The 144,179-nt window shown below is 36.9% G+C and overlaps 7 protein-coding genes across 19 annotated transcripts; 4 read left to right on the forward strand and 3 right to left on the reverse strand.

Moving 5' to 3' along the window:
• Window positions 1-12,354: 12,354 nt before the first annotated feature.
• On the forward strand, window positions 12,355-39,489 carry atp6v0a1b (ATPase H+ transporting V0 subunit a1b). 6 transcript variants are annotated; one of them, XM_027177300.2, is made up of 22 exons: window positions 12,355-12,466; window positions 16,069-16,260; window positions 18,124-18,202; window positions 18,472-18,569; window positions 18,733-18,861; window positions 19,203-19,285; window positions 19,401-19,527; window positions 19,638-19,720; window positions 20,520-20,613; window positions 21,937-22,149; window positions 27,473-27,623; window positions 27,751-27,890; window positions 28,184-28,347; window positions 31,076-31,166; window positions 31,270-31,388; window positions 31,582-31,798; window positions 32,883-32,990; window positions 34,504-34,698; window positions 36,756-36,773; window positions 37,345-37,462; window positions 37,573-37,744; window positions 38,703-39,489. In XM_027177300.2, the coding sequence occupies exons 2-22, from the start codon at window positions 16,144-16,146 to the stop codon at window positions 38,794-38,796; spliced, it is 2,610 nt and encodes an 869-aa protein (XP_027033101.1). In that variant the 5' UTR covers window positions 12,355-12,466; window positions 16,069-16,143; the 3' UTR covers window positions 38,797-39,489. The 6 variants fall into 6 exon arrangements, with proteins under 6 accessions (XP_027033101.1, XP_047664783.1, XP_047664782.1 ...); XM_047808827.1 differs by having other exon boundaries at window positions 34,591-34,698; XM_047808826.1 differs by lacking the exon at window positions 36,756-36,773.
• Window positions 39,490-49,168: 9,679 nt separating this feature from the next.
• On the forward strand, window positions 49,169-70,932 carry ptprh (protein tyrosine phosphatase receptor type H). 2 transcript variants are annotated; one of them, XM_047808684.1, is made up of 18 exons: window positions 49,169-49,347; window positions 53,369-53,447; window positions 56,399-56,659; window positions 57,142-57,405; window positions 57,701-57,964; window positions 58,664-58,927; window positions 61,819-62,082; window positions 62,434-62,688; window positions 62,987-63,080; window positions 64,657-64,686; window positions 64,784-64,865; window positions 64,983-65,073; window positions 65,210-65,283; window positions 65,362-65,499; window positions 66,214-66,336; window positions 68,485-68,645; window positions 68,775-68,910; window positions 70,086-70,932. In XM_047808684.1, the coding sequence occupies exons 1-18, from the start codon at window positions 49,303-49,305 to the stop codon at window positions 70,233-70,235; spliced, it is 2,775 nt and encodes a 924-aa protein (XP_047664640.1). In that variant the 5' UTR covers window positions 49,169-49,302; the 3' UTR covers window positions 70,236-70,932. The 2 variants fall into 2 exon arrangements, with proteins under 2 accessions (XP_047664640.1, XP_047664641.1); XM_047808685.1 differs by lacking the exons at window positions 57,701-57,964; window positions 58,664-58,927.
• A 1,170-nt stretch (window positions 70,933-72,102) lies between these two features.
• On the reverse strand, window positions 72,103-75,606 carry si:dkey-197c15.6 (putative nuclease HARBI1). Its single transcript, XM_027172523.2, has 2 exons — window positions 74,668-75,606; window positions 72,103-73,104 (listed from the first exon to the last, which is right to left on the reverse strand). The coding sequence occupies exons 1-2, from the start codon at window positions 75,437-75,439 to the stop codon at window positions 72,632-72,634; spliced, it is 1,245 nt and encodes a 414-aa protein (XP_027028324.1). The 5' UTR covers window positions 75,440-75,606; the 3' UTR covers window positions 72,103-72,631.
• Window positions 75,607-78,377: 2,771 nt separating this feature from the next.
• On the forward strand, window positions 78,378-85,729 carry zgc:101569 (uncharacterized protein LOC449822 homolog). 2 transcript variants are annotated; one of them, XM_027170475.2, is made up of 7 exons: window positions 78,378-78,919; window positions 79,019-79,123; window positions 80,229-80,393; window positions 80,585-80,682; window positions 81,561-81,705; window positions 83,928-84,077; window positions 84,892-85,729. In XM_027170475.2, the coding sequence occupies exons 1-7, from the start codon at window positions 78,883-78,885 to the stop codon at window positions 85,113-85,115; spliced, it is 924 nt and encodes a 307-aa protein (XP_027026276.1). In that variant the 5' UTR covers window positions 78,378-78,882; the 3' UTR covers window positions 85,116-85,729. The 2 variants fall into 2 exon arrangements, with proteins under 2 accessions (XP_027026276.1, XP_027026267.1); XM_027170466.2 differs by having other exon boundaries at window positions 78,543-78,919; window positions 79,001-79,123.
• A 1,480-nt stretch (window positions 85,730-87,209) lies between these two features.
• On the forward strand, window positions 87,210-120,499 carry bmp6 (bone morphogenetic protein 6). Of its 5 annotated transcripts, none has more exons than XM_047808437.1 (7): window positions 87,210-88,008; window positions 102,757-102,955; window positions 108,793-108,941; window positions 114,466-114,660; window positions 117,375-117,454; window positions 118,821-118,953; window positions 119,124-120,499. In XM_047808437.1, the coding sequence occupies exons 1-7, from the start codon at window positions 87,603-87,605 to the stop codon at window positions 119,141-119,143; spliced, it is 1,182 nt and encodes a 393-aa protein (XP_047664393.1). In that variant the 5' UTR covers window positions 87,210-87,602; the 3' UTR covers window positions 119,144-120,499. The 5 variants fall into 5 exon arrangements, with proteins under 5 accessions (XP_047664393.1, XP_027028336.1, XP_027028355.1 ...); XM_027172535.2 differs by having other exon boundaries at window positions 87,220-88,008; window positions 118,821-118,931; XM_027172554.2 differs by having other exon boundaries at window positions 87,221-88,008; window positions 117,378-117,454; window positions 118,821-118,931.
• Window positions 120,500-122,218: 1,719 nt separating this feature from the next.
• Window positions 122,219-133,487, reverse strand: txndc5 (thioredoxin domain containing 5). Its single transcript, XM_027172572.2, has 10 exons — window positions 133,215-133,487; window positions 132,445-132,597; window positions 130,590-130,695; window positions 130,344-130,440; window positions 129,656-129,771; window positions 129,381-129,467; window positions 126,860-127,006; window positions 126,226-126,308; window positions 124,777-124,906; window positions 122,219-122,842 (listed from the first exon to the last, which is right to left on the reverse strand). Exons 1-10 carry the CDS (start codon window positions 133,379-133,381, stop codon window positions 122,720-122,722), a joined length of 1,209 nt encoding a protein of 402 aa, XP_027028373.1. The 5' UTR covers window positions 133,382-133,487; the 3' UTR covers window positions 122,219-122,719.
• Window positions 133,488-134,329: 842 nt separating this feature from the next.
• Window positions 134,330-138,726, reverse strand: bloc1s5 (biogenesis of lysosomal organelles complex-1, subunit 5, muted). Of its 2 annotated transcripts, none has more exons than XM_027172584.2 (5): window positions 138,508-138,726; window positions 136,332-136,417; window positions 136,002-136,131; window positions 135,537-135,592; window positions 134,330-135,404 (listed from the first exon to the last, which is right to left on the reverse strand). In XM_027172584.2, the coding sequence occupies exons 1-5, from the start codon at window positions 138,524-138,526 to the stop codon at window positions 135,231-135,233; spliced, it is 465 nt and encodes a 154-aa protein (XP_027028385.1). In that variant the 5' UTR covers window positions 138,527-138,726; the 3' UTR covers window positions 134,330-135,230. The 2 variants fall into 2 exon arrangements, with proteins under 2 accessions (XP_027028385.1, XP_027028394.1); XM_027172593.2 differs by having other exon boundaries at window positions 136,332-136,414; window positions 138,508-138,725.
• Window positions 138,727-144,179: the final 5,453 nt, after the last annotated feature.

Raw genomic sequence — 144,179 nt, forward strand, 5'->3', positions numbered from 1 at the left:
GGTAGGTTGATTGGCATCTCTGGAAAAATTGTCCGTAGTGTTTGATTTATATGAATAAAATTTTATTGAATTGAATCTTTGGGGTAGAGAGGTGAGATGAGCAGATGGTTCCACTCCTGTCAGCCAAAAACAATAATCTGAGTACAGACTCACCCAATCTGGACAGCTAAAAACTAATCTATAATTCTAATCTTCAGCTGTTCCAATCAGATGAGAACGTGTACCCTTGACATCCTCAGTTTTTTATTCATGGCTGGAGTGGAACTTCTTGTGGTCTTCTGCTGTTGTAGACCATCCACCTCAAGGTCCAATGTTGTATGCATGCTTATATGATTTTCTTAAATTAGTTAAGATTGACCAGTGTGTATAATGATTATATGAGGCATTACATCCTTCTTGGCAGCTCAAATAAATTTCCACAAGGTGGTATTTCTTATTCAAGGTGTTTCCATCTTCAGAACTGTCACTCACTCCTTGTTTTTGCACTATTCAGTGAAACATTAGACACTGAAGTGGAATTACTGGATTACAGTTACAGGGCCTATTTATTTATTAATTTATATAAATTCATTCATTCATTTTCTACCGCTTATCCGAACTACCTTGGGTCACGGGGAGCCTGTGCCTATCTCAGGTGTCATCGGGCATCAAGGCAGGATACACCCTGGATGGAGTGCCAACCCATCGCAGGGCACACACACTCTCATTCACTCTCATTCACACAATCACACATTACGGACAACTTTTCCATAGATGCCAATCAACCTACCATGTCTTTGGACCGGGGAAGAAACCAGAGTACCACACATGCTCCACACACGCTCCACACAGACAAGGTGGAGGTGGGAATTGAACCCCCAACCCTGGAAGTGTGAGGCGAATGTGCTAACAACTAAGCCACCGTGCCCCCAATTTATAATATAATATAATATAATATAATATAATATAATATAATATAATATAATATAATATAATATAATATAATATAATATAATATAATATAATTATTTTAATGTTCGGTGTAAACATTACCTGCCATATACCTGCCTGATCCTATGTATTCTTCTGCTGCCACATGATTGTCTCATTAGGCTCACTACATGAATGCACAGGTATACAGGTGATCCTAACAAAGAAGAGGGTGAGTTTATCCATTTAATTGCAAAAATTTTGTTTTTTAAATGATGGTGCAAGTGCATACAAAGGTGGAGGATATGTGGTGTTATCCTTACTACCATGACACAATGGGTAAACACAGAACAGACTAACATTTGAGCCAAGCTTTCCATGGAGACTATCCAAGCTTGATTTCTTATCTACATTCCACTATCCAAGCAACACGATAAAAATTACTCAATATCATCCAACATGAAATGAATCTGTATGACTGTACTTGGTATAAGCTTAATGAAAAAAATGTTCTTTACACATTCTTCAGGTTGTTAAGTGTTCTAGCTTTCCTGAATGTATACCTAGGGTTTTACCTCTGTAGAACATTTAAAGGTGCTGAAGAGGAATGTCTTTTCTACGAGTGTAGGAGTCGTCCTGAAAAAGAATATCACAGTACACTTTTAAGAAATGACTTTGTGTGTGTGTGTGTGTGTGTGTGTGTGTGTGTGTGTGTGTGTGTGTGTGTGTGTGTGTGTGTGTGTGTGTGTGTGTGTGTGTGTGTAATTTGTATGGTGTACTGGAAACTGGAAAAATCACTTTCTAGATGAATTACCCACAAGCCTGTGCTGGGAAACAAGGGACAGATGGTCATGTCCTTGGGTGGTATGGAACACACTTCTGGCTGGATGAAATCATATTAACATCAGATGATTTCAACTCAATACACAAATTATGTCTTGTAAGATACTTAAACAACAGCGTGCTGATAAACATATGCAGATGTAGCACAGATTCTTAAGAAGGAACCCTCTGTGTGAATTTACTGACGAATACATAACACTTATTTGGAATTTTTGTATTTCTGAATAGCTGCTTGAAGACAATGTCCGTTGTTAAAAACATTAAAATAAAATTGAATCGAATGTATTTACATAAACCCTTTATTACTGATACACCTACATAAACATTTGTAAATGATTATTCAAACAGGTTTCAGTGGTCATAAAATCTTTTTTGTAAACATTAATTTTAAGTTGACATATTTTTTGTGGAATTCATATCTGTTATTCTCTGCGGCTTGGTGTTTTTTGGTGTCAGAGTGCATGCTGCTGCTGATGTAACATAGCTTGTAAAGTGAAGCTGGTTGCAAAATTAAACACATTTGACATCTTGCCAGACTCCCCTTCATGTGCACATGTGATTTGCCAAAAAGAAACTTCAAAGGGCAGACAAACCCAAGTTTGATTCCTAGAAAGTAAAAAACAGAGATCAGAATAAGGATCAGGCAAAAAATAAGGCACAGTAAAAAGGTTAGACACTGAAAATTTGGAAAGGACACCTACTGGGTGTCTAGAAGGGAAATGTGTAAGCTACATCTGCCAGACCAAGTCATTTGAATGGGTGGCTACTGAAGCTGGACTCACTTTAAAGAGGGTTCTTGCTATGGATCTGGATGTTGGGTGATTAGCATGCTCTCTGGGAAATTCAGACATCAGAGATGGGTCTAGAATGTCTTTGGCAAAACCCATGAGTGTTAGCCAGTAGTCTTCCCAGTCCACTAGGTAGTACATGCCATTACTCTACTACTTTGAATCAAAAGGAATCTTAAAGGTGCCCTTCCACACAAAACCGTTTTTACTTGTATTTTTTGATATGTGTTAGGTCCATATGTGTTTGTGTTGTGTCGGGAATGTGAAAATGAACTGCTACCTCCCCTGTCAGCTCTAGCCACTGAAAAGAAATAAGCGGAGAAATCAGGTCAATTAGAAAAGCTGCTCAGCGTGACGTGGAATTGATTGAGCTCATGAGCTCTCCCACTTGAGACCGCGCCCAGAATTCGTGTAGCTCAGTGAGTTTCCTATACAGCAAGGATGGCTGAACGTAACGGTCAGGTTTTTTGCGAGCCAAAACTTATTAGGCTAATACATTGCTATAAATTCGGCTGCTTATGTAAGGGATAATTGTAAATTGGTAATAATAGGGGTCTTGTCCGCGGGTATTTGCGAGGCAACGTCTTAGCTGACTTTCACCTTCAGTGGAATTCTATTGAAATAATTGAACGGATCTCTCGCAGAATGATATGAAAGATGTGAATTAAAAGCACAAAATCTGTTGCTATTCACTGCGGTTATTATAAAGCCTAATTACATAGATTTAACAGACCTCAGAAGGCCCATTCATGTGAATGAAACCTTATGCAGCAGCACTCTGAAGAAAATGCAGGCCTCGCCCTTTTTGTCAACTACACACATTTGGCCACTAGCCAATGGTGTAATGGTTTAAATGTGAAAATGTCAGAAGACAATTGCCACGAATACATTTTATTACGTTTCAAAATGCTTGAATACTTGAATGGTTAAATTACCATCCAGATACATCCATGGCTAAATGAACTGGTTGTGGTTCTTCTGGTGCTTCTGTCTCTTCTGCAGATTCAGGGTTATATATACTGTATATATGGCAATATACCTGAAGAAGCCATTCTGCCACAATTCCAGGTGATTATAAACAAAGTTCCTCTAGCCTAGGCTACTTATATTGCTGGGTGAATGAATAGTCATGCTCTCATATCCTAGCAGTTAGCCAATCGGAGCCAAGCAGCATAGCTCATTGAATATAAATGAGAACTGGCGCAAATTGAGCTGAGTCTTCCGGCAGGCTTTCTATACTGTACTACACTAGAATGGCTTGAAACATGGTAACCAAAGCATTTTTTCCACAAAAAAATGTTACAGAGTCCATGGTAAACTTCAGACATTACCACAAAAGTAATGAAATACGTGAGGCAGTGCATGTTTAATGGCGTAGGCCAGTGAGCTCTTGATCTTCAGTGGAGAAAGTGGTCCAGCTTTAGCCAACTGTTGGGATGTTAAGGAAAGGGTTTGAGTGATGATGTCTGAAAAATGTGGCTACTATTTTGTATTGTGTTGGAAGTTTTAGTTTGTAGAATACAGAATTGGCTTGTGCTATGACTGACTTAACTTTTGTGTGGGTAGCTTCAAACAGACATCCTTTAATGAAGAAACAAAAGTTCCATTAAGCTCCCTGACCTGGAGTCATTTATATTTACATTTACAGCATTTGGCAGATACCCTTATCCAGAGCGACGTACATAAGTGCTTAAATCTCTAGCATTGAATACATTAATGCTGGCTCACTAGGTCACATACTTAAGATACCATGAGTTTAAAACATTTGTTCAAAGTTACAATGAAAAAGTGTCAACGTTTTTTTTTTTGTTGTTTTTTTTTTAAAGCAAAAGATAAGGAAAGAAGTGCTAGTTGAAGTGCTTCCTGAATAAGTAGGTCTTCAACCGCCACTTGAAAATAGCCAGTGACTCAGCTGTCCGGACCTCTAGGGGAAGTTCATTCCACCACCTTGGTGCCAGAACAGAGAAGAGTCTTGTAGTTGTCAGGCAGGTCTTGTACTTGCCTCTTACCCTGAGAGATGGTGGAACCAGTCGAGAAGTGCTGGTAGATCGGAAGAGTGCAGTGCGAAGAGTGATGAGGGCTTTTAGGCAAGAGGGAGCTGGTCCATTTTTGGCTTGGTAGGCCAGCATCAGTGTTTTGAATCGGATGCATGCAGCTACCGGAAGCTAGTGGAGGGATCGCAGTAGCGGGGTGTTATGCGAGAACTTTGGCAGGTTGAAAACAAGCCGGGCAGCTGCATTTTGGATCATTTGCAGAGGACGGATTGCTTTTATAGGTAGACCTGCCAGCAGTGCATTGCAGTAATCCAGTCTAGAAATGACAAGAGACTGAACAAGTACCTGAGCAGCCTGTGTGGACAAAAATGGCCGAATCCTTCTAATGTTGTAGAGGAGAAACCGACATGAGCGAGTCACATTAGCAACATGAGAGGAAAAGGACAGTTGATTGTCCATGCTTACCCCAAGGTTGCGATCTGTGGCTGAAGGTGAGATCAGATCGTTGTGCAGCAATATAGCAAGGTCATGACCTGGGGATGAATCACCTGGGATGATCAGCAGTTCAGTTTTGCTAGGATTGAGTTTTAACTGATGAGCAGTCATCCATGATGAAATTTCTGCCAGACATGCTGAGATCCGATCAGAAGCTGTGGTATCTGAGTTTGGGAAAGAGAAGATAAGTATAGCAGTGGTAGGAGAACCCATGTGAGGAAATAACTTCACCAAGAGAGTGAGTATACAGGGAGAAACGAAGAGGACCAAGTACCGAGCCCTGTGGGACGCCAGTGGAGAGTCTGCATGAAGCAGGTGTCACTCCCCTCCATGTTACCTGATATGAGTGTTCTTCCAGGTAGGAAGCAAACCATTCCCAAGCTAATCCGCAAATCCAAAGACTCCTGAGGGTGGATAAGAGAGTCTTGTTGTTGACAACAAACGCTGCTGAAAGGTCAAGGAGGATAATATCGGTTTCTTCTCTACAACATTAGAAGGATTCGGCCATTTTTGTCCACACAGGCTGCTCAGGTACTTGTTCAGTCTCTTGTCATTTCTAGACTGGATTACTGCAATGCACTGCTGGTTCCACCATCTCTCAGGGTAAGAGGCAAGTATACTACAAGACTCTTCTCTGTTCGGGTACAAAGGTGGTAGACTGAACTTAGAGGTCCGGACAGCTGAGTCACTGGCTATTTTCAAACGGCGGTTGAAGACCTACTTATTCAGGAAACACTTCAACTAGCACTTCTTTCCTTATCTTTTGCATTTAAAAAAAAATAATAAAATTAAATAAAAAAATACAACCTTTGACACTTTTTCATTGTAACTTTGAACAAATGTTTTAAACTCATGGTATCTTAAGTATGTAACCTAGTGAACCAGCATTAATGTATTCAATGTTAGAGATTTAAGCACTTATGTATGTCGCTCTGGATAAGGGCGTCTGCCAAATGCTGTAAATGTAAATGTAAATGTAAATAAGGACGGATGACAGTTTGGCTGATCTAGCAGCATGTAGTTTCTCAGAGACATCCAATAGGGCCGTCTCTGTGCGTCTCTGTGTCGCTTTAAAGCCAAATTGGTTGGGATCATGGAGGTTGTTCTGTGAGAGATAGACAGACAGTTGATTATAGACAACATGTTCAAGAATTTTTGAAAGAAATGAGAGAAGTGATACCGGTCTGTAGTTACTGATGTCTGATGGATCCAGAGCAGGTTTCTTTAGGATGGGAATAACCCTTGCTCTCTTGAAAGTAGTTGGTACCTGACCAGATGCTATTGGATCTATTGATGATAGTGGTAATGAAGGGCAGAAGGTCTTGCGAGATGGTCTGGAGCATAGTGGAAGGGAGTGGATCCAATGGGCAGGTGGTAGGATTGCAGAACTGGATGAGTTGTAAAATCTCCTGCTGCTACAGTTGAAAAATGTGACAATGAAGGTGTAGGGGAAGCCATACTCTGAGATGTAAGTGCAGTCGGGGCTGAAGTGAAGGTCCGGCAGATTTCCTCAATCTTCTCCTGGTAGAAAGAAGCAAAGTCTTCTGCAGTCAGGGAGGATGAAGGAGGAGGAGCCGAGGGGTTTGAGCAGAGAAGAGATGATGTTGTGGAATTTCCGAGGGTCATGTGAGGAAGCTTCAAGCTTTTCCTTATAGAAGGAAGTCTTGACAGAAGTCATATCTGAGGAGAACTTGGCAAGGAGTGTTCGGTAAGAATCAAGATCTGCATCAAGTTGTGATTTCTTCCACTTTCTCTCAGATGATCTTAGCTCTCTTCGATTGTTGCACAGCACATCTGAAAGCCAAGGAGCAGAACAAGAAGTTTTCTTGGGTTTAGTGGACATAGGGCAGAGGAAGCCCATAGTTGAGATAAGAGATGAAAGGAAAGTATCTGTGGCTGAGGAAAAAGGGTAGTGAGGAAAAAGACTCAGGATTAGGAAGAGAAGAAAGAGTGGCAGAAGCTACAGAAGAAGGGGAGACAGAGTGGAGGTTGCGGCGGGTAAGAGCGAGGGGGTGAGAGGTAGTTTTAGGAGTCGTTCTACAGCAAGTGGTGGTGAATTTGTGCTGGATTTATTTACTGTTATTCGCATGCCATATTTCTTTCCCCCATATCTTGTCTACTTATTTTTTACAGACTCCAACTTTATGGTGCAATAGATTGATTTTTTTTATTTCCTTATTATTCTATTTTTTTATTTTAGTTTTAAAACCTTTTGATTGTATATTTTAATCTTGTTACATGTTTGGAATCTTATCTTTACTTGACTTCTAGATTTCTTTTATACACTAACAATAGTAAAAAGCATTTCACTAAATGTCCTGTTGTGTATGATTATATATGTGACAAATAAAATTTGAATTGGAAATTTTAATTTGCCCTGTGTGCAAAAGCTGATAAGGGTGATGGCGGCTCTTCATGCATGGACATGAGCAGCCTATCAAGTTCACTCTGTTTCATTCAGTTGTCAACTGTAGGGGTTGTTTGTGAGATTCCCAGACAATGGGAAGAGGGATGGTTGGTAACCCAAGTTGCACTGACAGAGTGTGGCCAGTGAAAGATTGTACCAGGGAGTTTTGTGCATGTTCTTCCTAGTGGAGATATCAGCTTTGATGCAGCTTGGAGCAGTAAACTCTGATAAACCTTTCCATAAAGGTTGATCAAACTATACTGGTTTAGCCTCTATATCTGAAGTTTACTGATGACAGACTCACATTTATATTTAGTCTCTGTCAGAAAGCTTGCCAGAACATACAGGCATGTCCTGCAAGACATTAACATTTATGGAACCTTCAACTGCTAAAGGCATATGGTTCAGCCTCAGGATATAATTCAGGAAAAAGATGGTAGAAGGAAACGATCATGATATAGTACAGTAAATATAATGCCTCTGTATCTATTTCTTTTTAATGAATGAATGAATGAATTTCCAATTGCCATGTTTGTTTAGAGAAAGTAAAACCTTGATTTGCATTGCTGTTTTGTTTTTTTAATGTATATGAGTAAAATCGTGTAAAATACAGGTAAATTGTTTTAAAAGGTTGAATTAACATATATCAAGATTATTGTGAGACTCTTACAGTTTTGACCAGAATTAAGGAAACAGGAAGCATGAATGGAGATGATCGTGGACTTCAGGAGAAACCCCCCTGCTCTCCCCCTACTCACCATCATTGACAGCATTGTTACAGCAGTGGAGTCATTCAGATTCCTGGGAACCACAATCTCCCAGGACCTGAAGTGGGACATTCACATTGACTCCATTGTGAAAAAGGCTCAGCAGAGGTTGTACTTCCTTTGCCAGCTGAGGAAGTTCAACCTGCCACAGGATCTGCTGAAACAGTTGTACACTGCCATCATTGAATCCATACTCTGCATACTCTAGGAACAGTTTCTTCCCTCAGGCAATCCATCTGATGAACACTTAACATACATCTGATGAACACCTAACATACACAGAACAAACCCTATTCTTACATTGTTTACACATACTTATTTATATTTCAATTTGCAGATACATATTTCAATTTGCAGATACATATTTCAATTTGCACATTTTTTTCCACTGTACATACAACTGTCTATTATACATGTGTTAATTTCTTATCATTGCCATTCTGTTTAAACTGTGGAGCTCCTGTACTAGAACAAATTCCTCGTATGTGAAAACATACTTGGCAATAAAGACCTTTCTGATTCTGATTCTGAATCTCTGGCATTAAAGCTACACCAGATCATTAATTCTACAGATTTAACTGGTTCAGACTGTTAGCCAGAATGTAAACTTTTGAACAGGATGATCCATTGAATTTAAGACAATGGTAATGTTATTATTTTCTATAAAGATCTTATTTTTGAATAAGATGATTATTATTTCTTATTATTTTTGATGATTAAAAAATCATCCTGTTCAAAAGTTTACACCCCCGCCCCCAGCATGCAAATGCATTGTGTTGCCTTCTTTAGCATAAGTGAACGTTTGTACCTTTTTTAATGGTTGTCCTCAGTGTGATAAACCTGATATTAAAATCTGATCTTAAATAGAAGATGCTGGAAAAGCAAAGAATAAGCAGCACTTAGAGGATTTTTCTGAAGTTTACCTGCTCAGGACAAACAAAAGACTTGTGAAGAACTACAGTATAACAAAACATAAAAACAGTGGTCTAAACACTGTATGAAGCATCGAGAGGATGTAAACTTCTGAACTGGTTTCTTTCCTCTAACCTTGTGTGCGAATGTTTGTATACAGTATGTGTAAACTACCTGAAGTCAATGTGGTTTTTAGATTTATTTATTTATTTTTTTAAAATGGCTGAAATAATATGTGTGGTTAAAACAAGCTACATTTTTATATTGCATAACATAAAATCTATCTGAAATACCCCATTTGTGATTTTTGGAAGCATTTAAAACTTGTTAACATTCACCTATTTCACAAGATTTAAATGCTTCCAAAAATCACAAATCTTTTGTTTCCTCTGAAAGTGATGAGTAAATTAAAATGTGAAATGTATTATATACTAAAATAAAATATATGAATTAAGAGTGCACTAAGAGTGCACTAAGAGTGCACATATTTCTAAAAGAGTTCCCATTACTAAGGTGGCATCTGGCACATGGTCTGATTGTTCATAGTCTGATTCTGAGTTTCACATGTTTCACCTGGAATTTTGTATGTTCTCCCAATTTTCATTAAGTTTTCTCAGGTTTCCCACCCTCCAAAATCCATGTTTGAATTAATTAATAGATCCAGATCCACCATCACCCTGTCCAGGAAGAATCTTTGGAAGATGAATGAGTGATCCTTTTCAGCCAAAGCTGAACCGCCTCCATTTTAACACTTCGAATGATGCATCAACAGAGCAAAATTCCTATATGATTTTTGATAAATAATAAATAAATCTAGTGCTTGGGGAGAACTCAGTCATTTCTTTATAGTGACATTAATGAATCCAACATGGAGGTGCTCTGTGAATAACCAGACATGATGGAAAGAAAGTGGACTATCATCATCTAAAATATATTAATATCCTGTAAATTAGTTAAGTAAAATATTCTGTCCTGCTACTAGCATTGCCCTTCATCACAGTAGTTCATTTTGATCATCATTACTCAGGGTACTGATCAGGGAGTAGGACATTTTGAGAGCTGTCTCTCTTTCAATCGCAAAAAAAGGTTTTTATACAGAACAAACTACAAATGTAAGTAGCTTGTTATCATTGTTGTAGCATTTAGATTATTGCTTATGTTAGCGATTTCTTTTCAAAGTTTTTTTTATACATTTTGTTTGATTCTAAAGTCTAAGTGTTTAATTTTTTTTTTAATCGACTAGCTAGCCTATGATCCTGCTTGAAGTACCATGACAGAAATTAGTGTGATTAAGCTAACACGTTTATGATATATAAAGCTTTCAATGCTATATTACACTGAGTGATGGAATGTTACCAGAAATTAAGTCAACTCTTTTGGCTCTTTTGTAAGGTTTAGTGATTCAGAGTCCTTACCAGTGCAACAATTCGTGTATACAATATACTGATTCACCACTTAGGGAGCTAGAGAGCACACTGGGAAACATCCATTGTCACAAAGCAGCTTTAGAGCAATCCAGATGTTGATTTACTGTAGATCCATGCTGGAGGTGAGAGCAATGATTAAAAAAAGGTTGAAATCTTGAGAGGAATTATATTCAAAAGGGAATCATACTGTAGTTCTTTCAGGGATCATGACTCTTATACTCTCTCTCTCTCTCTCTCTCTCTCTCTCTCTCTCTCTCTCTCTGCATGTATCCGGGTCGTCCTTTCGGTCATGACCCAAAGCTCATGACCATAGGTGAGGGTAGTTTGCGTGCCTGAATGATCCTAGGAGCTATGTTGTCTGGGGCTTTTTGCCTCTGGTAGGGTCTCCCAAGGCAAACAGGTCCTGGGTGACAGGCCAGACAAAGAGCGGTTCAAAAAACCCTTATGAGTAAAGTTAAACCAAGGTCCGTGACGTCGCCCGGTAAGGCGCAACCGGGGCCCCGCCCTGGAGCCAGGCCCGGGGTTAGGGCTCGTATGTGAGCGCCTGGTGGCTGGGTCTTGCCCCACGGGGCCCGGCCGGGCTCAGCCCGAAAGAGCGACGTGGGGCCGATCTCCTGTGGGCCCACCACCTGCAGGAGAAACCGTAAGGGGCCGGTGCAATGTGGATTGGGTGGCAGTCGAAGGCAGGGGCCTCGGAGACCCAATCCCCAGACACGGAATCTGGCACATTTTTATATTTTAGATTAAAAAATATCTGCTTTGTTATGGCATGGCAGCTGTGGTTTAAAAACAAAAAGGATGGTAATACAGTTCATTGTAATACTAGCTATAACCTATATTTTGTTTTGGAAGAGCAGTAATGTACAAGAATAAAAATGCCACATTTTTTATTTTACAACGAAATCAGCTTTGTACATTAACAAATTAACAGCAAAAGCAAAAAGTGTTTTCTTTTATAGTATTATTATTTATGTAACACTTCTCTATATTAAAAATTATTTTACAACGTATTTTATACTTTATTTTATATTGCAATGACAATTCTATTTAGAACTACTATGACAATACTATAAAAGTATCTTCTGCAAAGAAAAGATAAGATAAGGTATACCTTTATTTGTCCTTCGATAGGGAAATTTCTCTGTTAAACAGAAATACTATAGATGTACTGTACATATCAAGTAATTAAAGGTGAAGTTCTAATCTAATTTCTCATTTCTAATGTCACACACAGCTAGCACCAAGACCGTACCTGGAAGCATTATATATACTTAAATCTACAAGCACAAATTGAAGTAGATTGGAAGCTGCTGGGGATTTGACTGCATTAGGAATAAAGCTGCCAAGCTGCCAAAGCAAGACCGGTGAATGAATATATCCTGCTGCACAAAGATGGAGTTTGCTGTAGACATTTCATATTAGTGCAGGTGGCATTGAGAAGTGAAGTACTGTTTAATATTTCCCATTTCAATTGTTTTCATTATTAATATTACTTCAATATAAAAGGTGTTCCTTTTTTTTTTTTTTTTTTTTACAAAAAGAGTCTTTCAGCCTGGCTGAGGCCATCAGTGTATGTGCCATGGGACTTTTTGTAAGTTTGATAGAATGAACAAAATAATAATTGATACTCAACTCATCAATGATCATTATGTGAATTTAAAATGATTTATTGCAAAATATAACTATTCGATTTTGTTATTTATTTTAAATTCCAGCCAAAAATAGCTTATTTAGCTGGTTAGGTTTATAGCAATAAGCTTGTTACTGGTAATATATACGCTGTATAGCACTAATACAGTCGTGTCGTGTGCTATCTCTTACTGGGAATAATCTGATCACGTGGTCATATTCTCGCCCTGCTAGTGACGTCACCATCATCTGTTCACTAAGGAGCAGGGACAGACGGCGCATCTTCTCTATAAGGGTAAGCAAATTTACGGTATCCGTTTAACTGAGTATTTTTATTTTTATTTCTATTATCAGACCGGATGGTGTGTTTACATAAGCTATTGTACCGTACAGTCATCTTCTGCATGCACCTTCATGTTTTTATTATATCGCTTTTTTATATATATAATTAAATATCACTGATGTCTCTTGTGACTGATGACAATATATTCTAAAGGATATATAACACACGATCTATAACAGTAGTATTCAAAATGTCAATTCCAAGCATATGATCAGAGACGCGGAAGCGAGCAATGGCGCCCTTGGAGCGTGAAGGACGCAGTGTCTCAGATGAGGATGCATCATCTTTCTACACGGATTATAGCTTTAACAGGAAACGTTATATTCTCTAATATTCTCTATATTGTCTGACTATATTTTAAATATTTGTCATCAAACAGTCAGCATAATAGCATGTCTCATTTTTATGATTAATTGTCATACACCTCGGCCTAATTTTCATCAATGAAAATTGACTATTGGATTAATATTGCTGTTAGAGTCAATAGTCAAGAAGCTTTTATTGTCATTTCAAACATATATAGCTGTTGCAGTACGCAGTGAAATGAGACAACGTTTCTCCAGGACCTGGTGCTACATAGAACAAAGACAGTGATAAGGACTTAGTAAGTTAGTCCTAGATACATAAAGTGCGTCTGTGTGACCTGGTGCAAACAGACTGAAGAACAAGCAGAAAAGACAAGAAGGCAGTGCCGGACAAAAGAAAAAAAGACAGAAAGACAGTACAGATCAAGAAGACAGTGAAGGACAAAAGACCAAAAAGACAGTCCAGGATAAAAGAAAAAAAGACAGAAAGAAAGTACAGGACAAGAAGACAGTGAATGACAAAAGACAGTGCAGGACAAAAGACAAGACAGTGCAGGACAAAAGACAAGAGAGTGCAGGACAAAGGACAAGAAGTCGGTGCAGGACAAAACACAAAAATCACAGTGCAGGACAAAAGACAGAAACGAAGTGCAGGAAAAGACAAAAAGACAGAAAGACACTGCAGGACAAAAGACAAACAAGACAGTGCAGGACAAAAGACAGTGCAAACAAAAAATACAAGACAATACACAAAAACAGCTCCGACCAGTGTAAATACTGTATGTTCAACAATATTGTGTGTGCAGAAATACTGAAATGAACACATTAGTATTATAGCAGCAGTTATCTGAGATATTGTAAAGGATTGTGCAAATGTGAAATGTGAGACAGCAAGTACAAAGAGCAAAAAACAGCGTGCAAAACAGCATGTAGACAGTTTGATGGATATCTATTGGGAGTGTGTACAGTATTAGGTGTAGGTCTGTACAGTCCATACAGTTGATGTGTGTGTTGTGCTCAGTACAGTTCAGTTCAGTTATTAAGGAGTCTGATGGCTTGTGGAAAAAAAATACTGATGCCTTTGTAACTGTGCTGTAGCAATGCACATACAGAACCTGTCAACAATGTACATGTGATTACATTTGATTACTGTTTGGCTTTCATCATTTTAAGAATATAACAAAGTGCACAAATAAATACATTTTACATGCAAAACATTCAATAACATAAATATACAGAACCACAGATTTCATGCCTCAAATGGATGGATGGATGGATGGAGGTGTTGCCACATCACATTTAACCACAAATTTATATTAGTATGGGATTTTTTTCTGCTCCATTCATGGGGTTCTGTACATAAAATTTATTTATTTTATCTTTAGATGCCCTCAGAATAATTGACATTTATTTAAAAGAACTAAGCTCTGATAAAAAAATTATAGGTCTGAATTGTTCTTTTGGACTTTTTTTGGATTGAACCTCAGATTTTTTTTTTTTAGGTAAAATGCATGCATGCTCATGCATATACTGCCATATCCCTTTTGTAAGAGCTGCTAGACAAGGGATCTTCTTCTACACTGAAATTATATGTAGCAACTATTAACACTACTACAGATTTTCTGTGGGATGTGAGATGTTTCTGAAGAGCCCACACTGAGATTTCACCCAGGAATTTTTGTGTCTCTGAGCTCCTAATCTACTGATCTTCTGCCAATACAGGATGTTGAAGTGCATTTTTAGAAGGCCCCATTCTTGATGTGAGAGTAACTGTGACAAATGCAGGATTCCTGTTTAAGGTTATATCTCACCACATCAATTGATTGGCCTAAATGATCCTTGAGATGCCCATCTTACGGTATTACCTAAACTGGATCATATTTTTGTTGTGACAGCTTGACCCCAGTTTCCCCTTGCTAAGCAGGGTAGCCAGTGTGTAGCCAAAAAGAAGCAAGGGTTCAGGACCCTACCATAATGGGTCATTACATCTAAAGTGTGGGCAGTTCTCATAGGTTCGTTCTTTCAGTACAGATATAATACTGTATGTTTCTCTGCTACCTTTGTATCATTATGCACCCTTTAATCAATATCACCATTCAAGTGGACTGAGAGCAGGTCCAATCATCTTTCCACAATCATACTGGTAAAGCTGAACCAAGTATTGAAACACTGCCCCCAATGGTTAGGAGGGGTAAATAAAAAAATACTCCCCAGGGTTCCCATCCCTGTCATTTGAAACTGGTGAGAAGGTTCCAGGTAACGACAGCCTCTGATGAGTGCCTTTTTTAGATTCCATGTAACTTATACAAACCTTTTTAAGAAAGTGGCCAGGGCACATGTATGTTAAAATGTGCATGTAAAAACACTTCCTCCTGAAAATTATTTGGTGTTCAAAAACAGTAACCTACTAGCCCAACATTTTAGGCTATAAATAACCATGAACACACACACAATTTCCTGATCTTATCCTCTGTTTAGTATCTCATATCCTCATTAGCCAAGTAATCCTCAGCATGTATACAAACATGAAGCTGGGACGTTCTCTTTAATAGCCTTCTGAATAATGATCATGGGAGTTATAATATTAAATTAAAAATACATTTCTAGACATTACAAATAATTACAACTAGGACTATTCATGCAGCATTAGATGGACATCTAATATTAGACTCATTTAGATTTAGATTAGACTCATTTAGATTTAGTTCAGTGTGTACTATCTTCTCATTCATATAATGATTACGCTTTTAGATTACTGTACATTGCATTTGATAGCCAAGGAGAAAAACTTTATATTCATGTTCAGACTGCATTAGATATCCCTGATTTTTTTATTAGGATTAAAGGTAATTGATTGTTATTAAAGGGAGTAGTCTAGATGCTATAGGAAATCCCTATCTTGGCGCCGTATATTTGAGAAATATCTTTAAGCCATGAAGGCATGAACTGCTGGCGGAAAATAAAAAAGTTTTAGGCAAGGACTTAAGCAATGTGTGAATATGTGTAACCTGATAAAGCTTCATATGTTCTATCAATGAATACCACTACCAATGACATTATCATTTAAATATACACCTTGCATATCTACCTGTAAATTGGAAAAGATGGAATAAAATCAAGGGCTGTGGGTAGGACTCTGTTTACTTTGTTTGAACAGAATTTCATAAAATCAATGTTAAAATGCAATTTATCATGTTCTGTATGTGCATGCTAATAAATTGTCTAACAGCAGTATGTCTTTTCTCACAGGTTTTCTCTTCTGTGCTAGCAGTGGAATCTGGAATTTTTTTTCTCCTGTGTTAACTGTGTTGGCCGTGAAGCATAATGGGAGAGCTATTCCGTAGTGAGGAGATGACCCTAGCACAGCTCTTCCTGCAATCGGAGGCTGCATATTGCTGTGTTAGTGAACTGGGGGAGCTTGGAATGGTGCAGTTCAGGGATGTGAGTATTCAAGTATTTGGTAGAGGATGGGGAAATTTGGTCATTACTTATTGTTAAAGTTTAATTAGATATGCCCTACCTGAGGTAAATGTTCTTGAAGTCTCTGTAAAGCACATCAAGTTGTATTATGAGTCATTACTCTTCCTTAACTTTATTCTATAAAGCCTAAAGTAAAGAATATGTTAAGAGGATGTTCAGTATAGTTATGAGATTTTTTTTAAATCTATAGCATCCAAATATAGCATTGTAAATATTTTATTATTATATCTTTTCATCTGACAACACTGAAGAAATGACACTTTGCTACAATACAAGTAGTGAGCGTACAGCTTGTATAACAGTGTAAATTTGATGTCCCCTCAAAATAACTCAACACACAGCCATTAATGTCTAAACCGCTGGCCACAAAAGTGAGTACACCCCAAATTGGGCCCAATTAGCCTTTTTCTCTCCCCGGTGTCATGTGTGACTCATTTGTGTTACAAGGTCTCAGGTGTGAATGGGGAGCAGATGTGTTAAATTTGGTGTTATCTCTCTCACTCTCTCATACTGGTCACTGGAAGGCTAACATGGCACCTCATGGCTAAGAGCTCTCTGCGGATCTGAAAAAAAGAATTGTTGCTCTACATAAAGATGGAATAGGCTATAAGAAGTTTTCCAGGACCCTGAAACTGAGCTGCAGCACGGTGACCAAGACCTTGGACAGAACAGGTTCCACTAAGAACAGGCCTCGCCATGGTCGACCAAAGAAGTTGAGTGCATGTGGTCAGCGTCATATCCAGAGGTTGTGTTTGGAAAATAGATGTATAAATGCTGCCAGCATTGCTGCAGAGATTGAAGGAGTGGGGGTCAGCCTGTAAGTGCTCAGACTATACGCCACACTTTGCATCAAATTGGTCTGCATGGCTGTCTTCCCAGAAGGAAGCCTCTTCTAAAGATAAAATTATTTGTGTGTGGTGGCAACCAGGTGAGAAGTACAAAGACAAGTGTGTCAAGCATTGTGTTGGGAGTGTCATGGTCTGTGGCTGCATGAGTGCTACCGGCACTGAGGAGCTACAGTTCATTGAGGGAACCATGAATGCCAACATGTACTGTGACATACTGAAGCAGAGCATGATCCCCTCCCTTCGGAGACTGGGTTGCAGGGCAGTATTCCAAAATGATAATAATGGCCAGCGGTTTAGACATTAATGGCTGTATAGGCTGTATATTAATGGTGTGTTGTTATTTTTAGGGGACATCAAATAAACACTGTTGTACAAGCTGTACACTCACTCCTTTACATTTTAGCAAAGTGTCATTTCTTCAGCATTGTCACACGTAAAAATAATAAAATATTTACAAAAATGTGAGGGGTGTACTCCTGTGAGATACGGTATGTCTAAATATAACTGAAAACAGCATTTAAGAGTTGATGCACTTTATGAACCCACCACTTAACAATGGAGGGAAACAGTTATGATTAGCTACCTAACTTATTATTTATTCTAATAAATATATGGTAAAAAAGAAAGTAAACATTTTTTCTTATAGTAAACTACCAGTTTTAGAAGTTCTTTAGATCTCCAACATATAGATACTTTAAGGGAATCAATAAAAAAAAATCTTTATTTGATGTTGAGATATTTGCCAATAATTCATCACATTTTCTTATACATCAGAAATGTGAGTAATAACATTTTATAAGTCATATCATCATCATACATTTTTATACTGTTCTTTACTTGCATTAACAGTAATGGGTTTAATTATATTAAAATACTAAAAAAAAAATACAATGCTTCTTACAAGTATGTGTCTTTTCAGATTTCTGTAAACCTTGAATCGAATGTAAACTAACCATGTGTTTCACCCCTTTTGTAGCTGAACCCCGATGTGAATGTGTTCCAGAGGAAGTTTGTGAATGAAGTTAGGCGTTGTGAGGAGATGGATAGAAAGCTGCGTAAGTTACACACTTTAATGTCTCTCCAGAGGAAATCTAAAAGGGAAAATATTTTCTCTTTAAAGGGAATGTGTTTCAATTTTTGATAATCTAATGTATGGATGGATTCATACTTGGCTTTGAGACAGTTAAACCTTCTTGTGAAATTTTTAGAGTAGAAGCCTTTAATTTAACCCGGTACCTATTTACCTTGTCCCTTGGCATGTGGACATTTGATGAAATGCTGAAAAATGTAGCCTGTTTTATTGAGAATATGTTAATCCTCACAGGTTTTGTAGAGAAGGAGATTAAGAAAGCCAACATCCCCATCATGGACACTGGTGAAAATCCAGAAGTACCATTTCCACGAGACATGATCGATCTTGAGGTCTGTTGTTTATTTATGTTTATTTTATTTTTTACTGTGCTTTTATGTTCTGTGGGTATATTTAAATATATTAAGTTTAATACTGACATCTAGGAAAGTGCTATTGAGTTATACGGATCAATTTTTCAATTTTATTTTTTCATTTTCATGTTGGATTTGACAGGCAACTTTTGAGAAGCTGGAGAATGAACTGAAGGAAATCAACACAAACCAAGAAGCCCTGAAGAAGAATTTTCTGGAGCTGACTGAATTAAAGCACATCCTACGACGTACACAGCAGTTCTTTGATGAGGTCGGGTCTTGTCTGTTATTTGACCTGTTATCAATTATATGGATGTTATGGATGACACACAACTCATAGATAGGAGATTTGCAGCATTATAGTGCACCTGAAAATTCTACAGGAATTGCATGACACAATCATGTCAACCTGGACTGGAATTTCAAAGGAATATTTACAACATTTTGTGGAATCCATGCATTAATGAATTTAAGCTGTTTGAGAGCAAAGAGAGGCTCCAGCCAGGCTTATTATAATGTTCCTGAAAAAATGTAATTGAGTGTATATTGTTTGACATAGCATTCAGTTAACCAGGTTTTACTTAACCAAATTACATTTATTGTAATTACTAGATGGAAGACCCCAACCTGCTGGAAGAGACTTCATCTCTTTTGGATCCCAGTGAGGTGGGAAGAGGGGCCCCACTGCGGCTTGGGTGAGTCTTCTTTAATTTACAATGTGATAGTCATAGTACCTGATGTCATTGCTTCCTAATTTCCTGTCTGTCATCAAAGTATCTGAACATTATATAAACAAGATTGGTTTTGTAGGTTTGTTGCTGGTGTAATAAGTCGTGAACGTATACCCACTTTTGAACGGATGCTTTGGAGGGTTTGCCGTGGCAATGTTTTTTTACGACTGGCTGAGATTGAGGACCCCCTTGAGGATCCCACTACAGTGAGTGTTACCGCTCTTGGATGATTATTATGGTCACTTGTTTTTTACTAAAATCCTTAATAAGCTGATAAGATCATGAACCTTACAACGGTATTTTATTTGTGTTACAGGGAGATCAAGTTCATAAGTCAGTATTCATCATCTTTTTCCAAGGGGACCAACTCAAAAACCGTGTAAAGAAGATTTGTGAGGGGTAGGTAACCATTTTCCTGTACAGACAATGTATTGATTTTGTTAATATTTAATATAGATGCTCTGTTTAAATGTTTAAACAGATATTTAGATAATAGATAGTAGGTGTAATATTATACAATTATTAGAACATATGAGTATAATAGATAATTCTATTCAGCTGACTGACTGCAAATTTTGATGTCAGTCACACAGACCAACTTTAAGAATAATTTAAATGATTAAGAACAGGCTTAGCCTCTGTATACTGCAAGATATTTTGCTGCATAACACTTTCACTTGTAGCTTCTGACATTGAAGCATGTCTCACCTAGGCATCAGCTTGAGAGTGAAAGCCTATGACTCTATCTGGTCATACTTCTGCCTGTTTATGCTGCTTTAACTTTCCCAATAAATTTGGAGGTTCTAATTCTAGCAAAATTAAAAAAAAATGTTATTTTTTTTAAACTCTTTTTTTTTTTCCAAAAACTTTTTTTTTTTAATTCAACAATTACTTTAGAGGACTTTTTTCAGTCCTGTCTAACTTTGACTGAGTAAATGTATATTATTAAAAACATACTTCACTATTGTATACTATTAAAAAAATATGTTCATTAAAATCTTAGTATGCAGGAAGGACATTGGGATTAAAAGTAATATTTAGTGATAAATCTTAAAGTAACACCTAACAGACCTGTTTTGTTCTGGGCACAATATAATGTCAAAATCACCTTCTAGGAATTAAAGGACTCAGTAATTAGAATTTTTTAATTACTTATCACTAATTTTCACCTAACTTTATACATGAATTTATTTGTTAGGTTCCGTGCATCCCTGTACCCTTGTCCTGAAACACCACAGGAGAGAAAGGAGATGGCAGCTGGAGTCAGCACTCGCATTGATGACCTGCAGATGGTATATTATTCCTTACCTGTCAATGTTTTTAAAGCCAACTTAAAAAAAGCTGGCGCTATATATCAGACATTGAGAGTAGTTTAAAACAACTTAAGTAGCCTGTTTATAGTTACATAATGCCTTCCTGATTAAGTGTTCTATTACAAAGACTCCATTTCAAAGAAAGCAAATGTATTTATTAATGTAAAATCTCGTTTTACTCTACTGGCAGTATTGTACACTTTGAACAGAATCACTTCCCACACTATGTTCATACTAGACTGATAGAACCTAGTGTTGCTACTATAGAACACATTCTGTTGGCTAACTGGTTACAGTCATTACACATTAAACATTACATAGATGTGGTACTGGTTGTTGGCACTAACATTGTGTAATATAACTTCTAAATCACATTCTGTTAACTATAGTTATACTATAACTATTATTAATTTGAGTTTTTTTTACCTACAAAAATGTCAAAAATATACATGTTTATTTTCTCCATAGTTATTGTGGTGGAGAAGTGGAGGTGTTTGATAACAGGGCATCACAAAAAAAAACATAACTCCTGGAATTGGTCTTTAAGACAAAAGATTATTTGGACAATTTTGAGGATTTTCTTTTGTGGTTACCCAATCACTCAAATGAGAATGTTTCCTTTGATACTTATTCTATTTCTATACATCCGTAAAGCTGTTTTAAGACATTGTGAATTGTTACATGTGCTATACAAATAAATTGAATGGAATTGAAATTTAATTGGTTAAACTGGCAAGCTTAAAGGAGAAATCCATCCATGTCTGGACAGTATAGGGTGTGGAGTTAGATATGAGATATTTTGAGTATGAATTGCATTATAAGCATATTGTGCAACAGTGCAAAATGCATACCCTTTGAGTGTAAATCTTGGTGTGTACAATTCATGGGGGAATCAGAGGAAGTACGTAAGAAGGGGTCAAATGCATTGAAATCTAGCATACTAGATAATATATTAGAAACCAGAAGGACTCAAAATCCAGCTTTGATGTTATAGCCACATTTTGTAAACTTAATAAATTGAATATTATTTGTTTGACTAGACATGTACACAAAGTTGTGGTTCTGGGCAAAGTAACAGAAGCTAGTACCATAATTCTCACTAGGAAATAATCTGTGGTTTTAGATTTCTTTTTACTTTATTTTTTACTTGTTTATTGAACCAGGAAAGTCCTGTTACGGGATTACAGTCCTGTTATCAGTTTAATCCTGGGTGTTTATTATGCATATTCTTATAGCCAATTAGATGTATTTGACTGCTGTATCACTGGATTTGATACAAACATCATGTGTTGTCCAATGCAGGTGCTAAATCAAACTGAAGATCATCGGCAGAGGGTTCTCCAGGCTGCTGCTAAAACTTTGCGTGTATGGTTCATCAAAGTGAGGAAGATGAAGGCCATCTATCACACGCTGAACCTCTGCAATATTGATGTCACACAGAAATGTTTAATTGCAGAAGTGTGGTGCCCTGTCTCTGACTTGGACTCTATACAGTTTGCCCTGCGGAGGGGCACGGTGAGGAAGCAAATTCTAATTTGTGCTCATGCTCTGCTGCCTTCATTCAATTTTTCATATGCCATTCAAATTTTTTCTATTACTGCTATGATTTTGTGGCATAAAGGTGAAGCAGGTAGCATTGCTCCCTGACAGCTCCAGGGTTTGATCCTGTTACTCTCTGCCACTTCAGTTTTCAGCTCTGAAAAAATTTAAATATTCATGCATCTTCACAAAACAATTTTTTCACAGTAATTCTAATCAGGCAAGCAATTGCAAAAGTTTTTAGACAAACTTACTTCTAAACTAACTCCTTCTCTCACTTGCTCTAAGGACAACAATACCAACTCTATCTCATGCTTTCACCCTGCAACCCCCAAAGAAACGAGTGAGTCTATTCTCATGGGACATTAATTAGAAAATACCCCAAAGTAACCGGTACTAGTAACATGACCCACTTGAAAGACCTATGTGTTCACCAACAAATGTCTTAAGTGGTGTTAGCAAGTGTTGGGAAGCATGCTCCAATGGCTAGAACAGAACAAATGGTGCAGAACAACAGAGTTTGACGACAAACCTTTAGGTGAAAAACTGTAATATGCGAATCAACTGTGGCTCTTCACAAAGGACATTTGCACCACATTTGCACCATTAAGAATCACTAAACCACAAAGAATCAGCTGGTACATTACAAGATAAAATTGCAAATTTTTGTATTGATGATGATCAAGGGCAATGTTTTATTCAATATGTGTTTTTCTTTTTCTGTTTTGTGTGTGTGTGTGAGTGAGAGTGAGAGAGAGAGCGCTGATTCATGCTCATTGATGTGCTTTGCTTATTTCTCCTTTCTGTGTATCGAATGATGCTCTGAATTTTGATGATATGGACTTCCCTTATTAATACGCAAGTTTAATAAGCAATGTCCTCTCTGTGCCCTCTCTCTGTCTGTGCCACCACTGGACTTCCAAAATGTTTATTTGACATTCCAGTGATATTCTAGTGGCATATACCACCAGTTAATTCCTACCAAATGGATCCTTGCTGTAGTCCAAGATACAGGGTTGCAAATGAGCATAAAATCCAGAAAGTCAACAGACACCCTAGTCTGGAGCACCCAAGACACTGGTGTTGTGAAGTTTTGTAGAAAAAAAATAGGTGGTCTCCTGCTAAGTCTAAGGTCAACAAGACAGTCACTGGAGGACTTCATTGTGTTGCCTCCTGCTGACCTCCTGGATGATGTCGTCCTATTTATGAAATCTGCTACTTCCCAGACACGGTGCTGGTTCCTTGAGAACCCTACATTTACTCTTGTCCAGCAAGTGTGCTGGTTAACAGAGCCATCCTGCGTTTATGTGTAGTGTCTGCCTCCATGCTCCACAGAGAATGTTAGTCCCTCTCCCTGATTCATTGAGAATGTCAATCCATTTCTGCAACACCTGCTTTATGGACCCTGCCAGCTCTGCCATGGGGTCCATTCTGTCCCACTGTTGGGGTCACACTATTGCCCCTTTTCCACCAAGGCAGTTTGAGTGCTGGTTTAGAGCCTAATTTAAAATCAGTTTGTTCTTTTTTGACAGCCAAAGTACCGGTTCTGAACCAGGAAAAGTGGTTCTTAAGTAGCACCAAAATGTTGCTGGTCTAGACTTAAGAACCACTTGCGTCAGGGGCTGGGGGCGGGGTTACTGTGACAAACGACAAAGGAGAACGTCCTTAGCGCCATTTTTTAATCATTTAAAACCAGGATTCGTGTCGTTTAGATGCCAATGTAGGTTCGCAAAGCCATGAGCATTAACAGTAAAGCAACATCCGCCATTGGTGATGTTGTGTTTGCCGCTGCTGCGCTAACGTTGCTGTATAACGTTGTATATAGTGATGTAAGACTTGCCTCTGTGATGGCTCTCTAGCCCATGGAAAGGCAAACCAGTTCTTAGAAGGTGGAACCAACTTTGAACCAGCACCAGCACTAGCTCTGAACCAGCACCTTGTTCTTTCTGGTGCAAAGGAGGCATATGTCCCCCTAAGCATGCACACCACCTTCTGCAGCACAGATTCCACCGTAAACATGCATCTATGACTTTGTATTGATATCTGCCCAGGTGCCTTTTTGGCTTTTATGGTGGATCTGGAGCCAACCTTAGGAGAACTGGGTGTATTTTGGGAGCTTTCACCTCAGATGAGATGCACACAGTGCATGCACATGCACATTGACAAATAAAGACAATTTAACCTGTTTATTTTTGGATAGTTGAATCTGCCAAAGAAGAGTGCCCAACGAGCCTGTCGGGATTTCAGTCTCTTGGCTGTCCGGACATACTCGAGATTCTTATGGTCCATCCAGACCAGAAACGGTTGTTCCGCACCCTCCAACCAGTGCTGCCATTCCTCCAGGGCGAGTTTGACTGCCAGTAGCTCACGTTTGCCAATAGTATAGTTCTGTCCAGACGAGGAGAGACGACGGGAAAAGGCACACGGGTGAAGTTTATTGTCCTTGGTGTTCCTTTGGGACAAAACGGCCCCAACACTGGTATCAGATGCATCAACTTCAACCACAAATTGTCTTGTGGAATCCGGCAAGGTGAGAATGGGGTCAGATGTGAAAAGCTGCTTCAGCTTCTGGAAGGCTTGCTCGGCTTGGGGCCCCCATGAGTAGGGTTGAAGTGGAGAAGTCAGCTGGTGCAAGGATGCAGCAACAGAGCTGTAGCCCCGGATGAATTGCCGATAGAAATTGGCAAATCCCAAAAACTGCTGGAGCTGCTTACGTGTTCCAGGGTGGGGCCAATCCCTAACAGCCTTGATTCTGTCAGGGTCCATCCGAACACTCCCTGCTGACAGAATGAAGCAAAAGAAGGTGGTTGTAGTGACATGGAACTCACATTTCTCAGCCTTCACATAAAACTGGTTCTGCAAAAGCCTCTGGAGCACTGCACGGATTTGACGGGTGTGTTCCTCGGGTGTGCGAGAAAAGATGAGGATGTCGTCCAGGTAAACAAACACAAACAGATTTAACATGTCCCATAAAATGTCATTAACCAGTGCTTGAAACACTGCCGGGCAGTAGTGAGGCCAAACAGCATCACCAGGTACTCATAATGACCAGTGGGAATGTTGAATGCGGTCTTCCATTAGTCACCCTCCCTGATGCGGACTAGGTGATAGGCGTTCCGAAGGTCCAGCTTGGAGAAAAGGGTGGCTCCCTGGAGAAGCTCAAAGGCGGAGGTCATGAGTGGCAACGGGTAGCGATTCTTGAGGGTGATGGCATTAAGACCCCAGTAGTCGATACATGGCTGTAGAGTACCATCCTTCTTCTCTACAAAGATAAACCCTGCACCGGCTGGGGATGACGACAGGCAGATAATACCTGACTCCATGGACTCCTGTATATACTGGGTCATGGCTTCCCTTTCAGGCTTGGATAAGTGATAAAGGCACCCCCAAGGGGGGGGCAGTGCCTGGCAGGAGGTTGATAGCACAGATGTAAGGTCTATGAGGTGGCAGGGAAGTAGCACAAGCTCTACTGAAGACTTGTCCCAGATTATGATATTCAGCAGGCACCAGAGAGAGGTCGGATGGCAGGTCCTCCTTGACTAATAACGGGCGGGGTGTCAAGGTGAGCAGTGAGCAGTGAGCCTGGCAGTAGATTCCCCAACCAAGGACCCAGCCACTGGACCAATTCAGGTGAGGGTTATGTTTCTGGAGCCAAGGTAATCCAAACATGACAGGGGCGTGAGGCGAGGGGATAACAAGGAAAGAGATCCACTCCGTGTGTTCATTGGTGATGGACACCAGCAGGGGTTTGGTACGGTAGCGAGCTCGGTGAAGGATATGGCCATCCAGGGCCCATACCTGGAGACTGGTGGGTAGAGGTTCTGTCTCGATCTCCAGCTGACGCACTAACTCCTCATCGAGGAAATCAGCATCAACTCCTGAGTCCACGAAGACCGCTAGATCATGTTCTTGGCTCATGATCTGATAACGTGCTCGGAGGAGTGGCTTGGGGGAGGCTAGACACCAGAGGCTTGCTGCGGGCTCCTCCTTCAACGGCGAGCCCTGTCTTTTGCTGGGCACGCGAAAGCAAAGCGTCCCGCCTTGCCACAGTAAAGACAGAGGTCGTAGACCCGGCGCCGCTCCTTCTCTGCTGAGGACAGTAGACACCGTCCTATCTCCATGGGCTGGGGAGGTGGAGGTGAGTGCGATCTGTTAGATTCCGAGCAGGGCTTGACATACGGGTTTCTGGGAAGCAAGTATGATCTGCCAGCTTCAAAATGAGACCTGGTATACGGGGTTCTAGGAAGCAAGGAACGGGTTGGGGGTCCCTCCTCTCTTCGTTCCTGGATACGGCGATCGATCCTGGTTGCCAGACAAACCAGGTCGTCAAGCTCGTCGGGGAGTTCTCGGGCCGCAAGTTCATCCTTCACCTGGGGGGCCAGGCCGCGGTAGAACGCATCGTAGAGTGCTGTGGGGTTCCACCCACTGTCCCCAGCTGCCATGTGAAAATCCACAGCGTACTCAGCCACAGAGCGGGACCCCTGAGATGATTCGAACAAGGCTCGAGTGGCGTCCATCTTAGGTAGAGTGGAGTCGAAAACCTTGCACAGCTCAGCCGAAAAGGCATCGAACGAGAAGCAGATGATTGACTGACGTTCCCACTCAGCTGTAGCCCAGATCTTGGCCTTCCCAGATAGCAAAGAGATAACGTACGCTACCTTAGACCGATCCGAAGGGAAGGAATAGGGTTGGAGTTCGAAGATCACCGAGCACTGCATCAAAAAGGCACGGCAAAGTCCCGCCTCGCCAGAGAAACGCTCGGGATGGGGCAGATGTGGCTCCCGAATGGGGTTTTAGTTCTGCTCGACCACAGGTAGGGGAGGCTGGGCAGGTGGCATCGAAAAAGGCGAGGAGGCCTGTTGTGTGGTGAGCATGCTCATGCGCCGAATGAGCTCATTGGTGGATGCAGCTATCTCCTTGAGTTGGCGCTTGTGCGTAGCGACGATCTGGCGACGATCCAGCATGAACGGCATGCTTAAATAGCGCTACCGAGTATAAAAGTTATGCGACACGGGGATGACGTCACAGGTGCACGCCGCGGAAGTGAGCTTCGGAGGAGTACGCTGACAAACCCAATTTCAGGTTTAAATTAGTGACCCTGGAACTATGAGCTGGCAACATTACCCTATTCACCACCCTGTTGTCCAATGAGCAATGTGTCCTAATGTTTTATTTAAATATACAAAACACTTGAAAGAGGAAAGGAGCTTTTTACTGTAAATGATTAAATAATTACACATAGCATTTTTTTTTGCAGTGGTTTAAATCTTGTGTTGAGTGTCTGTTATTAAATGTGCAGGAAAGAAGTGGATCCACTGTTCCTTCCATCCTGAATAGAATGCAGACCAAACAGACTCCACCTACTTTCAACAAGACAAACAAATTCACCTCTGGTTTCCAGAACATTGTGGATGCTTATGGAATTGGAACCTACAGAGAGATTAACCCAGGCAAATATTGTTTTAGTATTGTTTTAATCAATTCCTTGGGGATTCTATATCAAGATATAAATTATTCCTAATTAGATTGAACTAATCTTATTATTATTCTCTTATTCATTTATTCTTTGTGTTGTAGCACCCTACACCATCATCACCTTTCCTTTTCTGTTTGCTGTGATGTTTGGGGACATGGGTCATGGTACCCTTATGACCTGTGCCGCCCTCTACCTGGTCATCAGAGAGAGTCGCTTACTTGCACAGAAGCGTGACAATGAGGTTTGTGGTTCTGACTATATTATCATTATCTGTTTTGAGTGTTGTGAAGTATTATAAAATGCAGTATATTTTTTATGAATTATAGTATATATGTTATACTCTTTTATAAGTGATTTGAGGTTTTTTTTTTTATTATTATTTGTGTATTGTTGCTTTACTGTAACTACACTGTGGCTACGTGTAACTACATTGTTTGTGCATAATTATTTAGACAATACATTTTAATACTACTGGACTTGTCATATCTCCTTCTGATTCTCTCATTTTCTTTTGCTTTTTATATATCTCTGTAGATGTTTAACATGGTGTTTGCTGGCCGGTATATAATCCTTTTAATGGGCCTATTTTCCATATATACCGGAATGATCTACAATGACTGTTTCTCCAAATCCCTCAACATGTTTGGTTCTGGGTGGAGCATCAAGCCCATGTTTGGCTTCAAAGGAGCAAACTGGACGTAAGTTTATTATAAACCAGTAGGCTTTATAGATCAGATACCTAATTTTCTTATTCATGAAACTTCTAAGAACTGTTTAGGCATCACCAAGGACTGAGTGATCAGCTAGAGAACAAGAGAACAGTGTTGTTTGTACTGGATATTGGAACAGTGGAATATAAATTATTGTGCAGTGTAGCAGCAATGAATGTATCAGCAACATTGCAGCAAAAAGACTCTGATGCACTACTTGGTTAGGAGTTTGAATAGTCCAAGTGAGTGTTTGGTGCCATCAGAATGTTGAGTAATCTGACTCAAGGATAAAACTGTTGTCGACTTAGGTGGAGGCGGCATGTTTTCCTCAGTACCTTCTGCCAAATGGTAGAAGGGTGAAAAGAATATGAGGGGAGTAGGGGGGTCATAAGTAATGCTTGTGACTTTGTGGATGCAGTAGTTATTGTACAATTCAACAATGGTAAGCTGTTCTCACAATTCTCTCTAGGGTATTGTAGTCAGAGCCTGTGCAGTTCTCATACCACAAAGTGAGACATCTGCCCAGAACATTCTTGGCTGATCTTCTATTGAAGGTGGTCAGGATGGGACTCGGGAAGTCGGCTCTTTTCAGCCTCTAGCAAAAAGTAGAGGTGCTTCTGGGCCTTCATAGCTAGGCAGGTAGTGTTGGGAGTGCTCTGACATATGCACATCCAGACCTTACAGTTGTTATGTGTATGTGCAGTGGTAATTGCTCACATTATCATGAAGTCAACAATAATCACTTTGTCTTATCTACCTCAGAGATTGTTGTCTTCTAATGCCTTCCTGTATTCTAACCCATCAGTGCTGCTGATGAGGCCCACAAATGTAGTGCCATCTGCAAACTGGACTAGACACATTTCATGAGATCGAAGTGCAGTGTGCAATTTCTTTTAACACAGGGATAACGTTAGTTGTCTTGAAGTAGATGGCTACAACAACTTGGCTCAGGCCTTCAGATGTTGAAATTGTTTGCACATTTCCTGAGCACCCAGTCATATGGAAGAAATAACCATTATTTATATAAATTTATTTAACCATAAATTTATTCCTCTAATTCTGTGGTGTGCTTGAGCCAGGTTTCCTTAAGAACGAAAATATAGCAGTACTTGATTTCACATTGGGTAGGTAACTACAGTCCTAAAAAGAACACTGTGCAAAAGTTTTGGGGGATTGTAAACACAGGGTTCTTGCAAACATAAATAAACTTCTGTTAAAGTAGCTATTGGGTGAGGTATTCAAATGTGATATGCAAAAGAACAATTAAATGAAGGTGCAAAACAGCAATTAAGTGAATGTTCTGGGTGTTGAGAAGCCTAATGGCCAACAAAGACACAGCAGTCTATAAACTCTCGCCGTGCAGTCCGCTCAAGTCGGATATAGTCCAATTTATTATAAATAGAACAAAGGTTTGAAAGTAGGACTTCTGCTTGCTCAAGCATCACTCTCGGCATTTCCTTTTCCGGTCTTAGGATAAATGAGCTCACCAAACCAATTGTGTGTTCCAATTAATCAGTGCTAAGTAGTTACAGGCATGTGTGTAAATTTCATGTAACAGTAGGGGGGAATAATAAATATAAAATTTCTCATGAGCAATTTTTGAAGAGGGACACAAATAATACAATCAAATTGTACTTATAAAGATATGTCCCCACAGTGACAAACTTTGCTTTTATCATTATTATTGTAGCATGGAGACTGCGTCATTATGGTTCTTTTCAAAGTTTTTCTCAGGTTCAATGACAAATCAGATTTTTCTTCAAAACTATTTATTGCATTGTTTGTGTTGTTTACAGTTAAGCCATCAACATACAATAAAATATAAACATGACTGTTATTGTGGAAAAAAAATATATAAAATAAGTAATGTTTTGTAACAAAATCAATTATTAAATAATCAATTTACAGTAACTGCTGTATGTATAAAAACAACAAAACGGCTTTGGCGTGTTATTTGCAGTACGCTATGCAACAAGCTATTGTAAACAAGCTAACATTAACTAGATAAGTAATATTATAATCGCTAATATAGCAGATTCATGGAAAATTACATCGGTAATCAGCATTTTTGCCGCAACTAATTTATGAATGAGTCTGCATCAACTACATTAAAGAGAATTGCTTTATTTAAAGTGAATAAAATACCCTACTTAATGGAGTTCAACATTAACTGAGCCGCAGCCACACACCTGACTCGTGTGTGCACAGTACAGTAGGTGAGATGAACTGGGAAAGCAGGCAGTGTGTCAAACCACTGTGAGGAAGGGGAGGGGGAACTCAACTGTTTCTAAATGCATTTTTTGTGTTTTTTTTTCTACTTACACAATTATTTAGGTATGCATACATATATTTTTCACAATGGTGCGATATTTTTAATCCAATAAACCTCTTTTCATTACTGAAATATTACTGTGTCCTTCAGTTATTTGATAGATCAAAATGAAATTGCTGATCCAAACACCCAAATATTTATAAATGAAAATCATGGAAATTGTCAGGGGTTCCTAAACTTTTGCATACGACTGTACATTTATGGTGGTCAGGTGTTCAGAAACCTTTGCCCATATAATGTAGACAAGCCATAGTTTGGTAAAGAAATTAAATTGCTTCCATTACGTCTATAAAGTTTTTAACTACATGTCAGAGGGTCTAAAACTCCTCAAGTTGCATTTGTTTTATTTTCCAAAGAAATCATGCACAATATTTTTCTGTGAAGGTTTGAGACTCTTGACAGAAATCCAGTTCTACAACTTGACCCAGTTGTGCCAGGAGTATTTGGTGGACCATATCCTCTGGGTATTGACCCAGTAAGTCACACAAACACAAAAACATTTTTTTACCACCACTAAAGACTGATTCTAGTTGAGAATTTAACATCAATCAAAACTTTCTGTGAATCTTCTCTGCTAGGTCTGGAACATTGCTACAAACAAGCTAACCTTTTTGAACTCATTTAAAATGAAGATGTCAATCATTCTAGGAGTGATTCACATGTTGTTTGGAGTCACTCTGTCTCTCTTCAATCATCTGTAAGTAGCATGTGTGTGTGTGTGTGTGTGTGTGTGTGTGTGTGTGTGTATGTGTGTGTGTGTGTGTGTTTGTGTGTGTGTGAGAGAGAGATCCTACCATTCTTATAATATTCACTGTATTATATAAGACCATATTGCCATTTTATTACACTGATTAAAAAGTCTTTTTGAATGTTGTCTTGTGTGTTTCTAGGTACTTTAAGAAGCCTCTGAACATCTTCTTAGGTTTTATCCCAGAAATTGTGTTTATGAGCTCCCTGTTTGGTTATTTGGCCTTGCTGATCTTCTATAAGTGGACGGCCTATGATGGAATCACTTCTAAAGATGCTCCAAGTCTCCTTATTGCCTTCATCAACATGTGTCTTTTTAACTACAACGATCCAACTAATAAAGCTCTATACAAAGGACAGGTAAAAAAACATTTCCTTTTTCATCTTTTTTTTCCCCATACCTTTTGATTGAACTCAATGCTGCATCTTAATTTGACGCAGTAGAAATGCCTTCACAAAACAGATGTCTACAGCATGTGTGGAAAAACACATTGTGGGGTCAAGTGACATACAGTAGCAGCACACGTCATCAAGACTAAAAGAGTATCTAGCCACAAAATCCATAGCTTATTTGTCTTCAGGAAGCTGTTTGTCTATCTGTGTGGATTGTCTTTGTATATAGTGTTTGTCCATCTATTTTGTAAAATCTACCATTAAAATGGCAGGCTTTGTACCCTTCATTTGCAGAGGGACCAGTTTTCTGACATTGGGTCCTGCTCTTGAACCTATCTCATGGACCATCCATTGGGTTACAGTTGCTATTAATCAGTTCTTCAAGATGTGAAGAATGCCTATTCCACTAGGAGTCAGGCCCACTCCACTACCATCTTCCACAGTTTTAGCCCATTGCATGCCCTTGCATGGTGTTTGTTCATTGACAGACTGGTCATCTCCAAATATATTTATCAGGTTTTACAGTTCCAACATGGACTCAAACTGTCTTTCAGGTGCCGGTGCCACAAAGCCCTGTTTGGCAGGCTTCCTACAGGTAGCTCGGTGTGGCTGCATTGGTATTGACAATATCATAGTGTTGAGCCATGATGCAGTGTTGAGTTCCCTCAAAAAGAAACCTCTCAGGATACGTATGTAAACATGCTCCCTGAGAAAGGGAATAAGACACTGTGTTGCTTTTCCAAATTCAGCATGGCAGAAAGGTCTTCCTTCAGACCATTAAAATATGTGGATTCAGTGACATAGATGCCTTTTTATGGCCTTGTTGATGTGTGCTGCTACATCAGGCAACCCTCTGTTTTTCAGTAGAATTGGCATGTTTCCACGCATGCTTCAGACATTGGTCTCGGAGAGGCTTTTCCAATAGCCTCAAGCCATGACGCAGCATATTGTTTCTTTTCTGATTGAACTGGGTTACAAACATAACGTGAGACATTTTCATTTAACCCCATGATACATCTGGCAATATATTACATATTTTGAATTTCTTTAGATGGGGATCCAGTGTTTGTTGGTGGTTATTGCTATGAGCTGTGTTCCCTGCATGTTGGTGGTGAAGACTATGGTGCTTCGTCGTCAGCACTTGTGGAAAAAGCACTTGGTATGTTCCCATCCTACAATGTCCTTTTAGTCTTTGTGTTGGTATTAAACTCATTGTTTCTCCAGGGAACAAAGAAATTTAAATTTAAAAAAAGGAATCTAGCATTGTTAGTATCCTGGGTAAGACAGAATACTCAAATGTCACTAATACTACAGTTTGTATATAGTGTAGTTTACATAGTGTGCAATTGTAGAAGAGTAATGTACAGTGTAGTGTGTAATTATTTTTTTCATAATTTCTATAGCAATTACTCTCACTAAAATTCAGGTAAAGGAAAGGAAATTTAAAGGAAAATTAATTACAATGTTTTGAAAATGTATCCTGAATTGTTCTATATTTTTGTCTGAATTTTCAAATGTAATTGTTAATTGGGTTCAATTAGAACGGCCATGATGTCAAATACAGTAATCAGGCAGCACTTAAATAGACCCTTTATATCAAAATGAGGTTTGTTGAAAGGTCTAAATATGCAGTTGTTTAAAAGAATTTCTAGAAGGGATATGAGAGACAATTATTGTATTTGTAAATGTATTTATATTAATAGTCTGAATATAGGTACAAACCCATTTTCCCTAAGGCTCTGGGACTCCAACACACCATAGTCAAAGCCATTATATCCCATTGGAGAGAATTTGAAGACTTTTTCCAGTAGCAGCTTGCCTATCAACATTCTGTGAAAAACACACTGGTAACTCATCCATGAAGTCACACAAACTGCTTCAACGAACATCTAAGGAAATGCTGGGCTTGTTTGTCTCTGATAAGGTCATTGTTCATGATTGCACCATGAGATTGGGGAAAAGTATTAATTTGATCATTTTCTGACATGGGTCCTCTTACGTCTGGCTTAGAGCTAAAGCAGCTTTAATCAATAAGAACATTATCATACATGGTGATGGTAGCTCAGTATTTAGGGTGTTGTGCTACTGATTGGAAGGTTGTGAAGTTGAACCGCAGGACCACCAAGCGGCCACTTCCTGGCACCCGAGAAAGGCCCCTCACCCTCAATTTCTCATTTGTGTAAATGAAACAAAAATAAGTTACTCTGGATAAGGGCATCTGCCAAAAGCCTTAATATTTTGCTGCTTCAGGGCCTGGGCGACTTGCCATAACTGAAGAAACCATAAATTCTGCACTTTAAAAAGAAAATCCCATAGTCCATCTATGAATGGCTGATTGAAACATGTTTAAGGTTTTGGAGTGGTATAGTCAAAGTTCTGACAAGACAGAGATGCAGTGGCAGATCTTAGACAGTTCATGCTCTCTAGTGTAAAAAGTTTTTCACATCACTGTTAAAAAAAAGGCTAGAGAAAGTACCTGCCCAATCTCCCAGCCCCCACTCAAAAAACCCAAACAAAAAACAAAACAACTCCAGTGTATCAGTTGTATTAAAAAAACTGCAATCCTATGGGATGGGTAGCTATCTTATGAATAGGTACACCCATTCGCACACAGCACAACAAGCATGTGGCATGCTGTGAGCCATTCAGACTTTGTTGGGTTTTGTATTTAGTCCCAGATGAGGGAGGCAAGCCCTGCTCAGAAAGTAGAAACATTAGAGCAAGCAGGAACCAGCTCATCCACCGGACTCACTCAACAGGGCACACAGAAGTTTGGGGGAGTCCGGGTCGGGAATGGACCCACTGAGGATGAGGCTGAAATCATTGAGCACGACCAGCTATCCCAGCATTCTGATGACGCAGATGAGGTGGGTGGAACATGTGATATGGTGGGTGCAGGTTACTTAGTGACATTTGAATCCCCACACTTCTAAAATGGCTGGGGGGACAATAAATGAATCATCAAGGGGCATGATTTTTGGGATCAGCAAACAAGCTCTGAAAATGGATGGATACACGTCTTCTTAAAGCTGTGTTCCTAGGCTAATACAAGCAGACAGTGGATCTCACAGCATACAGTACCTTTACCCAATGCTGCCTTTTACACAACAATAACGCTTGAGACAGATGAAAAGGGAGAAACCATAAATCTGGAGACAGGTACTCAATATATAACAAAATATATACAATATATCAAAATATAACATATGCTATGCAAAAACATACTTAAACTCAAAGGGTCTTTAAATAACAACATGTGCCACTTATTTATCTCTTTATGTACATTCCATTCAATTATATGGTGAGTAATATAAGGTCATAACACTCAAGGCCAAGTTGTTCTATAGATCACTCCAGTTATCAGGTGGATCAAGAGGATCAGTGATATTATATTAACATGTACCTCAGTGCAGTTGCATGCTTTTGTATTAATTACTGTTATGTAGTTCCTAGGATAAAGGCGTAACAATTGCTAACAAAATGGAGAGTTCACTATTTTTGGTCTGATCTTAAATCTCCATTGATTGTTACCCATCAAGTTTTCCCAGTCTCTGAAGTATTAGAGGCATTCAGATACATTACTCAGCCCTATTTTCCTCTCTTTACACCAATGTTAAGTGTCAGTCAACATAATGTCATTGATGTTGTAGGGGCATAAATTAATTTACATGTGAGGCAATGTGGATCACAACATTCAAACACATGTGGTTCTGAAAGATTATTACATGTTTTGATGTAATATGAGTTTGATGTTTCCATACTGGCAAGTCAACAAGAATTAATTAATGTAGAACTCCTAAGGCTAAACAGTTGCAAACAGGCAAATCATTTCGAAATGCAGTTCATTGACAGGGCAGAGGCATTTGCACCACAATGGCAATATCAAGAGCCTGCCTAATGCTGCCACTGTTGTCATTCAACAGACTATGGAACCAGCATTGCGAAAGTCCTATTCTCACCAAAGTCCTATTCTCACCAGGTTGGGAAATGTTTGAGTACCGCTCCTCTATTAAAATATTCAATACTTAGTAAAGTAGTTAATGTTTTTTCTTCGTTTCACTGTATTTCAATAATATATATTTTATTATGTTTATTAGACATTTTATCATTTTGGTTAATTTTATTGAAAAAAAATTATTCAGAAAGCCTTCATTATTATTATTATTCTCTCACTAAAATTGATGTTTTAATATCTGTGACCTATGTTAATACACATTTTAATTTCTAATTATAATTAGAAATATATATTATAATATAATATAATAACTAAAATGGGATATTCTATCTTACTGACTACATTATTAGTTTGAAACAATGAAACTGATTACTTTATGAGACTGAGTAAATACATTTACAATTTACATTGGACATTGTAAAATTGTCAATCAACTGAAATCAAATCATGAATAATTTGAGCACTTTGGACTTAATATTATATTAACAGATGTTAAATGCAATTGACATGCAAAAAATCTCTATTGTCTATCTAATCTCTATTCTCCACTTGTTTATATGTAAAATAATTATAGAATTAACACACACATGGCTGTGGAATAGCTGGTCAGCCAATTGTCCTATTAAGTTTGATTTCTTAAATTGGGTTATAAAAAAACATATAATCTGTAATTCCTACACCATTCACCCTATTTAAATAGAGACCACATTTTTTATTCTTATGTTTGTTTTAAACATTAACTGAAGCCATTACATTTTAGCTGCATGATATTTTGATTCTGTTGATTCCATATGATTGACTATTTGGATAGCTGCATAAGTGTGCACAAATATATGCATAATGAGCTGTTCAGAAGCAATGGGAAAAAAATCATGCAATAAAAAAATTAAAACTTATAGTGGTTTCATCATGATTGAAATTTGGTTTTCAATACCACCTGAATCAATTCGTTTCTGCTTTCTGTTCAAGCACTCAGAGGAAGAACCGGTAAGCATGTGTGTGTGAGCATGTGTGTGTGAGGTTATGCGTGTGTGCAAATATTTGCATGCCTGTCAGCAATTTTGCATAATTGATAAGGGATATGTATATGAAACCTAGTTCGACAAATTTGTCTTATCAGAGAATACATTATATGCTAGATATGTCCACACATACATGGTTTGTTATTTGCATTTAGGTTATTCACTGCTAAGGGAGGACCACTTTGTTTAACTGGTTGCTGTATGTTCAGGAAGGGGAGTATTAGTATGTTATCTATGAGAGTTCTATTGTTTCAGAAGAAATGACTCATTGTAGCTTACTCAATGAGAGGATATGATGATGGAAAATTATGGTCAGGTCTAACCTGCTCACTTCTTCATAAAATCTGAATATTCTGCAGAGAACAGAGAGAGTGGGGAGAGAAATAAGTCTGAATTATTTTTGGTCAACCAAAAATCATAGTGGGTAAATACTATTTTATACTGTATATGAAAACAGCAAAATTCTTTTAAAGGTTTGGTCGCTCTGTATAGTACCTGTTATTCACAGTAAAGTGGCCTTCTCTTTCTCTTTGCAGTTTAACTTTGGGGATGTAGCAGTCCATCAGGCCATCCACACCATTGAATACTGTCTAGGTTGCATCTCCAACACTGCATCCTACTTGCGTCTTTGGGCCCTTAGTCTTGCTCATGCACGTGGGTACTCTTACAAATGTGCACACATACCTCATAAATGCAAGCATACGTGCAAGCATTCAGTTCTCTCTCTTTCTACCTTTCTTTCTTTCTCTCTCTCTTGCTCTCAGAACTGTCAGAAGTGCTATGGGGGATGGTGATGCACATAGGACTGTCCTCTTCGAGTGGTGGTGGATTCTTTGGTTTGACTATTATTTTCCCAATCTTTGCCACACTTACAGTGTGTATTCTTCTCGTCATGGAGGGTCTGTCTGCATTCCTACATGCTCTGCGACTGCACTGGTATGTCACACATTTCAAGACATAAGTGCATAACCTTATGGGCAGAAAATAGCAAAAAATAGTATAGTGTTAATATTTTGCAGGCTAAAGCAGAATTAACATTAAGATACTCTTCAGTGAGTTAAAGTTGGTAAATTATATGTATAATGATCCAATGTAAAGGATAAGCAAAGGATAAACCTGGGCAGACCTGCATGTTCTTCTTAAGCAAAATCACCTGTTCTTCTTAAGCAAAATATACAAATAAACATCCAATATCATAAAAAATATAGTATGACTACATGGCAGCCAATTAAATCATGTAGTGTTTCGACTATGATGCAATAAATACATAGCTTTTTGGATGTCACAGTTATTGCTGAGTGGTGGAACATAAACATTCTGTAACAGTTGTGAAGGATAAAAGGATTTCTGAAAAGTATTACTAACGTTCATCAAACATGATTATCAGATAGCCAAGAACTACCAACAAAATCAAGCGAGAAGAGTACAGTCATGGCATGATAAAGGGAAGTCTGTGGAAAAAGTCAATCATCCTAAATATCTCAAGCTGTTATAGTAATTTGTAGGTACCTTTATGATAAGGAGTGCATTCTCTCTCTCTCTCTCTCTCTCTCTCTCTCTCTCTCTCTCTCTCTCTCTCTCTCTCTCTCTCTCTCTCTCTCTCTCTGTGTGTGTGTGTGTGCGTGTGTGTATGTGTGTGTATGTGTGTGTGAATGTTTGTGTAGCAAAAAAGGCAAATAGCATACTGAGTCAAGACTACATGCCTAAATGGCTTTTGGGTTCCATTTCTACTCAGAATAGAGGCAGATACTGTTTACTAGCTAGTGTTCATAAAGATTTGTTTAGTTTACTTGTTATATTGGCCATAATTTAGACCATTTTTCAGAATACATTTATTGTATTAAGGGTTTTATTATTGTATCACTTGTGTTTTGTACCATTTATCCGCATTTAGGGTGGAATTCCAGAACAAGTTTTACACAGGCCAGGGCTTCAAGTTTGTGCCCTTCTCATTTGACAGCATCCTGGAGGGTCGCTTTGAAGAGTAAAACTGTTCTTCATACTCCCAACAGACTTCAAGCATTCATAGCATTCTCTTTTGCATGTATCTGATCCTGATATTCCGCTATTCCGATTCTTAGCATTTTTGTTAATTGTAAACGGCAACCTTTGATATTCCAAGTGGGCAGTAGAAAACCATTGTGTTGGTTATTTCATGTTTTGTTATACAGTATGTGAGATGTGTGATATTGTTAAGCACAGTGACGGTTGTTGTGAATATGATGTGCTAACATCCTCAACTACAATATATTGAGGTCATATCTTGGGGCCATATTCAGAATCTGTGGTTTATCTGGGAAAGTTGCTTATATTCAGAGTCAAGTTATGCAGCTGCTTTAATTATTCAGATTTTCTGTGGTTCCTCTTCAGATTATTAAAATCATCTGCATGTAGTTCACATTTCTGATCCACCAAAGGTTTATTCAGCAGTGCTGCTGGAGACAAGAATTTATGATGTTACAAATGCAAAATTATATATATATATATATATATATATATATATATATATATATATATATATATATATATATATATATATATATAAATCAATAGTTGGTGAGCACTGAAATAAATCCCGATTAGTAGTTCTAGTGTAGTTGTTTAATTGTTTTAATTGTTAACTTTATGAAGCCATTAAGATTAAGATGGATTCCCTTTCATGTCTGTGAGGTAAAAACAAATATACTTACATCAATTGAGAGAATCACATATAACTGAGACATATCTTTACACTTTACAGGCACAAATACCACACAACTGAGTGAATAGTAATGTGCAAAATGTTCTGTATAAAATTTCCCCTAACTACTCATAAATCTGAGTGCTGACCTTGGTGAATAATCCAGTGAAAATATCAGCATGGTAAAGGAATATAATTTATATTTACAGTTTATTCATGTATTTGGCGATGTCTAAATATAGAATAGAATAGAACAAATATACTAATTTGATATAAAAGGTAGTAAAAAATATATAGCACAGGTAAGTAAAATTTACTCTGATTATTAAAAATATTACAGCATCGTTAAAAAACACTTTTGCACTGTGACAAGTTATAAAAGATTCTCATGTCTCCATGGAAAATTCTCATTACATTGTTAATGGTCCTTGCAGATCACCCATTCCATCGTCAGCAATGCTTTTGGTATTGGAACATAGGAAAGGAAGCAGATGTTTCCTCTGTAAACACTGAGAGCTGATCAAGATGAGAATTCTTTAAGTATGACTTCACTTTTCCTAAAATGAACGAATGCAATTCATATTATCATTGATAACTGAGAACATGGGTTCCAAATCCCATTGCAGGTACAGAATTACATTTAATCACTGGTGTCAGTAGTTTTTAAAATGTGTGTATTGTTCCCTGTATTGGAAAGTTGTATTTCATAAACATTTTGGTGAATTGGTGTATGGACATATCATAGATGATAACCATTGTATATTGGTGTTTGGGAGAAATTGGAGTACATCACAAGACTTTCACTATTAAAGAGCTCTGCTGGGTTAAGCCATTCAACTGTTCCCATTTTTTTTTCCAGAAACTAATAGCAACTAAATTTAGATTGGTTCAACAGTATCAAAAAAGTGTTTAATAAATGTCCAGTAAAAACATGTTCTCTAACCCTATTAAATGTTGTTATAAAAATGTATAGAAAATAGATTTTTTTATTGAACAGGGGTTTCCAAAGCTTTGGTTAAAAAAATTGTATAAAATTGAAATATAAACAACTGTGCAAGACATCACCATCATATACACAGTACTTAAAGCTGCCTCAGTAATCTTTGAGAATGGAAAAAATAGATCTATGATAAATGCAAAAAGTTGGACACAAAAATAACTGAAAAAATGACCCAAATCCCATGGTTTATGTCATTTAATGTAATAAAAAACAACATACATATAATGAATACACATAACCCAGTTCTATTTATTATGCCAAGCATTTTAATTCCTCATATGTGTATGTTATGGTAATTTTGGGATTACACTATTTTCATGGTTCAGGAGCATGTGGCATGACGTGACATCATCTGAGCACGTGTAATCATGTAATCCTTATTGTGCCGAACATTTTAATATGTCATATGTGTATCTTGTGCTAATCTGCAGTCCACTTATCTTGGTTTCTTTGAGTTCTCACTTTTGAGGCTGAGCGTTTTTATATTGTCACTGTCATTGTCATTTGATAATGTCTATCTTGTGGTAATGTTGTAATTCCCTTTATTTGGGGGTTGGCGTGCACATGACATCACATGACATCAACAGAATACAAGTCACACAGTTCTCCTCATTGTGCTAACCATTTTGTGGTCATTATTCGCTTCCACTCATTTTTGGGTTGGTGTGACCTTATGTCATTGTGCCAAGTGTTCGGATATGTCACATGTATACTGCAGTAATTTTGTGATTCTGCTTAATATTGAATTAATACATGTATAGATGGATAGATAGATAGATGGATACATAAGGTGGGGTGGAGTGGATAGGTAAATGAACTGAGAGTCTCCTTTACAGCTACTGTGACTGGGGAGCTGGAGATTAGAGGGGCCTCAGCTCAGCTGAGCTGGGATGCTAATCTAAATCAATGGGAAATTTTGGGCTTTTCAAGCTTCCACTATTTGAAAACTGCAAGTCCATTTGGTTCAAGAATTTATACCTTCATAAGGCCATAAAGCCGAAAGGAGTTGCTGAATTTGGGAAAGTAGCTTGAACGCTTGCCAACTTAATAATGTCCAAAATCTTGAATGGAATTCTATGGGAAATTAGGCCACGGAGCTTCTGCACCGAAAAAAAAAAATTCCAATAATAATAATAATAAGCTAATAACAATATTTACTTTTTCAAGCCAACATAATAATAATAATAATAATAATAATAATAATAATAATAATAATAATAATAATAATAATAATAATAATAATAATCATAATAATAATAATACATGAATTAATAAACCAAGAATAAATCATGACACTCCTTTTTCCACATTTAATGTGATATAGAAACTGTCAACAGGTAAAACAAACATATTCTATGGGAAAACCTACAATAACTTTTATGTATCATTTTCAAATGTAATTATTGATTGAGAGAAACAGATTATCATTTCTAAATATGAGCAGCAAAATATTTTTTGATACTTTTGTGTAAACCAATGATAAGGTTGCTTATAGCATCTCGATCCAAGGATGATTCTATCTATAGACTTAAGGCTCAGAATGTCTGAACCCTTGTGTAAAGGAAGGTTCAGAACTGCCAACTGATTACCATTTAGTAATAAATTTGATTGGTAATCAAAAATGAACACAAAGTTTATTACATACATACATACATACATACATACATACATACATACATACATACATACATACATAGTGCGTGTGTGTATATACTGTATAATGTACCTTCCATGTGCTTCAGTGTCTTCAAAACTACCAAGAATCCCTGATAAAAAAATATGCATGTAAAGGTAAAACACATTTCATACAAGCCACCACTAAAACAAAGCAATGTGTCCGTATGTCACCTCTGTGAGTGTGTAAACAGGTGACTTCCGTCCTTATCACTGTTCAGATTTCACCACTACCCACTAACATGCCACCTGTACTTTGATTCTTTGGGAAACAAAACAAAATTATTTTGACTTTTGTCTTTAATGAAGGACCTTACTAGATGAGAATGACAGATTGCATGTTGCATTTAATATGCTTTGTCATAGAGCAGGGCAAACACATCGTTTGCGAACTGCACAGCTGCATAGATAAACAGAGGGGCTTGTACGTTCAAAGTCATCTAAAGTTTCATTTGTAGTATGTTTTGATAATTCTTTCACTGCAGTGAAATATAGACTGCAACCGCAATGGAAATAACATGCAATGGATTCCACAGTGCAAAAACATTTAGGTAGAAATGGATTCAAACAGAGCTAATGAATATGGTAGACTAAGCCACCCAACACACAAAATACCTAGCAAAAAAGATAATTAACAAGCAAAAGTAACTCTTAATATGCATGATAAAAAAGCTGCTTCATTTATTCACTGTTTTGTTATTCTGTAATGCATATGACTGGATTTAAAAAAGCAAAAGTAGGTAATATACACAAATAATAACTACAGCTAGTTATAACAAATGCTAACACAACTTGGAAGTAATGTTCCCTTAACTCCTAGTTGAAGAAAGTCCTGTATGGTAAATATTTTATCATATTAAAGAAATTTGCTGTCTACAATTTTGATGAGAAGAAAACAAAAGCTCTTCTCATGGCTGATAAAGTATGCCAGTGTACTTCATGAATACCACCTTGACTAAAGCTGATACACTTTTCCACTGTGAATACTGCTGCCAAAATTGAAGAAGTGAATATGAGAAGAGGGGATTTTATTTTACACACATACAACAAACAGGGAAGAAAGTGTTCGTTCAAATAGTATTTCCTACTTGCCCTAAAGGAAGTAAAGCTCACAGCAAAAAGAGGCAGTGGGGACAGAGGCAGCAATTCAAGCTTTGGATACAACACTGAACCCTAGTGGACATGCTCTTGTTACATAGAAGTATAAAGACTGATCTGTGGGCAAATTTGTTATAGTAGTTATTGTATACATCTCTGATGGTGAAGCAGAAGCTCTTTTTTTGACAAAGCTCTCTGTCTACTATTCTCTATAGTAGTACAGTAGTATATAGTAACTATGAGCGTCAGGTTGTTTAAATAAGGTTTCATGCCTGAATGGCAGGCTGGCAGAAAGGATTCCCTTTTGTTTTGTTTGAAATTGGAGAGTTTGTGCTTCAGAGTAGTATTCTCTCCTTATGACTGTTATTGTGTTTATTATTCTCTTAAGAGTGAATAGCGCTTATGCCATTGTAACCTGCACTCCTCTATAAAATATGCTTAAAAAACCTGATTCATCTGCTCTAAGCATATCATAGCTATCTTTCATCCTGTATACATCTTGGATGTATACATAAATCTTTTTCACACTATGCTGTTAATGAGGCAACTGGTCTCTATACAAGTGAATCAATTTCCTGAAATCCTCTGAAATAAGAAAAATGACAAGCATGATATATATACCCTGACAACTTCTCTGGTAATTTGAAACAAAATTAAATAGAATATTTCCCCTCTTTTATTTTGCATTTCTTGTTTTATTTATATGTTTTTCCCCATACTGTTTCAAAACATTATGACTTTTCATTATAATATTTTATTTAATGATTGATATTTAAAAATCACAAAATTCAAAAGTTATCCATTCAGCCAGTCATATGGCAGCAGCACAATACAAAATTATGTGGATACGGTTTAAGAGCTTATGTTAATTTTTACATCAAGCATCATAATGTGGAAAAAGTGTGATTTCTGTGAATTTAATTCTGGCATGGCTGCTAGTGTCATGTAAGGCTGGTGTGGACCCAAATGCAGGACACAGATGAAAACTCAAATTCAATGTCTTTAAATGGAATAGGCAGGGTTAAATGTAGCAGCAGGCAGTCCAGAAAGTAGTAACACAGAGGACCAGGGCTATGCAGAACAGTAGTCCAGTTCTCCGATACCTTGTTGAGCTGAGCAATGCAGGGTGAGCTGAAACCAGTGTCATGAAAAGTACACAGGTACACAGGCAGACAGTCCAGTACACAGGAAGACAGGGCAATGCAGAAAATAGTAACCAAAACAAGCAGGGTTAAACAAAGTAGGGTATCAAAAAGCAGGCAGTAATATGCAAAAGGGGCAATCAAGGTCAAACCAGGCTGAAAAATAGTGAAATAGTGAAAATCCAAGATAGCCACCAACATAAAAGTGAGGTCAAGTGACCTCAAGCCAGGAAATGCGGAGAACAGGCTGTTAGCTGGTGCCAGATGGACTGGTTGAGTCCTTCAGAAACTGCTGATATCCTGTATCAATTGTTTACCCAGAATTTTGAATTGTGCTGTTTACTCATGATTGGCTGATTGGATAACTGTATAAATGAAAAGGTGTACATTTGTTATTATTAAAATAGCTAGTGAACATGAAATAAAATGAAATGAAATTGAAATGAAATTAGAGCATGGAGGCCTTTAATATCACCACATATGCATTACAGCACAGTGGAATTCTTTTCTTATTATATCCCAACTGAGGAGGATGGGGTCGAAGACCACCTGGAGCAAGGGGGGTTAAGGGCTTTGATCAAGGGTGCAACAATGACAGTTTGGTAGTGCTGTGGTTCAAACAGATCTTCCGGTCAACAACCCAGAGCCTTAACCTAACATGGGAATACATGAGATACATACCCTGTGTAATTATGGAACATGCTTTTTCAGTTGGTTGAATATGGGCAGATATGTCTCAGTGGTTGTTGTAGTTCAAAAGACAATATCCTCACCTATAGCATATTATTTCCTGAGATTAGACACATAACAGTGGTCCAACAGCCCATCTACCTAAGAGTTTGCTATAAAGAATAAAATAAAAGGGAAGGAAATCATATTTGCAATCACAGCTTCAAGTTTGGTATCATAGAGAGATATCAAGAGAGATAAAGAAGAAGACCCAACAACACCAGAATGCTTTTCAAATCAAATTACTTAGTAACAACTTCTGGTGCCCTTCTTGCATGAGAGAAATGAAGAAACACCTAGACAAACTATTACCTTCCCAAGTCTGGCAGCTTTACAAAAATGTAAAAAAATAGGATCAAAATGTACAAAGTTTTAAACTAAGTTAATATTTATATTATATGCCTTGAAAATATTCAGTACATAGAAGATATTAGGAATTGACTGGATGGAAGTGAGTTAAATGTATTTAATATTTATCCTTAATTAACAAGCCTGGGTGATGGCAAGGAAAAATTCCCTGAGATGATTTGAGGAAGAAATCTTGAGACGAACCAGACTTAAAAGGCAACCCATCCTCATTTAGGTGACACAGAGAGTGTGAGCATAAATCATGTCCTTTCTACTGTTTACAGTCAAGTGCAATTGTGCAACCAAAAGCTCCTGAGCAATGTCTGCATAATTTCTAAAATCATTATAGACTGAACACTAATCCTCCTGCGGTTCGAAATTCCCAACAGCCATTCCCACAAAGTAACGAGACAACGTAACCAGAGGCAGTGTTTAGCCTAGCAGAGAGAGAGAGAGAGAGAGAGAGAGAGAGAGAGAGAGAGAGAGAGAGAGAGAAATATTAGGTATGCTTGTATTCATGTTATGGTTAAAGGAAACATAAAATATGTGCAGTAGGACGCTGGAAAGAGTAGTTATGACAGCATAACTAAAAGGGAGAGCCAGAAAGTAACACAAACATGAGTGCTTCCTGGGACATAAAGCATCCAACCAGTCCATAATCGGCAAACCTGAGTAAACATATGAGATTGGTAAGGCAACCGTCTTTAAACATCCCAGTTCGCCAAACACTCTATGCCCATGAACCTTCTAGATCTCCTCCTATTAATAAAAATCTACTAATTAATTATTAATTAATAAAAATTCTAGATCTACAACCTATTAATAAAAAGCTTGACCAAGCCTAGATGTAAACAATGAGACTATATTTAAATAATATATTTGGAACTGTGATGATTTAACCAGCTGGGGATGTTCTGGAAGTTGGAGTTCACATGACCTCTCCACCTGTCCAGTGGTCTGCATGTTGTATCCAGAGGTTAAGTTATGGTTGTTAAGTTAAGATTAGCAATTATGCCCAGTTTGTTCATGAAGCTGATCCAAAGTCAGTAGGTGAATTGAGTCCCTTGGTCACAGATATTCTCTGAAATCCAGAAATACCTCAAAAAGTGTTTGAACTAGCTCAGTGGTGAATAGGGTAGGCTGGGAAGTGGAATTGAGTGGAGTGACTACTAAAAACTAGTCAACAATGGACAAGAAATTGGTGTGAAGCTGACAATGAATATGGAGTTCCAGAATATCAGTGATAAAATCTACAGCAATGTGAGAACCTGGTTTATTATGGTATGGGCTGGCAGGGATCAAGAGACCTTGGTTTGGGGAATAACAGAACATGAGAAGACTGTAAATTTATGTAGGGCCACTAGTACCTGTCTCATAGCAGATGGTGGGTGCATTGTGTCTCTGGATGGCCAGTTTCTATGGACTCGTGTGCCCTATTTAGAACCTGTTCTAAGGTTGATATCAGGTATCAGGCATTTTAATGCATTTCAATTACAAGCATGTTTAAAATAATTGAAAACAGATTGATACCCTTAAGTAATATTTTAAAAAATGCATATAAATTGTGTCTTGAAAGGTGTGGTAAGAGAAACTTGCCTCCATTTCAAATTTCCCATCAAGGTCATCGGGTTAGGTTTATATTTTTCATTTCATGTGTGATTTACATTCCTGGTAGAGTTGCACTGCTGATTGTTTTATCTGCTGTAATATACAAAATCAGATTCCATTCAGTTAAGGGGGGAATCTTTGCCCATTTCTGACCATATGAAGAGAAAAATCTTATTAGCAATTGCTAGGTAATAATTCTTGTATTCCTTCTTTATTGTAAAACTAGTAAACTATAGCTGAAGCTGAATTAATTTAATTCAATTCAATTTTATTTGTATATCCAGAAGCAATGGTGGCAAGGAAACTCCCTGAGATGATACAAGGAAGAAACATTGAGACATAAAAGGGAACCCATCCTCATCTGGGCAACACTGAAGAGAATTTATAAATAATTTTCTTTCTTAAGTTCCACTTTTTAGACTATAAATATATAGTCATGTGCAATTGTGTAACCAGTGCAATTGCGTAACTGAATTAACCGGGTGATTTAGAGTATGTTGCAAGTCATAGTGAACAAGAATTTTAACCATATTATTATATGATTTCTTTAATGGGTAAAATATATAACAGTTAAAATATTTAAATACAAAATAAAAGAACTTTGCATATTATGGAAATATGGGTCACTAATGCAAATCAGACCGTGAATGCACTTGATAATTTATGGGTGATTATACACATGTGAGCATGAAGAAAATTTGATAAAAGCATGTGCTGTTACAGCTCATTTTAAGTGTTATTTAATATTTTCTTTCAAAGAAAAATCACTATCTAGATAACCAGTGTGTCAAATTAAGATGAAATTCTTAGGATGCTGATGCCCTGTCCGTGGAAAAAGAAACATTTCACTTACTCTCATTTCACTTACTCATTTTGAGCAGCTAGCTCTGTGAGCAACTTAAATGATCTAACACCATGAAGTGTCAGTTAAATGATAGCAAAGGTCACCTGGGAGCAGAAATGTTATGAGCCTGTTTACAATGCCCACACATCTCAGACACAATGTGTTTACTTCATACTGGTGCTTGGTTGAGTCGTATTTTACAATAAAAATGGGCTGAAGACCAAGGCTTTAATTGTGCATTATTGAGACGCTGCTTTCAAATTTTCAGATTTTCTGATTTCATTCATTCATTCATTTTCTACCGCTTATCCAAACTTCTTGGGTCACGGGGACCCTGTGCCTATATCAGGCGTCATCGGGCATCAAGGCAGGATACACCCTGGACAGAGTGCACAACCCATCGCAGGGCACACACACACACTCATTCACTCACGCAATCACTCACTACGGACAATTTTCCAGAGATTCCAATCAACCTACCATGCATGTCTTTGGACCGGGGGAGGAAACCGGAGTACCCGGAGGAAACCCCCGAGGCACGGGGAGAACATGCAAACTCCACACACACAAGGTAGAGGTGGGAATCGAACCCCCAACCCTGGAGGTGTGAGGTGAACATGCTAAACACAAAGCCACCATGCCCCCCGATTTTGTGATTTATTTGGCAAAAATATTTACGCAAAATAAGAAGAGTGTGCTTTTAATCAGTACTATACACTTTCAAATCACTCCAGAAACTCATAAAATTGATGCGTCTTCAAACGGTTTTGAAAAGAAGAGATGCCACACCATGGTAAACAGGCCCTGGTTCCAACTTTTTTGAGACCTGTATCAGGCAGCAAATTTGAAAGGAGCTCATTTAGTGGATAAAATCTCTCTGTGTAAACATTTGTTATTTTATGTTCTATTGTCAATAAAATATTGGCTCATGTGATTTATAAGTCTTTTAGTTTTCATTTTATTCAAATTTAAAAACCTCACAACATTTCTGGAATTCAGGTTGTATTATAAGGGCAAAAAAATTAAAGACACAAGTTCATGTGCATTAATACTGATAATACTAGGACACAGTTTCAAATAAGGAAGTATAATCTAGGGAGGGCAAAGGTTGAAGTGTTTGGATATTCCCAGCAGCATTAAAAAGAGAAGTGCCATAAAAACAAGATATGATAAGTCACAGAGTCATGGTAGGTGAAGGGGTGTGTTTCTATAAAAGGAAACCAAATAGAAACTAGGAAATAGCTTTATATTATCTGAGCATAATAACTGTTGTACTACCACTGGAGAAGAAGGTGATTGTAAGACTGTAGTGTGTCAGCAGTGCACCGCATTAAGCTTTCTGCACTGCTTGAACCTCTGCTTGGTTTCATCATGAGACGGATTCTGGTGCTGCTCTCTCTGTGTCGCTTTGTGTGGGTAAGTTCAATTAATTATATTTCTAGTTCAAATAAATTTTTTTCTATAGCACTTTTAACAATGGACATTGTCACAAAACGCTTTACGTAAATATTTAAATACAGGATACAAAATGTATCCATAATTACCAATCCAGAGGAAGAAACCTTTAGAGGAACCAGATTCATTTCATGGTTTGCCCTGGATAGAGATGGAAATACGTTCCATCACGTTTAAATGACATGTACTAGAAAAATTATGTTTTTCATTTTACTTGTTTAAGAGGGAAAACAACTTTGATAACTTCCCTTGAGAGCAATAACATTTTTCTATTTACAAATTACACTGAACTATAGACCCTTTTATGGATTACACTGTAGAAAACCATTAACAGCACCTTGGCTGTATACACAGCTCCAAATTTGTAATTAATACATGGTCAATCAGAACACCCATTTCAGGCAAAACCTTTTCCATTTGATTTCATAGGCAATGCGACTGATTTTATAGGCAATGCGACTGATCTAAAGACAGGAGAAACAAATATATACAGTATAAAACAAAGCAATTGGAACCAGATTGTTCATGATTATTGTTTATTTCCCAAATCAGTTTATGGCTCAGCATTGCTATTCATGTATTGTTTACACGTTAATTAATATGGTAAACAATATAACTATAGATTTTAATTATAGTGTACATGCATGCAATTGTCACATGCAAATGCATGTAATCATATAAATTATATTATAAATAAATATTAACATTCATTCATTTTCTAACGCTTATCTGAACTTCTCGGGTCACGGGGAGCCTGTGCCTATATCAGGCGTCATCGGGCATCAAGGCAGGATACACCCTGGACGGAGTGCCAACCGATCTCAGGGCACACACACACTCTCATTCACTCACGCTATCACACACTACGGACTATTTTTCAGAGATGACAATAAACCTACCATGCATGTCTTTGGACCAGGGGAGGAAACCGGAGTACCCAGAGGAAACCCCCAAGGCACGGGGAGATCAGGCAAACTCCACACACACAAGGCGGAGGTGGGAATCGAACCCCCAACCCTGGAGGTGTGAGGCGAACGTGCTAACCACTAAGCCACCGTGCCCCCGCAAATGCATGTAATCATATAAATTATATCATAAATAAATATTATCATATTTAATGTTAATAATTATTTATGATATCATTTATATGATTACATGCATTTGCATGTTTAAGGATGCAGAATATGGAAAACATACTTATTTCTGTATATGTAGTATTGCTCTATGTAGGTTTTAAGATCTTAAAAATATTTTATTTTCCAGTATAAATAATGAACATCAGTTTTCTCAGAAAATGCAAAATGTAAATAAGATGCATGGATATGCTATATACTTAATTATGATGTACACTTGGACTATATAATGCAGAACAGACTAATAAGGAAATAGCAAAAAGTTAGATTACTGAAAGACAATTGGCACAATTCAACAATTTCCTTCTAAAGTACAAAGCCTGGCAGTCATTATGTTAATGTTAATGATAATGTAATCATATTTTCTCTTCTACCTCAATGCTCCACTACTCTATTCTAATAAAATATGTATTGTTAAAATTATTTTAAAATGAATGCTTATAGAAATATAGTAAACTCTAATTGGCTTAACATATGTCTGGTAACAAAAAATGTGTGAAGTTTGATTGTCTTTGTCCAGTTGCACGCAAACAATTACCTCAGTAGTGCATTCTATTAAAATTAAAATAGGACACTTTCAATTATTCCCAACTTCCCCCCTTTGTGTCCACCACAAATAATACATTACTGTTTTTGAAATAATGATTCAGGCTGCTCTGTTTGTTTGTGGTTACTTGTGATTAGTCTCTTGTCAGGCTTTTCCTCTCACAGCCAAAACCAGACACTTATTCCTTATTTATTAATTTAACCATGTAAATTACAGCAATTAGAGCTGTTTAAAAAAAAACTTTTAGAGCTCCATACTGACACCTACTGGAGTTGGTGTCTCAGAGAGTCAAGTTTAAATTTGATCAATCAAAATGTGCCCCAATATTAAAAAAGTATCCAGAAAAATAACTGGTAAAATCCAAAAAATGTGTCTGCTGTTTAATGTGTGCTGTCTTGCACCCCTTCCTTTTGGCTATTTTATAGTGACAGTGTTCACATTGTCCATAGTCCAACATTTCCATTGATAGCAACATTGAAAATGATGTTTGGCATTGCCAAGAGTGACCAAAGGTTTGGCTGTAACAGTCCAACCATGAATATTGACCTTGTGAAGCCTCCGAACGTTTTGGTGGTAACAAAAGTGTGCACGTTTAATTTTTGCAGTGAATTGGGCAACTATGGTTTTATGTTTTGTTTTGTTTTTTGGATGCAATTCAAGTTTGTTCCCCAACATCTCTTTCAGACAACTTCCTCTAGCCAAAAGTTAATCCTCTTGGACATAGTTTGTCCTTTGTGGAGGTATGCTGACATTACCATGGGTATCATGGCTCTTGATATACCACAAATACTTGCTGTCTAAGTCACAGACGCGCCAGTGAGATACGCACAAATAATGTGTCCTCGTTTGCAGGGGTTTCCTAAAACTATTCACCCTAAAACTATAAGTATAATATTTACTTTCATAAATAAACAATAACAATTACGTTAAAATGCAGGACATGTCGTCGATGGGAAAGAAAATTATTTATCAGTCTGATCCAAGAGCGATTTTTTTTTTTACTTTGCTTTTACGCGCGTGCGTTGTAGTCTTTCAAAAGTGCGTCTTCAGCTGTCTGCTTTATTGAACGGAGAAGCACAGGTACGCGCAGCGTGCACGCGCAGTCAGAGCTGGTGGCGTTTATCTACTGTATAACGTTAATCGGCGGAAAGACGCAAAGACGGCAACCAAAAGCAGTGAAATTTCACTATTCTTATTACCAGAGTTGTCATATAATATATAATATAAAACGTCTTGTTTCAAATTCTTCCTGAGGGCTAAGATGAAATCCTAGAACCGCCCCTGGTGTGGACTGTATTTTATTGCCCTCTCTGTTATTTATCTGCTTATTAAACCCTACACACTGCTCTTACTTAAGTAATGAGAAATCAGTGAAAACTGATTAATAGACCACATAATTAATAAAATCTACAACACTATACTGGCCATTGTTTCAGATTCATTGTCCCGGTAAATGATGAAAACATAACAGATTAACAAACCCTAGTTTCTTTAGTCAAGTATCTGCTAGTTAATATTTATTTATTTGTTTGTTTGTTTGTTTCTTCTTGAAAATTCTAGAACACCGTTTGTTTAAAAAAAAAGTCCTTTTTTAAATACTTGTAAATTATTTAAATTATCCCACTTTCTTAATTTTAAGAATTCAGAACACCATCCTGCAAAATATCTACAACAGACAAAATAAGGGTCTGATATGTATTTAAGCATCAACAATGCCAGTGGCTTTCTACAGCCATAGTCACTTGGAAGGCCCATATGTTTTTCCTGTGATTGGTGGATATGTTTATAATGGGCATAAATCAGCAGAACACTGGTGAGGAAGGGTGCAATTCAGAAGAAGGCCAATGAACAATAATCCATGGAAAAGTATGCCATGAGAGAGAAGTCATACCTTAAATACTCTAGGGAAAGATTATGCAAGCTCTAGTCAGAATAGAAAATTTGTTAACTTCTTCATACTTTTGTGTGTTTTACTTAATAAAAGTACTTGTTTTAATTCATAGTAATTCTTATAGATTTGCAATTAATGTATCAATAATTGTAGGCACTTTATCACAAAAATACTTACTATATTAATCAATAATTTATTTATGTATATTTTAAGAACATAAAGATTTGTGATTAAAAACAACAACAATAATAGTAATTATTATTATTATTATTATTATTACTATTATTATAATGTTTACATTATTATTATTATTATTATTATTATTATTATTATTATTATTATTATTATTATTATTATTATTATTATGTTCACATTATTATTTACTAAACAGTTCATTCATTTTATTCACAGGGAAATTCAACATCATTTCCGACAACAGTGGTAACAGTTACCACTACCACCAAAACCACAGAACTGTCCACCCCACAAAGTAAGTTTGGTATTATTGTCTTTGATTTCTTCTTATTATTTTTTATTCCTGTTATTATTATTATTATTATTATTATTATTATTATTATTATTATTATTATTATTATTATTATTATTATTATTATTATTATTGTTAGTATTATTATTATTATTATTATTATTATAAAAAGAAAAAAGTGACCTTGCTGGTCCAGTACTTTACGGGGGAATGGCATTAAGGAGAAGTCGTGGCCTAATGGTTAGAGAGTTTGAATCCTAACCCTAAGGTTGTGGGTTCGAGTCTCGGGCCGGCAATACCACAACTGAGATGCCCTTGAGCAAGGCACCGAGCCCCCCCAACTGCTCCCCGGGCACCGAAGCATAAATGGCTGCCCACTGCTCCGGGTGTGTGTTCACAGTGTGTGTGTTCACTGCTGTGTGTGTGCACTTTGGATGGGTTAAATGCAGAGAACAAATTCTGAGTATGGGTCACCATACTTAGCTATATGTCACGTCACTTTTAAGCTGGTTTTATATGCTTCACTGTTATAAAATAGTGCTTTGTGATTACTTCACCTCTGCCATTTGGAGGCTGTCCTTGACCAAATTGATTGATGTCAGCTACAAACTGAGCTGACTTGCATTTCTTCCATAGACTCATCTCTTTATGTTAAGGCTTCAATGGCAAAAAAATGCAGGCTTCAATGGCAAAACCTTGGGCACAACCAAAAAGCAGACATTGAAGTTGCTTAAATAATCAGTGTAACTCAGCACACCTGGGCAAGAAAGTCCTGTCAGTCACGTTCACATATTTTTGATCATTTTGGTCTCTTACATCCCAACTTTGGCAAATCATCTCAATGCAGCTCATTTTGTGGCCAAATGGCATGCTGGAGCATGTTAATGGTTCCAGTGAAGGGAAAACTTAATTCCACATATGGCTGCAGGGCTGGCCCAGGCTCTGTTGGTGTCCTAGGCGAGATTTTAGATTTTTGCCCAATCCCCCTACCACCACGTAAAAATTCAGAAAATTCAGATTTTTTTTTTCAAAAGTTTACTATAATATAACATAAATAATGATAATCACTAACATAAATTGTGATAATAAATAACAAACACATTTGACCAACAGTCACTGTAATTAAAACATTACATAAGATTTAAAGTAAATAAAGTCAAATAAAATAAGCAGTTAACTTTAAACAAGCAGTGTCAGTGTTGCCAGTTAAGATGTTCTAAAAAGGCTATTCAAAATACACAGGTGTTAACTTGTGCTTCTTACCTTTATATTGCTCTTTTTTTTCGGCTCTTTTTTCTGCCTTGTGCCCCTAATAATTTGTTATTTATTTGTTTATTATTATTATTTTTTTTACAAAGAATAGTTTAAGTGCACATAAATGTCAAAATTAATACGTATGGTAATTGTGCGTGCCACCCATAATTAATACTTTATGAAGTAATGTCATAATGCAGAAAGTGTTTAATTAGTCCACGTGACATGCTGTCAAATCTTATGATTTTTTAATGTCAGTTTTATTTTATTGTAGCAATATTTTAATCAGTTCGATGATCGGTCAGTACTAAAATGATGTTAACTGCCAGAAATAATATTGCCTAATGTATGGCTGTAGGAGCTCATGATGGTCACTAAAAAAAATGCTGCGTATGCCACGGGCCGGCCGTGTATGAAAGTCAGATATTAATATAGAGTACTGTGAAAAAGCAATTATGCTTTCATGCTACCATACATTTTGTTAGGCAAGTAAATTATGGGATCTAATCTGTAGTCCAAATCATTTTAAAGCAATCGATTAACAGAGATTTATTTCAGATTTAGTTGACTATATCAGAATTCCATTTGCTCAAATATGAGACTATTTTGGGACTACACAAACACCGCCTCATTCAGTCAAGTGGCACAATGAACTACCACAGATGAGTACAATTTGGTACAAAAGACTCAATTGAACCCTAAACAGGAGCAAATGAACTGGAAAAGGAATTGGAGGCATCATGTACGAAAGTACATACATCCACGATTAAGAAAAGCCTTCATCACCATGGTTGATGTTCAAGGAAGAAGCCCCTACTCCAAGACCAACATAAGGAAGTCAGACTAAAATTTGGAGGTGATCGCCAATCTTCTGAAGAAGCTTACTTTGGTCTGGCAAATCAAAAATGTAACTTTTAATCGGCATTTATGGATGTATGTCAAGAGGCTTTTTGAAGAGCATCATCACAACTGTGAAGCAGTTTTTATGGAGGAAAAGGACTGGTGCACTTCAAAAACTACATAGCATCAGGAGGAAGGAGGATTATTTAAAAATACTGATGCAAAACTTGGTCTTCTTAAGCAGACCTGCTACACATTCCACATTCTAACACAGTGTTTGTTATATTTTGACTCACTGAAAATATGATATAGTAAACAAAAACTAAATTAAATTTCTTTTATCAATTATTTGAAATAGTGCTTTATAATTAAAACTACCTAATTCACTTAACACAGAAAATATATGATAAATTTAAATATGGAGAGTTTGTGAGGTGACGTGACATACGGCTAAGTACGGTGACCCATACTCAGAATTTGTTCTCTGCATTTAACCCATCCAAAGTGCACACACACAGCAGTGAACACACACACCGTGAAGACACACCCGGAGCAGTGGGCAGCCATTTATGCTGCGCCACCTGGGGAGCAGTTGGGGGGTTCGGTGCCTTGCTCAAGGGCACCTCAGTCGTGGCCAGCCCGAGACTCGAACCAACAACCTTAGGGTTAGGAGTCAGACTCTCTAAACATTAGGCTTCTACTTCAATGTCTTGAATTAGTTCAATGTTTCGAACTAAGACTTTAATGTCTTCAGCCTACGTATATAATAGGCCTCAATTGTGGTGTCACATTTAAAAAAAACTTTGCTAAGACAATTATAGCTATACTTTTTCTAAAAGTTTTTTCTGTTTCTCTCTTAGCTCTTAGTAATGTTGAGAGTGTCTCTATAATAAATCGCACTGAAAGGACACTAAAATTGCAGTGGAACAAGGTTGACAACAAGAATTACAATTACACACTAACCTACGATAGTCAGAACATCAGTATCAGTGGATCAGTTGATGGTTCTGTAGTGACATACACGGTCGAAAATCTTGCTGCTGGGACTAAATACAAATTTACACTCTACACTACTTCTGGAAGATTACAGAGCTCTGGATTCAGCTTTCCTGCTGTCACTAGTAAGTGTGATTTCTCATTTAAATGTACCTAAATGAATCTTTTACCATGCAAACAGGGTAAATAAATAAATAAATAAATAAATAAATAAATAAATAAATAAATAAATAAATAAATAAGTTTTTTGTTTGACAGGTTGATATTTGTCCATTTAAAAATGTTGCTTTAATAGGATACCTTGGATTAAACTTAAATATCCAATTAAGTTTTCAGCTATTCAGTTATTTTTTTAAAATTATAAGGATTATAAAATATATTATGATGCAGTTCTGAACAGATCAATTAACAATAGTCTTTAAAATGTGACAATTGTATTTGAATAAGCTACTTTAGATTCTGCACTTTGTAGAAGCATGGAAAAAGTTTTTGATCAATTATGCTGCTTTACTTTGTGTTTTTTACTATTTGGATATCAGAGTGATTAAGTGACAGTCAACAATCAAATGTTCTTATTCTGAATTATATAACTTTTTATTTGTTGCAGTTCCCAATAATGTTAAAAAAATTTCTGTGAAGAATCGCAGTGAGACTGAATTAATATTGGAATGGGATAAAGTAAACAACAACAGCAATTACACTTACACTCTGTGCTACAATAATCAGAACATCAGCATCAATGGATTAGAAGGAGGTTCAGCAGTGTCATACACAGTACCGGATCTTGATGATGGAACAGAATACACATTCATTCTCTACACTGTATATGAAGGTGTTCAGAGCACTGGGTACATTTTTAAAAGTGTCACTAGTAAGTATGAACTCTCTTCACTTACTGTAAACTTAAATTTAAAATCCATACGTGGTGCTATCATGTTCATTTCATCCTGTGCCCTGTCTGTAGGCTTTTCTCATTAATATACTCTTTTAAAATATTTTACTTTTCATAATTAAGTACAAATGTCCAAATAAGTGACAGTATTGGTCAAATTATAATAATGGTAAATTGCATTTTTATTCATTTTGTTCCTTGTTCCCCCTGCGTGCCAAAGGGAAGTAGAAATGACCGTTTTCATAATGAAATTTGCCACTTTTTTTCCTTGAAGCTCCTCGTCAGGTTGCCAACATTTCTGTAAAAAAACGAAATGAGACTGAACTGATACTGGAATGGAAAAAAGTAAACAACAACAGCAATTACACTTACACTCTGTGCTACAATGGTCAGAATGTCAGCATCAATGGATCGGGAGAAAGTTCTACAGTTACACACAAAGTCCAAAATCTTAATGCTGGGACGAAATACACCTTCTATCTCTACACCGTATTTAAAGAAGTTCAGAGCACTGTGAAAATTCTTATCACAGTCACTAGTAAGTGTGAACTATCTTCAGATAAACTTAAGTTTAAATAACCTTAAATAAAACTTTTGAGTTTTCATCACCATAGAAACAAGCTGTTAGTATAGAAACAGAATAGAAACCACCTAAAGTATTATAGAAACCACCTATCAAGAAACAGGAATACTATAGCAACCACCTAGAATAGCATGCGAACTCTTTTCTAAACTTAAGTTTAAATACTGTAACGTTGAACAAGTCTTTTGCACTACAATTCAAATTATTTTATGTTTTCATCCTTTTAATATTTAAGAAAATTAAGGAACAAAAATTTTCAGATTTCAATATATAATTCATGTATTAAAGTAAAGATTCACTGATCTATCAACCAATGAGAAATAGTTTTTAAAATCTGAACATTTTATTTAGTCATGTGTCCTGTCTGTAGGCTTCTCTAACTAATATATTCTGTTGAATATTTACTTTACAATAACTTTGATGTATCAGTTTGAGGTTTGTCTATAGGCACTGGGTAATAGAAATACTGAATTTTACAACTTTTTCATTTAGGTGCTATATGATATTGTGATTTCAAAATAATTTTGTATATATACATATATATATATATATATATATATATATATATATATATATATATATATATATATATATATATATATATATATATGTATGTATGTAAATATGTATATACAACTTTTTTTTTTCTTGAAGCTCCTAGTCAGGTTGCAAAGATTTCTGTGAAGAATCGCAGTGAGACTGAATTAATATTGGAATGGGATAAAGTAAACAACAACAGCAATTACACTTACACTCTGTGCTACAATAATCAGAACGTCAGCATCAATGGATCAGAAGGAGGTTCAGCAGTGTCATACACAGTACCGGATCTTGATGATGGAACAGAATACACATTCATTCTCTACACTGTATATGAAGGTGTTCAGAGCACTGGGTACATTTTTAAAAGTGTCACTAGTAAGTATGAACTCTCTTCACTTACTGTAAACTTAAATTTAAAATCCATACGTGGTGCTATCATGTTCATTTCATCCTGTGCCCTGTCTGTAGGCTATACTCTTTTAAAATATTTTACTTTTCATAATTAAGTACAAATGTCCAAATAAGTGACAGTATTGGTCAAATTATAAGGATGGTAAATTGCATTTTTATTCATTTTGTTCCTCGTTCCCCCTGCGTGCCAAAGGGAAGTAGAAATGACCGTTTTCATAATGAAATTTGCCACTTTTTTTCCTTGAAGCTCCTCGTCAGGTTGCCAACATTTCTGTCAAAAATCGAAATGAGACTGAACTGTTACTGGAATGGAAAAAAGTAAACAACAACAGCAATTACACTTACACTCTGTGCTACAATGGTCAGAATGTCAGCATCAATGGATCGGGAGAAAGTTCTACAGTTACACACAAAGTCCAAAATCTTACTGCTGGGATGAAATACACCTTCTATCTCTACACCGTATTTAAAGAAGTTCAGAGTAGAGCCCTGCACGGGACTGTTTTTATAAACCCGCACCCGCCCGCTCCAGCTGAATTTCTGACCAGGACCGCCCGCGCCCGCAAGCTGCGTGTTCCACTCCCGCCCACACCCGCAATGTTTGTGTCCACTCTCGCCCACTTCCACGGATTTTTTCTTGAGAACTTGTGAAAATTTGGATTGTATACAAATGATCAGACTAATTATTATTTCAGGCTAATGTCCAGAATAACAGAATTAAACATGATTGCATTTAAATAAGATAAATTAATACTAATGCTAATACTAATCTTCTTCTCAACGTCATGTGTTGACTCCATTCTTATTATTAGGCTACACGCCAAATCCCACTGGGTCCCACGGATCTCCCGCTAAATTTTCTGACCACCCACTCCCGCCCGCTCCCACAAGATTCGCATTGGGTCCCGCGGGAGCCCAATCCCAATGCAACCCCTATAGTTTAGAGCACTGTGAAAATTCTTATCACAGTCACTAGTACGTCTGAACTATCTTCAGATAAACTTAAGTTTAAATAACCTTAAATAAACCTTTTGAGATTTCATCACCATAGAAACAAGCTGTTAGTATAGAAACAGAATAGAAACCACCTAAAGTACTATAGAAACCCCCTAGAATAGCGTGCAGACTCTTTTCTAAACTTACGTTTAAATAATGTTGAACAAGTCTTTTGCACTACAATTCGGATTATTTTATGTTTTCATTCTTTTAATATTTAAGAAATTTAAGAAACAAAATTTTTTTCAAAATAGATTTCAAAATAGAATTTATGTATTAAATTAAAGAATCACTGATCTAGCAACCAATGAGAAATAGTTTGTAAAATCTGAACATTTTATGTATAAATTGTATAAATTGTATAAATATAAATTGTATAAAGTGAACCATAATGCAATCCATTATTAAGGATGTGATGTTTTGAAAATTAAAATACTTAATGCTACATAATAGAATATATTCAGGTCAATTCAATTTCATTTGTATAGTGCTTTAAACAATAGACATAGCCTGAGGCAATGGTGGGAAGGAAAATCACCCTCAGATTATATATAAAGAAATCTAGAGAGGAATCAAATGGGAACTCATCCTCATCTGGGTGCCACTGGGGTGTGTGATTATAAATGTCGTTCCTGCTATTACATATTGTCTATTAGGGCTATGTAACCAGGAACACCTGAGCTGAAAAAAAAAACAGCTACTGCATGAGCAGTTTAAAGCCAGCACCATAGACACAAAGTAGTTCTATTCACAGCAGTCCCAGTGGTCTCATCTAGCCATCTATCTTGAAGTCCTGTCGACTGGTCCCCCTCAAGAGATTATCTACTGTGATGGAGACAGCCATTAACTTTTGATTTGATTGTTTATGTGTGTGGTCTCACAGAGGACACTGTCTCAGCCAGGGAGGTCCCGTTTTTCATTCACAATATGGAACGCTTTCAGCAACATGATGAACATTAACGTCAGTCGCACATCAGGGCACCACCCCAGTCTAACAGGGAGGTGAAGCAGCCAGACCAGAACACTGGTTGATACTTATGTTTCTGCTGTAGCTGCAAACAAAACCACAAACCAAAAGTTTTTCTCATGGGCTTAGTAAACTCCGAACTCTAACACATTCCTCCATTGGTCTGACACCTTTTCAGTGTGTACTCGGCTTCCAAACCCTGCTGTTTACGTGGTTTGGGAGAACCGATTAATGTGTAATTCTTTGACGAGTGGTTTTGTCACAGTAGAACTGAGCTACAAGGGGCGATCTGCTACCAGTAAATGCACGCTGACTGATGGCACCACCCCCACTCCAACTACCAACCTGGCCAACTCCAAATGCCCTTCAAAAAGCTTAGTCCCAGGTCCATAGGTCCCTTCAATCTAAGGCAGATGTGTGACATACTGTCTAGAATCACCCACCTACTGGATTTTACCCTCCTTTTATTTGTCAGTACTCAAGCCTTCCCATAGGACAACTAGTGTGGAACCACCGTCAAATCGCCAGTTCTTTCACTGGACATTATCAGTTGCCTTCCTTGTGAAAATGACTGTGGGTGGATTCTCATGACATCCTGGATCCAACAATGACTTGGGAATGATGCAAAAACCATCCTGGCCCCATACCCAGAGGTGGCTCATGCAGTTACATCTGCCATTGCATCCTCTTCCTTGCCATCAGAATATGCCCTGAGTAATGCCCTATCAGCCTCTGTCAGTTTCATAACATACCTTGCAATGTAAACAAAACAGAGGATAAGGGGGAATACTGCATTAGGAGGAGACTCATTACAAAATATCAGAAAATGAATGCATAGGGGACTGTATATTATTTTGTTTTTAAATTGTACATATTCTCTTCTTTTTTTCAGCTCCCCTTAGTGTTACCAACGTTTATGTAAACAGTTACAATGAGACTTCAGTAATATTGAAATGGGATAAAGTGGACAACAACAACATTTACAATTACACACTGAGCTACAATAGTAAAAATATCAGTCTCAGTGGATCAGAAGGAGGTTCTGTAGTGACATACACAGTCACTGATCTTACTGCTGGGACTGCATACATCTTTACTCTCTACACTGTATTTAATGGAGTGGAAAGCAGAGGTTACAACATTACAAGTCACACTAGTCAGTATGTCTTCTGTTTCTTTTAAAAATTATATATTAAAATCAGTGTGTGATATTTAGGGCATTTTTATGTGTGTGTTGAACGCTCTGGTTTCATGGAATATAAATTCATTTAGATGCTATTAATTATGTACTCATATGTAACATAACGTATAGGTATGCGATGAATCACATTATGCACAAATAAGCTAAGCATTCTGCCAAAAAATAATAAAAGAAAACAAAAAAATATAAACCAGCATTATGCCCAACGACTGTTGTTCATGACTTTTTAATTTTGAGTCAAACGCATTAATTAGGCACTTAATTGATTATAAAGCTGTGTATTTACTGTGACTCCTTCCTACCCAGTTCCAAATGGTGTTACTGGATTACACTGTCAGTATTCATCAGGGGGATATGGTCTAACTCTGGTTTGGGACCCTCCAAATGGTGGGAGGACAGCTGTACAGGTCAACATGAGCAGCACAAGCTTTAGTCACACAGGGGAAAGACTAAAAATTGATGGACTGATGCCTGCCCAGTGGTACACCTTTACTGTGTCTGCATTCTCTGGATCTATGCAGAGTGTCTCAGTTTCAATTACCTGTCAGACTGACCCAAGAGGTAAGAGAGACTGAATAATGGGAGTGTTTTACACAAAAAGACAGATGACAAATCAAAGGAAAAGTGATTAGGGGCCTTCATTTTAATCATTACAAGAACAGTTCTGGGAATATCTTTTGGAAGAATGATGTTCATCTCTTCAAAGCAATTCCAGAGTCTTGTAAATATATCATATGTTCTGATGATTTATGGTGGCCCAGCATTTAATTGTGGCTTGCCCTTTAATTTGTCACCCAAACAATATATTTGTAACTCCACACTTCTAATAGATAACTTTAATCGCTTTAATATTTTATAGGAGTCATAGCAGGTGTTCTAACATCCCTTCTGCTGGTCATTCTCATCCTCTGTATTGGTATCTTTATAAGGCATCACAAGTCAAAAACATCCAGGTGGGTGCTGCTATTGGTTTTGAGAGAGAATGTTACCAGACATGGTAACTGTGTATTTATAATATTGCTCTGGGGGGAGTTGGGGAGAAGGGCTGGGTTAGATATGTGGGGTCAGAGTGATTCTACCTGCATGTTTCTTCATTCTGTAGACATACAGTACAGTTCTTGGAGGGTGGGTGCCAATAATCCTCTAAGTCCTAAATGTCCGTTTTAGATTTCTTTTATCCTATTTGGTTGAGCTAAACTAAATTCTGAAAGAATTACACACGACAGACTCAGTGAACGCTGAGTAGAACTGTGTTGGCAGCTCCTGTAGCAGGTTGAACTCTCTGCTGGGCCTTTTTAACAATAGAGTCACTGTATGTCTCCCACTTCAGGTAGAACCAAGGAATCTGAATTATTCCACTGTATCTCCAGTGTTTTGAGCATTTTCAACTCAAGGTTGATTTGACTGCACCAGTTGTATGCAGATTTCAGCATCAGTAATGGTACCAGTGACCATGGTGGTACAGTATCTGGAGGTTGACAGAGGGATCATTAGTAGTGCAGTCATTAATCTACAGGAAGGAGTACACTGGAGAGAGAACACATTCGTGAAAAGTGGTAGTGTTGATGGTAATGAATAGTTCCTCTTACTTTAATTGCTGCTGTCTATTTGCAGGGAAGTTGGTGATCCATTGACCAATAGGGTGGGCACAGTGATGTAGGTCAGTTTGGTCTGGAGAGGTTCAGAGATGGGTCTGTTGAGGTACTGTATAGACTATTGAGCTTGTCTATAGACAATGACAGGGAAAAGTTCTGCATGTGGTCAGAGGAATTTTCAGCCATTCCTCTTGCAGAACAGTAGTTGGGTCATTACATCACTCACCTTCACCAATGTGGTTCAATAATATTGAGATCTAGTGACTGTGCTGGACACAGAAGCTGTTTAATCTAAAAAAAAAAATGTTAATCAAACATCCTGATGTACCATCACCAGGGTACAATGTTGAAACCATTAGATGCATATGGTAAGCTTTTTCACGGCTTCACAACATGACTCTGCCAGATCTGGGAAAAAGAAGAACAATGCTAATTTCACATAATCTGCAGCCAAAGCTTTACACGGATGCTAGAACCATTCATTTAATTTTACCATGTTTTAATTGAGGCATTGGAATGACTGATCAAAGGTTTGGCTATAGTAGCCCGACCATGAATATTGATCTTGTGGTGCTCCCGATGAACAGTTTTGGTGAAAACAGGAGAGTCAAGGTGTGTATTTAAATCTGCAGTGAGTTGGGTAGATGTGGTTTTATGTTTTTTGGATTTTTTAAGTAGTGCCTGTCAACAGTACCTCCTGTTGGATGTGTTTAATCCTTTGTGGTGATATACTGGCATTACCCTGGAAGCTACTGTATGGTACTCAATACACCACAATGTCATGCTGTCATAGTCACAGTTGTGCCAGCATGACGTGCTCCATCAATGTATCCATGTATGTATGTATGGCTAGATAACTGCAACTTTTATTAAACACTGTCTAAATCAGAATTTGTTCATCATTTGTACAATTGCTTTGTTCCACTATTTTTAGCAAATCCAAACTTTCCAGTAATGAGTACAAGTAAGTGGGATTCACTACATATACATTTTTTTAATTAAACTAAAAACAAAAAAAACATTAAATTAATGTGGAAGTTCTATTTAATTTTTTTCTTCAGACCTATTCCTCTGAAAAACTTTCCAGGGCACTTTAGTGCCATGAGTTGTGATGAGAACCGTGGTTTCATTGAGGAATATGAGGTACAGAAACACAGCTTGTGTATATGTACTGTAGGTGTTAATTCTGTCATTGATTAATGTGCACCAAGAGCATGAGTTTTGATTAATAATGTCATCTTTTTCACATTATGTTTACAGGATTTAAGTACAGTCGGTACAGATCAGAGTTGTAAAATTGCTACACTTCCTGTAAACAAGGACAAGAATCGATTTAGCAATGTACAAGCCTGTGAGTGTTAACCAAAAATAAACAGATGTGCAACATTATGTGAAAACCTGAGTTTGACTGCTATTCTATTTATTTTATGGTCTTTGTTTGATCAATTAAAGGTAGTTACTATGTTCATTTTCTATTTACTCTACAGATGATTCATCTCGTGTGAAGCTTGCTGAACTTCCTGGTTCTGATTCAGACTACATTAATGCTAACTACATTCATGTAATTCTTTCATTTACATTGAGCGTATGCCATATCTTGTAATATAGCCAGGCAATTAAAGATGATATGCTGTTTTAGGGTTATGGCAAGAAAAAGAAGCAGTACATTGCTGCTCAGGGTCCCCTCCCCTCCACTGTCAATGACTTTTGGAGAATGGTGTGGGAGCAGAAGTCCTCAGCCATTGTTATGCTAACCAACTGTACTGAGGGTGGAAAGGTAAGCTTTTGAGAATGTAAAACTAAAATACACTTTTAACCATTTTCCAATTAATGAATAAAGACCATGACTATGCAGCACTCGCACTGAAGGCTTCCTACTTCACAGTTTCAAAGCTGAAAGGTCTCTGTAGGGAAGCTATTTTGGACTTGTAATTCCCAGCTTGCTTTTCAAAGCTGGAGCCAGTGCTCTATCATTAAACAATCTCTTACACATATGAAAATTAGACGAGTATCTCAACTTGACAAATAGCAGGTTCTTTCATTAATTCATCTTCTGTAACTGCTTTATCCTGGTCAGGGTTTCAGTGGTTTTGGAACCTATTTAGGAACACTGGGGACACTTCTGTTCACACACACAAATTTACACCTAAAGGCAAGTTATTGGACATGGTTAGGAAACCAGAGAACCTGGAGAAAAATTACATGACCAAGGGGAAAATTCTGCACAGACAATAACCCAAGGTTAAGATCTCCAGGAGTGGTGAGATTGCAGTACAACCTCTGCACTACTACACCATTCTCCAGCTTCATTAATTATAAATATAGAAATTCAAACGATTATACATGCCATAGGATGTTACTTTATTTAGTAATAAAGCAGATCAAAAACATTATTTGCCACAGGAAAACCTTCAGATTGTTTGTTCCTTTTAGTTATAATTTCCTACTGTAACTTACATTTCTAAAATATTCACTTTTTCTTTCTCTGCAGATTAAATGTGAGCATTATTGGCCAATGGACAACATGCCCTGCCTCTATGGAAACCTGTTGGTCACTATCCAGTCAGAGCAGAAAGAGAGTTGCTGGACTCAACGAGAATTTACCATCAGAAATGTGAGCTTGATGATCAAGCTAACAACATAGCATAACCCTTGATGCTATACAGTAGGATTGCAATAAAAATGTTAACTTTCATGTCTTAATATTTACATCATGTGTTAAACTATTTAGCATGGCATCTTTGGTGGCAGACCACACAATATTTAAGTCATCAAAAATATTGGAACAGATGGTTCTCATTTATAGACCACTTAATATTTGTTTTTGTCTGGTGATTGACCTGGCCAGTCTACAAAAGTCCACTTCAATCCCCTTTTTTTACTGGCAGTCTATCATCAAAAAAGATTAGCAAACACATTCCAGAAGCAGCAAGACAATCCATGATATTACCTTCACTGTGCTTGGCCAATTAGCTTGTATGTTTTGAATCATGAGAAATATTTTTTTCATCCACACATTTATCCATTACTTTAGTGGAGGTTAATCTTGGTTTCGGGGACTCTAGAATCGACTCAAGATGGTGGCACAGTAATAGCATGCAGCAGCCATTATTTACTTAACCCAGGCTTTTTAACAGTTTTTTTAACCAGAGATCATCACCAGAGATTAAAACCATGCAAATCTTAAATCTGTGCTGCCTAAATTCAACATGTGGGCATTGCAACAAGAGGAGACAACATGCTGGATCTTGTTTACACAAACATCCTTGGTGCATACCATGTGGAGCCTTGCCCCCGCCATCTAAAGGCTCCAAACCAGTGCTGAATCAGGTGAAAACCTGACTAGCTCATGATCAGGGATGATACAACTCAGCAACTTTACCAGTTTGGAGTAATGCATGTCATCAATGACTAGCTACATTATCAACATCAAAGATGCATGCACATGCAAATTCCAGCTGCCTCAATGATTGTTAATGTTCTGCCACACCCAAACCCATCATCAAGTGCTTTAAGAGGCTTGTCATGAAGACCCTGCTGCAAATCCTTACTGGACCCCATGCAGTTTGCGTATTGTCCCAGCCTCTAATCAGACAATTCCATTAACACTACTGTCTATCTAGACCAAAAGCCAAAGACCTTATTTTTACAGCCAATAACCTCTGTTCTTGGTGTTCACCTGTTTGAGAACCTCACCTGTTCCCTCAACACCATTTACCAGAAATGGTAAGCATCAGCTCTATTTTCTGTGGATCCTGAGGAAAGCACAACTACCACTCCATCCTGACCATGTTCTACAGGACTATTGAAAGTATCCTGTGCAGCTGCATCACTGCTTGGTTTATGAATTGCATGACCAACAACAGATAGTGAAGATACTGTAGCTGAGAAGATCATCAGAGTCTATCTTCCCTCCATCAAAGACACTTACACCACAAGCTGCACCTGCATATCCAAAAGCATTGTGGATGACCCCCATGCAACCCACACACTCTTAACCCTCCTGCTGTCTGGAAAATGGTACTAAAGCATTCAGGCCCACATAACCAGGCTGTGTAAGCCATTAGACTCATTAATTCCCAGAGACTGGACGGACGCCAACATACACACACATGCACTTTTTATTCAGAACGATCTACTGGTCGGCACAGCTCTGTGAATACTATTGTATTGTAGTGTGTATATATATATATATCTTGAACTGTATTCTGTCTTGCACTGTTTTCACATGTTTTCACACATGCATTTTATATAGATTTATGTTAATAACTATGCGACCTAGTTCTTAGTTCTGTGTTGTTTTATGTAGCTCATCATTCTGTGTAGCATCATGGTCCTGAAGGAGCTTTTTTCATTTCACTGTTTCATTGCACACCTATATATGGTTTACATTTTGTTGCCAATTCCAAAATGGCTTTCCAATTCTGCTAATTGGCTTACATCTTGTGGCATGGCCTTTTCTTTGAATGCCAATCATTTTGTTTCGACATAAACAGTTCTCTGGTCTTCATGATGGTTTATTATTTTTAGCAATAAATGCTGTCTTCTCAGGCAAAGCCTAGAGCTCAATTCAACAGGAGACATTCTGAGCTATGAATTGTTTAAACAATCAATCACACCGACAGCAAAGAGCACCTGTCAGTCACATGTTAATTTTTGATCCATTAAATAATGGGTGGGTTCAAGCAAAAGGTGCCATGTTGTAATACAGTAGGTTTAACACATCTATATGTTAATATATTCTCTCTCTGTATGTGTGTAGGAATCTACCTCAGAGGAGCATGCAGTAACACACTTTCATTTCACAGCATGGCCCGATCATGGAGTTCCTAATAGAACAGAAGAGCTGATTCAGTTCCGTTGGATAGTTAGAAAGCACATTGAGACCTTCCCTTTTAGTGGACCTACAGTGGTACACTGCAGGTTAGCAAATCACAATAATCTATTTATTTTTCTGTATAATCCTAATATGTATGCTGCATATTTGTAATTACAAATAACATGCATGAAACATCTAAAGGTTTATACCTTCTTTTGTGCATCTCTCTTCAGTGCTGGAGTGGGTAGGACAGGTACTCTAATCGCCCTTGACTTATTACTGCAGCAGATGGACAAAGAGGAACTGGTTAACATTGCTGATTGTGTACATGGCATGAGGCTTAGCCGACCTCTCATGGTACAGACTCAGGTAGGTTCAATATAAAAACAGCACATTAAAGGGATATTATGAATATTCACAGGTGCCTGAAAAAAATATAAGTATGTACAGAAAGCTTAACTCCTGAAGCAATTCATATCTACCAGATGAACTGAAAACTGCGTGTTAGGTATTTGTGAATACTTATACCCAATATTTGTGAACCTTAAAGGGGCATTACTGAGTTATCACATCAGAACCCAATGTTTCACTTGCCACACTACGGTTTACACCAGATCAAAAACCACAGTGTGATCAATTGTAACACATCATTATTTGTCACTGGAAACAATATTATTACACTAAGAGATTTTTCTTCTTTCACATTTATTATGCTCATAAGTAATGTATTGTATTTGTAAAGCCAATATTGTGAATTGGACAAATCATTACATCATAAGATAATAATGTAATGCTTTTAAGAGAATGCAAGACTCTTTAGAGAACCCAATGTGATTATTGTTTGTGTATTGTTTGATAAGTTTGTGACAGGTTTTTGTGGGCCTACTAAAATACCATCCAATCAGTGCAACCATGTGTAGCAGTGCTGCTACTGTACATATACAGTACTGTATGTTCAGTGTATCTGCACAGCTATTGTGCCTGCCTGGCAGATGGATTGTTCGCAATGAGACTTACTGCCTGAACCCTCTTGAGTAGTTTTTGTACCAATGAAAGTGTGCCATTCAATCAAATGGACTAGAATGTTGTAGGAAACTGTTAGGAAAAAACTCAGTGCTATGCCTATAAATGTGGTCCCTCCTCACATTGCGGTTTAATATGCCTTGCATATCTCTGTGATACCATATTGCTTACCAGCCAGTAAGGACAGCATTCATAGAGATAAACTCTCTCTAATGGAATAGCACATCCAGGTGGACTTATTTTATCAGATAAGTCTCATTATTCCATTATTATTATTATTATTATTATTATTATTAGAGAACCACCCTGTGTCCTGGCCCAAGTGTCTCACTGACACAGTGCAAACAATGCACAAACAAACGAATTGAGACTGTATAAATAAAATTGCTAGTCTTAGGCACAAAGTTAGGAGCTGCTTCAGTTTATGTTGCTGGAATAAAGCTGATATATTCCTAAATTAAAACAAAAATATGTAGACCAATATTTCCTGAAGCAGAATTATGTCTTTTTCTCTCCCACAGTCTCAGTATGTGTTCCTGCACCAGTGCGTCATGGAATCTTTGCAGCCCAAAGAGGAGTCCATTCCTGAGCCCATATATGAAAATTCTGAAATGATCATTCCTAATGCACTGGCTCTACAAGAGTATAAGGCATCCAACAAAAGGGTCTAAAACTGTTGATTGTTTTGCTAAATATTAAACTGTATTTTCATTGGAAAATAATAATATGTTGAACTTTAACTTGCTAGTTCCTGGTTTGTGCTTAATCTGATCTGCCTATGTGCCTATAAAGCAAGCAAGTCTTCAAAATACAGATTAGCATCAAACAAACTACATACCTAAATCACCCTCCACAATTTGAGGTGAGAGATAAATTATAACGTTTTTTGCTTATTGTTCAATCAAAAAACAGACACAATGCAGCATTATGCAATGTTTTATTATACAAATTCAGAAAACAAGAGAAATTACATATTTGAACTTTTTTTTATGAATTTAGTAATAATAAAACAGCTGTAATCTTTTTTCACTGTTCCTGAATAAATGTGTTCCAATTATTATTATTATTATTATTATTATTATTATTATTATTATTATTATTATTATTAAACTTACTTGATGAGTCAAAGATGATAACAATAGCAAATAGTCACATCATTTGTACCAATGTCTTCTAATGTATATTTATTGTAATTTGTTTAGTAATTTGTTCCACAAAAGAATTTTGTGGAATTTTTGAGACATTTAATGGAAGAGAAATGTTTTCAAGTCAGTTAAATAACATGTTAATAAACTGATTTACTCTAAGCTGCAACTGTTTTAAAAGCTTTATCAATACATCGATAAATAAACAACTAAATGCATTGTGCAATGTGTAAATATGTACAAAAAAGTTTTGTAAAAAATAGTCCAAAATAATATTACATGTGAAGTGTTTGTTGTTGTACATACAATATTTAGAGAACAAATGAAAAGATTAATCATCTTCAAATCTGCTTTACAGAAATGTAAGCATACAGTACATGGGACAGGAGCTTACTGCACAATAATATTTAAAAAATACTTACTCCTATAATGGTTTGAGAAAAGGTACGTTGTGCACAGAAGGCAGACCGGGACGCCAGCAAGAGTAGCTATGACAGCATAAGTCAAAGGGAGAGCCACAAGGCTCAACATGAGAAAACATAAGAGCACCCTGGAGCATAAAGTAGCCACCCTAAGTAAATGCATGAAAGTGATGGGGTGACAGCATCCAAACATCCCAGTTAATCAAAATACTCTTTACCCTTATCTTTCCAGATCTATACCTTTACCTTAGAAAAAACTAATAGCAAAAGGCTTGTCTAAATAAATGAGTTTCAGAATAGACTTATATACTGAGTTAAACAATACCAACAAAAATCTGCATCATTTAATAGAAAGTTTAGATGTGATAGATCAAATAGCAGAAGTTTTGGACTAACTGGGGATACTTTATGCACCTACAGGTATATACAGATAGTAAGACAATAATCCTCCACATGTAGGAGTAACTGAAAGGCTGCCCAGAATATTATACTGTGTAACCGGAAAAACCTATTTCCAATGCTGATCCTAGAACTATTCTAAGAACTTCCATTTATATCTACAAACTGATAATAAGGAAGAGAAAATGTGAATGTCTATAGTCAGCAATTATTGTAAATGAATTATATTTAACTAGTGTATAGAAGAAAACCATTCTGTTAACAAAATAAAACAACATTAGTACAGAGTACAGTGTCACTAAAAACTATTGTCAACGATCAGCCAGCATTTTCCCCCAATAAAAACATCAGCTATATGAATCTGAATCAACTGACAGGTGTTTTGAACTCACTAATATTAATTAATCTCATGAAAGCCACCGTCCCCAATTTGACATTAGCACTTTTGTCTCCTCTTGATATCCTCATTTGTAACACTGAAAGATGAAGCCGTCTCACATTCTGTCAAGGTAAATGGAGGATGTTTTGAGTTTATTCGTGTGAAGTAAATCAATTCATTCCTATTCATTGCACATTGTACAGATGTATTTTTATTCATACATTTTGTGTTTATACTTATTTTCCAGATACATAGAGCTATGTTTATTGTTAATTTTCTCTCTTTATTCATCCTTTTTATTACATCTACATTTTAATTTCTATTGTATTTCTTTTCAACAGGAACAGTCTTAAAACCCATTTCACTAAATATCATAGTGTTTATGAACGTGACATTTTTTATTTAAATATTTCAATCAAAAAGATTTTTCCCCTTAAACTTTTGAATGCTTTGTACTTTTTATTCAACTGAATTATTTTCAATAGTTCAAACAACCAAGTAGAAGCTGGAGTATATGTATGTGCGGGAGTTTATAGTAACCACAGGCAGATACAACTGCTTCTTATTTGTTTGAGCTAATATGTATACACAGGAACAAGACACATGATTTGTTAAAGGATTAATGTTTGCAGGAGTACATATCCCTCCTCAGGGTGGCATTCAACAATGGGGCTGTTCAGTGGGATTAAGACTGTAGTTCTCATATGCAAAGTCTTTCAGGATTAAGAAATGTTCTTGTGTGAATTGTGACCATTTTGTTTGTGCCTCTTCTCAATATCCTCAGTGTTTTTCCTTTCTTGCTCCTCTTTATTCCTAGAATTCCCAAAACACATCTCTATCATGTCTTCTATTGCCTCTTCTGGGTCAACAAAGTTCTCCTCTTCTTCTTGCCTCGTCTCTGGATATGGGTGTAAATGCTCCAGCTTGTTGGGTAACGGTACTGAAAACTTTTTAGAGATGTTGTGGAGAACACAGCAAGCATTGACAATGCGAGCTACAGGCTTGAGGTTATCAACCAGTACAGCTCCAAGATTATGCAAACACCGGAAACGGGTTTTCAAACAGCCTAAGACATGCTGAGAGGATTTCCAAACCTGTGAATGAGAAGAGTTGAAGCGTCTGGCTGCATCAGCCTTAATCCGGGAGCCTTTCACAGGGCTCAGCACAAATTTAGCTTTGGACAGACCTTTACCACCTGCAGATATAAGGATGAGGGATAAGTCAGAAATTATAGCATTTTTTGATATTAGAGGGCTGAAGCAATACATGTTTTTGTTTGTTTGTTTAAATAGCTTACTGAGTTAGTTGGCAGTCATTCGATAATCTTTTACCACTTCTTAAGATTCATACACAAATACTGAAGAAAAAAAAAACACATGATGTACAGTTGACTGAGTAGTAAAGAATAGGGTCAGTTAAATTTATGGGCCCCCTTTGACAGACAATTTTTTTAGTTTTTTTTAGACAATTTCTTTATCAGATATCAGTCATGGCTTTGCGGTGGCCACTCACCACACTTTCAGTTCATTGTCTTTAAACCATTTATTACAACTATGAAGGTATGCTTGAGATATAAAGAAGAAATCAAGGGAGTTTTTCCTTGCCTCTGCTGCCTGAGCCACCTCAGACTCACTCATTAGGCATACATACAAACATACAGACGTCAAATTAGTTTGAGTTTCGTTTGCAGATTCCTTTATGCAAGTACAGACAGATATGCAGAAGCTGTGTGTTATTCTCATGAAACCAATAAATTGTAAATACTTGCACAGGAAAAGGAGTGTTAACATTCTTTTTCTAATATCTTTTCTTGTAGAGTTTTTCAACATGGAAATTAGTTTGGTTGCTCTGTTCAGTAACTTCATTTGCATTTAAGAGAAGTACCAAACTTAATGGCAGAAAAACTGTGAATTTTAATCCAACCTTTAGGGATATTTTTTTTTTTTGCCAGAATGTACACAGTAGCTCTGGTTAAAGATAGATAGATATAATATAGACATACATATACACACTGAACAGCCATAACTTTAAAACTACCTGCCTCTTTGTCAAGTTGTACCTCAAACCATATCTTCATCCTGATGATAGAAGCCGCCACATAACTGCCATGACCCAAGATTTACGAGCAGAACACTGCCTATTCTGGCTTGCCTTCTTTCCACAGTACATCCTTGTGCCATCTCTTCCTCAGGTAAATGACACGCTTACATAGCTGTCCACATAACGTAAACAAAAATGTGACTCATCAGACCTTGCCATCTCCTTCCATTGCTCTGTGCTCATGCAGATCGCCACTCTGGCCGGACTGCAACTATGCAGCTGCAATGTCCCGTGTGTTCCTACAGTCCATGACTCATACTGTGCTCTTTCTTTTATAGCCAAGGCCCTTGTCAAAGTCTGTATGTTATGCTAAGATAATGTCCATTGTTAAAAGTACTATATAAATAAAATTTAAAATAAAGTCACTTAAATTATGCTTGTCCATTTTTTCTGCTTCCAAACCATCGACAAGTTTGTTCACTTGCTGTCATTATAATGTGACAAGGACACTTCACCTATCAGTTTTTTTTTTTATGGCTGATCAGTTCGTGTGTGTGTGTGTGTGTGTGTGTGTGTGTGTGTGTGTGTATTTCCCATAGACACAAACACCAGAAACTCCCCAACTCACAGTGGTCTTTTTTTTATCAGATCAATCAATGCCGCTGTTGTAAATATATGTATAACCAATATATATTGGATTTTTGGTTGATCAACTCACCCAGGACCCAGGTATGTCCATGCTGAAGTCTGGTAAACTCTTGACAAATATTTGAGCTTTCCCAAACAGCCTGTTCCTGAGTCCCCCCAGGACAACACTGTTCCACACTCAGTAGATTTCCATCTACATCACTTATGATCTGCACCATTACTGAGTAATAACCCCTCGTGTTAAGGAAAACACTCTCTTCAGCTGGAGAAGGGGTCACATGGACATGTAACCAGTTTAAAACTCCCACTACATTTGGAATGCCACTTATGTATTTAAACCCCTGTGCAACACCCATGCGATCATCATAAGTGCCAGGGAAAGTAATGAAGTCTGGGCACATATCCTCCAAGACCTTAGACACGATGCTGACGGCGTCGCTTGCTCTTTCGTGCTCCAGTCCCAACGCGTCTGTGATTTTCCTTGGTAGAAACCCATGCGCGTAGAAATAGAGAGCCGCGAGTGTCTGTGATTCAATGGAAGTGGCGTCTTTACAGGGTCTAAACACGTCCTTTTTCATGCGCGCTTTTACGCAGTCCACAATAAATGTTACACACTGGCGAGTCAAATGAAAACATTGTGCCAAAAAGTAGTCATCAAAAATGTCCAGGCGACTTATTGGCTGGTTGCTGAGATGTTCTGTGGCGCGGGGATCCGTGCTGATGCTGTTACTGATGCTGGTGCTGTTACTGTCGCTGTTCAGAATGTTAGGAGTCGGTTCACTACACGCAGCTCTGTATGAATCTTCCTGAACAGCGAGCCACACTGCACATGCGTAAGACATGCTGACAGACAGGTAAAGGACACTTCTAACTAAAGTGATCCGAACACCATGCAGTCAGTTCTGTAATACACTACGACTGTTTGCTAAAGAACCCAATGATTCGAGTCACAACAAACGTGTACAGAGGCAGTGTTGGATAAACAACAATGGGGAAAATTTGAACTATTTACTTCCGGTGGAGTCGGATGGGATTTTGTCAAAATAAAAGTTGTATGAACGCAAAAATAGACCAAATTTGTTGGAAAATAGTGTCGTGGAAAGGATCTATCATGCCATATTGTAAGCCTCTATTTCTTTAACAAACGTCCAAATAATAAACTACTAAACATAACAAAAAATGAGGAAGACCTCACATTATCTAAAGATGTTGATGTTTCTAGCCACAGTAAAGTGAAGAGACATGCACAAAATGCATGCAACAGAGCAGAGGACAGAAAAGGTGGCAAATGTGGTTACAAACATGAACAGAGAAAATGAACTTAATACAGGCAGATGTGTAAATCTGTCAATAGTTTATTTATTTATTTATTTATTTATTTATTTATTTACCACTAGCATGTTTCTGGGCACAGTAAAAGTTTAGATGACAATCAATCAATCAATCAATCAATCAATCAATCAATCTATAGAACAGAGATTTCACAACAGAGATGTAAAATGATTAAATTGATTTAATTGATAGAATTAATTGATAGAAACTCAAGATAAATGACTAAGAAGTCACATTTAATGTGGACAATGGAGCAAAATGCATAGTTCTTTTAAGATTATTTTAAGATTTTAACTTACTTCACATAAAGGAAACAGACTAAAATCTTCTGAAAGTTGCTGACCTACTCTGACCAGCAGATGTCGCCACTGGAACAGATATTTCTGAAGTGAATCCAAGGAACACAAAAGTTCCAGATCATAACACGAGATGTACCTGCAATAGTAGGAAGAAAAACAGGTCATAAGGAATGATAAAAAAAAAGAGTACATGAAGTGACAGTGTATGATAAGCATACTGAAGGTTTATGAAGATCTCTTCAATAGTCAAGGATGAATGCTAGGACATCCATTGACATGCCACAGAAAATTCCAGTTGCCCTGAAAGACAATTGAGGAATTAAGAAATTATGGAAAAGAAGGATTTAAGTGCCACAAACAGTCGCAACAGATAGTAGCATGGTGACTGTAATTTAGCCAAATAATACAACTTTAGCAATGAATATGTTTCAACCCACAGATGACAACCAAGGGGACTGACAGGTTAATACTGGTAGCTCTAAGATGTCCACATTTCACACATCCATAGGAAGATACAGATTTCTGCACTTACCTTTTGTAATATCATACATCATAGGTCTTTCAAAATGACAAAACACAGATGAATGAAGAAATCGATGGTGTTATTATCATTGTAGATGATTGTTGGTGTAGGGAGAAACCACTCAGTAACATTGTCACAGAATATAAAACCCCCACAAATAGCACAGAGTACAAATTAAAACTGAAAAAAAAAAGCCAAATAAAAAAATTACAGATCAAGTACATTGTTTATGTGCTCAGCCAATGGATTCAAACCAGATGATGAGAAAGTTAGAGGTGTGATCTGGATACCATCACCAAAAACAAACAAGTTCTACAGAGTTTTCTGAGAATGCTACAGTGTCTTGCTAAGTTCTTTCCCAATTTGACAGAAGAAGGTATAAAAAAAAAAAGCTGCTTAACACATGACACTTAATAGAACTGGGAAAGTGAACAAGAGATAAGCTTTCAGAAGCTGAAAACATACAGTAAATGCACCAACAAGACGTCATCTAGTTCTGACTATAGATGCTAGCACTAAAGCAGTCTTAGTGCACATGATCAAAGACCAGTAGTGTTTAATACTCAAAGTTACCACGAATTGAAATGTCATCATTCTGATAAACAGCATGCAAATCTGCAGTTAAAATTTTTCACTTAACACTTGGAAAGGAAAGGTTAAGAAAGGAAAAGGAATAAACACCCTTACTAATTCAAGGAAATGGCACAGAGCAATGTGTACCTGCGGTGGTGAATCACATACCTTGGTGTAATGTATCTCATTGAGAAATAGAAACAACTATAACAACTACACCCAAAAAAAATTATAAAAAAGCAATGAAGATTCAAAGACTTACGTACATAAATGTTGTTTGTACATGGATACAAGGAAAAGGAATCCAAGGCATTTATGTTTTGGTAAAGTTTTTTTCACCATCTTTGTTGTATACAGTGAGACTGTATAATATAGATTAGCTTTAATCTATAATCCAACAGCAGGGAATAGATAACATTTATAATTAATTTAATGATTTAATATGACCACTATTTAGTAAATAAAGAAAAAGAATATTATGCATATTTTATCTATTGTACATTACACCGTTACTTAAATCTCAGTTACTTTCACTATTAACAGGTTTTAATTTAATTTTACTAAAGTCAATATTATTTGAATAACAAAGATTTATGTCTTGTGGGCTTGTATTATTTTTTTTATCCATTAGATGCTTTGTTTGAAAAAGACTGTTGCATTCCAGGAGTGTTTTGTACAACAACACATAACATCACATTAAAAAGTAAAGGATGTGTGGTCATTTAACTGATTGACAGATGTTTACTTAAAAAAACAGAAGAATGTGCTTTACTTAAAACACTAGTGTAGAATGGAATTACTGAAAAGATTGTATGTATTTATGTGTGTGTATATGTATGTGAAAATGACGTGACATACAGCTAAGTATGGTGAACCATACTCAGAATTCGTTCTCTGCATTTGACCCATTCAAAGTGAACACACACAGCAGTGAACACACACACACACACACACACACACACACACACACACACACACACACACACACACACACACACACACACACACACACACACACACACACACACACACACACACACACACACGGAGCAGTGTATGTATGTATGTGTGTATGTATGTGTGTGTGTGTGTGTGTGTCTTATTTTCTGGCTTTGTGATGATTCACATTCTTTATTTTTCATATTCTTTAAATAATGGCAATAGTATTAAATTATCGATGATACTATTAATCCCTGAGGATCAATATTCGCTATACAAAGTTTTGTTAATTAAGTTTTGTAAATTATTTGGCCGTAAACGCGCAGATGGCTTTTATTTTGATATCGAAAACGACTTGTTATTTCTGGCTTCAACACTAAATTTCCTTACTAACTTTGAACCAAGGGTTTTCTGGACAAAATCTAATCCCAAACGCTCGGCTGTATGTCTGTTAACGTGAACATTAACCCTTTTGTAAAGCCGGGCTGTTCTTATGAACACCTTCATTTAGCGATTTGTTTGCAGCTGTTATTTGTTGACTGTACGGGTTGCCAGGTTTAGCCGAATTCAAGGCTGTTTGTTTGTTAACACCAGATACAGATACCAGCTGTCTCACACAATGCTCTTTAAGTTTCCTCGGCCATCCTTACTTATTAGTAAGTCTAACGTTTTTAAACAAACATTTAACTAAAGAGTATTAACATATCGGTGGGTTTTTTTTTAGTTATAATTCTAAGGTTTTTATCGGCATACAGATTGTTTTCTGACCGGAAAATCTGGGCTACATGACCGGTGTTTTCTTGGCGCAAGAAAGCGGTTCTGCAGCTCTGGGTGCACGTCCCATGAGCGCCATACATCAGGTAATAGCTTCCGAAAACAACCGATAGGGGGCAGCACATATTGTCAAGTCAAAAAGCTTTTTTTTTTGTCATTTCAACCATATATAGCTGTTGCAGTGAAATGAGACAATGTTTCTCCACGACCTGGTGCTACATAGAACAAAGACAGTGATATAAGGACTTAGTAAGTTAGTCCTAGATACAAAAAGTGCATCTGTGTGACCTGGTGCAAACAGTGCAGGACATGACAAACAAGATAGAAAGACAGTGCAGGACAAAAAAGACAGTGCAACCAAAAAAGACAATACACAAACGACAATACCCAAAAGACAATACACAAAAACAGCATCAACCAGTGTAAATACTGTTTGTTCGAGAATATTGCGTGTGCAGAAATACTGGAATGAACAGTATTATAGCAGCAGTTACATGATGTAATTTTATGCAAAACAGCAGTGCTCTAGACATGGATGTAAATTGTGTAAAATTCCACGTTTGATTTTAAACTAGGCTGTAAATTTAGGCCTAGTCCTGTCAGCAAAAACAGGAATCCGAGGTTGCAGTAGACACAGTTTTAGCCAAACTTGACACATTCGTAAAAGACCGGGCGACATTTGTCAAATCGTCAGCTGTCCAGTCCCTGGATATGAGCAGCTTCATGTAGTCTGAAATAGCCAAACCACTCTGGTACCAACAGCCTTCACGCAGTCCAATTCACTGAGGTCACATTTTTCCCCCTTTACTAATGTTTTAGAATAATTGAACACCTTGACCCTTTTCTTGTGTTGCTGACACATGATTGGCTGATTGGATAACTACATGAATGTGTGTGCATAAGTGTTTCTAAAATGTAGACAGTGTGTGTACACCTAAAATCATGGCTAACTGCTAAATCTGTAAGAAGTAGAAATGGTTCCAGAGGACCACTGTCCTAAACTAAACTTTACTGTCAGTCATGGACTGGGTAGAATTTTTGCCAGACAGAATTTTTCACCTTGGTAAAATGGTGAACTAAAACATTTACTTACACTAATGAAATAATAATGGTGCTACAGTATTGTACTGAATGTACAGTTTCAGCTCACTAATTGAAATGATTACTTGTCTTTAATCTCTGTGACTTCAGGTCAGACAGTGGTTATTGAAAGGCAAGGGCCAGTGCTTACTGTGGGCATTAACAGGCCAGAGGTGCGTAATGCTGTGAACCAAGAGACATCCCAGCGGTTGTTTGAAGAGTTTTCAGCCTTCGAACAGGATGATACCTTCAGTGTAGCTGTGCTACATGGAATAGGTCAATATCGTTCACCTGAAATTGCTTAGTTAATAAACACATAATGATATTGATTAACACTAATATTGATTAATCACCAATATTGTTATTGTAAAAATCTAGCAAACATATTTGATGTTTCTTCCTTTTTTGTGTTAATTCTTATTTAATATCCTTTTCCCCTTTTTTCTGTATTTGGGGACTTTTTTTAGGAGGACATTTTTGTGCTGGTTATGATCTTAAAGAACTCTCCCAGCATTCCAGTTCCCTCAGACTGGAGCAAAATGTAACCGAAGGTCCTGCACCAATGGTAAGGGGAGAAAAAGCTGAAAAGCACACTTGATAAAAGTAGCTTAAAAGTGACGGAGTAACAAATGAAATACATGTACTGTCCACTTTATTGCAATAACTACATTATTGTGCTTGTTTAATGATCGGTGAATACATTACATTACATTACATTGCATCAAAAATTATTTAGGTACAGGTTAATGTTCACATCAGTCATCAAAATTAAAAAAAAAAAAAAGGATGAACTTTGTGAATTTGTCATGATTGTGGCTTGGATAGTAACACCAGATAGGCTGATTTGAGTAGTTCATCCAGCTCATGGTTTGCTGTGTTGTGCATTCTGAGGTGCTGCTTACCAGTGTTGTAAAGAGTGATTATTCGATTTACTCTAGACTTCCTGTTAGCTCAAACCAGCTTGGTCAATCTGTTCTGATTGCTTTCATCAAGAAGGTGTTTCAGCTGCCAAACCCTCTCAAACCACAAAATCTGGCACAACCACAACAACCATGCCATGATTATGCCAAGTCAGAGAGAACATAAATGTTCTCATTCTGAAGTCTGATATGAAAATTAACTGAAGTTTTTCAACTTTTTGATCAGTAATGATTTTATGCATTATGCTGCTTCTACATGATTGGCTGGTTAGATAACTGCATGAATGTGCAGTTCCAAATGATATATATTCCAAATAAAGTTGATGATGAGTGTATGTTATGTATTGTTGCAAATTTTATCTCACATACTTACAGACATGAATATATGTTGCACAGTTACAGACAAAAATGTTGATCTGTCATTAATTCTAACACAGCTGTAAAGCTATCCATATTTACCTATATACTGTGTTTACTGTTTGAATCATTTTTTAATAGGTTTGTCTACTTTGTTTGCTTGAAGGGACCATCTCGCCTGAGATTATCAAAGCCATTGATTGCAGCAGTGAGTGGCTATGCTGTGGCAGGGGGGTTGGAATTGGCCCTGTTAGCTGATCTCCGGATTGTGGAAACCAGTGCAATTTTCGGGGTTTTCTGCCGCAGATTTGGTAAAATACTCTTGGCTTGATTTTATTTTCCACTTCATAACTGTTAGGAAAAGAAATAGTTTTCACAAAGAATTGTGATACTGGATGCTTCTTAGTCACAGGATTTGGATTCTGACATTTCTGATTAAGAAGCAGGGAATTATTCAGTATTTATCCAACAGTGGTTGTATTTAATATAACCTCATTGGGACGTTTCACTGTTTGTCAATAAAAAATCCAATTTTAGGAGTCACACTGAAACTTGAATGCATATTGAGTTAAAGTTTGAATGCTCAGTATCAGAGGAAGATGAAAATGATGAAGGGAAGCCAGTTTGACCAGATAAACCTTTATTGGAAATATACCATCATTGTGAGGATGAAGGATGAAGATGAATTCCCTTTTGAATCTGGTTCCTCTCAAGGTTTCTTCCTCATATCATCTCAGGGAGTTTTTCCAAGTTGCTTCAAGCTTGCTCATTAGAGATAAATATACATTTAAAAATACATTTAAAAGTGCTCTCACTCATTTTCTACGGCTTTATCCGAACTGCCTCGGGTCACGGGGAGCCTGTGCCTATCTCAGGCGTCATCGGGCATCAAGGCTGGATACACCCTGGATGGAGTGCCAACCCATCGCAGGGCACAAACACACTCTCATTAACTCACTACGGACAAAATTTCCAGAGATGCCAATCAACCTACCATGCATGTCTTTGGACCGGGGGAGGAAACCTGAGTACCCGGAGGAAACCCCCAAGGCACGGGGAGAACATGCAAACTCCACACACACAAGGCGGAGGCGGGAATCGAACCTCCGACCCTGGCGGTGTGAGGCGAATGTGCCAACCACTAAGCCGCCGTGCAAATTCAATTTATTTGAATTAAAGGTATGTAGGTAGGCAATACAGCCTGCAGATGCCTAGTCATGGGGGTTATGAGAGCTGTTAATTATTTGGGTGAGAGATAAGTGGAAGGAGAAAGCATGGAATGCTGTCTCTAGGGGTGCATTGCAATGGAAAAGCGTGTTCATACCCCTTTATTATAATGATTCATTTCTTGATGAAGAAGGAATTACTTTTGGATTTATTTCTTTTTTTCCTCTTTGCTCAGTCAAATTTTTTTCTTCAGAAAAACATGTGGCGAAAGCAGAGAAATCATCCCTCACAGTGAACGAGTGAATAATGACCAAACATTTAGCACAATTACTGTTTCTGTTTCTGGGTTGGTAGAGAGTGACCAATCATAGTTGTGGGAACATGCATCATATTCCCACCTCAAAGGTCTCAAAGTTCAACTCAAACTATGCGCAGGAGCCCTGTGAGTGAGCAAGGGAATGCAAAGTACAAGCATGTCACTACTGAGTGTTCTGCTGCTCCATGTTCACAAATAGTTGTTTGCTCACAAATCTAAACAGCCTGCACTCTCAATATCCAAGCTCAGAAAAACTCAGATAGGCTACTCGCATGTTCTCTATTAATTATATTGTTTGAACTTTACATCTTGTCCAATGCTGCTTTTGATTTCAATCCAGAATCAGCAACTTCTCCTATATATATAATTTTATCATTTCTGCTTCAGTAAATGAATGAAATTAGTAATTAGCAAACATTCGTTTACAATTGACATATTTGACATATGCTACAAATATTTTTGTTCTGAATTTGAACCGAATCTCTTCTCTACTAAGACCAGAATGAGTAAATTAATTGAAAACTATTTTTTTTTTCAAAATAAGATTGATAAAAAAGATTGTTGTAAATAACTGAATGCATGATTGGATAAACCACAAAGATCTGATACAGATGCCACGATGGTTCATGTTTAAATAAATTAATTCACATGTTTATTCCGCTGCATTATTTTTCATGCACTTAATTTAGTGAACTATTAAATTGAAATACTTTACTGAGCCTGTCTCTGAACCATGTTCCATCAAATGATGTAGGTGCTAGTTGTCATAAGGCATATCTAGTGATGCATACCTTAATTAAATCAATTATGAATTTAGGAATTCTTTCTTATCACTTAATTAATTCACATGTTATGTTGAACATGTTAAAGCTCAGCATTATTTTTATGTATGTTTTAAAGTTTGCTCTCAGTTTCTGGATTGTGTGGGACTTTTTCATCAGGCAGAGTTAGATGTATCAGTTGGAAGAAAAACTTAGTTAGCTATGTGAAGCTATGGCACAAAAACACTGTCAGACTCTAAACTCTCCTGTTGTCTTTCCACCTGTTTAGGTGTCCCGCTCATTGATGGTGGAACGGTGCGGCTGCCACAGCTAATTGGTTTGTCTCGAGCTCTAGACCTTATTTTGACTGGAAGACCTGTAGGATCTCAAGAGGCACTAGCATTTGGACTAGCAAACAGAGTGGTACCAGATGGACAAGGTACATATACATATATACACAGTATAGTGTTCGAATCTGGCACTGGTGGTTAAAATCTCATATAAAACTATTTAAACATGCAATAGTTTAAAGTTTATACATGCAGTATATATATTTTTTAAGCAGCATTGAGACTAAATCTGTTTTTCACTGTTTGTATTATTTGCCACACTAACCACTCAAGTAAATACTGGTCTAAAAATGGAACAAAATGCTTGCTTTCATGGGAAAGCAGAAAAAGTAACTAAAAAAAAAAATAATACATGTCCCTTTCTCTCTTCTTTGCTGTTATTGGCTCAAAGATCATCATCCATAATTTTACAACTTTATAACTTTCAGCACATGTTCTGTCCTTTATTTTACAGTGTAAAGGGTATGAGTACTGTAAAGAAACCATTAAAGAGTACACCACCATCAGTCTGTTACACACACAGATATGAAACGGTTATTCACACTTGTCATATTAAAGTATCTGTAGTATATTGTAATAACGTTTTATAATAAATCATATTATATTAATAATGAAATCTTTCTTTAAACATTCTACCAAAAAGAGTTTGTAATACATTTTTATATTCATTGGTGAATGTATTCCTTAGTTTGAATACAGGATATGTTGCCTTTAGTAGGTGTCAGTTCATACCTGAGATATGGTGACGTGGACAAATACAAATGTGTTGATATAAAGTGGCTAAATTTAATTATATTGACCGTACAGTGTATATAATATTCATAGATCATTAATGATGCTCAAATCTCTCTCTCTCTCTCTCTGTCTACCCGTATGTCTCTGTCACTTTTTTCTGTGTGTCAGCCTTACAGGTAGCTGTGGAGCTTGCTGAGCAGATAAGCTCCTTTCCTCAGCTCTGTCTCCGTGCTGATCGTAACTCTGCCTATCATGCATCTTTTGACTCCAGCTCATTCACCCATGCCATGCAATATGAGACAGACTATGGCCTGCCAGTACTCACAGCTGAAGCTGTCCCTGGGGCAACCAGCTTCAGCTCTGGCACTGGAAGAGGTGGAAAATTCTCTTGATAGACCTGATAAATGTTTCTTTCCCTCCAATAACAATGTGCTAGTAATTACTGTAGTCCTGTTTTGTAGTATTGCATTTGAGAGAAAAGTGTGTGTGTATGATAAACAATCTATGAATAACAAATATAGAGCATAAACTCACTGGTCACGTTATTTTGATCACCTGTTGATCTGCCAATTATATGGCAGCAGCACAATGACATCATGCAATCTGTGTTCAAGAGCCTCAATGTTTATTGAATTGGCAGAAGACATTATGGTGTACACTTTTTGGCAACCATAAATTTTATTTAGTAACACTTGTTTTTTTTTTATGGTAAATGAGTATTGAAAACATAAAAAAAAAAAAATTAATGGAATTTGCTAAATCAAACATATTTACAGTAAGCTACTCTAAAAAACTGCAAATCTAATTACAGTTTACCTCAGTGATAAACACTGTATACCTGTATATTACAGTATTCTATTGCAAAGTTCATCTTCAGAGTAAATCATCTGCAGCTGTCATTTCCAGAATTTCATTGCAACATAATGCAGTAGACAAAGCATTACAGTTGGTTGCCATTGATTTTAGTTAACAATTTGCAAAGAAATAAAGTTCATTGTAAACTAAATTTAGAGTATCATTGACAGCTCAGTGCCATTCAGGGTATGAAGAACACCTGTACATGCTTTACACTCCCTACTGACTCCTGAGTTTGGTCCTTTACCACCTCACACTGATGACATTTATCTATTTATTGTTTTCCTGATATAGCTCTTGAGACTTACTATATTCCTTTTTAGATTGTATAGGTGGCCTTCATTGGAGCATGCACATTAGCAAGACTGACAATGTACACTGATTCCTGTTATGCATTTAGCTTTGTACATGATTTCAGTGCAATTTGATGTGCTCTGTATACTATATTGCACGTCCATATCACATGCATTCCTAGTATCTGATTTAGTGCATGTGTGACCCAAAAAACTCACTATAGTAAAAGTGAAAGCACTAGTGATGGAAATCGTTAGCTTATGCAGTGAAACCAAACAGGGCACTTCCTTTTTTCCAACGTTCTTTGTTACCATCTGACATTGACAGTATGTTTCTCTATTCCCACACAACACCTGCAGATTTTTGGATGTTAAACCATTTTTCTGATTAATTTTATTTTAATTATAAAATCTTATATTTTCACTGCAGAATTGCATTTTTTTCTACATATTATTTAGATATTACATATTATTATTAATATTACTACATATTTCTACATAAAATGAAAGTTTCTGTATTGTTTCTTGATTTAGGGTAATTCAAGGTATCTACTTCAGTGATATACTATTTTGGATTTTGACAGTTTTTACTGTAATTTCTACAAACATTTATCACAGCCCACAATGCCTAGAACCTTGCCAGAAGTTTTGATTTTGGTTATTGAGCAAAATTTTCTTTAATGGACAACAATGTTTTTGTTGCTTTTTTTTCTCAAAAAGTTCTAAAATGTTAGATTGATTGTAAGGTGAAGGGTAACAATTTAATCTGATTTAATCATATAATTAGAATAATATAATGAAATAATAATGATATTAATAATAAAATTATTTTTAAAAAATCAAAAAAAAAAAACTTTTAGTTTAACTTGTACAAAATAAGAAAAAAATAAGAACACGCTTATTCATTTATTTATTTGTTTGTTTGTTTATTTGTTTATTTATTTGTTTATGTTAATTAGTTTAAGCATACATCCTTTCATTCCATTACCCACCTCTCCCAGGACACAAGCCATAGTACTGTACTTGGCAGATGCTGTTACAAGGTATTGGGTAAAGTAGGCCTATAATCTGGATCCTACTGCACCTTCTCTTATTTAAGTAGAAAAATGGGTGTGTGTAACTGATTTACAACTGACTATTAGATATCAACCAATTTGCCTCCAATTACACATGAATCAATTGATTTCAGCATGCTTTCTGATTTAAACCAACAACCCCTCCCCCATGGGAATCCAAAAATCCAAAGTTTCCAACTCGAAATTACGACTTTTGTGTGGTGTCCATACACGTTCAGCTCGTAAATACGATCTTCCTGACATGTAGGCAGTAATCTTATAATTTGGGGTCCTATAACTCCACCTCTCCATCTCTCATCCTGGGCGGTACAGTCGCAGCCCTTATATTGGGTTTTTCCACTTTACGCACTCCAAGACCGAAAATTATGGGAATTAAAGTCTGTATCTGTTATGTTATTATTTTTTTTAACCTCCTTTTGGTATTTTGTCAGCATTAATGTCAGCTTGAAGTACGTTTCCATCAGGTGTCCTATATTTTCATAAAGTCACCTCTATTTATTTGTTTATTTATTTTCTACGCCAGCCATCGCGCTTTGGATTTAATGGATTGATTTTTTTTTAATAAGGACTCTTTCGTTCATTGTATTCTACTGGATGGTACCAGAAGTTTGGAAAGTCCACAGTTGCTCGTTTATCCCGACAAACTGGATCTAAAATGAAAAGCCACTGGTTTGTATTTACGGTGTTTTGTTGGAGTTCCTGTTGTGTGTTCCTTGGTGCAGGTAACAGTTATTTGTTTGACAGCACCAGCGAACTACATTCGAGATCCACACATCGGCGTTTACGCACTCAGGAAAAGAGAGAGATGCAGAAAGAAATTCTGTCCATCCTGGGACTGGCGCACAGACCCAGACCGCATCTATGGAATGCCAAGTACAACTCTGCACCCCTTTTCATGCTGGACCTCTACAATGCAATTAACCTGGAAGAGAAAAGCAAAGTTGACGGGATTTTGGACCCTTATAAGCCATTGTTCACAACTCAAGAGCCCCATTTAACCACAATTCAAGACAACGTGTACTTAAATGAAGCTGACATGGTGATGAGCTTTGTGAATTTAGGTAAGCGCAAATTTCCTCTTGTTTTCTGCCATGTTTTGAAGTGTTATAATGAGGCAGTCTGGATCCAGAGGTACACTAGGATGAGCCTATTGTGTTTGCGTCGTAACTGCAGATGTTCAACATTTACATTTCCTTATCCAGAGCGACTTACATCTTATTTCATTTATACAGTTGAGCATTTGAAGGTTAAGAGCCTTGCTCAGGGGCCCAGGAGTGGTAGCTTGTTGGCCCTGGGATTCGAACCTTTTGTTCAGTAGTCCACCTTAACCACTAAGCTCTCACTTGCCTGTGAAGGTACTTAGATACAGTATACTTCTGCACTCATCCACCACCTGTAGCTAAAAATGTAAACAAGAGGTTACACATCATTTAGAATGAAAACATGTTGAAGTCTACTGTCTAATCCTCTTCAATTAATACAGCCAGGAAATATTTTGTCTGTTTTATTATGTTAATATTTTAGTATATTCTGGTGTTCTTGATAGTTCAGGTGTTTGCCAAACACTATGACAAAGCTTTTCAACAATGTGGCTTATGGTTTTTCCTTGATTGTTGCACTGAAGATATTTTGAATTTATAGCCAAAGATGACTATGAGATGTAAGATCAGATTGCAGCTACAATTACTATCTGTTTCCAGATGTGTTAAACAACTTAGAACATGGCAACTTTGGCAACAGGTCACGTTTTAATAGGAAAACAAAATTTTAATTTGTATTCCCATCCTTTGTCTAGTGCTTTCTCTTTTTCTGAATCTCCAGGCTTGTACAATACCACAGCTTAGTTTAGTTGATGCTTGTTTAAATCTCCTCTTCAGGAGATTGTAGTCAATTTGGTAAAGGTGTGCTGATTGATTTAACGACTACAACCTTATTACACCTTCCAAAATACATTTTCCCTTAAGTAGTCTATAGTTATATTTGCACTGTGATTTGGATAATGAAGTTTCAACAGATTAGACTAGATGCATCTCTGTAAATTGTCAGGCAGAATCTTTCTGTAAAATTCTGAATTCATTCTGCTGGCTCCCATCATGAGTTATACTGTATAGAATATTTATAAAATGTATAAATGTAAAATTACTTAGCCCATTCCAAAAACAACAGGGAAAGCTCATGCAATAACACTACTTCTATAGTGCTTTACTATGTCTCAGATAAATGAGCAGACCCATTCTTTTTCCACACATTGCCATTTCTATCACTGTGGTAGATTAAACTTGAACTGAAGTTTTAGGATTTTATTTACAGCTGTAACAGTGTTTCTGTCATTAACTACTGTTGTTTATTCTTGGTCTGTTGTTAGTACAGTGGTTTCTTCCTTGGTATGTCCAGTGCAATGTTCACTGTGGCAATATAGGGCAATGTGAAATGAAGGAATTTGACAGTTTAATGTAGCCAGAGTTTGCAGAGTGATGATGAGTTAACAAAGATTCAGATGGCAATAGTGTAAGGCATGAATGTTGAAAAAATTAAATATCAACTAGAAATATTTCCTACAAATCCTAACATTTGTTGTTACCATCATCTGCCAGCTAAATAGGTCTAAAAAAAATAAATCTCAATATTCTAGCCTGTGGTTTGTGGGATCAAAATAGCAAACTTAAGCAGTGTACTTAGGCCTATGTACCCATCCTGAAAAAGTCATTCAGAACCTAATTTATGTAATGCATCCGGTGACTAGATTTGTGCAGATCTACCCTGCATAATCTGGCCTGTGTACTGGGGACTTGGGCCTCGATGCAGGTTTTAAAAACACAAAAACACCGGTAAAAGTCAAACGGACTGTCTGTCTGGGACTTTTAAGTTCCACAAACTGTTTATACATTCCAGTCCCTGCAAGAGTCCTGCCAACCTTGTGATTTAAAGAATCACCATTTGGCACAGATCAAAGAGTGCTCAAACTGCAGGTGCTCTGCACTCACTGGGGCTAATGAGAGGTCTGGGGTTGTGCATCACACAAGTCTAAAGATTGCATATCATCTTAGCTGTATATACAGCTTGAATCACTACTTTTTCATGCATAATAATGTGTGTGTGTGTGTGTGTGTGTGTGTGTGTGTGTGTGTGTGTCTGTGTGTGTGTGTATGTGTATATATATATATATATATATATATATATATATATATATATATATATATATATATATATATATATATATATATATATATATAAAAAATGTGTGTGTGTGTGTGTGTGTGCAGTGGTGTGAAAAAGTGTTTGCCCCTTCCTGATTTCTTATTTTTTTGCAAGATTGATACTCTTTAATGTTTCAGATCATCAAACAAATTTAAATTCAAATTTAAGTCAAAGATAACACAAACACAACATTCAGTTTTTAAATGAAGGTTTTTATTGTTAAGGGAAAACAAAATCCAAACCCACATGGCCCTGTGTGAAAAAGTGTTTGCCAGAAAACATCTTGGTGATCCCCAAGACTTTTTGGGAAAATACTCTGTGGACTGACGAGACAAAGGTTGAACTTTTTGGAAGGTGTGTCCCATTACATCTGGCGTAAAAGTAACACTCGTTTCAGAAAAAGAACATCATACCGACAGTAAAACGGTGGTGGTAGTATGATGGTCTGAAGCTGTTTTGCTGCTTCAGGTCCTGGAAGACTTGCTGTGATAAAGGGAACCATGAATTCTGCTTTCTACCAAATAATCCTGACGGACAATGTGCAGCCATCTGTTCCTGACCTACAGACGCATTGCGAGTTAATCAAAATGCTTGTTTGCAGTTCTTGCTGCTAAGGGTGGCCCAAGCAGTTATTAAGTTTAGGGGCAAGCACCTTTTCACACAGGGCCATGTAGGTTTGGATTTTGTTGTCCCTTAATTATAAAAACCTTCACCTAAAAACTGCATGTTGTGTTATCTTTGACTAATATTTAAATTTGTTTGATGATCTAAAACATTAAAGTGTAACAGATATGCAAAAAAATTTAAAAAATCAGGAAGGGGCAAACACTTTTTCACACCACTGTATATATACATTTTTAAATTTATTCACAGTGTAACATCTCAAATTATGAATGAGATTCTGTTTATAATAACCCAGGGTTAAGTATTTCTACTGGGAAATGTACCTTTTTCTACTGAGCTCTGACAAAGTTAATGGCCTAGAGGAATGTGCATTCAGCATGTGGGACAGTAGCACTTAAAGGGGAAAAAAGAGAGTTTGGCTGAGGTATTTGTATCTCTGGAATGTGAACCACCAATATTTTGACCTCTCCTTTGGAAACAGCTGCGTTTCCTTTTTCAAATATATTTTTCCTTATTTATCAGATCCCTCAGGAGAGATCCATCTCTGCCATCTGACAGTGGCTTCCTCCTTACATCTGCCCCTTTGGGGTTGCACTTTCATACACACACACACACACACACACACACACACACACACACACACACACACACACACACACACAAACACACAAACACACAAACACACAGACACAGACTCAGACTCAGGCTCAGACACACAGATCATTGCAGCAAGCCTTTACATAATATACTAACATGGATAAAAGCAGTAGTTCACAGGCTTTGCAAGAAAAGAAAAATATGAAGACAAGATATAAAAGGAGACAAGATATTGGTCCAATATAAAAACAAGATATGAAAGGACATTTTAAAATGGCAAGAAAACCAACATGACAACAGCAGTTTTAAGGTTCTGGTTCTGGGTTCTTTTAAGCTTGACATAAATTGAAACTTTGGCAATTTATACCTGCTAAAAATGCAGTAGACCAACAAGGCTGCAGTAGACGCACAAGGTTTGAAGCACAAGTGTGGAGTCAGAACTCTGGCAAAGCTTCAGAATCCGAACAGATATGTTGCATTCACCTGTGGGATACTCAAACACTTTTCGAATCAACTAAGAAAACTGATTGTATGAGGTCTGTACTTGGGTGTCTCAAATGGCTGCTGCCCAATTCAGGGCCCTTCCAGTAAGTAGCAAAGCTCTCTTGGTGGAGTTGTCGTGGTAAGCATCAGGCTGATGAGTGAAAAAAATCTCACATTGTTGGAGGAACCCCTTGCAGCGATTGGCAGCTCCATTGAATTTATCAGTTAGGGCTATGCGGGCTGGTTCTGTCCTTGAAGCAGGGGGATTGCAAATGGCAGGTGAATCTTTGTAGTATGGAGTACTGTGAGTTGCTCCTGGTAAACTCTAAGGGCTTCTCCTTGGTCAGCCACAATGGCCTGAAGTTGCTCCACATCTTACAAATATACAGTATTAGAATAAAATTAAATCAGGGCTCTGTTTCTCACTGCTATTTTAGTTTATCAGTTGATTTTATGCTATATTTGAAGTTATTGGACTTATTATGTCAGAATTGGATCATTTAAACAGATTAAGCATTAAAAATCTACTGTATTGTGTATTAGGCATAGAAAAATCTTAGGTAGCTGAAGGTAAACTATGTAATGGAACATATCATTCTACTTCAATGCTACTACAAGACAAATGGTTGCATTCCGAATATTGACTTTGTTTAGTTTAGTGCTGCTTACTGATCTTTTATAGAATTTTTTTCATGCAGAAACATTTTATTTTTTAACGTTTATATACATGTACCCTAACCACCCAAATAATTTGTTTATTCCGAAGACATTAGGGTTTGATACCAAAAGCTGGATATCAGAAAATAATTTAAGATTTCAGTTTTTATTTCGGGTATTATTAATCTCAAAATATCTTTAATCATTTTGTAACCGTTGTGCTTTGTACATCTTGAAGTAAATTAGACATTAATTCTATAATACTTAATATTTGGTTGCATATCCTTTGCTTATAATAAAAGGCTTGTATCCAGCCTGTGGCTCATTGAAATCAACAAATTGTTGGTTTTTCTGCTGCCTCATTCAGCTGGTGAAATGTTTTCAGTACGAAAAATACATGCACAATTGTGGTATGGTCTAGTGATTGACATAGCATGTCTAAAACCTTTTTCTCTGCAAGGTCTTTTCTTGTGTCGTTATGTGATATGGATCAGTGTCTTGGTGTGTGATAAAGTTTCACCGGATTAATTTGGATGCATTCATCTGCTAATTGCCAAACAAATTGTTTCTGCAAACTTTATTTTGAATTGATTCTGCTGCTGCTGCCATCATGCGTAAAGAATAATGAGCATGTTCAAGAGCCTTGCAAGCCCAAGCCTTGACACCACCACTCACACGTTTCACAGATGAGCTTGTATATTTTGGAGGAGAATAATGTTCTTTTATCTAACACACTTGACCTTTACATCACTTTGGTAGAGATTAATCTTGGTTTCAGAACCTGGCCTTCTGATTCTTACTGCTTATGAGTGGTTTGCATCTTGTGATTTGTGTTCTAAAAGCCTTATTTGAATGCCTCCTGCCCTGTGTTTTGGTAATGCCATTAACTGTTGTTTTGGGAGTTTTCTTTACATCTTTAGCTTCTTGATGATTCTGTCATCAACTGTTATTATTTTCTTTGGCAAACCTGTTCAGTGTCTGTTTTACAGTACACCACTAGTTTATTTATTCTTTCATTCAGAATTATGATATTGATTATGCCTAATGTTTTTCCCTCTTTGTTCATCTTTAAAATTGCTTGCTTTTCTCCCATAGATGGCTCCCTTTGATCTTCATGTTGGCTTATGCTTTATTCACTTTATTTATTTGCTTTATTTATTTAATCTGAAAGTTATAACTAAGAGTAGATTTTAAGAGCTATGTATTCTTAAAACAACCAAACAGGACACAACTTGTTAACAAGAAACACCTGACAGCCAATTTTCCTACATTTTTTTGTACAGAGTTTAGACAATGACATTGAAACACTGTATATAACAGTATAGTGTTGCGGATTTCTTGCCTATATTATGCATAGACTAGTGGCTAATATTTACTGATTTCACATTCAGTAAATAAGAGCAGGGTGTGAAAGTTGAACTAAAAGAGAAATAGCTGTGTTTATAATGTCAGAAAATGGGGTGTATTCAGTCATAAAATTCATACCCAAATGCGAGGATGGCTTAAAACACGATTTATTAAATGTAACATAACACAGAAAAATAGGAAACACTTGGAAAAAGAAAATAAAACCAAAACTCAAAAGAACCAAGACAGAACAACCTAACAGAGCACACGAAGACAAGGATTGCCGGGATAAAAAGCAAGACAATTAGACACATGAGGAACAGGTGTGCTGGGGCAGGAAGGAATTAGATAAGGGTGGGGCAGACACATGAACACAAAACCTTAACAAAAACATATGGTACATAAGACTGAACGGACCCTAATGTTCCAACAGATAAAAAGCCTGAGCGTGATCCTGACATATATATATTGGAATCCACACTACATAATGGGTGACATGTTAGGAGGAATACAAGATTATCGGATTAAGATTAAGAGTATGATCATTTGAATAAAGTGTTTGCAATGGTAAGAGGTTGTTTGTGTGATCAAGTACAATCAGCTGCAATATCAGGTTGAAGTGGTAGGTGTTGTTTAGTCCAAGCTCTATATGTTTGGAATGCATGCATACTCCAATTAGTACCCTTAGCACTGCTAGGGCTGATAGCACTATTAGTGCTGTTAGCTGCAGACTCAAAGTGAATGCAAAAAGTGCTCAGCTTGTCTGCCAGAGAAGTGTCTGCACTCAAAATGCAGGAAGATGGCGTTTTATATTGTGGTATCATTCTTTACTTACTTCAAAAATCTGAACACTTCATAGGACACAATCTTGTACTTGTCCATGTTCTCTGTGGTGAGTCCCGCTGTACAGGCAGCATTGTATGATCTAAGCATGTCACAGATGATTCTATCCATCTGCTGCTTTACTTTGGTGAAACATTCTGATGTTGGTTTTCTTAACTGTATCATCTGCCAATTTACTGGTAAATCCCACAACCACTGCCGTAAACATATTGATGTTCAAAGCCAGCAGTGAGCACCTCCAAGCAATGAGAATCCAATCAGAATTAGGGCATCGGGGTGGAACAGGCAGGTACAGAGAGCAGATGGAGTCAGGAAGACAGGGCGCTAAGATAATGAAAGGGTTAAGGACAATGTACCTTTTGTGCAAAATCCAGTCAGGAACTCTCTCAAGATTAGCTATGACAACATAAATAAAAGCGAGAGCCAGAAGGTGGCACATACATAAGGGCTTCCTGGAACATAAAGCAGCCAGCCACTCAACCGTCAACAAACCTGAGTGAACGCCTGAGATTGTGGTGAGTGACTGCACTCAAACAGCAAAATCCGGTAGTGCACATGATGTGCTACCATGTAATGATCACACCAAACACTCAAACATTCCGAAGGCCAAGTTAACTACTAAATAGATTTTTATAAACGAGGGAGTCTGTGAGACATAAAAGATCTACTGATTGACCCAGGGAATCAACTTCTTCAATTTTAAGAACATCTGCCTCCACCACCGAACCTCAACACCATTAATTCCTCTACAGTTAAAAGAAAAAGAAAAAATAAACAGCCCTTCTTAATGACCCCTACCTGAATAAATACCCATCTAATCATAGTTTAGCACCTCTGTTGGTCAGATGACACATGATGCAGTTGATTCTGTTCCAGCAGCATCAAGTCTTTGTGAATAAGTCTCTATTCATTTCACACATCTAGACATTTTATCACATTTTATCCCACTATTCTTTGCATAAAAGTTGAAGTTCCTTTAAATTGCAAAGGGATCTTCTGTGTATGCATCTTTTTAAGTCATTCCATAGGTTTCCACTGGGATTGAGGTCTGGGCTCTGACTGGGGCATTCCTGGACTTTGAATTTTTCTTCATTTTCAAATTTAGCATAGGGTTACTGCCAAAAATATCCACAATAATTGAAATACTACTAATTTAGTTTGGTATAAAGATTGGTTATGGTACTATAACCATCTCATTAGGAAACTAAGCTCTGTGGTGGCTTCCCTCACATCTGTGTTTAAAGGGGTCCAATGGAATTTCAGCTCCAATTCTTGGATACAAAGTCTTCATGTGCCCATTCAAAGTGTAGGTGGATGTTTCAGACATAGCATTTGTGAGCAATTCTATAGGAATGACAAGGTAATCCTTATAATCTGTAATCTGTAAGTACTCATGTGCTTTCTTATCACGTAAATTAGAGTCCTACATATGTTCTCATTCAGTAGTAGCCAGTTGAGACCCAATAGTTTTTGCACAATCCATTTTTTTTAAGACAAACAAACTCAGAGCTCCTTATGACATTCATACACATGGCTAACTTCATTCAACCGTATACCTGATTACCATTGTTAATTTGCAACCCTCACACACAGTGGCAAAACATTAGCCAGCACTTAGTCAGCACTGCAATTCCACTCCAACACACAATCAATTCCACACATTTGATTGGTCCATATTAGTCTTCTGAGCGCATTTGTCCTTCATTTGCTGCTCTTCATCCCAGGGTATATACCTTTTTCATTTTCAGTTGTTCTTAGCATGGTATTGTGACTTTAATATTTGTAATTCTGAACTTTTTTCATTGACTTTACAGTTACAACCCTATGTATTTACTTTTTATTAAAAGGATTATACAAGCGACTGGTAGAGGGGTTAGTGATATGATAGAAGCGAGAGGAGTAAATTCAAGTGTTTGTGTTTAAAGATTCTGGACCCAATACTTCTTTAGGAGGCTTGAACTACACATTAGTAATTGGAATAATCCGAATGGGGAACCCATAAAACTGACTTAAGCAGGTGCTTAATACATTTAGAGTAATTGTCCCTCCAAGTACTGGAAGTTAAAAACATTGTCATTTTTTTAAGCAAAAACACAGACATTGTAATCATTATTTTCTTAAGTACTAGAATGTCCCTCAAAGAGATACTAAGAGATGCCTATTCAAAAGTATTCTAAAGTTATTATTAATGACTGTGTGTTTTAAGCTACAGGTTTGTCATTAATATATTTGTTGTGTAAACATGAACTGGCATCATACAAATCCAAATTTCACTGCTATATTTACACTCTGTGACTTAGTTGCCTGTCATTCCCAAGCCTTATTTTGTTATTCTTCTTTCTTCTTGTTTTGTCACTTTTATGCTGTTTGCTGATCACCTGACCATTGTCTGTTTTTTGTTACTGAGATAGTCTGTAAGCTTTTTAAACAAAGCTACTTGTTTGCTACATCTGTCCATGTTGCCTGACAATAATTGGTATATTAAGTAAGAGTTTTGTTCTTTATTTGTGCTTATTATTACATTACATTTACTTTTGTAGATTGTTGTTATCCATTTTTTTATTTAGCTTTTGTCTGGAAACATAAAACAACTCTAAGGAACTAAATGACCTAAATACTAAAGTGTGGATGCTTTGGTGCATTATTTAGTAGACATACAGGTAAATAATTGGGAATAGATGTTGATGTGATGAGAAATTAATAAGTAGTTTAATGATGTCATAAGTATTTCTATGGAAGTAATTAATAGTTATTAGTGAACTACTCTAATCATTTTTACTGTATACATTTACATTTCTGGCATTTAGCAGACACCCTTATCCAGAATGACAGATTTTACTTTAATTTATCCAACTGTGGGGTTAAGGGCCTTGCTTATTGGGCCCTGCATTGGCAGTTTGGGGGACCTGGGATTTGAACTCTTTGCAACTCTACTGTCTCTACCTTAACCACTGAGCTATGACATCTGTGAATAATATACCAGTAAAGTGTACCTTGGTCTTAATGGTTGATGAAGGAAATTTCATTTTAATTATGTAAGAGTGTAAAGTGTTACTGAAAGCACAGTGCTGAAAGAGGGAGAGAGGGAGAGAGAGAGAGAGAGAGAGAGAGAGAGAGAGAGAGGATTTTTCCATCAGTGGAGCTATCTGTGTCACTGTGTGGGCTAATGACTATACCACATAAGTTACATAGCCACACGTTATGCAAGTAAATACATGAAATAGACCTTATTTATGATCATTTATTTAAGGTGGGTCATATTATGCTAATCTATTTAAGGACAGAACTCGAAAAACAGGTCAGTATGACTGTAGAAATTATTTAGAGCTTGTGGTTTCAGTGAGCAACAGGTTAGGAAAAGCAAATTCAGTATATTCAGATAGTCAGCTGACCTCTTTTTTTTCTTTTTCTTTTGGGCACATAACGTTGCTGAACCTAGACCTGACCAAATGAAGCAAGCCTAGCTTTTGGTTGGAACAGGGTAAATCTGGACTCATTACACCACATGATCTTTTTCCTTAGAGTCCAATCTTTATGCACCCTTTCAAAATGAAGCCTTTTTTTTCAATTAGCCTTACTTTTTTTTTAGGCTACACAGCTGTTTAGTCCCAATCCCCCAGGTTCTCTTCACATTTTACATGTGGAAATGTTCTTACTTTCACTATTAAACATAACCATTAGTTCTGCTGTTTTTTTTTACATTTTGATTTCACCAAACATTTAAGTGATCTCCTAGCATGATCATTCGAGATTTTTTCTGACAATTCATCTTCAAAATGATGGTTTCCCACGATCCTTCCAGTAACATCTTTTCCATGACCACAGGATATGTCGTCTGACATGACTGTTAAGAAATATTACTCATGGCATCAGATAGGTTTATACAACTTCTTGCCAGAAGAAATATATTAACCACTGCAGGCATTACCTATATGATTATTTAAATCCAGCTGTGACTTTTTTTTGACTAGGCAGTGTATTTTGTTATTAATGTAACATCTGTGGTCCCGTTCCAAACTGGCATGCATCCCATTAACATGCATCCTGGTTAATTAACTCACAAGTTGTGAGCAATGTGTGTGAATAAGAATGTAAATCTTTCTTGATGATCACTACAGTTCATCAGAAGGAAAATGGCAGAATAATTAGGAGACTAAGACGCAGATTATAATCAGGTATAATCTTAGATTTATTGCACTTACAAGGACAACTTTGGCACATTGTTAAAACATAATTAAAAACAATCCAATGTAACTCCAAGTCAATCACACTTTTGTGAAATCAAACTGCCCACTTAGGAAGCAACACTGATTGACAATCAATTTCACATGCTGTTGTGCAAATGGAAATTATAGGCAATTAGCAAGACATAAAGGAGTGGTTCTGCAGGTGGTGACCACAGACCGCTTCTCAGTTCCTACAGTATGCTTTGTGGCTGAAGTTTTGGTCACTTTTGAATGCTGGTGGTGCTTTCACTCTAGTAGTAGCATGAGACGGAGTCTACAACCCACACAAGTGGCTTAGGTAGTGCAGCTCATCCAGGATGGCACATCAATGTGAGCTGTGGCAAGAAGGTTTGCTGTGTCTGTCATTGTAGTGTCCAGAGCATTGAGGCGCTACCAGGAGACAGGGCAGTACATCAGGAGACATGGAGGAGGCCATAGGAGGGCAACAACTCAGCAGCAGGACTGCTACCTCTGCCTTTGTGCAAGGAGGAATAGGAGGAGCACTTCTAGAGCCCTGCAAAATTACCTCCTGCAGGCCACAAATGTGCATGTGTCTGCTCAAACGGTCAGAAACAGACTCCATGAGGGTGGTATGAGGGCCCAACGTCCACAGGGAGGGGTTGTGCTTACAGCCCAACACCGGGCAGGACGTTTGGCATTTGCCAGAAAACACCAAGATTGGCAAATTCGCCACTGGCACGCTGTGTTCTTCACAGATGAAAGCAGGTTCACACTGAACACATGTGACAGACGTGAGTCTGGAGACGCCATGGAGAACATTCTGCTGCCTGCAACATCCTCCAGCATGACCGGTTTGGCAGTGGGTCAGTAATGGTGTGGGGTGGCATTTCTTTGGAGGGCCGCACTTGCCCTCCTACGGCCTCCTCCACGTCTCCTGATGTACTGCCCTGTCTCCTGGTAGCGCCTCAATGCTCTGGACACTACAATGACAGACACAGCAAACCTTCTTGCTACAGCTCACATTGATGTGCCATCCTGGATGAGCTGCACTACCTGAGCCACTTGTGTGGGTTGTAGACTCCGTCTCATGCTACTACTAGAGTGAAAGCACCACCAGCATTAAAAAGTGACCAAAACTTCAGCCAGAAAGCATAGGAACTGAGAAGCGGTCTGTGGTCACTACCTGCAGAACCACTCCTTTATGTCTTGCTAATTGCCTATAATTTCCACCTGTTGTCTATTCCATTTGCTCAACAGCATGTGAAATTGATTGTGCTCCATGTGCTCGCCAGAGGAAGCCTGACTGCCATTAGGTACCGAGATAAGATCCTCAGACCCCTTGTGAGACCATATGACGGTGCGGTTGGCCCTGGGTTCCTCCTAATGAAAGTCAATGCTAGACCTCATGTGGCTGGAGTGTGTCAGCAGTTCCTCAAGACGAAGGCATTGATGCTATGGACTGGCCCGCCCGTACCCCAGACCTGAATCACATCTGGGACATCATGTCTCGCTCCATCCACCAACGCCACGTTGCACCACAGACTGCCCAGGATTTGGCAGATGCTTTAGTCCAGGTCTGGGAGGAGATCCCTCAGGAGACCATCCACCACCTCATCAGGAGCATGCCCAGGCGTTGTAGAGAGGTCATATAAGCACGTGGAGGCCACACACACTACTGAGCCTCATTTTGACTTGTTTTAAGGACATTACATCAAAGTTGGATCAGCCTGTAGTGTGTTTTTCCACTTCAATTTTGAGTGTGACTCCAAATCCAGACCTCCATGGGTTAATAAATTTGATTTTCATTGATAATTTTTGTGTGATTTTGTTGTCAGCACAGTCAACTATGTAAAAAACAAAGTATTTAATAAGACTATTTCATTCATTCAGATCTAGGATGTGTTGCTTAAGTATTCCCGTTATTTTTTGAGCAGTGTATTTTGAAGAATACTCTCCCCTTGCTAAAATGATCAGTAAGTATAGACACAGTGACTTAAAGAAAATCGTTACCTTAATTTGAGAACTCATCTCATATATCTAAAATTACATTTTTTACTTTTAAGGGGCTATACCATGGGCTTTGCATGGGCTTCCCCATGCTGTAGAATTATGCTTGTTGATATTACCAATAAAAAAAAACATGGATCCAAATGGACACATTATAAAACCAGTGTTGGTGAATAATTTATAATCAGTGATAGTGACAGTGCCATGATACAGCACAAGCAGTGGCAGCATGACTTAGCTAAGGCTTGAATCCTGATTTTTTTTTACGGTAACCCACAGCCTTAACCAATGATCCACCATTTCTGAGCCATTCAGTCAAGAACCATTTAAGGTGACTTTATTGTCATAATGTATCCTCATCTCCTTATTTTAACTATGGGTACCTGAAAACTGTTTTACAATATATGTTTCATGTTGGACCAGAGGAGCAAAAAACACCAGGCTTTCTTTACACACAAAAAAAAGACTTCTAAAGCCAGGTTTACAATCTGCTAAACTGCAGTTCCACAAAGGTCTAGTTACAATATAGACTATGCACTATCCCTGCTAAGAGTGAGTGTGTTTATATAGGAATCAGTCTAATAAAATATACCCTTTTTAGTTTAGAATTTAGAAATTACCGTACTATTGTTTAAGACAGTTTTTTGTGTGTAAGAGGGGAACTTTGTGTGTAAGAGAGATTCCATAGTTTTTGATTGGCTTAGAGATACAGATGCAAGTTTTCCATTTACTAGAACACTTCCCCAATTTACACAGTTATGTGGGAACAATATTTTAAACAATTTCCATTTGCATTAAGTGTGTTACAAAATATCAACAAATTATTGGGATAAAGCATACTTAATCAATACCTATTTGAACTGTACATGGTTTATTTGGGGTTGTTTGTAGAATGCTTGCTAGGCGTGTACATCAGAATCCTGCAGAATGAAATGTCTCACAAGCACCAGGTTTTACTTTAAGGTACTGCTTTAAAAGAACTTTGCCAGATTTCATAATTACATGGGCTTTACGTGAGATTGGATTCAATAATCATGCCAAGGGTTTTTACAGTTGCACCTGATGTAACTGAAATGCCATTCAATGTTATGTCATCAGAAAGTGAGAAAAAACTTTATCAGAAAACGTTTCCATCACAACTCTTATGTTGGATCAGAATATGCTTATTGTGAATATATGCAGGGAATGAAGGAAAAGCCTTTGTTCGAATGCTGGGGATTAGGCATGGAACTCTGCGGCGTAAACAGAGGTGGTGAATGTTCTTTCCCAACCAAATATCTATTCACCAGTTTAATTTAATCTTCAGGCATTTCCTCCCCTACTTGTGTCTTTTCTCAACCCTTCTCTGTGTAAAAATGGAATGGGAGTGTGGGATGGAACATGGAAATCAAATCAGCACAAAACACTTCATCCTGGAACAGGGGTATCCGGTCTGACATGAACTTATGTGGCAAGAATGATAGAGGAAGTCTGGGAAGCAGAGCAAGGGTTTTTGTTGGTGGTGAGTGTGTATGTCTGTTTGGGGTATCATTATGCCTTTTAGTCAAACAACAAATTTGGCATTTGTGTAAAGGGCATAAAAAGCCATTCATCCCATTTTCCTGTTGCTATAATACAGTTCAACTGTACTTATGCACATATGCAAATTTTAATTTCATTTTAATTTAATTTAAGATCAAATTAAACTCTTAGTATGTAGTCTCTCGACATATCCAGTTATCCAATAAGAATGTATTTTATATATAAAATACTCTGGAAATGCAAAAAATTTCAGAATTTTATACTGAGTGTGCAAAAGTTGTATATCATGCTCTTCTATCTGAAAATTTGAGTTCTTAAGATACTGTGTTCCCATGTCTCTTTGAGCAGTGGAATATGACTGGGAGTTGTCTCCGGAAGACAGAAGACACCATAAGGTATTCAACTTCAATCTGTCTCAGATCCCGGAGGGAGAGACAGTTGCAGCAGCAGAGTTCAGGATATACAAGGAATGTGTGGGCACTGCTTTTCACAATGAAACCATCCAACTGAGTGTTTTTGAGGTGGTTGGCAAGCATCTCGACAGGTAAGGATAGCTGTAAATTTGGTTACAAAATTTTAAATCTCACTTTGTGCAATTTCAAAGAGTGTATGAATAAGTGTATTATTAGTGAATGCTAGCTAAATGTTCCTGTTTGTTTTCCCTTGTGCAAAAATCTATATACATTATCTATAAAAAAAATTAAGAAATATAAGAAATAAAAAATTGTCTTTTGGATGAAGTGCTTGCTTGTAGATGGCTTAATAAGAAGGTAAGTATGTTTTGTTCATGAATACGTGTTCATAAATAAGACTGTTGATGCATTTGCTAAGGTGTGTTCATACAGGAAATTCATACAGGAAATTCAGGTTCCCCATTTGGGTTGGATGTTTTTTTTTTCTATTTTCATACCTGCATGTTTTGTTATTTAAAGCTTATTCAAATTATTACCTTTACTTCTAACAAAAAGTATTATCTAAAAAGTTTTATCTAAGATGTTTAATTATAATTTGTATCACAAGGAAGTTGAAACATGAAGGAGGATGCAAGCGAAGGTGGAGAAGACTTTAATAAACAAATAGTCAAAAACACAAATTGAAACCAGAGAACAGGCAAATGTCGGGCCGAGCAGCAAACAAATTATAAAAGCTTAGGACAAAAACACAGGAAACTGGAAAAAGAAACTATGGTCAAAAACATGAGAGCTAAATATGAATCAACAGATGGCTGTGGTCTAATGTGTATAATAAACAGGAACCAAATTTTGGTACAGCAAGATCGCAAGGACACAACACTAATACTTGCTTGCTGCTAGGACCATAGTGGTGATGCTCAAAATCCTCACACATTTCAATTAAATTTTTTAATTCAATTTATTTGTATAGTGCTTTTAACAATGGACATTTTCCCAAAGCAGCTTTAAAAAAGTATAGAAGCATAGAATAAAAATGTTAAAGTTTAAAATTCATTCAAGTTCATTTTTGTTACCCTGACAGTAAATAATGTAAATGTTACTAATGTCTTTTGTAGTCAAGTGGAATTGTGCAACCAAAAGGTCCCATGGAACTAATAAGTCAGCTTAATTTCTGAGTTCATTATTGACTTAACACTAATTCCTTCCTGCCAAAGTTTTCAAATGTTTATTGATGAAGACCCAAGGACAAAGCTGACTGATACAGTTGCAGTTTAAAGACACCGTGATAGACACCAAATGGTTCTATCCACAGCAATCCTGTCTTGACAGAGACAAACAGACAGAGAGAGACAGCGAGAGAGAAAAGAGAGAAAGAGAGAGAGAGAAATAGAGAAATAATAGGCATGCTTATAATCATGTGATGGTTAAAGACAGGCAGGGACTCCGGCAAGAGTAGCTATGACAGCATAACTTAAAGGGAGAGCACAAAGGTGACACAGACAAGAGGGCTTAAAGCATCTATCCACTCCACAGTCAGCAAACATCCCAGTTCACCAAACACTCATGCTCATGAACCCTCCAGATCTAATTTACCTAAGAAAAACTATTCATAAAAAGCATGTGTTTTCAGCCTACATATTTAAGGTGGTGGTCTAGTTCAAATGGACTAATTTCTGTTCAGTGGAGAGGCCATAACTTGTGATATGCATATGAGCAAATATATTAACAATCAATTAGCAAAGCTTATTAAAATACAGTAGTATATACATTTTATAGCCTTGCATTTTAGGGCTGTTGGTAATTTCAGAAGTACTCAGACTCTTGTTTGTTACCAAATGTACATATTTAGAATTTATTATAGATTATAGATATAGACTTTAAAATAAAGGCACATTCAAGTTTTGTACCATGTAGTTTGTATAGTCTAAACCATGACCACAGTGCATGACTGAAATTAGGTTGATGCCCCAAAAAAGAAACAAGCTAAACATGCCAGACTCTGACACTGTGGAAGAGAGGAGGAAAAAGTTTCATGAATCATAACAGCATGATTGGATGTTGTGTCCATTGTCAAAAAGCAATCCTTTTATTCATTGATATTGAAATGAATGAATTCCCACATTTCTGGCAATTTATGATATTTCTCAGACTATGACTTGAATGAACCATCAGCTTATCAAGTTATACTTTTTATTGTTATTTAAAAGGGCTTTTCAGACAGACTCTTGAAGGCAGGTTGCATAAAAGTGCCTAATATTTGATGTAGTGGTCCACGCATATAAGGCTGGTTAATGAATCTCAAAGTAAACATGATCTCCTTGAAATGCTGAGCGGGAGAGTGACTGAGTGATTTGACTTGACTCCAATAGATTCCTTGGCTTGACTCCACTCTTCACTTGACATCCAAGTACATTGGTGTCATAGAGTTTTAACCCTTTCTGGCTAAATGTTTCCTCTAGTCAAACATGGTCTGGTATGTGGTATAAACTGAATTCTGTGCCTGTGACATAAATTTCTAAATTTGTGCTTTCCAAACATTTCACAACTTTTTGCCATCGATTTTGTAACATGGATGTAATATGCTATATTCAAATTTAGAAAACAGAACACACAGAAAATAAAAACAAACCTTAACCATTATGCTACATCAATGATGAAAAGCATAATAATGAGCATGCATTTTGGCATGATACATTTAAGTCATAATATTAAAAAGCTTTCTAAACCATGCTGCATTTGTTACAATTTTTGTGGTGTATGCATGGTGGTGAGAAGCAAAACAAATCTCCCCTTGCATGTGGAGCCAGTGTTAACTCTTTCTTGAGGATTCCTTTCCTTTTAGTACTATCCTTTGGGCCATATATCTGGTATTTTCCAATGACTTGCATCAGTAGGTTGACAGAGTTGTTTCTAGATGAGCGGTCAGGGTTGTCTTAAAACTCACCCTATTGTTAACAGGACAATTTTAATTGCACAGGCAAAGATGACAGCACATAAAACTAGCTCTTGTAAACTACAGATGAGGGTCATATATTCAGGAATACGAAACCTCTTGTTTTAATGCCCCAAAAAGAGATTTTTTTTAAACAAAGTCTTTTTATTGATTTGGTTTCAGTTTCACATTTAAATTAACACATTTACATTTACATTTACAGCATTTGGCAGACGCCCTTATCCAGAGCGATGTACACAATTGAATACATTAATGCTGGTTCACTAGGTTACATACTTAAGATACCATGAGTTTAAAACATTTGTTCAAAGTTACAATGAAATATTGTCAAAGGTTTTTTTTTTTTTTTTTTTTTTTAAATGCAAAAGATAAGGAAAGAAGTGCTAGTTGAAGTGCTTCCTGAATAAGTAGGTCTTCAACCGCCGCTTGAAAATAGCCAGTGACTCAGCTGTCCAGACCTCTAGGGGAAGTTAATTCCACCACCTTGGTGCCAGAACAGAGAAGAGTCTTGTAGTATATTTGCCCCTTACCCTGAGAGATGGTGGAACCAGTCGAGCAGTGCTGGTAGATCGGAGGGTGCGGGGTGCAGTGCGAGGAATGATGAGGGCTTTGAGGTAAGAGGGAGCTGGTCCATTTTTGGCTTGGTAGGCCAGCATCAGTGTTTTGAATCGGATGCGTGCAGCTACCGGAAGCCAGTGGAGGGATCGCAGCAGCGGGGTGGTATGCGAGAACTTTGGCAGGTTGAAAACAAGCCGGGCAGCTGCATTTTGGATCATTTGCAGAGGACGGATTGCACACAGCAACAAATAACACCCCTCCCCCACCCCATACTTGATCAATAAGAAATATAATCAAAAACAATAGTCAGGCCTCTAGGTAACATCATACAAATCTTAACACAGGTATGTGTAGACAATTATACAAAATTGTCAATTAACACATTTTCAAAATAAGACATAAATGGCATCCACATGTTATAAAACTTCTCAACCGACCCTTTTATACTGTATCTAATCTTTTCCAAATGTATATGACACATGACCTCTCTAATCCAGAGTCCATATGTCGGTGGGCGTGAATCCTTCCACCTACACAAAATAAGTCTTCTAGCTAGCAGAGCGCAAAAAGTGATCAAGTTCACCTGGCACCTGCTAAAAGAGGCATCCACCTTGATCACTCCAAATAATGCAGTCAAAGGGCATGGGTGCACAGTTTTTCCACATATTTTGGAAAATGCATCAAAAAAAGATAGCCAATATCCATGAAGTTTTGAACTAGTCCAAAACATGTGAAGAAGTGTAGTGGGTGTTTGCAGGATCCAAGTCCAACTTTATCTTGGACAGTTTGTCTTTGGACCAATGTAGACCAATGTGTACCACTTTAAACTGAGTGACAGCATGTCTCAGACACACCGAAGATGAGTGAATGTTCTGTATGACCTTTTGCCAGACCACATCCAATATGTCTTCATCCAAGTCAGATTCCCACCTGTGTTTCAGAATGTCCAGATTGGTCACATGGAATGAACTGAGCAGTGTGTAAATCCTGCTCAGGACCTGTTTAGTGACTATCTTACAATCAAATATCTTATCCATAAGGGACTGAGCTGGACACTGAGGAAAACAATCAGAATTGGCCATAACAAAGTTTCTCAATTGCAAATATCAAAAAAAACTGTGATTTTTTTAATATTAAATTTCTCTACCAGTTGTTCAAATGAGGCAAACTTATTATCAATGTTACAGATTATACAGTGAATGTAGTCCATTCAAAGCCCAACTATCAAAAGCTTCATCAGTTACCAAAGGGATAAACATGTGGTTATTCGCCACAGGGGCAGCAAATAATAACCCGATGGAACCAAAAGACCGTCATTGATTTCAAAAAGAGATTTTGAAGATGTCTTGATAAATGAGACCCAATGTCAGTCACATGACAATACATCTCACATTTACTTTTATGACTCTTTAATGTAGACTGTGAGTGAGTGAGTGCTAGAATCATGAAGTGGAGAGTGTTTTTATTGTTTTTATTGATGTTAGTGAAATAATGTTTCCATGTATGACACTGTATGCATTTCTTTCACTGTATGTATTAATTGTGATTCACAGTCATTTTACTTTTCTTGTTTTCTGTGTGTGGATTTTGTTAGACCAGTATTTGCTTCAGCAATGTAGATGGTGCTCACTAAAATCACAAAAATATAAACACCATTATCATCAAATAGGGATGACCAGATATACGTAGCTATTTTCTTGAGCATGACTCTCAATAGTGCCAATAGTGGTACATCATGATAGCCTACCCAAAGCATGTTCATAATCTGTGATGACGACCTCTGTAATCTAGTGATCTGTTTTCACAGGCATGTCTTTCCACATGCAAATAAATAACTAGCTCCATGAATGAATAACAGCCATGTGGTTCTGTACTGTAAGGCACACACTGAGCATAGTAGGGATATTATTATTACACATAGGCATATTATAAGTGTATTTAGTATAGGTCTCTAATTCCTGTTTAGAGCAGACATACGAATACCCCAGAAGGTAAAGTCCCCACAGTTGAGAAAATACATCAGATGATAAAAAGTTCTTAAGTAAGGTAAATGTATACATGAAGCTCTCACTCACTCATTTTCTACCGCTTATCCGAACTTCTCGGGTCACGGGGAGCCTGTGCCTATCTCAGGCGTCATCGGGCATCAAGGCAGGATACACCCTGGACGGAGTTACATGAAGCTTATCTCTCTAATATAATGGACAATCACTTGAAAGCTGACATACTTTTGTGCTTAAGTAGTCACACAGATCCTTCTATTGTGTTATTATATATGGAGAGCAAGTAGAACTGAAACAAATAACACAAATTGTGCAGATATATCTAGTCAAGGTTCCAGCATTTGTTTTACAAATAAATAAATGAATCATTTAAACAACTAGTGCTTGAATCACAAATCACTCTCAGTTGCAGTTCAGATGATAGATTGCACAAATACATTTGTTTTCTCTGTAGAGATGCAGACCTTTTTCTTTTGGAGTCCCGCCAGCTGTGGGCAGTGGATGAAGGCTGGCTGGAGTTTGACATCACAGCTACTAGTAACCTCTGGGTAATGAATCCACATCATAATCTGGGCCTGCAGATCAGTGTGGAAACTACCAATGGTAAAAGATATTATATCTACAAAGTCTAAATCGTTAAAATGTTACCTAGAATTCTCAACATGTTAAAGTAAAGGGCTAGAAATTAGAGGTTAGATTTTACTTTTCAGAGAATGACCAAAACCAATAACTTCATTTTCATTTTTCTGGTCCTAAAGGATTTAAACCAAATGATCATATAACTGTTATTTTATTTTAATAATTAAGGACTTTAAAGTACTGTCTTCTTATGCGTAATAAAAATGTGTACAAGTGCTGTGTTATTTAATATTATAGTGTGTCATGATCCCCTAGACATGAAGTGCAAAATCTGACCTAGCTTGGTCAATGTTTCAATAACAATTGAACAAAAGGATTTGTGTGTAAATTGAATGGTATGGGATTGAGTATGCTTGTTTTCCTCTTATATTTTTTTTTAACATTTGATGCCATTCTGATAAATTTATGTAACAATTTTTACCAGACAACAGTGTTAAGTTTCAGAGTAAACAGAAAATGTTAATGTAAAATATTTTTGCTCACGTGCTAATTGAGTGCCGCTCACTTGGATTGGGTATCATCTGAAAAAATAGCACTGGAAAGGTTACCAGGTTTATATCATACTGTGCGAGTTGTACCTTCTTTGACAAAATGCATAATTAGGCATATATGCTTTAAAGCATGGATGAACATGTCTATTTATTTAAATCGGTAAGTGCTGTAAGACACAATGGATAGCAAAGATAGCTTTTCATATTTTTGGTTTGATCCTGTGCTGGCTTGACTGATTGGAGTTTCGTTATATTGTCCCATAATTTCCCCCTGCGAAGTCCATCCATCCATCCATTCATCTGTCTATTATAGGTGGGGTTAGAGGGGGTCAAGTGGGGGCCAACATGATATGAGTGAGTGGGACGGCCCAAATTCTATTCGCACAAAGAGCGTAATTCTGAGTAATTCTGTAGGAGCCTTCCTACAAACCTGCCAGCAAAGTCTGATGAACACCAGGGCAGGGGGAACGAGTCAGGGTTGAGAACAGAGGTAGTGGATAGCCACAGGCTGCATGTAATGGAGATATCCTTGTGGCCGCCGATGGTAGGGAGTACTCCACCCAGGAGGAGGGCTCTTCGGAGCATAGAATTCGGAGTCCTGTTTTGAGCTCCTGGTTCTGGCCATTGGACTGTGGGTGGAATGCAGATGAGGCTGATGGACACCCTCAGGGGCAGACAAAACTCTTTCCAGAAATTGAAGTTGAGTTTAGGCCCTTGGTCTTAGACAATGTTGAGAGAATTGACGGAGTGTGAGAAAACTCTTATGGAGAGCTTACTATAAATAGGACCAGGTATATAAAATGGCTGCTTCCCAGGAAGTGCCCAGCCAAGATGGCTGCCAAACTGGAAGTGTATATCACAGACCAAAAAGTGAGGGAAAGTGTGCTGACAAATGCTCATTCTGCATTAAAGTATTGTACAGTATATCCACATTGTATACTTCTACCTTTAAATTTCCCTTTTTGCATATTTTTTCCAAATTTTCCATTTGCCATATTTGTTACTGGTTTGATTGGTTTGATTTAAATCTGTTTATTTGTATTAAAACAAGGGCACAGATTGTTTTTAAATCTTCATACTTCATCTTTTTTCCAAAACTGGCACGGTATGATGTAAACCTGACATTCATATCAGCACAGTATTCTCTCAAGACACACCGTCCAAGAAGGTGGAGTCAATTAACATATGAACAAAACCTTTAATATTTACATTTACAGTTAATATTCACACACACACACACACACACACACACACACACACACACACACACACAAATATATATATATATATATATATATATATATATATATATATATATATATATATATATATGCAATCAATGTGTAGATTTTTAGCTTTAATTCAAGTGGTCAAAAATGTGCCCATTTTTCAAAAGAAATTGGACAACCTTCTTATAATCAGCTTCATGGCCAGATGTGACCTGTTTTCTTATAATTGTATGACAAATTAAAGAGATAAAAGGTTTTGAGACAGTATGGAATTGTATTGCTCCCACGTTCCTGGTAACTGGTGATTATAGCATGTATGAAGAGAGATATTTTCTGCTTCGATTCTATTTAAATGGTGCCAAAATGATAGGATGGTTCATTGACCATCCAGATGGTTAGGGTTAGGGTTGCACATAAGGGATGGACAATCATTTACAGCATTCACAAGGAGAGTAACCACAAAGGAAGCCACAAACATTCAATGCCAATTAGCTTGGTTGTATACAAGCATGTTAACAGAAAGTTGAGTGGAAGAAAAAAGTGTGGAAGAAAAAGATGCACAACTAACCGAGAGAACCGCAGCCTTGAGAGGCTTGTCAATCAAAATCGACACATAGACATATCAAGGATTTTGGCTACAGTTGTGGTTTTCCTCTTGTTAAGCCACTCCTGAATCACAGACAATGTCAGTGGCTGGGCTAAGGATATTAAGATCTGGACTATTGCCCAGTGGTCCAAAGTCCTCTTCTCAGATGAGAGCAAGTTTTGTATTTCATTTTGAAACCAAGGTCATAGAGTCTGGAGGAAGGGTGGAGAAGCTCATAGCCCAAGTTGCGTGAAGTCCAGTGTTAAGTTTCCACAGTCTGTGATGATTTGGGGCCCAATGTCATCTGCTGGTTTTGGTCCACTGTGTTTTTTGAAAACCAAAGTCACTAAACCAAGAAATTATAGAGCATTTCATGCTTCCTTCTGCAGACCAGCTTTTTAAAGATGCTGATTTCATTTTCCAGCAGGATTTGGCACCTGCCCACACTGCCAAAAGCACCAAAGGTTGGCTAAATGACCATGGTGTTGGTGTGCTTGATTGGCCAGCAAGCTCACCAGATGAAAAACAAGAGACCAGAAAATGCACATGAGCTGAAGGCCACTGTCAAAGAAACCTAGGCTTCCATACCACCTCAGCAGTGCCACAGACTGATCACCTCCATGCCACGCCAAATTGAGGCAGTAATTAAAGCAAAAGGAGCCCCTGCCAAGTATTGAGTACATATACAGTAAATGAACATTCTTTCCAGAAGGCCAACAATGTTTTTTTTTATTAGTCTTATGAAGTATTCACATTTTTTGAGATTTGGAGAGTTTTTGTTAAATGTGAGCCAAAATAATCACAATTAAAAGAACCAAAGACATAAACTACTTCAACATGTGTGTACTGAATTTATATAATACATATGATTCACTATTTGAGATGAATTACTGAAATAAATGAACTTTTCCATGACATTCTAATTTATTGAGATGCACCTGTATGCATATATTACAATTATTGGATTATTTCATGTTATATATTTAAATCTTTTTATTATATATATTTTTATCACTCCTCTGAGTACCCAAAATATACTGTATATACATTTCTAATTTATAATGCATATACAACTGAAAATATATATACATGTACTTCTGAACAAAATCTTAAGATCTGGGAAAACTTTCCAAGTATTAGCATTTCACGCTGATGAATCATAACCAGGTTGTAAGAACTGCTTCAAAATTCAAAATGTCAAAAGAATAAAAAGGAGATTGGCAATTTATTGAAAACAGCATTTAAACTCAAACAGCTCAAAAATATGCACAACAGAAATAAAAGTGTTAAAAAATGACTCAGTAGTGAGTAGACCCACCGTTCTTGTTGATAACTTCAATCACTCGTTTCGGCATGCTTGATGAAACTGTTTCCATGAGACTGGTGGGAACGTTGCTAAATGTGGTGAAGATGGCTTTACGAACAGCCTGGAACTGATGTCCGTTTTTGTAAACTTCACTTACCATCCATCCCCAAACATTCTCAAAAAGATTTTGATCAGGGGAACACACTGGATGGTCCAGAAGTGCAATCTTATTGTCCTGGAAGAAGTCGTTCATCAGGCGGGCGTTGTGACTTGTAGCGTTGTTCTGTTGAAAGGCCCAGTCTTTACCACTCAGACGAGGGCCCTCGGTCAAGAGGGATGCCTGCTGCAACATGTCCAGTTAGCCAGCCACCGTTTGACACTCCTGCACAACCTGAAGCTCCATTTTCCCATTGAAGGAAAAAGCAAGATCATGATGGAGCCTCCTCCACTGTGCTGGGTAGAAAACATCTCCAGTGGGATCTCCTTGTCATGCCAGTATCGTTGGAAGCCAAGGTTAAATTTTTTCTTGACCGAGAATAAAATTTTCTTTCATCTATCACTGTCACCATGTTTGGTGCTCCCTTGCAAAATCCAAACAGGCAAGATTGTGGTGTGAGTGGAGATGTAGCTTTTGAAGACATTTTTTGTTCTTTAAGCCTTTCTCTCACAGATACAAAAATCTTAGCACTGGATTATTCAGCTGATTATTCAGCTTAACATGATAAAAATAAATTTACCCAACAAAATTTCAGAGAAAGTTGTACCATGGATACTTGGTAATTATGCCATATAACACAAAATTATCACAAAGGGAAGACTTGAAAACAGAGTGAACTCTTTCCTGGGCCTAGTAAAAATGTGGGAGTTTACTGTCATAAGGCCAAATCATTTGTGGAATTAGAAATGTACTTTAAAAAGTATTGAATTACTGTATTAATATTCAGATGAATATTATAAATTATTTATCTGTTTTCTCACACTCCAAAGTCCATTTACCATCATCACAGACACAAATGTCACGGATTTTAAATTCCAACTGACAAATCAAATTTGGCTGCAGTACAGACATAAACTTCTGTTCCCATCACATTAAACCCTGGAACAAAGTTAAACTAGAAATTGAAATTCTAGATCTTAAACCTGTAGAACTTGCAATGGCCAATAATCAGGGTCTATCTATATTATTATTCATTTGTACATTGTATTGTGGATGAAGAAAAAAGAAAATTGCTGTATATTTACAACCATTCTGTAAAATAGACAACATGTGCCTGTTTTAATACAATAAAATACTGTTAGAATGTAACTGGAAATTTATATGCAGTAAAGGGTTACAGTGTACTTTTGGGCCTGTGAAAATGGAGGTACTATGTACAAAAATGGCTGTAAGGTTTAAAACGGACAATGCAACATTTTTGTAAAACACCTGAAAAATTAAGCTGAAAGTCTACACAACACTCACATCTTGTTTGCTTCATTTCAAATCTATTGTGGTAGCATATAGAGTTACGATTGTCGTGCCACTCCCCAAATACTTATTGAACTATAATATAATCATGCGTTTAGTATATTTAAAATTTGCAGTAAAACTTAAAACTATTATTTGAGGAGTTTCTATATAAATTTAATAAATCAGAATGGCCTCAAATATTTAAAAGTGTAAGAGAAAAGAGTATTCAACCTTTTACATTTGGCACCATATCTGATTTAAGAGTCAGTGCTGGGGTGAGTGCTATGTCATGTTGCAGGGTGCCTTATTTTTTACCTTATTTTTAATAAATAGATAAATGTTGAGGCTAGCATTTATGTTTTAAATATATAGCATGACTATTTAACTGTGATATGGCACATTTATTATGACAGATTATTATTACAGGACAGAGCATAAGCCCTAGAGAGGCAGGACTAGTCAGTCAGGATGGACCTCTGGAGAAACAGCCCTTTATGGTGGCCTTTTTCAAGGTAAAAAAGTTCCACATACGCACAACCCGCTCTATAGGAAAACCCAGACAGCAGAGCCGCAATCGTTCCAATTATCCACAGGAGGCACAAAAAGGCTCAGGATACACAGGTTGGTTTCACATTCCACTATTGCTTAGGAAATAAGCTTCACATTTTAAGCAGTTTAGTCCTTCTTGGTTTATTAAATGTAAAATAACTTTATATTTGTGTCTTGGTGTGTTTGAACTAAACAGAAATTGTCTGTACTGAATACATTTAAGTACCATCAGAACGTCACAAAATTTTGAGGATAATGTGACAGTGAATGTGTGCACAAGTTACTGTGACCCAGACCAGACATTATATTTGCAGAAGTGCCTTTCCATCAGAAAAAAAAATATACAATTCACTTTATCAAGTTTTAATCCATCCGTTTATCCATCTTTTGAACCATGGGTCACTGATATGCTGGAGCCTATCCCAGGAGACTTGGGACACAAAGCATGGGAGACAATTTAGAGATATCATTAACCACAAGGATGACATTTAAACTACACAATAGGATTTAATATTGAGAATTATTAGTGTCATAGTCTGATATTCATGGGAAGTTCACACCTTTATAACAGTTTGAAAAGAGTTGAAAAGCTCCCACATACATTGAATAAACATTAGCAATAAAATGATTTAATTCCAATTTGTTGTACTTTTATAATTTGTTAATTATATTATGTTGTACTTTTATCATTTGTTAAAATTCGTCCCTGTGTTAACACACACTATTGATTAAGGAACACATGTTTGAAATCAAATGAGACTCTAAGACAGTAATAATAAAAAGTCGAGAAAATCTAGATTTGTATTCCAATATTATGCTATTTGTTATTGAGTGTGCATGTTTAGGTCCCTGGTTAAAGTTCCTTGCTAATCACTGGAAGTTTTTTAGTTCAGCCCATAAATAAGGTCTATAAATCAGGAGATTTGTAATCTCAGTTTAGTGGCACCTTTCAGTACAGTAGTAGCAAAGTTTTTGGCAGGTGTAATTAAAATGCTACACTATTAATCCATTAATTGTCTTCTTTTTTGCTGAGCATTTTTGTTTTGGATGTATTGTTAGTAGATTGTATTCAGGTTTTCCTAGCCTTGTCTTGAACTATTTCTTGTTATTGTTTATCCTAGTGTTATATTTGAATATATTGAACCTATTAACACATTCCGTTCCATTCTATTTCCTTTATGTAGAATTTACAGCAATGGATATTATCACAAATAAGCTTTTCCGAAATATGAAAAAACAGATCCATTTCCAGCCTGAGGCCACAGTGGCAAGTAAAACTCAATTGAGGAAGATGTGATTAGATTAGATTCAATTTTATTGTAATTGTGCAAAGTACATGAACAAAGCCAATAAAATTCAGTAAGTATCACAGAGTGGAAAAAGACTGGTTTACATAACAATAGGCAAGTTATTTACTGTGGTGTAAGACAGGATGGCATTTACACTTAGGTGCTAGTGATTATAATAAATTATTCTTAGCTGAAGAGAAATTAAGCAACACTTGTAAAAATTGTGTTGAATTTACTTAAAGTATACATGCACCATTTTTGCATCTTACTTTTTAATTAAATTCAACTTGAAGCAATTTTTTTTAAACTTTCAAGAAAAGCTTTGTGTACATAAATATAACAAAGTTCACAAGTTAACATTTATTTTTTAAACATGCCACAAGTTTCCTAATTTTCACAAAGGAGAGTGCAGCATAATATTGTAGAACCAGATGATTATGTCTAAACAATTAGACTTTTTCAAACATATTTTGAGGTGTTGGAAAGTAATAGTCAAAACAATAACAATGGAATGAAGAATCAATGAAGAATCCTATTTTTCAGTGATTGAATCTTTGGAGAAAGTTTACCACGTTATAGCTCCAGAAGAACCAGAACATTTAGATCTACTAAGTGATAACGATAAGTCAAATAAGACCTGAGCCAGGAAAGGGCTGTCCAACTAGTTCTTGTTGAATAGCATGGTCAATGGTGTCAAAAGCACTAAGCAATAAGATCAAGTAACACCAGCAAGGAGACACAACCCTGGTCACAGGGTAACAGGTCATTTACCACTTTAACCGGTGCTGTTTCTGTGCTATGATGAGGTCTAAATCCCGACTGATACACTCCATGAATGGTATTCTTTTACAACCATTTCTAGGATTGTGGAGATGCAGTGAATGTTTGATTTTGGCCTATAGTTGGACAGAGGTCGAGGTTGGGTTTTTTAATGAGAGGTTTGATAACAGCTAGTTTAAATGATTTAAGCACATAGCCAGTACTAAGGGAAGAAAATTAAAAATTTCATAACAAAGCTTAGTGAAATGTTGAAAAAATGTTTTTTTTCAAGCCACTATATCCTCCTTGCGTTGTGTTCATCTTGTGCTGAAAATGCATTTCCACAAGAAAAAGTATTTTTCTGGCAAAAACATATGTGTAGCTGAACAAGGTAGTTTTCAGTGATATTTTTCACATATTTGGCATTAATTCTGATAGTAAATGTAGTTGTATACCTTAAAATGCAAAATTTCATAAAGCTTTCATAATTTTACTGAAGCATTTTATGAAGGGTCCTTTTTATTCCCCCTGACAGCAAAATCACCTGCAATATTTCACCTGCAGAAGACAAAAATATAGCTTGTTTTAATGTAAGAGGAAAGTAAAAGCTTGAGTGGCATATGCTACTATAAACATCTATCTGTTTATAGAATTTTTTTTAAGTTAATTGAATTTTTTAACCTTTGATATCATTTCCATGATTTGGGGATCATTATGTTCACACACTCTTTTCTCTAGCAGATTATAATAGCAGTGATCAGAAGACAGCCTGCAAAAAACATGAACTATATGTTAGCTTCAGAGACCTGGGCTGGCAGGTAAGAATAGACACAAACATTGAAACGTTGTAATTGTCCATTAACCCTTCCCATTTTTTCTCTTTCCAATAGTTGGCTAACACAATGTAAAACTCTCATTTTCAACTTTTCTGGGAATACCTGAAAACCTGCACATGCATGTGCTTATCCAGTGAGTTTGAGTATTAAAGAAACTACTGACCTAAGAAATCTCGAGTTTACACAGAATAAACAAAAATATCCATGCACTGCATTTCGGCAGGCAAAAATCGACCAGACAGGTTAACTTTCACCCACACACATCAATGAGCCTTGGGTGCCCATGCCCCTGTCACCTGTTCATTGGATGAAATCTTTCATTTCAATAAAGAATCCTAGTTGAGCTGAACTTACTCAGCTCTACTAACTGTTGACTTGGTTCCTAATATATTCTACACCATGACAGGTTGCCACTTTAACAAGATTTTTTGTAAGTGTAATGTTTTTGAAAATTTTAATGCCCCTGTACTGATCATTACCTATCAACAATTGAGATACCATGCATGCTTTGTAAGCTCTATTCAAAACATGGCTTCAGCAGTTGTATTCTTTGATGAAGATTCTTTGATTTCTACAGAAATTATTTACTTGGGTTTAGTCAAGGCATTTTAACAGGGGTGTGTAGACTTTATATAAAGTATATCCTTTGTACAAAATCTATCCTATTTTCAGCTATAAATATAAAAATCTAAAATAAACATTTCAGGATATTTCTTCTGTTTTTAATTGATGGAAAATGCTTCCATACTTTAATTAATAAAGTTGTCCAATTCCTACTGCTGGGAATGATGCTGACATTGCAACACTTCAACACTTTCAATAGATTCTGTCTGATTTGGTGAACCAGTTGAAAATAACAATTACTTTACAAACTTAACAAACCTATTGTCCAAGATTCCACACTTTGTTTTTTTTCTGTTAAATATGTGCATCATCTGGTAACTTGAATTTTCAATGTGAACACACTACACAAACCAGTATTTGTACAACAAAATAGCATAAGTATGTGAATTTAACTCTTTTTTTTTATTATTAAATAAATTTCATGACAAATTCATTTATTCACCTTTGGGAACCTCTTTATCCTGGTCAGACTCATGGTGGATCCATTGATGCAAAATAGGAATAAACTAAAATAAAATGAATCATAATTTACCAGGACGTAAACTAAAATAAAATGAATCATAATTTACCTGGACTTTACCTTGACAACTCAAAACAGCATATGATGTCTATTATGCCATCTATTTTTATGTTGTTGTTTTTATTAAAATATTGCTTCTAGATTATGGCAACTAAACTAAAATAACTTCATTATTTTTATTTGTTTTTTTTGTTTTGTTTCCAGGATTGGATAATTGCACCTGAAGGCTTTGCAGCTAATTACTGTGATGGAGAATGCTCATTCCCATTAAATGCTCACATGAATGCTACAAATCATGCTATTGTACAGACTCTGGTGAGGCATAACTTACCACAAAGTAAATCTCCCTCTCTCTCTTACAAAGAAATTATTTGTAAACATTATTACATTATTAAAATATTATTAATATTTTTATTTTATTTTTATTATGCTACTTAAGGGATAGAGTGCAGACATGTACTTTCACTACATTAAAAAATGTAAAGTAGCAAAATAACTTCCCTGCAGGTCCACCTGATGAACCCTGAGAACGTACCAAAGCCGTGCTGTGCTCCAACGAAGCTCCATGCCATCTCTGTGCTGTATTTTGATGATAACTCCAACGTCATCCTGAAAAAATACAAGAACATGGTGGTGCGTGCATGTGGCTGTCACTGATATTAAGAAGGTCATGCAAGATTGCCCCTGCCAAACAGCTTCACCTCAGAATGTGGGAGCATGTGTGTGTAAGAGAAAGTTGTTCAGAATACTTGGGGATCATTTTTGGGAACATTAAGGATTACATGAGGAATGTAATTTTTATTTCTATTTCCTGTCAGTCACAATCTGGAAAGTATGGACACTGAGCATCCTGTATACACATTTATATATAATATATTTTATATTTATTCTGTATTTAACCAAAGTTTTATTTTACCAATTCATATTGTCAATAAGAAATAAATGACTAATGTTACATACATTCATATAATAGCACACACACACACACACACACACACACACACACACACACACACACACACACACACACACAAAAAGCATCAGTTAACTTTAACATCGGGACTGTTTTTAGGCCTTAATAAAATGGCAAATCTGACTCTTCTGTTCTCTCAAAAGCTACTTTACACCTTAGTCAACAAAAGTTGACACCTGAGACAAAATGTGCTTGTATGTGTCTATGTAGGTATTTTTGTGGCATTTGTTTAATACCTGCACAACAGGTTGGAAAAAAGACATTTTAGTTTTTAAAAACACTTTTATGGTGGCTTTAATAATACAGTTTGCAAAACAGATTGGGGTCCTACAAACTTTAGTACATATCACCCTAGTGTCCAGTTACTGTATAACTAAAGAGAACAATAAAAATATATATAAATTAACTTAAGTATAAAATGTTGGCTAAAACCATTTGGCTGAAGGTGGCCATGTTTATGAACAAGATACCCAGTAGAACTAAAAATCCAACTTTAGTAGGACAATTCAGTCCTTCCATTTTCTGGTTCACTTATCCTAGACAGGATCAGGGTGACACAGGGCACAAGGCTGTGGACACTCTGGATGGGATACCAACCCATCACAGGGCACGAAAGCATAAGCACACCCATTCATTCAATTACAGTTGTTTTGTGTCGCAAGCCGTGGCCTAATGGTTAGAGATTCTGACTCGTAACCCTAAGGTTGTGGGTTCGAGTCTCGGGCCGGCCACGACTGAGGTGCCCTTGAGCAAGGCACCGAACCCTGCTCCCTGGGCGCCGCAGCATAAATGGCTGCCCACTGCTCCTGCTGTGTGTGCACTTTGGATGGGTTAAATGCAGAGAACGAATTCTGAGTATACTATGCCATGCTTACCTTCATTGATTCACATTTAGAAGACATGCTGTCTATAAAAAAAACACCAATAATATTAGATTCTGCTGTTAAATGCCTGCTGAAGTCTGACTGGTGAATGGTTCATTAATTTATTTAATATAATTCAGTTATCAGAAAATAGCCCCGCTCTCTTTTGTATGACTGTCTGTTGTTATCTTAGCCTAGCAAAAATGGTTTAATTATTTTGTTCTGTTTCACAAATTGAAAGTTTTCGCCCACATTCTGGCAAAGGCTGTGAAGCAATTCTTCTTGATGTAGGACAAGATTTTGAGATCATAAAGAGATGCATATAAAGTGCAGCTAAGTTCAGATGACTGTTTCTCAAGTTTACTTAAGCTGACATTTTGTATGCAGCGTCTCTGTGCTAATCAGCAAGGGTTATCACTGATATACTGGCTCCAGTTCAATATCCCACCCTCTACTGATGAAAATGGTTAGTTATACCAACCTATTTCTGAGTATTCCTTCTAGCAATAGGTTTAATTACATTTGACTGATATACTTTCTGCCATCTTTAATGTTTTAAAATAAAATTAAAAGCCAAAAAATCCTTTTCAAACTAATCCTAAGCCGTTCATCTGATCAGCATAAAATATGAACTCTAACAACTAGAAAAGCTGACAAACACACTGATACAATTTGCATTGGCTTCCGGTTGTTAAATCGGCCTCCAATATCCACACATCACAATCCAATTGAGCATGCGTTGAATTTCTAGGACAAACAAGTCCGATTCATGGAGTCCCCACAATTTACAGGACTTAAAGTATATTTGTGCCGGATACCACAGCATGCCTTCGGATGTCTTGTGGAGTCCATGCCGTGGTGGATCAGAGTGGGTTTGGTTGTACAATTGACCTACACAATACTAGGCAGTTGTTTTTAACGTTATGACCGATGGCAACAAGCAAAACCTTAAGCTTCAGCAATGAAATGACAAACAAATCCTCCATTTATATGCTATCATTTCTTTTGTTTTCATAAAATTATTAGTTTTGTCATTATTTAAAAAATCATGATGGTTTGTTTAATCTTTATTTTCACCCACTTCCTTCAAACTTAAAGTCTAAAATGAAAGGTCAACTGACCTTTGAAATGTTGTGCACAAAACGGGATGTCGCAAAGTATCATTTGTCCAAAGTACTCCAGATTTGTATTCCAAGCCAAATGTGTCACATTTTCATAATAAAAAAAAATCATTGGAGTTATTACAGCCCAATTTGGGGATTTAAAGGTTTTTTTAATGATCTATGTAGTACATTTTTTAAAAATATTTTGTACAAAATCATTTGGTAGTTAAAAGTCTACTTAAGCATTTACTGCATTCTACATGGACACATTTACTTTTTTTTGTTTGTTTGTTTTTCAATAGGAATAGAAACAGGTGTAGAAGACCCAACAACATGAATATGAAAATAATCATACATATAAAAAAATTTAGTGTTTTGTATATGTATAGGTACTGGTAAAATTGACATTTTAGCATTTCAGCTTTCAAGTGTCAGATCATTATTCAAATTCCACCATCAAGAGACACATTTCCTATTCAAAGATTTAAAAAAAAAGAATGAAGTAAAAAGGTGAGGCTAGAACACCCAGAACGTTGTGTTTTGCCTGCACTAATCACTAGCTGTAATATGTTATTATTGGTCAAATATAATAAAAATAATAATAATGATGAATCTGGTTTCAATTCATAGTTTTCTCCACAAGCAAACCTTATATACGGTAACTGAAATGTGAAGTTTAATTGTACCACAAGTTTAATTGTAAAGAATTAAACACAATTCAGCATATACTAGAAACTAGGGGTGAAAAGGGCAAAAGAAATGGCAGAATGAACAACCCCTTATATTTAAAACAAAAATTTCTCCCTGAGAGGCAAATTACAAGATTCTTCTTACAGTCACAACAAACTGTATTGCCCACCCAATAAGCCAGACTATAGTGCCTAATAAATGTTGAATAGACGCAAGGAGAAGAGGGGGGATTTCTCTTCCTGGTAAAGTGGTCGTCAATCAGAAGTACCGTTTCCATCTGTTGGTCTCCAAGTAAAAGTGTTACATTCGGATTTCAGTCAATGACAACGTTATAGTAACTGCTCATAAAAAAATAGGCAGAAAAGCTGAAGAATGGCTCTTGTAAATTTCTGCAGGAGGATGTTTTCATTTATAGAAATAAGTGCTGCCTAGCTGAGAGAAAAAAACAGAAGATGTGTAAGTAATGAGGTAGTGCTACAGTTCATCTCTGGCTTGTTTCATGACAAAGCTGTGCAAGCTCTCCAAGTCCCGTCCACTGTTATACTCTTCAACCTGCTGCCCAGCTCGGAAAATCAGAAGCGTCGGGTATCCGTTCACCTGCAGAGACGAAACATCAATGAAAGATTTGGTTCAATATGCATGTTCTTTTTCTTTATAATATGTTAAGAGTTTCACAAAATGTAAAAAATTCAGAACACCCTGAAGGTTATGGAAAGAGAAGATCCATTCTTTTTGGCTATACACTGATAACATTTACATTTGACATTAAAAGATAAATAGATCAGAATTTCAGCTTTCTTGAAATTTACTAGCTACTAGAGTTTTGTAAATAATTTTCCACCCAATTTTTAGGTAAATAAAAGTATTACATAGGAATATTACAAATTTGGTTGCATATCCCTTGCTTGCAATAACTGCATCAAATTACATGCTTTCAGTTGTTGCTTGTTTTGGGGTATTTCTCTGTTTAATCTCCTCTTCCGGGGGTGAAATGCATGTGCAAGGTTAAGGTTCGGTCATGTAATATTTTTTGAAAAATTGGTGGGTTCAAACAAGAGACACCATTTAGGTGCAATATCAGGAATGACAACCAACATTATGATCCATCATCTCATTCACACTTTAACCTCAAAAGCAAATGACTACAGTGTATAGCAAAACAAAAACGATTGTCCTTGGAGGGGTCAGTAATGTACAGTCAGGTCCATAAGTACATTTTGGTGTACATTAAGTACACCACAATGGATTTAAAATAGCCTTTCAGCTATAATTCAAGGGATTTTACAAAAACATTGCATTAACCATTTAGGAACTGTAGCCATTTATTTACCCAGTTTCACCATTTTCAAGGACTCAAAGGGAATTGGACATATACCATAATTATAAGAATTATTTTTAATAGTTGGACAAACATCCTATGCAGTCAGAAGTCTGGAACCCATATACATCAAAAAAAAAAATACACTGAAGTCTGGAACCCATAAACATCAAAAAATACATTATTTTCTCTCTTGAATGCTTTGCCAGGCCTTAACTGCAGCTGTCTGCTGCTCCTTGTTGTAGGCTTTTCTGCTTTCAGTTTTGTCTTCAGTAAGTAAAGTATGCAATATTTTTGTAATTATTCATTTGAACTGTGTAGTAATGCCCTATAAGTTTTGCAACATTTGACTGCATCTGACCAGAACATCCAACTCTATACACTCTAGAATTCACCCTGCTACTTCAATTAAGTCACATCATCAATAAACTTAGAATCAGTACCATTGCCAGCCATACATGCACATGCCTGTCTCTACCAGACAAGACAGATGTGCTATGCTTTGGCTGATTCCATCTTCTCCTTCCTCATAATCTTCTCCTCCCATAATTCTGGTACTATTAAATCTTCTTGTTTTTTTAATCTGTCCAAGGAATGTTGTTACAGATCTTGGTATGGATATTTTAGATATTATCTAGCAAAGTCTAATCTGGTCTGTCTGTGTTTTAGTGTTGGCAGTGGTTTAACAACCCTTGTATTTACATTCATGAAACTGATCCTGGTCTACTGATCATAGACTTTGATAATGATACCTCCTTTGAAGGAGCCTTCAAAGGTGCCTCAGAGATAATCAGTGCACTTAGAGCATAGAACAGAAAGAATCCTTTCTCCTTCAACAAAACTTAGCTTGCATGCTAAGTTTATCTGGCAAGCATGTCAGCGCTGGCATTAGGTTGTATTATAGACTGCTATAGAGCAGAGGTACAGTGATGTAGAAGGATGCAGCACAAACTATGTTATGAAATTTCCTGCTATTAAATGCTACTAACTGTTAATTGAACTACTGCAAGTAGATTGCTATTGTTTTGTACGTAATATTGTTTCCAATTATATTAGCATATGGTGATTTTCTAAACCATTTCCACTTAAGGTACAAACATAGTACTTAATAAACATGAAATCGTGTCTTCAAATCCAGAAATGAGATCAAAATGAAAAACAATTCAAATGAAAAATAATCCTTAAATTACAGAACCAACAGTATGTGACTCACTGAAAATCTGTTGCAGAGCGTTCTCTCTACAGTGCAGTCCACTTTAGCAACCTTGACATCAGTTAGGCCAGGAAAGTCCTTCTTAGATAGGTCCTCCCACACAGGAGCCAGGTTTTTGCAGTGGCCACACCTACAAAATATCACACAAACATTTGGCATTCTGGGTAGGAGTCACTGCCTTCAAAAATACACACCTGTAGATAGTCTTTACCCAATGAATAATCTTGACTCATTGTGCAGTAGAGACCTTGAAGCCAGACACTACACAGTAGATGCTACCAAATAGAGAGGGTTCTTTTGCTAGAGTATTTGCTAGCTAACTGGTTAATCAATTATGTTGAATCAATATATGTATAATTAAGTAATGTACCAACTAAAAACAGCAAGCAACATTTAACACACTTTTTTGAGGTAAAATTTTTTTTCTTCTGCTCTCCATGCTTTTCCTGTAGCATCAAAACTTGTTTTTCAATTTATTTTCAAATACCATAATGAATGGAAAAGGTCTATTTCAAGCTTGGTCTGTCAGTGGAGTTAGCTTGAAAAGGACTGACAGTCTAAACATACCAAGTTACTTTGAACGTTTAGATAAGATCCTACATAATAAAGTGTTAAGAAATTTTGCTTGTGCTAGCTGCCTCGGTTCACTTCACTCACACACACAGGCTTGCTAGTTGGCCTACATCATCAGTACAACGCGCTAGCTTTGTCATCGATATGAGCAACATGCCAGAAAAACTGAATGCAGACTGAGGGTGTATTAAAGCTGTTTACTGAAGATGATATGGCTTTGTACAGAACTGTAAAGCACTTTAGTGTTAGAAAGTGTAAACATGTTCATGAAGCCCAACAATTATTCCAAATCACCTCATTAACTACATGCTTTTAATTTTCAAATAACTCATAAAACTAATTTATTTATAGATGATGCAACTCATGACAGCAGGAGAAGAATTAATTCAGAACACTTTAGAAACATTCTGTCTGACAATTTACAAAGAAATACATCCTATCTAATTGGGGAAACCTTGTGAAGAGCCAACACAATGACCCCAAAAACACAGTGCCAATATAAAAGACCTCAATCCAGGGAAGTGTTTATACTGACCAAGTCAGTTACCAAACCTTAACCCAGTTGAGCAGACACATCACCTCGGAAAGAGGAGACTGAAAGGAGAAATCACCAAAAACAAAATGGAAAGAAGCTGCAGTACAAGATGTTATATCATTGGGTCACAGCCTTGCTACAATTATTGCAAGCAACGGATGTTTCTATATGAGCTCATCTTAAAAAAAATAAAAAATAAAAAACTTGTGGTCGGTTAATAAATATCAGTAACAGGGACTTTTAAGGAAAGCTGAATTTCCGATCTGCCAGATCTTAAAATGAAAATAAAACCATTACCCTTTAAAACTGAAGGTCAAAGAAAGCAATTGAGAAGTACTTACCATGGAGCATAAAACTTGATGAAGGAAATCCCTTTAGCAATAGACTCGTCAAAGTTGCTTTCAGTAAGGATTTTAACACTGGACTAAAAAGACAGGAAATAAAGACAATAGGCATAAGCAGAATGTCTTGGGACCATCAGCTTTAGCAGACTGAACATACTACAGAGTTTTACTGATAAGATTATCTATTGTTTATGCTGTTTGTACTGATGTGGTTTAAAAGTGCAATGAACCGAAATGACGCAAAGATGTCTAACCCAAAGTGACCAATAGAAGAACATTTTCAAAAGCTTTACAATTTTCAGAAGCTGCATTTTGGATGTCAAACTTTGTACATCATGCTCCAGAGATGGAAAGAATTGAATCAGACAATTCTGTAGTATTGTGCATTTGCACCAGCATGTGGAAATAGAAGCTATGACATTGGGATGGAATGCATGATGCTAAACTAGATGAGCCACCAAAAAGGCAGAGGGGCCACATAGTTCCTGAAGTATTACAGTTACAATTATCAGTAATAAATACTGAGGATCTCTAGATGTTCAGTAGTATGCAGAAGGTTTACCTATCAAACATGAGTTTCAATAACTATTTTAATTCCATTCTTACAAATCCTTTCACATACATGCCTTACCTCATCTTTAACAGACTCTGTGTTCTGGGGTATTTCATTGTCTTTTGCATCATCATCAGCTTGTTCTTTTAAAGAAGCAGCTGCTAACTGATTATCCACAAATTCTTTAAAGGACTCCAGATCGCGTTTTCCCCGATACTGATCTACCTGCAAACAAATATTATTATAATATAAAGCATAATATTGCAAAGCAGATATAGAAAAGAAAATTTGACAGGGTATTTAATGTGCGCATTGGACAAACGACCATTTGTTCGTTGCAAGGAACAACCTATTTGTCTGATCTACTGTCAGTTTTCAAAGAAAGCCCAATCATTATTCATCCATATATATCTATATCTATACACACACACACACACACACAATGTACAAGCCAACAAAATATTGAAACTGAAAAATGGAAATACCAGAATTAATTTGCAGAAGATTAGAACTCATTTTAATTTTTTTTTAACCAGTCGAGCATTCTGGCTAGCTTTGCTGAAGACTGTCCAGCCAAAAAAAGATGCTATTAATGGTTTAAGTCTGTCCACCAGTATAATCAAATGGGGGAAACGGGAAGAAACTTACATGTCTCTCTGCAAAATAAATCTAAAAACTTCGGAGTATGTGATTCACACTGGGCATCTTCACAGATTTATACATTTACAGATCTGTAAAGAGTTTGCTGCTCTAGAGAACCTCAAAAGAACATAAAAAGGCATACTTGGGACTTGACTGGGCAAAGGCACCCATTTGCATATGTATTCAAATCAAAGTTCATGCTTTAAATCCAAGCATTAAATAAATTTAGTGAATGAGATATCCTCCATGGCCATCTATTGTATGCTTTTCAACAGCAGTGTGACAGCTTTGTCTGGATTTCTGGAATGTCCTGTCTGTCTGGGTTTTAGTATCCAAAATCAGTGTCCTTTTGATCATTCCTCACTTCACTGCTATCCACTGATGTTGACGATTTAAAAAACTGGCTTAGTTTTTGTTGACTGTCATCTAATTTTATAACTTTCTTCAGCTGCATCACTAACAAATTGGCATGGTGGCAGATAATTGACAGTTGCTATGCATGCTTTGATGTCAGAAAATTGCGTTGGACGATTTTACATTACTTGATTTTGCTAGCATTAACGGGTTAAGCTTAGCAGCACTGTTTAGTTCAGTCAAAATAGAGTGAGACTACAATATTGTAAAATTTCCAGAGAGGTAACTTGAAATTTGATCTTTGCAATATTCAGTAGTTTCACTTATTTATGTTACTTTTTTGCATTCATCTTCAAGCTACTGGCTAATTCTTCTGTTTGAGATTTAGGTCTTATAGTTGGTGAACAGGAAGGTACTGGGAGACACTTATTTTATAGTTTATGTTGCAACCTACCTAGTTGGGTTGCACAATACAGGGGCGACTTGACCTCATCACTAAGGAAATGGATGAATGAGACTACACACAAACAAATATCTACAAATAAATGCACTAGCATGCCTTTTGTTGCTTCAAGTAATCAACTGGATTTCGGTCATGAAGGTTGTGGTATCGTGTTTAAACTTTATCAGAGCAAATGTACAAAACATTTTGTCCAAGTCAGACTCGAATTAGGAGACAACAAAGAAGTCAGGTGGCTGAGTCAGGTTTTTACAGGCTTTTATGAGCTGCCTTTTTTTCTTATACGTTTTTTTTTTTGTTCGGACCAAAGGGCAAAATGTCAGAGCTTGATCAAGAATGGAAAGGGTACCTCTTTTTATGAAGCATGACAAAATTGCTGAACGGCCTTAATCTGCAATCTTAATTGATCTCATCTTCCTTTCTGATGAAAATCCATTAAATGTGTATTTTACTTGGCCTTTTTTCAGTTAATGGAGCATTCACATCAAATTTCAGACCTCAACCAATCATAACCTGTAAATAATGGAGTTTAAAATACTAATAAAATAATAAACTATATAATCTGTACTTTAATAAGGCTTGTAAATTTTCTTCACAGGAAATCTCTGGATCCCTTGTGTGTACATGGCATTTTTTCAATTCATTTACACATTTAGTCTATGGCTGCCCCCCCTCACAGATTAACACTTATTTTACCACAAAGAACAATATATCAGATATTTTCACAATTACATATTTCTCTTCTTAAATATGCTATTTGAATCAATCCATAATTTAGTGGACGTAATATTTGTAACTAATTTTGAGGAAAAACTAATGCAAATCTCACTTACAGATGTTGCAATAAAAATCTGAGTATATAATTGATAATCCAAAAGTCTCCCCGGATAATAGCAACAAGGTTGAGTTAAACTTCCAATGTAATTCAGTGTGTGTGCTCCCATCTTTGATGAATAATGAAAGATGTTGCTAACATTTCAGGTTAAGGATAAGCACTGTTTTCTGTATAGAGGTTGTTTTTTTGCCCATTTTCAAAGTACTTTTTACGTTTTTTTAATGTTAATAAAATATTTTTTCATATCTACAGATTTTCATAATATTGTTTCTCAGCATAAGACCACTGAAAATAAGTATATTCCTTACCTTTTCTCCATCTTTAAAGAAGAGCAAGGTGGGGTAGCCTCGCACCTGGTTCTCTGAACAGATCTCATAATGCTGGGTACAGTCTAACTGCAGCAAATAAACAACCAACACTCAAACAAAATGAAACATCACAAAAGTTATTTAAGGCAATTCTATATATTATTTATATATTACACACACACACACACGACTTACTGTGTATGTGACAAAATTGTGAGTTTAATGTCAGAACTGGATCATGCAAAGACTTTAATCAACAGTGTCAATGGATGTACCTTGCCAATCTTGACCAAGTCTGAATGTTCAAAGCTAGTGGCAAGCTGCTCCCATGTGGGGGCCATAGCTTTGCAATGACCACACCATGGTGCAAAGAACTTCACAAAATGAGAACCTGCAAAAGAAAGTCACAAAATGAATAAATACATTTGCCATTATTGCATCTATTGTCTGCCACATCATGCCAGTGTATTAGAACATAATTCCCTTTTTTAGTGCCATTTTGACTATTTACATAGACAAAACAATGTTTCAGGCTATGTCTTAAGCATTGCATTCATGTTAAAGTGAATACACTTCTGGCTATGCTAACCTTAGTGGTATGTTTATAATATTTGACGAATTTGACAACAAAATTGAGCATAGCCTGAATCTGTCTTAAATTTCCATCTTTAATTAAACGCAACATTACAAATGCAGAATAATTAATTATAATGACACTGGGTCAAGCTTTCACTGGTGTGCAGTGTCGTTTTTCCTCTTTCTTTATCTGCACCCTAACTGACAAATTTTAAGAGAAGCTGTGTTATTTTTAAACCCTTAATCAAGATAAAGAAGAAATTAAATCTTGTATAATAAGCTGTTTTATGACAAAATGACCCTTTATTATGAAGTCTGTTGAAGGTTTTGTTAAGCGAATTGAGCTTTGTATCAAATAATTTAATTTATTTTTTTTAGCTTTCATACCTTTGGAGACATGCGCTTTGAAGTTTGAGGCAGTAAGCTCATACATGCCCTGTAAAGGTTCTGGTACCTTGGGTGCTTCAGGCTCACTTTGTGGAACCTGGGAAACACAGAAAATCGACATATACCAAAGGCAAACTACAGACCACAACATTGTTTCTAGATTTTCAACATTTCAGAGTTTTATGAAGTAACAAATAAGTCAAGCTAAGGTAGGGGGTGAGAGAGAGAGCGAGCGAGAGCTCTTACCTCTGGCTCCTCCTGAAGAGTTTTTAGCATCCAGGTCTCTAGTGAATGTAGGTCTCTGGGTCCCTGATACTTCACTGCCTCCTGCTCAGGTTTAAATAGCTTCAAACTACACACAAAAAAATAAAATACAATTAAAAAATAAATAAATAAAAACCACACAGTTATGCTGCAAGCAGTTGAATTGGGATTATTTCACTAACCATGTATAAACCTGTTATCACAGTAGGACACACCCTCTAGCTTCCGGAAAACTGGTTTACATTCCGGTGTTAAAGCAATTAAATTTATTTGTATAGTGCTTTTATACCATAAAAGAATATAGCAAAACTGGTGCAGATCATAAAAGGATCACAAACTTGCCAATGTTCTCACAACCAAATTCCAAGAGTGCACTTTGGGTAGTCACGCAAATGCTGAGAGCAAATGTTAAGCAAAGAGGGTAGGTGGATTAAAGGTTATGGTATATACACATTCCATATCAATACTCAATGCCTCAGCACAAATCAAGACTCATCAGACTAGGCTACATTTCCAGTCTTCAACATTCCAGTTTTGGTGAGCATACGCCCCAGTGAAAATCATTAAGATTCATTTTGCCCCGGGCTTAAAAATGACCACTTATTACTTTCTGTAGTAGTCAGACCTCTGTCACATGCAGAAACTCTCCAAAAACTCTTAGGTGGTAAAGGACACAGATAGACAGGAACAGAAGTATCATAACATGGAAAGCAACTTTGTTGAGTGGGTTGGGAAGAACTATATACATTTCAATGTGAAGAAGAAGATGAAAAGAAGAAGATGACTTCAGCAGAAGAAGGACCATGACCAGTAAACATCATGGGAGAGGTTACTGAGCTGAGTGCCACCACACAGATATATTGGTGTCCACTTCAAGAACAGTCTGGAGAGGAAGCTAACGGTACCAGCAAGATGTTGGAGACCAGTCTGCAAGTTATGTCTTCTCTGCAGCAAAATGCAAGAAACACAGTGCTATCCTGTGTTGCCTCAAGGGTAGTTCTGATGTGGTTGTGGAAAGGAGAACACTAAACAAATTATTAAACATCCTGGACAATGAATTGCATCCAGACCATTTTCTAATAATCAAGCATCAGATTACCTTCAGTAAGACTCGTTTAAACTTGAATGTAAAAGGAGGATGTTCAAACTTTCAGCAGTCTAGAGCCCTGCGCGGGACTGTTTTTATAAAACCGCACCCGCCCGCTCCCACTGAATTTCTGACCAGGACCGCCCGCGCCCGCAAACTGCGTGTTCCACTCCCGCCCGCACCCGCAATATTTGTGTCCACTCCCGCAGATTTTTTCTTCAGAGCTTGTGAAAATTTTGATTGTATGCAAATGATCAGACTAATTATTATTTCAGGCTAATGTCCAGAAAAATAGAATTAAACATGTTTGCATTTAAATAAGATAAATTAATACTAATGCTAATACTAATCATATTCTCAACGTCATGTATTGACTCCATTCTTATTATTAGGCTACATTTTCTGACCACCCACTCCCGCCCGGGGCAAAGGTGAAACCGCCCGGTCCCGCGGGAGCCCAATCCCAATGCAGCCCTCTACAGCAGTCAACATGCGCAACAGTTCATCAAGTGCGAGAACATTATTATGCCTTAGAGCCTATACCCAGAATAACCTCACTGGACATAGTAGAGGGGTATATATGGTTAGTTTGAAAATTGTAAAATATATATATATATAACTTCTTCATTCTAGTCTTTTGTGCTGCTATAATGTGTGATTGTAATTTGTGTAATCAGTTATTTCCCTGTGGCATCTAATTTTACTCTTACAGACAAAAGAGGTCAATAGTAGAAAACTTGTACTTCTTACGTAGGATATCCCCGAATCCCATGGTTGCTGGAGCAAAACTTTGTGTCCTTTGTGCAGTCTACTTTAACCACATAGACAGGGGGAGACTCCATGTTGTTGTATTTATCTGCCATCTCGTTCCAGGTCCCCTGCAGTCTTTGACAATGACCACACCTGTGCAGGACAAAAGAACATGTTGTAGCTCTCCTGGAACAATGTAATGTAAATGACCACTAAAATGCATCAATCTTTTACAAAGCACATTCCATGCAAAAATAAGTTAAAACTAGATTTGTACTGGTTTACAATGAACTACATATTAATCATGAAACGAAGAGGACTCGAAGAGGCCACGTAGACCGAAGGAGTGAACTGAGTGAATCAGAAACCCGGCTAGCCAAGTTTACTAGCTAAGTTAATTAGCTTACCAATGTTCACACTTCCAGCTAGCGTGGGGAAAATGCTACAGATATGTACAAAATAATGTTGTTGTTTTTTTTTTTGTTTTTTTAAACAGCCCGTTAACATGTTTTAAACCATGTTACATCCATTCATATTAGAACAAGAGGAATAGCTACCTAAGCTAACGTTATTTTTCACAGCTAGCAAACCTCAGCAACAGAGAAACTTTTTCCATTTCATCTAAAAAAAAACCTCGTCGTCAAACGAAGCCGCGATATTTACAGGGATTTTTATTTATTTTTACACAGCTAAGTGATGTACGATAATATAGCAAGTCACTGCAAGTTCTAAGCATCCTAGCTAGCTAGCAAAGTTAAAGAGAACTTTACCACGGAGCGAAGAACATCACGAAGTGTGGAGCAGTCGGAATAGCGTTATTAAACATGTCCACCGTGTAAGTGTGCTTGGTGTGTTCGTCCTCCTCCGTCTCATTGTCGCACAAGATCATACTAAAGAAAAAAGCACCGCAAAGGACGCTGAGTAAAAAGCGGTGCATTTTCAGAGCTGATGTGGCCACGACGAGTCGAAAGCAAAGTACAACTGCAGTGTCAATGAAACACTGCTTGAGCTTTCATAAAGGCCCAATCCATCGATCAGTCTGTCGCAGATTCGCCACTCAGCACTTACTTTCTCTCACAACACAGCATCAGTCACGTATTATATATTCTCTTGTCTAAAAATTACAAACAAGGTCGCCGTGTCTGCTATTTTACTATTTTCATATGATACGTTTTTCACATTGACCAGATTTAAAAAAGAAAGAAAAAAGTATGACCATGTTCTATCATGTATTTATGTGGAATGTAAAGATTACAATTTTAGTTTGATTGAAAAGATTAAAGAACCAAGTTCCTCTTGATTTCAGCCAGTGTTGTCAGGTTTATGTGGAAGTTGATATATTTTCAGAATTTTTTTTTAATTGGTATAGTAAGTTTGAAATGTAGAATGTAGATACGTAGCTGTATATTCATCTAATTTACACAATATGCACATTAAATGATGTAAAAGTATGTGGAAACCTTACCGTATCACTCGTACGAGGGTCTTCACTAAACTGTTGTCTCAATGTTGGAGAAACACAACAGTCTAGAAAGTCTTTACAAAACAACATGGTTTTCTGAGGTTGGTGTGGGGAAATCACTGGAATAAAACTCAATATCATCGCCCAAACTTTCTGAATAGGATGTTATACTTAGACATTCAAATATATTTGGTTGTGGATTCTCTGTATTTTGTTCAGACAGATTTACATTTAAATTAAAATGTTGGTCCGCTCATTTGTTAGGCAATTTAAATCTGACATTTTCCTTGAGACTCCTTGAGCTTGGTGACTAAATGTATAAGGTAATTACAATAAACTACAATGATTTGTGAGACACTATGCTGGGGTCATAATCATAACCAAAGTATTGCATGTATGTACAAAAATGAGTACGAGTTAAAGTTAAAGATTTGAGAGCTCTTTCTAGTACATTTTTATTCAATCATAATGTCCTTCATCACAACAATAAGCCTAAAAATATGAACTATTTTAATCAATGACTGAAAAAACTTTTCCTTTTGTCACCTTTTCCTTCGGCACAGATACAAAAACAACCAATATATATGTACACTGTTTTATGACCTATGCAGAATCACTTCTAACAAGTTTTTATGCTTATACACAGAATGTACAAAATACAGTGCTCAAGCTATACTCTGCAGATTAGGAAAATATTAAAACAGTACAAGCTATTTATATTTCAACTGCTGGCCTAACTCCATCTAGGGCTGGCAAAGCAGTTGGTCAAACATCTAAACATCTGAAGGGGACCTATGTAAAAGCTACATGCAAATTGAGCACAGAAGTTTAAAAAAAGTACCGAGTTTGCTCCATTTGTTTTGGTACATTCACCAAAGTTGAGGAGGGAACCCTGAATACTGGAGCTTTAAGGCACAATGCTATCTACTGCACCACTGTGTCATGCGCGAGTTAATGATCTGCAACATCCCCAGTGTTGTGATCAAGTTAATAGTAATTCAGTGGATTATACACTTTATACATAACTAATATATAACTCATGCTAGTAGATCAAATTTCTGTTCAACAACTTTATACAAGATTTGTGTGTAACTTTAAACAATTCGCTTAACTACATATTTTATGTAAACCGCTCATTTTCTTTTAAATTCTTCGACCACATATCGATTTTGAATACATGCAGAGAATAAAGCAAATGAGGCACACATGTTCTCTGAAAACCATATAACAGGCTTCCTTAGGCCTTCTCTGTACGTTGATCATCAAGCTGCAGAAGAACATTTTCAAAAATACTGTCCAAAAACAAGAGCATCCATAGAGAACTTCAGAAATGGGAAAACTTGGCAAGGTCTTTCCTTATCTCACTGTACTGTGTACTGAGTCTTCCCACAGCTTTAGCATGTTCTTCATCCACCTCCTCCTTTAGCCAAGATTGCTGTTTCACAAAGTCCTGCCAGTCTGCTCTGCGTTTCTCCACACCCTCCTGAAGAATCATGCTCTATACACACACACACACACACACACACACACACACAGAGGAATATTATTGTACTACATAAATTAGTCTGCACTTTTGCATCTTATTTTTATTACTCTTTTTTTTTTTTGCAGAAATAGTATTTTGACTTACATGTGTTTCTAGCTCCCTCTCCTGGATTCTCTGCGTCATACGAGTTACAGCTTCCACTGTGTAAGAGAAAGCATACAGTAGATAGATTTTCAATAGCTAATTCAACAAAAAAAAACATCTCTTGTGGTTTTAAGGAGTTGTTATAAATAATTAAATAACATACTATATAAAAACTATATAAAACAAATATTACATTATTATATTCTACATTATCTTCTCAAGTTCATACTGAAATTAAGGTTATGATCAAACTAATGTCCCTGTCATTAAACCAGCACTACTTTTGAATAGTGTCAGTCCCAAGTGGATGGCAGTCAGTAACAGGCCACCATACACCCTCAAACTGTAAGTGGAACAGAAACTAACACACCCCAGGCACACTCAACAGCACAGCACAGTAACAGAACAGTTATTCAGTCTTGTTAGAATAATGAAGAAAAAACCAAACTTTTTTTCCCTACATACAGCGACTGAGAGCGTCAAGTAAATTTCCATGCATGGTCTTGGTGCACCTGGGCAATACTTGCTCATTGGTCTCAATCACCAGCTTGTTCAAGTTTTCTAATAGACGACACTCCCTAAAGCCTCGCTTCTCCTGTGGAGCAAAAATATTCACTATTGTTAAATGGAAAAAGTAGGATTACATGTTCTACCACAGCCACACGCATGCAAATACAGTAGCACGTCATATAAATTGTACAATTGTATAATCAAAATGGATCCAAATATAAAAAAGATTTTTAAGTTTCATCATAAAGTAATAAAAGCAACACCAAACAAAAAGTGTTTCCTTACCTCAAATTCTCGTACAAAATACCTGATCTCTCCTTGTAGGACTGGCCTATGGTCCAGCAACCTTGACTGAATGTCACCAACATCTGCTTATAGAGCAGGGGAGAGAAAGAAAAATAAATAAATAAATAAAAAATACCAAAACACAAGCCAATTTTCTTCAATAAATTCAGATACATGTTGTAGGATTGAGTACTGTAAAATAAGTACTTATTCCGCATAATACTACTACAACATTTTTTTTTTAATATAACTAATATAGCCCAAACCGCTGAACATACAAACTCATACAGCACTTTGAAGCTCTTGGCCTCTAGAGGTGTGCTACATACACTGATCCAAGTAATCATTTTTAAAATATTTAACTTTTAACGTTTGAATTGAATTTGGAAACGATGAGAAGGGCAAGGTACTGCTGGAGATACCAGGCACAGCAATCACTCAGTCTGGATCATAAAGTGATGCTTGTGTCATTATACAAAGCAATGAATTAAATGACTAAATGAATCAACTATATATCAATTGTAAGTAATAATCACTGATTTATTATGTATTCATTGTTATCAAAAAAAGTGTGCAAAAATAACTGATGGGTAAAACAGAATTCATATTTTTATTAATGAATTTAATAATATAGCAAGGTGTTCTGCCTAGACCTTACACTTAAAGATGCCGTGACACACGTATTTCATTACTTTTGTGGTAATGTCTGAAGTTTACCATGGACTAACATTTTTTGTGGAAAAAATGCCTTGGTTATCTTGTTTCAAGACATTCTTGTGTGGTATAGAAAGCCTGCAGGAAGACTCAGCCCGATTTGCGCCAGTTCTTATTGATATTCAATGAGCTATGTTGATTGGCTAACCGTTAGGATATGAGAGCATGACTATTCATTCACCCAGCGCAATACGTAGCCTAGGCTAGAGAAACTTTGTTTACAATCACCTGGAATTGCGGCAGAATGGCTTCTTCGGGTACATTGACGTTCAGCCATCCTTGCGGTATAGGAAACTCATTGAGCTACACGAATTCTGTGAGCGCGGTCTCAAGTGGGAGAGCTCATGAATAGTAGTGAGCTCGATCAATTCCATGTCACACTGAGCAGCTTTTCTAATTGACCTGATTTCTCTGCTTATTTCTTTTCAGTGGCTAGAGCTGACAGGGGAGGTAGCAGTTCATTTTCACATTCCCGACACAACACAAACTCATATGCACCTAACACATATCAAAAAATACAAGTAAAAACGGTTTTGTGTGGAAGGGCACCTTTAAAATAGTACCATAGTTAAAGGTAAAATATCATTTCTGATGATCATTCATGAAGAGTAGGCTTAGGCCAGATTCTGAACAAAGTTGGACACATAAATCAGAGGCTACCAAATCAAATTGTATCATAGATTCAATGGATATCAGATCATTCCTGTGTACGAATCTAAATCGTATCACACTGTAACCTGATGTTTACTGCTCTAGTTGACAGCAATCATTTTAAAGGCTCTTTACGCTGCCTCATGCAGATCTGCTCACAACTTGCTTTCCTTTTTTACTGCAGCAGAAACAGAGCTAAAAACACAGTTGCTGAAAACATTTGCAGTTTCACTCTTACATTAAATATATAATTATTATATGGTAACACACAGAACCTGTGCTAACAAAAAATCCCAGAGTTTGTTAGAGAACATACCAACCAAATGAACCCCATGACATGCTCATGAGGGATCTAATATTATATATATATATATATATATATATATATATATATATATATATATATATATATATAAAATTCATCATGTCTGTAATGCCATTTTAAATGCATATTGTAAAACAATATTAAACTGACATTACATCAGCCCATAATCCCATTTCTTTGTTCGGTGCATGACTTGTTTACATGTTTCTTGTTTTTTATGCCTTTTGTACCAGTTTACTTACCTTAGGAAGGTTAAAACAAACAAACAAACAAACAAACAAACAAACAAACAAACAAACAAAAAACCCTCATTATCTAGCCAACATACTGTACACCTTTCACTGACTATTGCTATTTAAAAGGTACTAATCTAATTCCTTTTGTACATTTCCTATTCCCGACAGTTTTGAGTAGCTACAGCGTTTCAGTAAAAGAATAAAAGTGTGCAGAAGCTGCTAATGCTCGTGTGTTGACATTCTGACTTACCGTGGGCTATTTTGTCCATGTTCACGAGACGACACAAGAAAAACTCTTAATACACGTGTGTACTGAAACACCAGACAGTTATGGTACTCACTTAAACGGTGTGAACCGATAGAACTGGATGTGAGTTGCTTATCTACCCTAACAAATGATCTCCAACATCAAGTGCTAAAAGGCAACAACTTTTATGGCTGTCTTGACGTTTTTTGCGTTTGACAGACCACAGTCTTATTAGCGCCACCTACTGAACTGGAGGGTAGATTATTATTATTATTTTAATGCTAGCCTGTACAAATCCTTCTTCTTCTTCTTCTTCTTCTTCTTCTTCTTCTTCTTCTTCTTCTTCTTATTATTATTATTATTATTATTATTATTATTATTATTATTATTATTATTACAGACAAATAATTCAGTGCTTATACACACAAATCTGTATGCACCTGTAAACCTGAAGCCTTTCTCTTCCTAACCCTATGCCAGTGTACCTAGAACACAGACTCTTATGACACACATTCTCTATCCATCACTCTATTTGATTAAATTTTTTTTGTATAACGCTTTTGACAATTTCCCATTGTCTCAAAGCAGCTTTACAGAAGTATGGAAACAGACGAGAGAGAAAAAGAAATAAATATAATAATAATAATAATAAGAAGAAGAAGAAGAAGAAGAAGAAGAAGAAGAAGAAGAAGAAGAAGGAGGAGGAGGAGGAGGAGGATAAAAATAAATTAATGAATATATGCAATTAATGTTTAAAATAAATGTAAAAAGATCTATCAGTCATGGATGAAGCACCTGCCTCATCCTCTGATCGCCACCAGAGGAAACATTCTCCCAGGTATTAATAGCTTCCGGACTACACTTCCCATAACCCCTCACTGGGACTGATTGCACCACCACCTGTTCTCAGTCAGCCACTGACTATACGATTGGTGTTGGTGGGATTGGTGGTACTGCCTTACGATTCTCTGCCGCCTGCCCTGACCCTTTGCCCGTTGTATTGACCACGATTTCTGTCTACTCTGCATTGTTGTGTTTGCCAACGTCGACCCTTGCCTGTTGTTGTACTGCGAGTATTATAATAAAGCCTGCAAATGGAGCCTCAGCCTTATGACGCTTCATTACACTATCCTTAACCCTAATGAATAAGCCAGAGGCGACGGCTGCAAGGAAAAACTCCCTGGGATGATATGAGGAAGAAACCTTGAGAGGAAATATATTAAAATGGAAATACACACACACACACACACACACACACACACACACACACACACACACACACACACACACACACACACACACACACACACACACACACACACACACACACACACACATATATAAACTATTCAAAGTGTGTATTGGCAACTTTTTTTTATTTTAAGGTTTCTATGCTTAAAATGAATGCAGTTTTCTCATTCCTGTCATTTAAGCATGTTAAGCTTTGTTTTCCCCTCATGTAAGTGTTTATTTTAATTTTAATGTAATATGCTAATGACATTCTGTATGCGAGCATATGACATTACCAGAATATCCATAACATGTGATATATCAATATGACTCAGCAAGGAAAATTGTATTATGGTGTTCTACAAAATTGCATGCAAACAGAATGTCATAAAACCATCATTATGGCTATCAATATAGGTTTAATTATTACTGCATGATTAGTTACTGCATAATTACTACATATACAGGTGCATGTCTCAGTCGAATTTTTGCAAAAGGAAGTCTTCTTCTTTTGGCTGCTCCCATTAGGGGTCGCCACAGAGGATCATTTTTTCTCTGTCTTGCCCTGTCTTCTGCATCTACCTCTGTCACACCAACCACCTGCAAGTCTTCTCTCACCACATCCTTGCACATCCAAATCGCTTGGCCTTCCTCTTCTCCTCTTGCCCAGCAGCTACATCCTTAGCATCTACTTATCTTTTTTTCTAACCTCCCCAGCTTCTCTTGCTCCATCCTCCTTGAATGCTGAAGACTTTGCCTCCATTTTTGAACAGAATATTGATAAAATCTGCCAGACCTTCACTTCTACCCTGACTACCCCTATGCTTCAGTATTCCCTTTTTTATCACTTGCTCTTTTTTTTAAAGCTAGCCACAGATGAATTCCTGGCAGTCACCCTGTCCTGCAATCCACCTGCCCACTGGATTCATTCCCTCCACAATGCTCCAGACCATCTCACAACAGATGCATAACATCTGGTCATGAACCAAATGCCTTAGAGAGAGCAAAGGTTATTCCCATTCTGAAGAAATCTATTACAAATCCCTAAGATATCAGAAACTATAGACTGTATCATCTTTCAGCAACGTTTGACAGTCAACTACCCTCAAGAGCCTTGGAATTTATATTGCAAGATTGCAATTGTTTTTTTTTCCTTCCTGGCAGTCATATCAGGTGACTTTGAGAGGACAGACATGCTCCAAAAAGACTTTCCACTAGCGTCCCACAGGTTTTAATACTCAGTTCAATTGTCATCTCCTATTCTCCCTCTATACTCATTCTCTTAGTGAAGTTAAATGCTCACATAGGTTTTCATATCACTGACACTCATCTCACTCATGACCTTAGTCACTACTGTTTCTGCTCAGATCTTAGCATGTCTTGGAGTCATCTCATCATGAATAACAGCTCATTAGCTGAAACCTCATCTGTCTGTCTGCTAATAACACTCTCTCCATCCATCTCTCTACCAATCTACCAGAAACAACATCTAAAATGAGTGGAATCGCAAATCTATGGCAACAAAGACAGGTAACAAATCAAAATACTTGGCTCAATGAGCACATTTCTGATAAGTGTATTCTAGTGATGTACTGTGAACAGTAACCCTCAAAATAAGTGGAATCACAAATCCACAACAGCAAAGATATTTCAAAATGTTTAGCTTAATAAGAACGGTGTCATGGGTATTTTAGTGATATTACCTGCCTGTCATGTTATGTCAGATGCATGGGTATTTTAGTGGTGAACACCAACATTTGAACAGCATGGAATTAAGCCTACTGTATATAAATGTTGACTTTAATACAATCAATATGACTTCCAATATAGGTTCAATTACATACACACACATTGCGCCCTACACTTGGGCTTGTGCAGGTGCATGTTCAGGGTTGAATTTTGCGCTGGCAAGCGCTACTCAAATTTCTTTCGGAAAATGTCAATTCTTCATTATTCTTCTCCCGGACAAAATTTCAGTGCATAACTCGTCTCACATTGTTTGTGCTACAGACACGAAGGAGAAGTAGCTATAACTTTAATAAGCTAATAGAGTTTTCTTTCTTACTTTTTCTTTCTGAGTAACGGTGTTCAAACTGCAGAAGAAAAAAAACAGGCAAAAAAAAAGCCCATTTACTTAACTTGATGGAATGTTTGCAATCTGCCTGGGAATGTCCATTATAATTGTACAAACTCCATTAATACAATTAAAATATATAATAATTGTAAACTGTAATTGTCAAATCTCACATACATTTGCGTGTGCAATGCCTGATGCCCCTGTACTCTATTCCTCCCATTGTCAATGTATCTGTAACAAAGACTCTCACATCACCTATCTTCTACGGTGGCCAAGAAGTGCAAAACACATTAACAAATCCGAAAACAATTGAACAATTAACAAATCCGAAAACACATTAACAAATCTGAAAATAAATTAACAAATCCGAAAACACAACGACAAGTCAGACTACCCGGAACAGGTAGGTATAATTTGTGAATGGAAACTTAATGATCATCGGACGAGACACCTTTCATTCACCTGTATATCTTGAATGACAGGTGTCTTGTCCAATGATCGGTAAGTTTCCAATCACAAACTATACCTACCTTTTCCGGGTTATCTGAATCGTTGCACGAAACACATTAACAAATCCGAAAACACAACAACAATTCAGACAACCCAGAAGAGGTTGGTATAGTTTGTGATTGGAACATGTACCGATCATTGGACAAGACACCTGTCACTCAAGGTATACAGGCAGTACAACAGTCTGCCGCAGGGAAAATGGAATGTGTGTAAAAGTGTACAAAATGTATTGTCCTTACTGTGGATTACTGTGTATTAATTTTGTTATTTTCTTGTATTTAAATTGAGAACTTTACACATTACACATAAGATTCCATACCTGTATATCTTGAGTGACAGGTGTCTTCTCCAATGATCGGTAAGTTTCCATTCAAAAACGATACCTACCATTTCCGGGTTGTCTGACTTGTCGTTGTGTTTTCGGATTTGTTCATGTGTTTTCGGATTTGCTCATTTGTTTTCGGATTTGTTCATTTGTTTTCATGTTTGTTAATGTGTTTTTGGATTTGTTCATTTGTTTTCATGTTTGTTAATGTGTTTTTGGATTTGTTCATTTGTTTTCATGTTTGTTAATGTGTTTTTGGATTTGTTAATTTGTTTTCAGATTTGTTAATGTGTTTTCGGATTTGTTCATTTGTTTTGCACTTTTCGACCACCGTAATCTTCCTATCAATGCCACAGACTTGTGCATAGTTGCTTGGTGATGAAATCCCAGTTTAGGAACCTCAAGATGAACAAAAGCTTGATGAAGCTTTTAATGGTCTAACACTTTATTACTTGTTAAATAACTGTTGTTATTACTAGTAACTTTGGAATAACAGCTTTCACAGCTGACCATGGCCACTTTGTTGAACCCTACAGTAGATGTTTTTTCTTTTAGAGATGGTTGTAGTTCCTTTTGGAACCTGTTCCCTTTACGTATTTATGGGGTATAATGTAAATATATACACTATTTTTCAATACAATTCAATAAGTAGGCTATATAGGCAAAGGTATATAGACACCAGACCATCATACCTACATCATACCTACATTAATGGTACAAGAGCATACCATATAATAACCTTTTATTATGTTACTCCTGATATACCAGTGATCATGAGTACTTCTGCTCTCTGGACTTACCTGATCCATCCTATTGGAAGCCTGAATATAACTATGCATATATAGCCCTCAGATTTCACCCTTAAAATGGCTGTGTTTTTCCTTGCTACTGTCACCATTGAATGTTATGGATAAAAATTCTATGGTCAAATTTAATACAAAAAAGCTGCTTTGTTACAATGTACTATGCACCAAATGAGATCAAGCCATATATTGCCAAGGTTGGTGTGGAGGTAATTGAGTGGCCTTCACAGAGCCCTGATCTCAACTGTACTGAGCACTTTCGGCAGTGGAAAGCTTTCATAGAAGAGTAAAGGCTATTAGAGTGGAATGAGGAAACAATTCAATATTAACTTCCATGGTTTTTTGGAAAGGGATGGTCAGCACTGGTCAGTAGGTGGTATTGACATAATGGCTATATATACATATTATTTTAAAACAACAACAGCAACAATCTGTAGTACACTTCAGTAACTAATTTCCATAGAACCACTTAATTGTATCATGAACATTTTCATTCATGCCATTTTTCAATATTATGTTCTGAGAAAATTTAGAATCCTTAAATGGTTTTGGTGGGGAAACCATTAAAAACTCACTTTTATGTAAAAAAAAAAAAAAAACACTTTTTCAAATTTATGAGACCTTAATAGTACAAATTAACCTTAAATATCTTGAATCCTTGAATACCAATACTAATATCAATACCAGTTATTTTACTGTATTTTATTGCTTCATACCATTTATACCCCAT

The sequence above is a fragment of the Tachysurus fulvidraco genome, chromosome 25, assembly GCF_022655615.1.
Source record: "Tachysurus fulvidraco isolate hzauxx_2018 chromosome 25, HZAU_PFXX_2.0, whole genome shotgun sequence".
Taxonomy (NCBI): Eukaryota; Metazoa; Chordata; class Actinopteri; order Siluriformes; family Bagridae; genus Tachysurus; species Tachysurus fulvidraco.

Excerpts from the sequence above, each read along its gene's own strand:
- bmp6 (XM_027172535.2), top strand. The coding sequence starts at position 87,603 with ATGAAAAGCCACTGGTTTGTATTTACGGTGTTTTGTTGGAGTTCCTGT. Across the intron at positions 117,455-118,820 it reads TCAGAGACCTGGGCTGGCAG|GATTGGATAATTGCACCTGA; the intron begins GTAAGAATAGAC and ends TTTTGTTTCCAG. Across the intron at positions 118,932-119,123 it reads ATGCTATTGTACAGACTCTG|GTCCACCTGATGAACCCTGA; the intron begins GTGAGGCATAAC and ends ACTTCCCTGCAG.
- ptprh (XM_047808684.1), top strand. The coding sequence starts at position 49,303 with ATGAGACGGATTCTGGTGCTGCTCTCTCTGTGTCGCTTTGTGTGG. Across the intron at positions 49,348-53,368 it reads CTCTGTGTCGCTTTGTGTGG|GGAAATTCAACATCATTTCC; the intron begins GTAAGTTCAATT and ends TTTTATTCACAG. Across the intron at positions 64,866-64,982 it reads GTTTCATTGAGGAATATGAG|GATTTAAGTACAGTCGGTAC; the intron begins GTACAGAAACAC and ends TTATGTTTACAG.
- atp6v0a1b (XM_027177300.2), top strand. The coding sequence starts at position 16,144 with ATGGGAGAGCTATTCCGTAGTGAGGAGATGACCCTAGCACAGCTCTTC. Across the intron at positions 27,891-28,183 it reads CACAGAAGCGTGACAATGAG|ATGTTTAACATGGTGTTTGC; the intron begins GTTTGTGGTTCT and ends ATATCTCTGTAG. Across the intron at positions 31,389-31,581 it reads CTGTCTCTCTTCAATCATCT|GTACTTTAAGAAGCCTCTGA; the intron begins GTAAGTAGCATG and ends GTGTGTTTCTAG.
- bloc1s5 (XM_027172584.2), bottom strand. Across the intron at positions 135,593-136,001 it reads ACTTGACGCTCTCAGTCGCT|TGGAAGCTGTAACTCGTATG; the intron begins GTATGTAGGGAA and ends TCTCTTACACAG. Across the intron at positions 135,405-135,536 it reads AGAGGGAGCTAGAAACACAT|AGCATGATTCTTCAGGAGGG; the intron begins GTAAGTCAAAAT and ends GTGTGTGTATAG.
- txndc5 (XM_027172572.2), bottom strand. The coding sequence starts at position 133,381 with ATGCACCGCTTTTTACTCAGCGTCCTTTGCGGTGCTTTTTTCTTTAGT. Across the intron at positions 130,441-130,589 it reads CTCTTCAGGAGGAGCCAGAG|GTTCCACAAAGTGAGCCTGA; the intron begins GTAAGAGCTCTC and ends TGTGTTTCCCAG. Across the intron at positions 127,007-129,380 it reads TCTTTAAAGATGGAGAAAAG|GTAGATCAGTATCGGGGAAA; the intron begins GTAAGGAATATA and ends ATTTGTTTGCAG.
- zgc:101569 (XM_027170466.2), top strand. The coding sequence starts at position 78,883 with ATGCTCTTTAAGTTTCCTCGGCCATCCTTACTTATTA. Across the intron at positions 78,920-79,000 it reads TCGGCCATCCTTACTTATTA|GTTTTTATCGGCATACAGAT; the intron begins GTAAGTCTAACG and ends TATAATTCTAAG. Across the intron at positions 80,683-81,560 it reads CCGAAGGTCCTGCACCAATG|GGACCATCTCGCCTGAGATT; the intron begins GTAAGGGGAGAA and ends GTTTGCTTGAAG.
- si:dkey-197c15.6 (XM_027172523.2), bottom strand. The coding sequence starts at position 75,439 with ATGTCTTACGCATGTGCAGTGTGGCTCGCTGTTCAGGAAGATTCATAC. Across the intron at positions 73,105-74,667 it reads TGGACATACCTGGGTCCTGG|GTGGTAAAGGTCTGTCCAAA; the intron begins GTGAGTTGATCA and ends TTATATCTGCAG.